This window comes from Camarhynchus parvulus, chromosome 3 (assembly GCF_901933205.1).
Source record: "Camarhynchus parvulus chromosome 3, STF_HiC, whole genome shotgun sequence".
Classification (NCBI taxonomy): Eukaryota; Metazoa; Chordata; class Aves; order Passeriformes; family Thraupidae; genus Camarhynchus; species Camarhynchus parvulus.
This window is the reverse complement of record NC_044573.1, coordinates 25189519-25333697: the sequence shown is the minus strand read 5'-3', so window position 1 is coordinate 25333697 and position 144179 is coordinate 25189519. Positions and strand designations below refer to the sequence as shown.

General features: G+C 37.4%; 1 protein-coding gene across 1 annotated transcript; it reads left to right on the top strand.

Annotated features, from left to right (window-relative positions):
* The first annotated feature begins 49726 nt into the window (after nt 1-49726).
* Nucleotides 49727-136515, top strand: LRPPRC (leucine rich pentatricopeptide repeat containing). The gene is made up of 38 exons (XM_030944504.1): nt 49727-49845; nt 59657-59859; nt 62064-62186; nt 62874-62995; nt 63086-63144; nt 63719-63805; nt 64292-64418; nt 65464-65608; nt 66493-66635; nt 66921-67026; nt 67107-67214; nt 72973-73091; nt 73691-73784; nt 77006-77075; nt 80202-80229; nt 82476-82533; nt 83666-83772; nt 83986-84063; nt 84390-84443; nt 85164-85277; nt 86462-86592; nt 88010-88095; nt 89731-89935; nt 97547-97671; nt 98298-98404; nt 110753-110821; nt 111070-111160; nt 113620-113762; nt 113873-113954; nt 117830-117950; nt 121602-121690; nt 124917-125121; nt 127139-127278; nt 127441-127556; nt 130317-130391; nt 131934-132018; nt 134573-134715; nt 136014-136515. The coding sequence occupies exons 1-38, from the start codon at nt 49727-49729 to the stop codon at nt 136068-136070; spliced, it is 4134 nt and encodes a 1377-aa protein (XP_030800364.1). The 3' UTR covers nt 136071-136515.
* The last annotated feature ends 7664 nt before the right edge of the window (nt 136516-144179 follow it).

Sequence of the window (144179 nt, the reverse complement as noted above, 5' to 3'; positions counted from 1 at the left end):
AATTGCACTGCTGATAATTGGAGACAGGCATATTACTCTAATTAAGCTGCTTTGCTGGCAGTAGCCCAAAGTTAAGAGGGCATAAAGTTGGAATTCCTGCAAAGAAAGGTAGAAATGAGACAAAAAATCCTTTATGACACTTACCCTTTAAGAACAATTGCAATTAACTAAAGAGGAGAGCAAGAGACTAGACATATTCTTTAAATGTGAGTGCATTTCCTCACAATATTTTTTCTATTGAACTTCATTCTCCCCTACTCATAAACCAGGAAACAGTGTTCTCCTCATAGACCTTTCTTAGTATCAGTTTCCAGGGAGTGGCTCAGCCTGTGAGCTATTATTCCACTCTGCACTGCCATTTGCTGTCCTTTCCTTGAAGATTAGTCAAAACACCTGCCCTAGCAGTTTGACTTACCTGACTTTGGAAAATACTGCTGTGTACACAGCATCAAGTTCCCCCTCTGGAGAGCACATTGAGAATGAAAAACTCTCTATCTCACTCGCAGAATATGATGCACAGGCCAGTTATTGTTGGTGAAGAGATCTCACAATTTTTCTTTTCAATGGCAGAGTGTTTCAAGAGAAGATTGAAAGAGATGAATGGTCCTTACAATCTGCAAAGTAGCAGCCTGTTCTCAGCAGAAGTGTGATATGAAAAGAAGTGCAAGTCACAAGTGGGAGAAGATGACAAAAGAAGTAGGCGGCAGAATATGCAGGAACAGATCAGGACTGACTCACACAGCTTTCAAGTCTGTGTATTTCTTTGGAGGGCTACTAGAAATCTACTTGCCTCACAGACAATTGCTGCACACAGCCTTGCTTTCTGGTTTTCTGCCATTCTGTAGGCATAAACCTCCTTCCCCATATGCAAGCCCTATAGAATAAGCTGAGAATGTGAGGGGAAGGAAAAGGGTATTTTGCTACTTCCCTGATCTGCAGGAAACTGGAATCAACCACTCCACCCTTGTACTTCTCTATCCTTTAACCGTATTGATGTCAGTGTTTTACTCACCTTCCCAGTATTTCTTTGCTACTGAGTATGAAGTCGCTAGAGCACCCAGAGCTGGCTGGATCCATGTAAAAGAAGCAGGGAAACGACAATCCTCTGCATTTTAGAGCCTTTCAGAGACAACTTCTCATCAAACACATGCTGGAAAACCAGATATCTTAGATGCCTGTAAGATATCACACAGAGAAAGTGTGTGTAGAGTCCAGGACTTAGGTAGCCAAAAGCAAAAAGAGCTTTCAGGAGAGCACTTGGACTAAACTTTATACAGCCTGGAAACTTTGACATCTGCAGAATGCAATGCTTAGTTATTCAGCCTCTGTTTACATCTCCTTCAGATCAAGCCATCTGCTACACTTCAGCTGTTGTGTTTTGATGCCAACCTCTCTGCAAGCAGGCTTGCATTGGTTGGATTCCATCTAGCAGTGGAGTTGCTTCTCTGAGAAAGCCTAGCTTAGTAGTGCCTTTTTTACTTCAGCTTGGACATGAGAATATTGCTTTCTCATCAGAATCAAACTGACATATCATACATCTACTAGTTGCCCACATCCATTCTTGCAAGTCCACTCATTCACCAGAAATTCCTACAACGTTCCTTCACATTGCACTGCTGCAGAGGATGAAAGTAGAGGCATTCCATACATGAATGGATATGACAGATTTAGCAGTTAGATGTTCACTTTCTTGCACCTTGCACTGGCAGCTATCACATCCTAAGCAAAAGACACTGTTCAATATATTAAAAGAAAGTAATTTTTAGAGGCCGAGTTGGCTGAGATGCAAAGATTTACTCACACCTTATTTTTTCTCTGCTTTTATACTATTTCTTCCTCTGCTTTTTTACTTTTTGTTATCCTTAAATCCAGGAATAATTTTAAGTAATATTTACCAAATGCATGGAGGAACCATTCAGTAAGCTACTAAATCATAGCCATGCAATGGAGTCTGAAGAGTGGGAAGAGAAAGGATAGAAAACCCCAAAAAACTGGAGACAAATATAATAGGTATAGATCAGTGGGAGTGAAAATTTTGTCATTCTAAGACAGTAATGACGCCTTCAGAAAGTAATTTTTTAAGGTGAGGTTCTGAGTTTCTTACTGCATACCTAGAAACTGTTATTCTTTCATACAGTCAGAAACATTCTGCAATTGTTTCCCTGTCTGTCAGAGCAAAAGGAAAAAGCAGGTACTGGAAAATTAGAAGTGTGTCTAGCTTTATTTTCACATTTGATCTGTCTTCCTCCCTTACCCTTCATCCCCCCTTCCATACTTTTTCCAACCATCACACTTTGTAGAAGGGGCTGTGCCTTCTAAGGACAGCATTTAGTACACTGTGAGCACACAGTAACATCAGCAATCAATAATAATTCTACCACTGAGTGATCAATCAGCAAAGTATGTCCTGCAGCTCAGCCGCAGTAGACATAGAATCTTAATTCCGGAAATATTTCTACAAAGTTGTTTTACATAAATCAGTCAGAAGGTCCACGTTATGAAGTGCAGCACATGAATATGGGCTCTTGGGATTAAGACCCAGGAAGCAACAGAAATGTTTCATAGAAAGAGAAAGACAAAAGGATTTATTCAGGTGATTTCCTTTACAAAAAATTATAACGTGCATTTTTAACATTGTGATTGGAGTCTGGGCTTTTGCTATAAAGCAAATGAAGTTCAATATGCACTTCTTCCTCCATCTTCCAAAAAAGTTTGTTAGATTTACCAATCAATCAAACTTTCTCTTAAACATACAATGGATAATACCCAAGTAACTTCACTAGATTCTGAAAATACCATTTTATATTATGTGGAGAGTGAAATCCATGGTATTAATTTGGGGATTTGTACTTTTGTGCAGTGATTCTCACTGAGTACAGAATTTAACCCTCCAGCATCCTGGGTGGCAAACCCTTCTCATGGATTCTCTCAGGTATCATTGTTCAAGGCAGAGGTCCTACATGCTGTCTTTGTTTTACTTCCCTCAACTGCTCTGTCACAGCTCATGCTAAATTATTATTTTTCAGCATGACACCATTTGCAGAAATATCCAGTGTTGTCTAAAGAACCTTTATTTAAATTGGACTTTTTCAGCTTAGGGTATGCTAGGCAAAATTTGCCCCTGTTCACCTTTAGTGAAGAGTTTTGGCCATCTCTTGTTGTAACACCACATACAGACAGGAAGCTCCTCTCACAGTAATTTGAGATCTCTGCAATTGCACCTTTGGGAAGGCAACATTTTTGAGGGAGAGGTGATGTACCTTATCAAACCAAGCAGATCAGGTTTTGGTTTCACAGGGTCTCATCCCAGAAGTCTCATATGGATAGAATAAATTTTGTGCTAAGCATAGATTAAGCTATATCAGTGCCATGCAAAAGGGAGGGCACACACAAATTTGTACATTTCTTGCAGATTGCTACAGCTTAAAAAAAATAAGAAAAAATCTAATAATTTTTTAATGCATAAAACCCCAGATTTCATCTTCATGGAGGAGAGATTTAAGAGTTACAAAGCACAAGATATTTTGAACTGAATATGTGCGTATGATGCTACACATCTTTCAGTGTAAAACCTTTTTCCTAGTTCTGTGTTACTCAGATTGTTTCACATCATTCATAGGTTCACAGATGAGGTTGTACTATGATGAATCAGCTACTCAAGGCAGAGCATAGTTTTGGCATAGCATAGCTAGGTTCTTTGGTCCTGCAATGAAGATAATTTCATTTAATCTCCTACAACATTTGAATGAAGTATAACTAGATTCTTTCCTGTGGTTTATAAAGTGATTGCCAATGCAAATGATATTATCTCAGTTTCTTCCTACAGTTCATTGATATTCTCAGTTTCTTTCTACAGTTCTTTGATACAGATCAGTGAGGTGTTCCTTGATGTCTTTTCCCAAACTATATAGAAATATCTAGTTGGAGAGACTAATAGTTTCTCTGGAGAACTCCCTACAGAAAAATATTTCTTTACAACATTGTCAAAAAAAGCTGACCTCTCAGAGAGAAGGATTTTGAGGACAACCGTGGAAAGTCAGAAAAGGAAATACCAAGGAAGGCATCTATTTTCTACAGACTGCCTCTGCTGATCATAGTCCCGAATTTCTTTGCAATGAAGCTTCCAGTCTGGAAGACTGTGTGGATATGCAAAAGTCAGGAGAGCAAGAGGAAGGTTTGAGGTGTGTTTCTTACCAAATTTATGATCAGAGAAATAATGACATTAATCCAGGCCTTTCATGTCTAGATGCTGTATGACCTCTGACTTCTTTGATGACACTTTCAAGATACTCTAATAGGGTGATGGAAAGGCAAATTTTCCTCCTTGTGAATGGTGATAGATAGAAGTGTGCAGGGACTTGGGACTCCCTCTATTTACAACTTCTGGAAAAATAAATCCCTTTTATTCTCACCCTTACTTTGTAATGACCTTCTCAATTCACATGTTAAGGCGAAGATCCAGAGCCTCCACCAACAGAAGAGACCTGTAAATCTCATGTACACAAGTCTGTGTAGCAGATTTCAGAGTGGTCCATTGTTTCTCAGGCAGACCAAAAACCATAATTCTGCCTATTTTTTAACAAGTATTCCCTGACCACAAGTCTATTGACAGAGCCTGCAAAAAATACTGCCTTTAAATGTCTGTGCTTAGACAAAAAGGAGGCATTTTGCCAAAATGAAAATGAAAATCACTGGCCAAATTAGCATCGTGTGATCTTAGCTTTAAAATGACCCTGATGTTGTATAAACAAGATTACATAAGGGTTCAGAGGTATGTGAAGCAGTTCAGTAGTGCCATCTTGAGGGGAGCTCCTTGATGTTATGTATAATTCCAGGTCTCAGATCATCAGCATTTGCCTGTGTTTTATTAGTCGGAAATAAGTTAATGAACTATCTCAGAAGGATGAAGTATAGTAGATTCAGAAATGCATTAAAACATGCCCTTATTAGCAAAAGAGAAATCAAAGCCAGGACTAATGCATTTCTATTGCTGCAGAAAATTATAGTCTGGGAAATAAAATAGTAATGTTTTCCACTTTTAGCTGTTTATTGCAAAGCCACTTAGTAATATGAATAAAGCCCAGCAAAACATTAACACTAATTTAGACCATAAATACCTTTGTGTCAGAAGGGAACCAGTGGAAGCAAAGAGTTGATGCCAGAATCTCACAGAATTCTGTTTATTTTTTTAATCATTATTTTCATCTGGGATGCAGACCAGCATCTGTTTATTCTAGTCTGACTTTATCAGTAGGGTTAGAACCATACATCAGAAATCAGATTGGTTAATTTATGAAGTGGCAAATGGTCAGAATTATAAAAGAGGATGCTTACAATTACGATCTGCTTTGTTTTCCATCCATTCCTATCTTCCCCATCACATTGGTCTGGAAGTGCCATGCACCATCTGGTAGCATAAAATCAGTAAATGTCAAAAGTGATTTTCATTTTTCAGATCTGTCAGCTGGTGACAAGTAGGGCAGTTTAGAGATCATGCAGATTTTTATTTTTCTTTTACTTGTGAGGGATCTGTTCTTATCCATAAACATTTTGCATTTCCTGACCAAAGTCAGAAATAGCAGCAAGTGATGGAATTTCTTCCCTCCTCCCATTTCCTTCTTTTAGAAAGAGCAGATTTCCACTACAAAAGCAATGCACCATCTTTAAGAGCTTAGATGCTGATGACTTGTTTGTTACTTGACATGCACAATCACCAGAGCTGACGTATGATTTATTGATTATCTATGAAAGGACAGACAGCTGTGAACTTTGATGCTTCTGTAAATATCACCATCACTCCAGTGTGAATGCATGCAGTGTGTGATCTTACAGCCACACACAATTCCTCTGGGACCTGCGTGTGGAACTAAACACAGAAATTCAAGTCACTTCTTCACAAGACTCAAGCACATTGATTTTTTGGTGAGTTTACCAGGATCAAGGATGTTTAGTGCCTTTAGGAAGCTCTGCCAAGTCCAAGACTGTCGTTGGAAGAAGCAGGAACGCACAGAGAAAGAAGACAGCTTCCCTTCAAGTTAAAAATTAAAAGGAGATGTGAACATCCCCTTGAATGAAGAGTAGATGACTTCAGAAAAATCTGACTTCCTGGTATACTAGTATGATGCTCATTTCACAAAAGAGGGTCTTTGAATAAAAAATAAAACTTGTAAATGTCATCACATTTTACTGGTAAGACATCATGCCGTGACTTTTTGGTATCCTGTAATTCTATTAGAGTTGGTAGAGTACTAAGTCCCTGTATGATACCAAATGTTATGCTGTTCCACCCGCATTCTGGTGTCAAGTATGTAAAATACTGACCCTGAATAGTGTGACCAGCAGGACCAGGGCAATGGTTGTCCCTCTGTACTCAGCACTGGTGAGGCCACACCTCAAATGCTGTGCTCAGTTTTGGGCCTCCCCACTACAAGAAACGCACAGAGGTGATGGAGTGAGACCAGAGAAGGGCAATGGAGCTGCTGAATTGTTTGGAGCACAAGTCCAGTGAGGAGTGGCTGAAGAAGCTGCAGTTGTTTACCTGGATAACAGGAGGCCCAGGAGTGACCTTGGCACTCTCTCCTTAAAGGAGGTTGTGGGAATCACCCTCCTCTACCAGGCAACCAGAGACAGGACAAGAGGACAGCCTTAAGCTGTGCCAGGGGAGATTCAGGTTGGACATCAGGAGGAATTTCTTCACAGAAAGGGAATTAAGCATTGGAATGGACTACCCAAGGCAGGCAGTGGTGGAGCCACCATCCCTGGAGGTGTTCAAGAAATGACAAAACATAAGCAGGTACTCAGACTGCTATGGTCTAGTTGGCATGATGGTGATAGGTCAAAGGTTGGACTCAATCATCTTAGAAGTCTTTTCCAATTGAAATGATTGTGTGATTCTGCAAGCAAACTGTTAATCAGCTGAAAAATAAATACGGAGAAAACAATTGTTCATAAATCTCCTTGCATCAATTCCAAATAAAAAGTGCTGAAGAAGAATACTTTTGCATGTATCCTTTTGAAATGCAATTTGCTTAAAAGATATGCAGAAAATACATATTTTTGCTTAAATGGGAACTATATGTTGACTGTGTAGGCCCAGGGTATCAGTACATGCCTTCCTTCTTCTTTTTTTGTTTCTTTTGCATGTCTTACATCCTTTTTTGCTCTTCACCTTGTGTTATAATCTTAGGAATAAAATCAAGTTCTGCAGCTATTTGTGAAGGTGAGGGTATGTCTTCTGGCTTCATTGTCTTTTATGTCTTTTCCATCAATACAGGATGCAGATAAACAATGGCTCAAATTATTATGTAATGTTACTTTTTCACCTGGTCCTCACTATAACTAAAATCTCTACCTAATCCTACCCTGGGAAGAAGGTTTAATTTCATACATACACACATATACGTGAAAGAAGGAAATTTAAAGGGAAGGCTGTCTTGAAAATACATGAAGATTTACATTTTTTACTTATCCTTTCCATAGAAATTACCACAAAACCCCAAAGTTTGAACAGTGGAGAATGCACTGAATGCAACAAAAACACTTTTAAGAAAAATACACTGAAGAAAGAAGGAGTTTTTCTTCCCTTAAGTGTTTTTATGGGTATTCCTCATTGCACTTCCCAGCATATGCTATCCAAACAGGCTGCTACAACATTGATATCGACTGAGTATTTATATCATCTTAGTTTCCTTTAGAATTTTCTCTCTGTTCTGTTCCCAAATAACTGATTTGCAATTTGGCAGTTTCATTTAACTGTATTTCTTAACCTCACCGTCCAAGTTAGTAAGTGAAATGATTTTTCTAAATTACAAACCACAAAATCCCAGTTGCAAGGAGTTCCCTTGATGCTTCTCTTGCCATTTATTTTTAATTTTAAATGTCCACCCTCAAAGGAATGGGATGAAGGATGAACATGCCAATGTGTTGCCCTGACCTCTAGTCCAACAACAGTGCCTGAAAACTGAGAACCATTTGCTCCATAGTGTTAGTTGCTCCTACCAGGGCACTGTTTCCCAAAAGCAAATTCTGTTCACAGGTTTGCTGTTTCAAGCACAGAAGGTGTGTTATTGCATCAGCCAAATACAAATCTGAACAAAAATTAAGCTTGTACTGTTTTCCTGGGAAAGCCATTCTGCAGTAGTAAATAAATGTAAGAAAAACTTTTCTAGATGGATCTGTGCTACTGAATATGAAGGTTTGCACTCTTCTACAGGTTTCCTGTAGAACTTGAGGCACAGCCCATGAGAAAAACAAATCCCAGCCTTTTTTCAATTTTTACTTTAACTATCAGGACTTTCAAATCCCCCAAAAAACCTAACCCACAGTAGATTGTAATTTAATTTTACCCATATATTTATGCTCCAAACAGAAATTCATATATGTGGTGGTGATAGCTATTTTGTTGGTATTTAAGTATGACTTTCTCTTGCAGTGAAGAAGCCATTTCCTCTATTCCAGCAAATTTACTGCGCCAGTATGGTGCTTTGCAGCCATCCAGAAAAGTTGCTGAACAATGGGAGAAGGTAGGGAGAAAACTCATGAAAAAGAAAATACTGAGAGCCTATTTTAAAAGCATAGTATGATAAACACTCAGTTTTTCACGGTGAAATACAAAGATTTTGAATAACTCAGAAAAGTCCCTAGGATTTTGTTTATATCCGACTATATCTGCAACACATAAAGTTCAAGATTTCTTTTACCACATGGCAAGATACAAACAGGCATCGTGGTTCACTGCAGGGAACAGTCTACGAGGCTGTACATAATTCTGAACAACAAAATGACACACGTTTAAATGAAGACTTAATTAGACATAATGTTTTAACTGTCTCCATGAAATACTGTGTTTGATTTGAGATTGCATTTTAACATCACTTATTTCTGACTCTACGTACATTAAAGCCTTATTCATTCATGACTGGTTGCAAACAACAATCTGATAAACATCAGCTTTAACCCATTGCATGACAGCCTAAGAAAATAAGACCCTGATCTTGACTAAGGTCTTAGTAAGCTATAATAAGACAAAATGATACAAGTTTCTCCTATAATTTCTGTCAGAGGTCATCAATCTGTATTCAACAAAACCATTATTGATATTTGATGCCGATGAGTTCCTAGTTCAGTGGCTGAAAAAAAACATATGACACATTAAGCCCATTCTTTTTCTTACGTGAGACCCATAATTAATAGGACCAAATAATTCTCCACAGATAATTAATTCTCATATAATTCCCCAGGGTGACTGACATTTCATGTAAATAGTTCTTTGGATAGGAGAATGCAACAAAAAAGGGTTTAACTGCTGAACACAGAGAGCTGCAACAACACACGTTTCTCTATTGTGTCCTCCCCCAGTGCCTCTGCAAATGGCTGGAGGAACAGTGTGTAATTTGAAAGAGGAAAGGGATTGACAACACTGAAAGAACCCCAAGGACCAGAAGCCAAGATTATGGCAGTTTTGAAAGCATATCACCAAGTGTAATGTCTGTGTAACCCTCCTGTGGTGACAACATCTCAACACAGTCTTGGTGTTTTTAAGCAAGACGGCTGAGCCAACCCTATACAGTACAGCAGCGCTATCTAAGTGTTCAATCCTGTTCCTTCTTCCTCGTCTTTGGAGGAGGCTCTTTACTGAGCTGACACAAGACTCCATCCACCAAACCTATAAAAATTTCAAAACCCACCTAAAATCCATATTAATGAGTCAAAACAGCCCAGCGCAGGAGCAAAGGAATAAATAAAAACTAGAGTTTGCCACAGAAATGGTCAGTGTGAAGAGAAGGGGACAAGGACTTCCCCTGTTGCCAGCCATGACCTGAATGCAGAGCTCACCTCCTGCAGACCGGTCCACCAGAGTCTAACACCCTCAGAACACCCTGACAACCTCATTTCCCAGCTAAAGAGAAAGAAAAGGAGGGCAAGGAGGACAAAAAGCACTCACATGCTTTCTTGTCCCATCTATCTTCAGAAGCAGATGGCAGCACTTTCCACACACTCACAGAGCAGGCAGCTGTGCAATTAGGCAGCTGCTTTTTCCACCCAACAGCTTGAAAGTGGAATCCTAAAAACTTCAGGAACATATTATGTGAGGAAGTTTGTATTGGCTACTCTTGCAGGGGGACAGAAAGATACTTCACCTCACCTCCTGGGGACAGACGCCTCGCAGATTCAGGTTCCTTTAGGACCTGCAGGAAGGACTTTTTGCTGCAACGAAGTCAGCACATAAAAGCTGAGGATCCAAACCCATTTTAGCCAGTTCTGATGGAACAATGCTGACTGGTGACATCACTCAGTTTGTGTGCCTGCATGTCTGTCTCCATTTCTTATTACTATTTTAATCACTTCCAGTGACACTTGGACACAGTACAGAGGTCTCAGGGAGGTCAAATTCCACTGGCTATCAAGAAGAAACAGTGTGGGTACTGACCAAAGGAAGGGCTGGAGTGACCTGACTGTTTGGGTGAGGCCATGTGAAAGCTCAGACTCAATATACAAGTGTGAAATCAAGGGTTTGCTGGTTCCGCTGACCCCACAGAAACATTATAAGACTTGATAGAGGCTGACTATATAAGGCTAACTGCAATGTCAGTCATCTTTTCAGCTCTGGAGACAAGTAGTTTAGTTCCCTGCTCTTGGGAAAACAGGAAAACAAAGTAATAAATTATAACATTTTGTATTTTTGCAGACATATTCTTTCTTGTCCCATAAGACACATGAAGAAAATGCCTCAGAGATAAAATACAAAGGCTTTATCACAATAGTATTTTTATAGACACTTCAGGATTCATGCAAAATTATAGCAAAATCCATGTGTAAATCACAGCTTTTTTGATAATGCTACCTGCTACTTAATGCAAGGATTTTTGGGGAAAAAGAATGCTGGATTTAGCACCAGCCTACTCAATACAGGGCTTTGCAGTTTTAACAAGTTTTAAAACTGTAAGTTTTACTTTTTGCCTTTTGGAAACTATTTAAAAATTGATGTGAAGGCATGGGAATAAAAATATAAAAATACAAGAGATCTGTTAGGTCACCAAATCCATCTATGTGCCAGACCAGAACAGTTCTCTGTGACAAATTCACCCAGCTGAGTTTAGCAGTCTTAGGCAATTGGACAACCAGCACTTTCCCTTAGATTATAATTTTTTCAGACCATATGTTGTGTGCTCCATTTCATTAATTCAACCATATTTTTTCCTCTTCCTTTTAAATAAAGATTGCAGCACTCACATGTCAAGCTGAAGAAGACATTATTCTAACAGTAACATCTAACATCTGTTTTTGGCAGGCACTATGGGCAGTTGGCAACAGCTCTGTGGTTCCCTCCTTATGTAAATGATCATGTGCTGGTGGCTGTCTAAGATAACATTGCTGGAAGACAAAGGAAGTAAAAGTCCTTTTGCTTTTACTTGATGCTTACTGTTAGCTAGAACATAAGGACTTTTGCATGTTGAGCAGACAGCCTCATTTTCACTGTATGTGGGCCAGATCTGGCTTCAGGGGAACCGAAGAGAGCCCTGTGCAAGCAGGAATATTCACTAAAATATTTATCAAAGGGAAATGATTTTTAGGGTCTTATTTATGCACAGAGCTATTTACTGTAAAAAAGGAATGCCAGGGAATGCTGCCTGACACAGAAGCAGCAAAGAAATTAAGATGTGCACCCTCCAGTCCACACAGTATATGTAAAAATCTTTCCAAGACTAGAATACATTTGTAAAAGGAGGTATATTGGATGAAAGTGACTGTTCAGACCTTTTGAATATGCTTGTAAAAGACAGCAAATGCAGAGTCCCATTAACTGGGAAAATCTGGCCTTTGCTGGGCATCACATAGGAAGCATATTATGTATGTCTCCCTCTCATTCTATGCACTGACTGATGTATGCAATAAACCCAGGAAAACTGGGGAAATCCCTCTCTGTATTGTACAAGAGCACAAACCAGAGAGTCCTTTCTCCTTTTCTGTATAGATCACTGACATGCAGCTTGGGAAATCTCAGCCTTTTTAGCTCTTGCAGAAATATGGTTTCCAAAGATATAATTTCTCTGAGGTGTTTTGGAGATTCTCAAATTGCCTCTCCTCCCAGACTTTGTGACAATACTGCCCAGCCTTAATTCAACTGAAATACTAACGTTGGATACAGTGAGAACATGAGCAGACCTATGGGACTATCATGCCTGCACAGTGAAGTTGTTGACAAGGCCTTCAGCTCCAAAAATCAGGTGTTGGCCTGAGACCAGTTTCATATTAATTAGCCCAAGGTGTTCTGAGATGATATTTCCATGCTCCTGCCTTGCCCTCTGTCTTGCTGCATCCTACCTTGTATTTCTGTACCTGTACTGGTGGTTTTTTTAAACTGTGGCAGGTAGCTTACATGGCCAAACACTGATTCTGCAAGAAATATAGGCTCTTCAGTCTGTGCTAACATACTGCCATTTCAGCAGCTCACACTTGCCTCAGAGCTGCATTGTGCCGTGCTGATGCTGCTCACAAGTACTGAGGAATATACTCTGCAGTTTCAGACTCTGGAAAAATACCTCTAATTAGGTCTGCACTGTCAGCTACAGGTGTTTTTCCCCAGCTCTCAGAATACAGTTTTACCATCACAAAAAGACCTCAGAGCGGTTAGAACTATGGCTATGGGTAGCTATGTTTAGGTGCTGTCATCAACCTAAATGGTTTAAAAGAAAATTAAATAACCTTAGTGTTTGGTATCTAAGGGACAAAAACATCAGTATGAGAAGCCAGTTGTGATACTGTGTGGCAGTAAGAGCCCCAAAAGAAAGAACTAACCATGGAATTTGAAGTATTGGATGAAGACCAGTTTAGATTTAAACCTTCCTATGGTCCTGCTCTTGGTAAAAAGCAAATCAAGACATTTCACAATTTGGCAAAGATCATGCTTCACCATGTTCATACACAGAAATTTTTAGAAAGATAAATTTGATGTAGCTGTAGAGTTGAGGTCTGGGTTCTGTTTTGCCCAATTCTAATCTTTAGGTCAATTTTCAACCCCAAGTATTCTGCACAGCAGGAAACAGAGTTTCTTTGTTTAAGTGGTCAAATTTAAGAGATACAGCTGTTGAGTATGGTCTGTTCCCTCAACCTACATAAGAATATAATAAGAATGCATTAAGTCTATAATTATAATCAGTATAATAAGAATGCTCAGTGACTTGCAGCACTGGGCTTTAACCTTCTGCAGCAGTTAGTTTGCCACATTAGTAAAATGCTGCTAATTTCTCCATTTTTCTCCAGGGACTATAGGAAGCTGCTGCTGTGTGTGCATTGGAGAGGCCTGGACATTTCACCGGCAGCTTCTTCTGCATGTTTACACCAATCTTTCTATCTAAATGCCATCCTAAACTATGCAGAACAATGGTGGGGGCATGCTGTGCATACTGCTATGAGAAAAGAGAAAAGAATGAGCAGAAGGACAGTAGGAAGCTGAATGGTGTGTGAAAACAAGAATATGACTAAGTGACTTACCATTCCAATTGCTTCTCACCAAATGTGTGTAATCAATTCCAGTGAGGTAGGGATGGTTAACATTACAAAAGCTCTAATTGTGGATTCCTCCAATATTGTCTTTCCCAAGAAGTAACCTCAGATACCTAAAAAGCATATGCATGGATTTAGTAATGAAGACTTGAGGTCGGACTTCTTCATCTTTATAAAATTATTTATATTCCAGATTTTAGGTGTCCCTGCCACAGTGATTTTATTCTCAGGGAGCAAGTAACTTCTCAGTACTTGTAAAACTGTGACTACAAATTTGACTGAAGACAGCACTTTGCAGTGCCTGAAATGACAGTACTAAAAGATTTTTTATATCTTTTATTGTATTTGAGTTTTATACAGAATATAAACCAATATCAATCACAATTATGCCTCACAGGAAAATAAAACTGTACTTGGAAAAGTCACCATGAAAATGACCTCTTGCTCTCCAAGCTAATTCATGTCCTCTGAAAGGACAAAACCCAAAAACTTTAGATTTTTTAGTAAATATGTAAACTCCATATTGCACTGGAATGATAACCCAAACATTTGTGTCCCTTATATTTAATTTAACAGGTCTAGAAGATCCATGAGATTGTCACCAGAACTAATCTAAAATCCATTAAATCTGTAACTTTAATTCATTCATAATTTTAAAACTATGAAATCTCCCTTCTGTGGAACTTTGTGCTTCTTCAGAAATCCAATTCTCCATTCATTATTTCAGTAGAGAAATTCCCACCAGCCCTAATTCAGATCCAGAAATCACAAGCCTGTCCTGAGTCTCTAAAATAGGATGCCTTCTGAGTAATTTCTCATTAAATGTATTTGCATTTCTATCGTGAACTGGATTACCAGAGAAAAAAGCCTCGGGGGCATTTGATCAGTCCTGGCTTTTTCCAAGTGAAGAGCTATATGAGCCTTCAGCTTGCATGTAAAATAGTCTGTAGAAATTAAAAGTGTTTAGAAAATGTGCTAATTTTCTGAAAAACTGAAATACAGAGGCTCTGAGCGTTGACCAGATATAGGTATTTGGTAACAATCTAAAACAATTCCTTTGATATTAATTGAATTTCTGTTTATTATGCTACAAGTAACATCAGAACTTGGCCTAATTTCTGAAGTTGCTTGCAGTACTCATTGCAGAGGGAAAAATCTGTCATTAGAGTTCTGTTAAATGAGTTCAATATCATTACATCACAACCTTAATAGCATGTGTCTCAATAATTTTCAAGATTAGTGAAAAACATGGGCACAAAAAAGAAACCTGAGCTTTCTTATGTAATGCTTCTATTGCCATTTTTTTCTATTGTCATAAGGATCTTCTTTTCCTCAGTGCACTACAAAAGAAACCTCTTTAGACAGCTTTCTGCTGACTTCTTCTTTTATCTGTAAATGCTTTCAGTGACTAGTTCACATATCTATTTTTTTTTCTCCAAGCAAAATAGCCTTCTATAGCCTCAATGAACCTGACAGTGAAAAGCACTAAAGTTGGACTACACACGGTCATATCACAGCTTACAGAGAAATGTGGGGCCACCAAAAGGAGATAACTGTAGACAGCACAGGGGGCCAGGATAGCTCCTGCTTCGGTCCTGCCTCCAGGTAGCATCTCATGAGTACCCACTTTCCATTTCAGTAATCCATCTTTGTATAATATACTCATTGTTCATGGCCATCAAGTAAGGCAGGCAGCCCTCATCCCATTACTATTTTAGCTCCAGGGTGAGGCTTATTTTTCTTATCTACAAAGAGGATATTAAGGAGTGGAATACATACACATAGTTCTGCTTAGGTTTATTGTGTTCAGCCTACTACCCTGCCAATCATGCCATTTTTGTTTTGTTATCAATTTTCTTAGTTTAGTGCCATAACCTCAGGCTTTGATCTCATCAGATCTCACAAACTAAATAGGGTCAGGCCAGGTCAGTACTCACACAGGAAACTCCCAAGAAAACTTAAATGTTTGCAGGAAGGAGTACTTTTCCACCCATGCTGTATTTTTCAGCCTCAGTCAGTATCTGGCATTACTGAACCAACACCTGTGAATGATTTTCAAAGCTGACAGACTTCATGTCTGAAGTGAAACTCATCTTGAACACACTGTAAAACAACATTTATTTCAGTGGGGTCTTTCATTTTTCAGCTGTCCTGCAAGTCCATGGTTGCCTTCACTGCCTGTCTGCAGATCTTTCTGCCAGTACTGTATTTTTGCCTTCATTGAAAATGGTCACTGAGAGCTCCTAGCTCAGAATTCCTGCTTCTCTAGGCCTACCACAACTCATAATGATGCAGGATCAGGTTCCAATTATTGACGACTGCCTCCCTCACAGGACATTGGCATTTAACTCTATTGAGAAAACTTGTGCAACTCAGTGTGCTCCCCACAAGGTAGTGGACAAGTCAGTTGGGATTTTGGTGATTTATTTGAAATTTAAAGCCATTTTTTATAATTTGGAAAACATATACCAATTTTACTCACTAAAGGTATTACTGTCTTCTACATGCGAATAATGGCAATATTGAATAAAATATATTTAAATATATTTAAATAAGGATCATAGAACCTGTGCTTCTGATACCATGACCTTATACTAGCTATAGACATTATTCTCAGCTTGTCTTTTAAGAGGATAAATAGATGCATGAGAAGTTTATTTTTATTGTTGAAATACTGTTTTCATTAAAGTTATAGGGCAGGAGGCAACATGATTTCATAACCATAATGGTGAAATGAGAATTGGGATATTTGGGTAATATCAAGATTTTGCCACAGTCGGCACTGTTATCTTGAACAAATCACCACTTCAGACTATGATTTTCATGTTTCAGAGCTTCAGTTACTCACAAATAGATAGTCATAAAGTTGGGGAAAGAAATAGACTCAGGGGCACATCAGTCTCAGCCAAAATCTTTGCATCTTTTTTTTTGTTACATTTAGAGCATCACAAGAAAAGCTAGGTTGTGGCATCATCTTCCCACAGTTTTTACATCACCCACTGCCCCATCTATAAAATGAAGCTAATTATACTAGACACATACACCTTGGAAAATTCTTTGCATACTTAAACAAATAATTCTGTGCAAGGACATACTACATCCCTCACAGATATGATGGGTCCATGTGCTTACTAGCATGTTCCTCTTTGGAAAGAAGTAGTGACTAAAAGTAAGAGAGTGGAGCCACATACAGAGCAAAATGCTTCTTAAGCAGGTCTGAATTTGGATCTCAGGGGTTAAACAATTTGCCAAGGATTGTAAATAATTTTTAGAAAAGAAGCAGGACTTCATTAATTTCTTTGAAAATTTATTCTTTATTTGATATAGGTTATTTCTTTTGAGTAAACAGTACAACCATGACATTAAAATGTTACATAAATATAGAAATTTATGGAGTTAAAAACAATGAATTGTGAACCTATCATTTGAAAACAAAGGAGAAAAATGGACAAAGTACAAAAAAGCTTTTTTGTATTGACACTATGCACCCTGTGCCTTAAAGAAGCTGCCTGTGATTTGTTTTCTTATTTCACATTTTCTCAGTGTATAAATCCTTCTAGAGAGCTTATTGCTTGTTTACATCAAACTTTTGACCTGGTAATGAAACTTCACACAATGCCACAAACAGAAATAGTATTGAAAGGCATGAAAAGAATGGGTCCATTGGGATTGTTATTTATTTTAAGCAGTTCTCTATGCCAACATCCATCTAGAGTTACCTGTCTTTATCCATTAATAACCACTAACTGTTAAAATGTGTCCCAGATTCCGCTGGCTTCTGCACTACAAACACGCTGCCTTCTTTGTCAAGAACCACTTTCAGATAAGGGCATGTGGCAGATTACTGTTTCTACTGTTCCTTCCTTGCCATTATGAATCTCAGCATGTTGTCCTCATGCTTTACAGAATTTCACAAGATCCTCTATGTGATGCAAAATTTTCACTTTACATGGACTAAAGTACTCCACGACAATTCTCAAGGGACAAACCCTCATCAACTGACAACACTTAAATATGAGATACAGAATGGAGAAAACGAATACAGCTCCCATCTTATTTTCACAGCTGGACTCTTATGAATTTTTGACCCCAGCACGTTAGACATTAACAGGACTGATTTTTGATTCAGCATTTAAGCTTCACTTTGACTTTTTATTCCCACTGCCAGATGATTACTATCTCTGATCCCACTATGAAAGTTTACCAGTCACAAATCCCTATAATGTGTAACCTTTATACTGCCTTGATTTACGTTAATCTGATCTACCAACAAATGGACACATCTGTTTCATTCCGACAAAGTTGATTTATGTTGACATGTTGACTTTTGTACTTTCCAATGCTGCATTCCCTTTATTAGGTTTCTGGCATTGTGTCAGCTAGACAAGGCTGGCTTTCTTGCATTTTTTTTATCCAGCTGGGAGATATTTCAGTGCTTGTAAAAATTAGGGTGCTGAACTCTTAAAATCAATGCATTTGTTACTCCTGTGGACAGTTAAATAAGGTTCTTTTTCACTTCCTAAGATTTCTATGCTTTGATTTCCTTCCCACTTTGGCTGATGTAAATCATTAACAATGCAGCTAAAATTATGTAAATTACAGTGGTGGTAAGGCATAAATTTAGATGTAATTGATGCCTAATTATTTTAAAACATTTAGAGCAAACTTTGGTACCAAGAGGTACGAGAGTGCAAAAAATATCTCTGCACTGCATTTGCCAGGTCAGGACTCCCATTTTCTGACAGAAAGCCATGCTTTGTGTCCAGTTTCCAGCCCTTCAGCAAAAAGAAACATCTGAACCCAGGCTCTTACTGGGGAGATCATACTCTGATAATAATCCCAATTGAGAAGAGAAGAACAGAACAGCAGAAGTCTGTAATTTGATATCAGCAATGCAGCATCAGGACTGTATGTCCAGGCCACCTACAATGGAAAAGAATGGGGCGGAAATATCACAGAGATATATGCATTTTCACATAAAACTGTGCTAAAGAACTGCTAAGAATACTTTAGTGAGACAAGGGCTTTAGGAAATCTTCTATTCCCAGCAGCTACGTGAAATGTCTTTTTCCACAGTTCAGTGATAGAGAGAAGTACAGAGAAACTCAGGTGTCTGCACACTGAGCTGATGGCATCAGAAGAAGTACTTTTCATTCTTAAGAACTTCTAAGAACTCTATATGAAAAGGGCAGTATATTTTTTTCAGGCATATCCAAACCAGGTTTTAAAGAAGACTTTGTAATACCACAGAAAGTTCTATCTCAAGACATCACAGAATTATAGAATAGTTTGGGTTGGAAAAGACCCTGAAGATCATTGAGTCCAACCATTAACCCAGCACTGCCCAGCATCACTAAACCGTATCCCTCAGTACCACATCTACACGTATTTTAAATATGTCTGGGAATGGTGACTCCACTGCTTCCCAGGGCAGTCTGTTTCCAGTGCTTTTTCCACAACCCTTTCCATGAAGAAATTTTTCCTAATATCCAATCTAAACCTCCCCTGGCACAGCTTGAGACCATTTCCTCTCAGACCCCCACCTAGCTACACGCTCCTTTCAAGTAGTTGAAGAGAGCAATGAGGTCTCCCCTGAGCCTCCTTTTCTCCAGACTAAACACTCCCAGCTCCCTCAGTGGACCCTCATAAGACTTGTGTCCCAGACCCTCCACCAGCTCTGTTGCCCTTTTCTGAAGCCTCTCCACCTCAATGTCTTTCTTGTGATGAGAGGCCCAAAACTGAACACTTGAGGTGTGGCCTCACCAATGCTGAACACAAACGGGTGGTCAAGCTCTTTCCTGGTCCTGCTGAGTCACATTATTGCTGATCCAAGCCAGGATGCCATTGGCTTACTGGCCACCTGGACACACTGGCTCATGTTCAGCAGGCTGTAGACCAGCACCCCCAGGTCCTTTTCCATCAGGCAGATTTCCAAACACTGCCCCCAGCCTGTGGTGTTGCATGGGGTTGTGACACAAGGGCGGGACCCAGCACCAAGCCTTGTTGAACCTCTTTTACCTTTGTCCTCAGCCCATCTATCCAGCCTGTCCAAGGTGCTGTAGCAGATCAACACTCCCACCCAACCTGGTGTTTTCCCCAAACTGATTGAGGGGGCACTTGATTACCTCACCCAGGTTGTTGATGAAAATATTGAACAGGACCTACCCCTATTCTGAGCCTTGGGGAACCCCACTTGTGATCAAGTGGATGTAGCTCCATTCACCACCCCTCTCTGGGTCTGGCCATCCAGCCAGTTTTTCACCAAGCAAAGCGTGTGCTTGTCCAAGCCATGAACAGTCAGCTTCTCCAGGAGAACCCTGTGAGGAATGGTGTCCGAGGCTTTACTGGTGTCTAGACAGACAACATCCACAGACTTTTCCTCATCCTCTAAGCAGGTTACCTTGCGCAGAAGGAGACCAAGTTAGCCAGGCAGGACTTGCCCTTCACAAACCCATGTTGGCTGACTCTGATCCTCTAGTTGTCCTGCACATGCACGTGATGGCACTCGGGATGATCCGATCCAAGCATCTTTCCCTGCACTGAGGTCAGACTGACAAGCTTGCACTTCCTTGGCTCCTCCTTCTCACCCTTCTTGTAGGTGTCATACTGGCTAATTTCCAATCAACTGTGACCTCCTTGGTTAGCTGGGACTACTGGGAAATGATGGAGAGTGGCTTGATCAGCACTTCCTCCAGATCCCTCAATACCCTTGGGTGAATGCTGCGTTGCTGCACAGATTTCTGTGTGTCTAAGTGGTGCAGCAGGTCCCTGACCATTTTGCCTTGGAATATGGGGGCTTCTTTCTTCTCCCCACCACTGCTTTCCAGCTCAGGAGGCTGCGTGCATAAAGAACAACTGGCCTTACTATTAAAGACTAAAGCAAAAAAGGCAAGTACCTCAGTCTTTTCCTCATCCTTTGTGGCAATGTTTCACCCCACATCCAATAAAAGATAGGGATTCTCCTTAGTCTTTCTTTTGTAAGAATGTATTTATAGAGATGCTTTTGATTGTCTTTCACAGCAGTAGTCAAATTAAGTTCTAACTGGTCTTTAGCCATCACCAGGGCCAAAGCAATCACACCAGAGGTTGAGCTCCAAGGCTTCATTTGATGTATGGGAATCCAGCCCACAGGACCAGATTAGAGCCAGTCAAAGCAACTTCCCTGAACCTCATTTTGTGTGAACATTGAATCCTTAGATCCATCCACTTTGCTCTTTAATCCCAATCCCATTATGTCCCACTATTTCCTGACACAGGCAGAGGCAGCTCCTGACACAGGCAGAAGCTAAGTATATCACTTTGCTTTAGAGGCATTGAAAATGTGGATTTTTTTGGCTTAGTGATCAAATCAAGAATTGTAACAAAACTAATTTTTGGCTTGGATCAAATTGACATGAAGCAATTTATTTTTAAGTTACACAACCATTTTTGATCTGCCAGCATAAGAATGATAGATGATGGGGATGGAAGAGAGGAGGGGAAGAACAGTGAAAATAGTTTTGCATCCCCTTTTCTTTTTTTCTTAGGACTTTCTAAAAAACTTGGCTATTTGCACTCCAGTTTCTCCTATTTTCTCTCCATGTTCAGGGATTTTTAAATTTCTCTTTCAAAATCTGGAGAATGAAGCAGCTTGGCGAAGAACACACAACAGAGGATTCAAAATTCCTCTAATAGAGTTGCCCAGCTGTACCCTGTAACTTCATGGACATTTTTTACTAGAAACTGCGGAAAAGAGACCAAAGCGGGAAAGCACTTGGGTGATGCAAGGACAGGCACAAGTGGCTGTGATCTTGAGGCCAAGCGTGCCATCTAGTGTTGGATAGTGCTTGTCAAAGGGAAAGCGTCTGTTCATCTCCACAAGGTTCCCAATATCTTTAACATATCTTTCATCACTTACTGGATAGGCTACTGCTAATAAATGTAAAGCTCAACAATAATAACAACAACTTTTCACCCTCGTGACATTTGGGCAGTACATGTGAATAATTTGTGAACACCTTTTATTTGAAAGCTGCTGATCAATATCTGGTGAGCACATCCAAAAAGTAATGAGACTTGTGCTGAAACAGAGGTGCACAACATTACAATAAAATACTTTGAAAATACTGTGGCCTTTTTGATGATCACTTATTACAGGAAACTGCAGGAACTGATAGCCCAGTGTGATGTGGAACAGATTGTAAAAACATACTCTCCCTGAAAGTCCAGCAAGGAGGACAATGACCCAATTACCACCCTCATATGATGGAAAAATGGGTCCAGAAAGTTGAAGATATGCAGGCTGCCATTTTTTGTTCTTTTGGCATTTGTCAGCCACGCCATATTCAGTTATGAGGTATGAGCAGCAAGACAGGTATCAGTAAAATCCACAGCACCACTGTCATTCCAGCAGTTCTAGCACAAATACTCTGCTACCACTGAGGAGCACAGACTTCTAACATATGTTACCATGGAGTTCTCCTAAACAATTGCTAAAACGTCTCATGACACAATAAAGACAAGCATGAACACCTGAAATTTGATGCATTCCCATAAATACAAAAGTGTAAATTCTTTGGGATAAGGTGTCTTTGTTTTTTCAGTTATTCCATTTCAGGCCCCCCAAGCAGAAACGCCAGGAAATATTGGGGATGAGCTGGATTGGAGGCAAGAAGTTGTATTTCAGTCATAGAGATGAAGAAAAGACTGGCTGTGAGAGTCTATGGAAACACTCATTTCAAGGATCTCAAGCATCATCATCTTCTTGATGTACTACTAGAATTAAGGCTGATGTGAATGCAGGCACTATAGCGATGGGCAGAGTAAGGGGAGAAAAAGGAGGGTAATTCAGAGTTATTGAGTCACATTTCCCCTGTTTGTTAAGCACAATAAAACAGCACCACTATTAACTGCCAAGTGGCTTGATGATACACCTTATCTTGTGCAAGTTAAACTGATGGTAAAAAAGTCACTCCCTTGCGCTCCTGTGCTGCTGTGCTCCCACCACTTTCCTCATGTCGGGTCAAGTGATCCTGTAGCATCAGATTTTGCCAGGTCAGTGACCTGATCCAACTGAAAACTAACTGGGGATAGAAAAAGTTTTCTATAAGGTAGTCACCAAGAATTATGTCCTTTGGCAGATGCTGGGGCAGAAAAAGCAGCCTAATCCTTCAAGGAAGATCAGCCCTTTCAGCTGCAGCCCTTTTAGCAGCGACTGGCTTAAGAGTAAATGAAACTGTGCCCAAGACAGCAGTACAGACTGAATCAATACTAAAATTAGAATTATTTATATACACACAGAGTGATATTTTTAAAAGTTTGAACTGTATCCTTTGAAGACAAAAAATTTGCTTCTTTACATTAAGATCACATCAAAATTCAAAATGTTTTTCTTCTCAGCAGTTTTTTATTTCATTATGTGCCTAAAGGTTTCCTTGATTGCAAAAATGCATAGAATATTGTAAAGAGGAGCAATTAGAAGATCTCTTCAGTGAAAGCCATTAGATGTTTTCTTCAGTTCAATGTTGTTCATAATCATTCAAGACTCTCAAGCTGAAAGCAAGCAGAAACACTGGGAGACACCATTTTTGTAGCAATCTACTTGTATTTAAAGAAAACATGCCTCTATGCAGCTAGGAGAGTGCCCACATTATCAACAGCCCTAATTCTTCAGGAGTATGCTGGAAGCCCAAACCACACACTGAGTAGGCTAGAAGTTCCCATGTATGCTTTTCCCAGCAGTGATCCAGTTTGGAGTTACTACTTGTGGGGAGTCTGCATGCCAAGGTCAAGTAGGTAATGCACAGCAATTTGCAATGTTCCTCCCAACAACTATTTTTGAAGCATGTTACAGCAGGACAACTCTTGAGAGCCGCACGCCTCCTGTAGGCAGCACTATTTCAGACTTTGATGTGCAGCAAAGAAATGGGAGAAATATCATTTCCTTTCTCAATTTCAGTGCCAATGATCACAGTAGTAATTCAAAGACCAAACCAAGGACTCATTTGCACTGAATATTAATGCAGGTGTAATAGATAAAAAAACTGGCAGGAGTAGTTTTCAGAACAATGCATCTGTCAGCCAAGATCTTTGAAACAAATCCAAGTTTAACAGAGCAGCTTCTTTCCCTTTCTTTAAAAAGGGATTCAATATGATCAGCTACATCTTCTCAAAAGAAAACATTTAGACTCTTTGCTTTTACAGACTTTGATCCAACGTCAGAATGGCGCTGATTTCAGTGGAGGCAAGATCTTAAATAAGGTTGGGGCATTTAGCTGTCTTTGAAGCTAGGTGCTCGTTTTTGTCACAGGACTTACTTGACAGCCTAAAGACAAAAGCCTCTTTTCATGCCAAAAATAGAATAAATGCACCATTTCAGAAAACTGCTCACACAGTCCTGCCAGCTTGCCTCGACATTTTGGTGCAGGAATCACCTTGAGCTTCACAGAGGAGCTATTTCCCAGGTAGTTTGTCTCAAACTGCCAAATCCCTGCCAAAAAGTCTAGCACAGGTGCTTAAATTATAGTAGTGGTGGGGAGCTGCTTCAGATCCAAATGTCTGCTGGACAGAAAACAGGCAAGTGAGGCATTTGTTAAATATCACCAGTCACTACTGGTTTATACCCAGATCCTGCACAGGTGAAACCGCACTGAAGTAAATGGAGCTCTGCAAGCAGAGCACTTGACCAGAAGACTGATTTAATCAGTGAGTAGAAAATAGTCTGGTATTGGCGGTCATTCAATTTACCTGCAAAAAACAGCTTTTAACCCAAAGAAACTAAAGAACTAAACCTGCTCACAACTTCAATTTTCACATGGAGGTACATTTCAAATGCTACAATGATAAAATGTGCAATTTTCATAATAAAATAGTGAGAATTAAATGGCCACTTTTATGCATGGATCCTTTAAGAGAACGCTTCCGGCAAAACAAGACACCTTTTCCCATCAATATCCTGAAGTACGCTTTCTCCCTCCTGTTATACTTTGATGAAAGAATACTTCACGTCATCTCCATTACTTTCATGCTTAATGGCATTGCAATGAAAGAAATGACACCTTAAAGAATTAGGACCCAGACTAGCATCCCTTGGAGGCTGAGTTTCAGATCATTATTTCTGCTGACACTGTGCAGCTGTTGCAGAGGGTTTGTTTTTTTTTCTAGGAGCAACTTCGGGTGTTTTGTTTTGGTTTTTTTCTTCTTTTTCTCCACAGAAATCTTTAGCAGGAAGAGGAAGGCACGGCTTGTTGGATCAGTGATGTAACACCAGCTGACAGGTGGGTTTCAGGGAACTCTCTGGGGCCATGGCCTCTTTAGTGGTTTTACCACTCTAAACTCAATTACAGTGGAGTTTCACGCTCCAGAGCAAACTCCAGTCCTTTTTTGATAAAAACTCTACAAAGTAAATAAGTCATGATGATGATATGGGTCTGCCATTTAATATTCATTGAAGTACATATGTTTGAAAATTGGAAGCAGAGTTTAATCCATTTTCATATTTATATCAACATGCAGCTTTAAAAAGGATATATTTCCTTTTCTCAGAGAATCTTGACAATTTGTGGTCTGACAAGATAAATAAAGATGTAAAAACCTGACTTAGAATATAAGGAGAAGACCCAAGGAGATTTAAAATGCAAATCTTAAAATACATATCCTAGGTCTACTCACTTTCAAGGAGGAGCACACCTCCCTTCTACATGACTTTTGGTTTGATTGAAATTACATAAAAGACTTTCAAGGATCCATAATTCTTGATGATATATGCATAATTTGATCACTATTTACTCCTTATTTTGTACACTGCACTGACAGTATAACAGGTAATATATTTTATAAAGGGACTTTTACATTTATGATCAATTTCTTCCCTCATTTAAGTATTAGCTTGAGGTCACTTTTCCATCTTTGACATAATTAAGTCACAGTAATATTCAGAATTTTGTTGTGCATAGCTACGACAGTTAAATAAAAACACACAAGGAGTAGTCTCTGTGAGAACCACACATAAAACTGGCAAAATAAACAATACATTGCTCTTAAATAACAAAAAAAATTCTAATTTGCAAAACCTCACCTCATACAGCACTAAGTTTAATCATTATTCTGCAATATCAGAGAGGTTTTGCTGCCCACATTTACAAATCTTCTGGAGGAATGAAAACAAAGACACAGTAAATTTTCCTTTGTCTCGATGTTCTATTTTAGATGACTGAAGGATAAATGAAGCTGGTGAAAAAAGAGTTAACCTAATGATGTCGTCTTTTATTTGAGTGAATGTTTAAGCATGGTGCTACGGCTGATGGCACCTTGTTTAATAATGCAGTACAGAGCTTCCTAAGGGGACAGGGCTTGATCTGAAAACTGAATATGGTGCACTCTAAATTCTCTTCCCGGAGGAAGGCTGACTAACTGATAAGTGCCATGAGCTAGCGCAGGGACTGATTCTGTCAAATCAAGCTCAAATGGAAGGCACAATGTAGACTCTTCTCAAGTCTTAGTGAAGTAATTTGAGCAGACATTTGTGACATTAGACAGTGCATCAACTATGGAATGCTGTACAAGTTCACTGTCTTACTACAAGGTGGTCTTTAGATGACAGGATAAAGAAATCAGTGCAAATTTGTTAATGTAACAACTTGGAAAAGCATGCTAAAAATGTCACTCTATTGGGATATGTGATAAAATGTATAGGGAAGTGACTGCCAGTTGGGTTTCCTTGTGAATCCTTTATTAGAACTCATGTAAAAGGCATAAAAATAGGGAAAGGCAGTAAGTACAAAATTTGTATTAGGTTCTATCAGCTAAGCTTCCATTCTTCCTAAGCTATAAATTCCCAATTGACAACTGAAGCAAGAAAATCCGCCATTCCACTCTTTGTTTCTCACTTTGGGATCACGTTGTCATTCAGTTCAAACTTCCCCTACTGAAGTCCTTGAATATCTTTTCTAAATGGGAACTGAAAAAAATCTGTCTTTAAAGTCAGGAAGAATAATGTACAGGTTGAGAAGGAGATAAAACCTGTTAATCAGACATAAATAATATGCTAGCATACAAGGAAAAACTTTGAGCATATCAGCAAGAAATACTAGAAACTAATTGAAATTCCTCAATAAATAGAAGGGAAAAAAATAGCAGGAAAAAAAGAATTTTTCACTACTAATTCACATTTGTCTAAGCTTGTTCTTTTCTTCAAGTAAATAATCATTCCCAGTTATAAGAAATTAGTAAAATGTCTCCCAGTTTTCCAGTGAAAAATTTGACAAATTGCTACCTGTGAGAAAAGAAGATGAAACTAATAAAGGAAAATCTGGTACGCAAGGGACTGATCTAAGAGCAAATAATGTTGAAAATAAGCACTTCAAGTTTGAGAGATTTATTGGTGGGTATATTCCAGGATAATTAAAAAAATAAATTTCAAAAGCTCTGTGACCTTTACAGAAAAATGCCAGTGTGCTGATGGGATGAGCTGACACTGCTCAGCTAAGAGGTAAAGCAGTACACAATGAGGCAGCGTTTCTCAGAGAAAGACCTGATGGCTGGAATAATAAACCTGTGAAGAAATGGTTTATGATATTACACAAGATGGTGCATTTGGAGACTAATAACCAACTCTATGTTGCAAGGTGGGAATCCATCAGCTGGGTAAGGAGCAAGACTCCAGTGTAATGAGTGATGACAGAAGGAGTTGCAGATGGCAATCTGCTGACAGCATGAGAAAGGCAAATGACACCAAACCGGTACCTGATGAGACTTTTCTGTTGAAGATCTACTAGTGTCAATGTACAACACAACTGGGAAGACCCTTTAGGTGACATGTTACTAAGAAGCTTTCACATCACTTAGTTCAGGAAAGAACTCAAACCAGAATGGTTCTGCAAGAAGATGCTCTCTGATGGGATAATATGAGAAGAGAGTGTCATGTTGTGGCTGATTACAGATAAAATTTTCTTTTATGAAATAGAAGGGATAAGAATTTTCATTTACTCACCATGACTTCCTATCTGTATGGAGGCCAAGGAGCTGCTGCAGGAAGCTCCTGTGTATCTTCTGGAAAGCAGCTTCTCATCTGAGCAGTGAAAGCAAAAAGGCTGCTCCTCACACAATGATTTTTGACAAGGTCAGGAAAAAGGTTATCTGATGTAGTATATACGGTCATGTTTGGTGTGAAGATCTAGAAGGTCCTCTGCCTATGTTATTGTGGGCTGCATGGAGCTCTCTAACTCCATTTTTATCACTGGTGTACTCAAAGGTACAATTTAGGCCAGTGTCTGAGAAGTGTCCTCAGCTCAAAGTGCTACACAAGTAAATATATTAATGACCTCGTATTAATGGACCACGGGGAGAATTTTCAAAGACCTGTAGAACTTTACAACCAGTGATGGTAATGGCATTAAATGAAAAAAAAAATTGAAAGAGGGATCCTCAGTCACCTTGCTCTTCAGTGATTAAGTAAAGATCCAAGTAGACTTCTAGTGCAGGTAACACCAACAACTATGTGCAACAAACTCATATTCAAGCTATAAATAGTACATCTCTGGTACACAAAAATGTCTGGTTTTCACAGGACTTTTATGATTTGCATAGAATTACCAGGTGATTACACCTTACTACAGGGCTCAAACTCTGATGCTCAGTTTTTACTTTAATGTCTCCCTCTTTTTAGACCAACAAACCAGTGGAAATGAGTTCTGTCCAGCCAGAATGGAGGATACTCACCAGTAGCTTACTTAGGAAGATAAGGGAAAAAAAACACAAGGAATTTTCTGGTTAAATAGGAAAAAAATAAGAAATTTTTATATTCTCCAATCAGAGGAACAAGGGTGAAAAAAGACATTCTGATTTTTTAGAAACTGAGGTGGTCTCTCTGTGAAGCAATATGAGTCAGCTGTTATTCCACAACTTGAAGTTTTGAAGCAGGATTTACTAGAACTGATATCACTGCTTCATGGGTAAAACCGGTTCTGCAAGCCCCAATAGCATTACAGCATGCTCCCAATAAGAAAACAATAAAATAGTTCTTAGAGATCTAATGTTTAATCTAGCAAGATTTCCTACCCCAAAAAGCTGACAGAGCAACTAATTACGTTCACAGAGAGCTACATTTAGGAACACTGATAGAGAAAAATTCAAATAAATCAGAATTGGTTATACACAGACCTCTGCTTTATATTTTCTTTAACTCATTCACTTATTTAATTCTGTTAATCCCTTGAGACACAGTATATCAGTGGTAGTGCTCAACTCAAAAGTAAATGCTCAGTTTCAAGTCAACCATTCTGACTTACATCTGCAGTAAGTCCTGCAAAACGAACTGTAAGTTGACCCTGTTTCCAGTGTCAGGATTTCCAATATGGTTATATTTGGAAGTACCTACATGGCATTTTATATTAGCTAGGGTCCAATTTTGCAGTTTGATATTATCATTCTACAGCCAAGTAATTTATTTAACTGAGAAAAAAATTGTGAAGTATCTGAAATAAGGATTAACCATATAACAATACTGCAAAGTATGAAACAACATTAATTACAAGATGATGAAATAAGCACATTATGAAGAAGAACTATGTATTTGTAAAGAACAGTTTTTCAGGTTTGAAGTAATTAATTAATAACTTATACATGTAATTTTCCTTTGTTATTTTCTGCAAAGGAGGGTGTCTTATGGAGCACAAGCAGAATTCTAAAGATGTAAGTCTATAAACACTAAGTGATGAAACATGAATTTTTCTAAATTAAGGACATAAGGCAGGGTTCCTTTTACAAACAAAGTGTAAATTTTCCACTGGTATGTATCTATGCCACTGACACTTTCACTAGGAGTTGCCTTCAGTCCTGACTGGTTTTGATACCTATTCTTACACCTTCATGTCAGATCTTCTGGTACATAGAATTGCAGCAGCTTTGTGCTACTGTCAATAAACTCCATCAAGAATTTCTTCCATAGCTAATTGAAGTAGAAGCCACAAAAATCAAGACAGTTAGTACCATTAAGTTATAGATATAGCAATCCTTTTAGAGCCAAAGGAGCTTCACATCATTGTAAAGACCCAGCAGAGCAGTTTTCATTAGCTCGTATTTGTAGAGCAGAGTGCAGATCAAATATTGGCTGCACCTATGGGCTACTGTTATAATGGAGTCCAGTGTGTGGTGCTAATTGCTTATTATTCATCAAGACTGCAAGATTTTTTAACATTTCATGCAATGTCTCTTCCTTGTCTTTTTAAGACTTTTCCTATTGCACACGCAAAACTGAATATCTGCAGCAATGGAGCGAATTCTTCTACACCTTTCTGTTTGTAATACCACATTGGAGGTATTAGGATATTGACATTTTGAAATATTTCTCTGCCCATTTAAGAGAAATATTTTTAAATGCATGTCTAGAAAATCTGGAATCAATTTATCATCAAAACATTAAATATTCATAATATATTTTAGGAAGTCATCTAGAAGTCATGTTCACATGCAATTGTACATTATTACAAGTTGTAAGGGTCACAGTATTTAATGCATTACATTATGCAAAAGATCTGATGATGTTCACAACAGCCCTCTCTTTCCAGATAATCTGCTTTTCTTTACAATCGTGAACATTCTTCTAGACTACTGCTCATTTGCTAAGGACAAATAGTGCAGAAGTGATGACAGCACCACAAAACTTTTTCCTCACACTTTCACCAATTTGATAATGTATTGTTTGACAATGTAGTGTCATTTTTTTCAGTGAGAGAGAATGGAAGCATCTCAAAGTAATGTCAGGGGCTACCCTTGAGGCATTTGCTTAAATATCTCTATGCCTCAGTTTTCCTATTTTAAAAAAGGTTCATAATATTCATTCACACCAGCAGGGTGTTGTAAAGCTAAATTTATTATTGTTTGTTAGATGCTTTTAGAGCATCCAACTGGAAGAATGATAGATATGCAAAATAGAACCTGATGTAGCTATTATTCTCAGACAATTTCTGTTGAATTTATATAAAAGGAATACTGATTATTCCCAGACAATTATTCTCAAAAAAATATATATTGAATTTGTATAAAATGGAATGCTATTTTTGAACAGTATAAATAAACTTGACTATTATTCATACAATTCTTTTTTTTTGCAAATAACCAATAATAAATTACATTGAAAATGCATCCAATCACTCAGCTTCTGCTAAGATGCACTGAACATCTATGTCATACAGACATGTTACATAAACACAGGCCCCAATCATCCTTGCCTCTTCTTGTCAGTAAAACATGTACAAAGCTTCCTAAGTGTGTGTTTGCTTCTGATGGGCAACTTTTAAATAAGGAGAAATACAAGACACGGCTTACCAGTTTTTAATTCTGGTACTTGTCTGTGAATCCTATCAAATTCACACTTTTAAAGGAGCTTCTCAACACAGTTTTCAGAGCATGATCATAACTTATTCTTGTCATATCCAAACCAAATGAAAACAGGCAAGAGGTGCTCTGATATACAAAAGCAGAAGTCAAACCAAGTCTGTGCTTAGTGCTGCAATCCATTAACTTTTCAACTTCAGTCACAAGACTGAATTTTCATTCCTGTGACCATAAATTTACTGCTGCAGCTCCCATAAGGCAACTCAACCTCTTTCCATTCAAAAAAGAGTCCATTCCTCTCCTCAGATTTTGACATTGAAATTACTGTGAATTAGCCAACACCTGAGCTCTGCTTTTTAATGCTTTCACCATCCATTCTTACCACTTCCAATTCTTCATGGAATGGCTACCATTTGATCAAAATTGAAATTTAATTTGAAGTTTTTAGTTCCTTGTAGGCCAATGTGTAAGCAGGTCAGACAAACATACATCATGAAATATTACTAACATTCAGAGTAACACCTGAGTTTCAGTAAGGTGTTATCTGGACCAGAGCTACTTGCTACTATAACACACTAACCCAAGGAAATGGCCAGAATGAATATACACACTCCCAATATTATGAATAGAAGTTATTAATCAAAGGAAAGCGTGTTACTCAGGACCAGAATAAGGAGTTGTAGCATTTTCAAGAAATCTGAGTTTAGAAAAATCTGAATAGCCTTATATTTATCAATAAACATGATCATTAATGTAAAAATAAATTGGTGAACCGAAGAGATATTTTTTACTGACACACCATCATCTCACTACCTACATTTCTGAAGACCTGGCTCAGCTTTGTCCAAACCACAACTCTTTTGGGACCCTTCATACATTTCATGAGCCAGAAATTGTCTCCTATAAAGCACCAAATCTGCTGGGAAGCAGCAATTATAATGTGATCCAGGATTATCCCTCCCATCCAAGCTCTCACACTAAGCCGTCCCATGGCTGGGCACAAGATGGCAAACACGTGTGGGTGGGCACACGTGCACAGATGTCCCTTCCCACTCTTTTCTAACAGACCTGTGTTCTGTGCAGGTGGCAGGAATGGGCAGGAACCTGCCTGTGTTAGAGACACCCTCTCAGTTTACAGATGACAGACCAATCCCTGGCAGACTCCTTCATTTAAACAAGGGGGGAACAAATAAAGAATCAGGAGAAAGCTAAAAGAGAAACTGCATCTCTTTGTCCTCAGTCCTTTTATATGTTTACATGGTGGGGACAGGCCATGTGGGCTGTGAAACCTTGAGATCTGACCCCAGGCTGTATTGGCTTGGCACCACACTACCTCATTTTCCCCAAGACCTAAAAATGTCAAGGCTTGCCAAAACATTTATGTTTTTAGCTTCGCTTGGTTGTCTTCACATTCAGACCACTTTTCTTCTTCTGCCCTACCCCTCTGATTAGATTACATTTCTCTTAGTTGTGGGAGCTGGGATTGAGCCTGAGCTGGGAACTGGAGGGAATACAGTAAAGCAGTCTAAAGGGGAAGGGGGAATACTTCTGACATTCCTCCCAGTGAAAGCGAGCAGCAATTGACCAAACACGTTGTACATCCACACTCAGCGCTTACACACTGGGTGAAAGGGTCAGCCCTTGATCTCTGCGTTTCCTTATTGCATTTCCCACAAGGCATTACTTCTGTTGACAGATTCCACCCTTCTCATCCATGAGGACTGCCATCTGGTCCCTCAGGCTATGCTCTTGACTACTTCAATTGATCCTTTAGTTTGCATTTATTTCTGAATGCCATTGTTTTCTCTCTTTCTGGGATTTTATATGTGCAACTGAGTATTATTGTTATTCTAAATCCTAGCTCCTCAATTTTAAAAATACAAATAATTTTAAAAAGAGGATGTCCAAATTCCTCTAGCTTTTCTTTTGATTGTGTTTAATGTTTCTAAACATTAACATTCCTCTTTCTCTTCATTCCTCCCAAACTAAACAGCTCTGAAAAACTTCCAACCTCACTGCCAACTATTGCAAAAAGAATAAATCAGGTAGCAACTGGTTTCAGCCAAAGCCTACAGTGATTTTTACTGGCATTGCAAAGCTTACTTGAATTCACAAGGGGCTTAAAAAGCACTGAGATGGCAGAGATTGTTGTGGCAGAAGCAACTGGAAAATGTCCTGAGATTGAAACACAGACATATTAACATCACCCTTGTGGACGCTAATGACTTGCACTTTAAAATGCCAGAGGCTCATACTGCCAGCTAAAACAAAGAAAAACCCACATTTTTAGTCTCCAAAGACTTTAGATCTTTCCAAACTCTGAGGGCAAATTCAGCCATAATGTATTTTTGCAGTAGAGCAGGGCAGCTCATGCATGCCACTGGGGGAATCATTGCCCGGAGTTGCTGTAGGCAGTGTAGTCGGTATAGCTAAATAAAACAGCAGCTGAAAACCTCGGAGAGGTTCAGCCAGTAATGAAGCATTCTATAATGCAATGCAATCAAACCTAAACAGTCTGAAGGCATTTCTTGCTGACACTCACAGCCCTTGCCTTTCTCACTGGAATGCATTTAAGGAAACGACCACCAAACACATGGGTTTCTGCAAGAGCTTTACAATTCAAATTGACACATAATTCGGGAAAAAATACTTAAATCTTTTGATGGAGTAGCAATGTCCTACTTAGACACTTCTAGATGAGTTCCTTGAAGAGTTTACTAGTAATGGCGGATTGGAAATTTTCTGAAACTGTTAATGTTTAAAGAGCTCTACTCCAAGAAATGGAAAAGTAACCAGAAAGGAAGAAAGATGCTGACAATAAGGAGAAGGCTAGGAAAAGGCTTAGAAGCAATATTTGGAATAAAAAGGAATAAACCAAACTGGCTTGAGTGGGCAAGTATCTGTAGGATAGGAAGAATACAGAAGACAAAGTCATCTCTGTGACGGTGGTCACAAGGGTTTTTGGGATGAAGGAAGAGACGAGATGGGCTCTATGATCAGAAGGCTTGATTTATTATGTTATGATATATACATATACTATACTATACTAAAAAGAAAAAGAAAGGAGAGTTTCTTGAAGCTGTTAAACTAAGCTAAGAAAAGTAAAGAATGATAACACCTGAGCTGGCCTTGAGAGACTGCCAAAGCCAGCTCTGCTGTGACTGGTCGCTGAACCAAAACATCTACAGGAGACCAATCACAGACTCACCTGTTGCATTCCACAGCAGCAGACAATCTATTGTTTACATCTTGTTGCTGAACTTCTCAGCTCCAGCTGGAAAATCCTAAGAGAGGATTTTTCATAAAAGAAATGTCTGTGACACATCTCCAGTAGAAATCTAATGATGATCCAAGCCCAAGAAACTTTAAATGGACTGGGAAAAGTTTCTTTCATTCTTTTTGATACTTTTTAATATGTAAAAGAAAAGAATTCCAAGTGTTCTTTGCCTACATTAGAAATGTGAGCCGCATGCACTTGCTTCTTCACAGATTCCATGGATGGCTAAACAAAGAGCAGGGTAAGATTTTTGTGCTATATGGATTGCATTTAACCTGAATAACTGAGAAAGTAATTTATACTTTTCCTAACTGAACATACATCTTCTGCTTAAGGATAAAAAATTCAAAGTAATGTTACATTGCTTTCTTGGTGACCTACTGCTACCTGCAAAAATTAAACAAAACATCTCCTTTTAAAATTTTTATAAAAATCAGAAGAATTAAAGCGAAAGTCTTACTTTAATTTTAAAATTACATTTTAAATAATTATTATAATGGAATGAATCTGAAAAGAGAATGCTTCGTTCAAGTTGAGGAAAAAAAGGTTGTAAAAGAGGTGAAAAGTCAAAAATATTTTGAAGAAAAACTTTTTCATCCCACAATTCTTTAGGCACATCTCTTTCCTCACATACCCCTCGATAAAGACATGCCACAAGCACATTTAGGCCAATGGCTAACATTGTCAAGTGAATTGTTAAGAAGATAAAAGTAAATGCGAAATTTTGAAGTTTGCAGGCAGAAATTAAAATTAAAACAAAACTCAGACAAAAGCAACTAAATTCCTCCAAAAAAGAGGAAATAAAAGCAACACATGCACACAACTAAAAAAAACCAGAAGAAAACATTTAAATTCTGAAGACTAATATTGAGAAAAAATGTAAGAAATGAACTTGCCAAGACCTTCTGTGTAAGAGACACCCATCATTCTTCCTTTGACTTATCTTATGAATAGACTAAACTCTTCCTATTGCAGTCCCAGCGCATTCCAGCTAATTACTATGAACCTTCTAAATGCAAGTTTTGATGTAAAATTGTTGGAAGTGGGTTTATAGTGGTTGAGATTCCATTTGTTCTTGAAAAAATCTTCTCTAAAAGATTGAGCTTGAATTTTGTTATGTACAAATAACTTTTATTAAAAAATCTGGGAAGATGGAGAGATCAGAAAATGAGAATTAAATGTAAATGAACCTACATGAAAATGGCTGCACCTAAGCTAAGAATGAGCAAATTATAAAAGATTCAAACATAACTTGGCCAGAAAAAAATCAGCAGTACTGAATTGGAGCAAGTGAGGCAATTTAAATCAATATAATTTTTATTAAGCTTATCCATAAATCCTTGCACACCGTAAGATGCTGTTGATGAAGTCCGTACATTGGAGTTCCACAAGAACTAGAAACGCATCTTTGGGCTGTGACCCAAAGATTTCTCTGTACATTTACCTTTTTCTGGGGGAGGAAGACAGAATGTAAATTTAGAGTGTCTGTATCAGGCATGTTTTCATGCCAGTTTAATTTTCATATACTTCAAAAAGTTCTTCCATTACAATAAAAATTTAAACTTGTTGATAAATCACATCAAGCTTACCTCCAGAATTGCATTCAATGCTGAAAGAAGCCAAATAGGACTATTACTGAAGATCATGCTGGGAAGCCAGGGAATATCTAATACAGGAACCTAGGGTAAGGATAGCTAACAGTTGTCCCCAGGATCCTTCTCCTAGCTTCCACTTCCACTCCCTAGCTAAACCAGGAAAATATGCTGCTTGACTTGACTTCACTTAGAACACTGTAAAGCACTGAAACCTGACAGCAACATTAGAACGAATTCAGTTGTACTCTACTAAATTTTTCACTTAAATAAGGCGTAATAACTCACTAGATTGCATTTTAAAAATTGAAAGGATACTTACAGGTAAAATAGCATCAACACTAAAAAGAGACAGGCACTATCAGTCTCTCAGCTTCCCATTTCTGCACTGGCCCAGGCCTTGTGCTTGTACTGGCACAGACAGAGGACAGACACAAGGATGACCAGATGTCTGGAGCACCTCTCCTATGCAGACAGGCTGAGACAGTTGGGGTTGTTCAGCTTGTGGAGGAGAAGGTTCCAGGGAGACCCTATAAAAGCTTACCAGTTCCTAAAGGGGAAGGGGGCCTACAAGAGAGCTGGAGAGGGGCTTTCAAGGAGGGCATGTAGTGATAGAACAAGGGGGAATGGCTTTAAACTGAAAAAGAGTAGGTTTTGATTAGACATTAGATAGAAATTCTTCACTGTGAGGCAGTGAAGGCACTGGAACAGATTGCCCAGAGAAGTTGTGGATGCCTCATCCTTGGCAGTGCTCAAGGCTGGGCTGGACAGGGTTTCGAACAACTTGGTCTAGAGGATGGGGAGTTGGATCTTGATGGTGTTTGAGGTCCCTTCCATCACAAACTGTTCTATGATTTGTGTGGTTGTGCGTTGTAAAAGGACAGGGAGATGATTGGGGTTAAAACTAATCCAGACTGACACATCCATGTGGTTCATCAAGAAACTCTATGAACACTTGCTGCCAGAACAAAAGGACGGTGCGGGTGAGGACTCACATAAAATACAGGTTGAAGGAAATATTTTCAGTATATCCTTCTTGCTACTTATCTCAGAGTATTTCTCAGATCCTGGTGACAGATTGATTTCCCCCACAGACATCAGACTGTGCTCACACAACAGCCTCACACTTCGACACTTAATCCACTGCTTCAAAGAGAGCAACTACTTTTCAGGGTATAAAGATCAGGTTAAGCTTATTTACTTGAAAAATCCAAACTGTTTCAAACTTTTATGTATTTCCCTAGTGCTGCCCTGACCCACACAAAGGATATGCACAGGCAGGCCCCAAGTAGGTAATGATGCATCTTCAGGGAGCTTCCCTTTCCAATAAAGTCCTCTTGAGCACTGACCACTCATTCTAACACACCTGAACCTCCATGTGCCAAAATAACCTGGTTCTTGTTCACCTGACTTAATTCAAACAATTTTGTGTAAGTGAACCATTTCCATCACTTACTGCTCCATGACTTTTCTCAATAATTCAAATAGTGACTTTTCATATGGGTTTCAAATAAAATACTAAGCTAAGAACTATCTCCATATAATCTCACTAGACTGTGATTTATTTTGCTAACCTTTCCTAGCAAATACAGTTTGTATGTTAGTAGTTAACCCATGCTGAATTTACCGTTGTTGAAGAGCAGTAATTTTTTAACAGGTGTAACTAAGTCAAATGCTTTCTAGAAGTGTGTCAGCACAGCTGCCACCTGTATCAAGCAGACTTGTAGTCCTTCAGAACAGCAACAATCTCATTTGATGAGACCTAATTTCTATGAAATCATGTTGGTTAACATTAAGTGCATTCTCTGCATTAAAATCTCTGTTGAAGTCCGTTATCAGCTGACTTGTTACTTTCTTGAGTCTCTGTGCCTAAATAGTTGTCTTATATTACTTTTCCCAAATCCTGTGTCTCATCTGCTACAGCAGGAGCAGATCATACTCCCAATTCTCTGGAATTTCTCAGATTTTCATTCAAAATCAACATCTTGGTACAGACAGATGCTTTAAGAAACTCTTGGGATAACCTGTTTCAACCTGCTTACATAAAAATCACAGAATCAGATGATGTTTGGGGTTGGAAGGGACCTTAAAGATCACCTGCTTCCAATCCCCTTACTGTAGATAGGGACATCTTCCACTTAGACCAGGTTTCCCAGGTCCCCATCCAACCCAGCCTTGAACACTTCCAAGGATGAAGCATCCACCTCATCTCTGGGCAACCTGTTTTAGTGCCTTACTACCCTCACAGTAAAGAACTTCCCCCTAACATCTGTTTTTTCCTTGTTGGTTTTTTTTTTTTGCAAATGTTGACTACAGAGTACCTGTATAACTGTATAACAACAGGACATTATATCAGATATGGGGGCACCAAGAAATTCTGAATATCTGAAGTTTCGAAAGTGCCTAAGCTTCAAACAAGACTCAAGACAACATAGCATGGTTTTCACTGATGCTGCAAGCCTAGCACACTGCATGTTGGAGACATCTGGTCTCATGGATGGAAGAGAAGTTTTCCAGGCATTCAGATGTAGCCAGAAGGTCCTCTGCATAAAGCAGAAGAGAAGGAAGAATCCTCTAATCTCAGTTTGTCCTGCAAGTTTCTAAATCTCACCATGACATTTGAGAACTGGGGTTTTTGGTGTGTTGAGTTTTTTTCCCTTGCTAACATTTATTCAGCTCAAATATGACAAATACATTGCAAGAAATTCTCACTGTGAAAGATGCAATATGCTCTTCCTTCTGAAAATAAGCAGCTCTTACTGGTACTTTCCAAAAAACAGCAACAATCAAGAAATAAAATGAACAGGGTCAAAGCTGTTCTTTAAATTTCATTTTAAGCCAATATTCAGTGCACAAAATCAGACTTAGTGGAGCACGAAATTCTTGTCTGAGTCACTGATTTAGGAAAATAATCAAAAAGTGTTTCATGGCTTCATCAAAACATATATTTTCCAATAATAAGCAGAGGATTTTGCAGGGTGAATCCACATTTGAAAAATTTCTTTCTGCACTAAAAATACCATCTATTTTGCATTTGATGAATGCCTTTAAAATATAAGTTTACAGAAATACACAAATATCTTTTTGCATTTGATGAATGCCTTTAAAATATAAGTTTACAGAAATACACAAATATCTTTATGCCACAAAGTCATATATTTAAAATAATTAACTAGACACAACAGGGGAAACTAAAAAGGATTTTTTCACAGGAGATATGTTTAAAATGTAAATAATTTCTTCTTTCTTCACAGAAATAATTTGTACTGCACCTTGGATAGCCCAATAGATTCAGCTGTTATTTTATCTTAATTTATCCAGACAGTGTCTGCCCCAAGGGAAATATTTGAACTTTCCAGTCTTCACACATTGCAGCGATGGGAAAATATTAGCAACACAACCCATGCTGCTGAAACAGGTTACTCTCTCCAGTTAAATGATACCCATTCCAGTCATCCTAACTGAGTTTTATGGAAAAAAAAGTTTTGATAGAGTTTGCAGTATTTAATGATAAATGCTTGAGTAGTATAAAAGCTAATTAGTAAGAAAAATGTAAAGTACTCACAAACTGCAAAGTAATTGAAGCTGTTTGTTAAGCAAATTTGGAATTCACTCTTGAATTCAATTTTCTTTAACTGAAATTCTATTTCAGTTGAGCTGACATTTTGTCCCCAGCAACAATTTGTCCCTGGGTACATACACAGGCCTAGCTAGAAAGATGTTTCACTGCAAATGTGCACTTCTTGTGGGTAAAAACCCCACCTCCACCATATTTGTTTTTATGATACAACATGAAAAAAGTATAAAACCCATTCAATGGCTTAAAGCAACAAGACCACCACTGAATACTGTTTATGGTGAGTATATCTGTTTGGATTTTAAGTTTTTTAAATTCTGGACTTCAGAAAGAAACACCTTCCAGAAAAAAAAAAGGAAAAAAACCCAAAAACCCAAACCAGGGAAACAAATTTTCTACACAACTAACTGACACTTGAGTTCAAAGCTTTGTTTTCTAAGATGATCAGTATTTGCGCTGAAAAAAAAAGATAAAATATAATTTTTTCTACCCTATCTTCACAATTGGAAATATTACTCCTCAGTTAGAGCACAGCCATATAAACATTTGATTTGGCATTTGACTTAACCCATGGGGCAGAAATATCCAACAGGGATGATGGAAAAATTAGCAAGAGAAGAAAAAAATTTTTCAAAGTAGATCAGCTGCCAAAAAAATTAAAAACTTTTTCCAGCAGTGACTGATCTGTTTTAAGAGATTCTTGGTCTCTGCCCTTTAAAATGCTTTTTTACACCTCTCTGGATATTTCCGTCTTCTTGGTCACTCAGGGTCGTCGACCTACAACACGAGGGAAGACAAACATAAATGGAAGTCTTCAACACAATGCAAGCTGATCTGATTATTGTTCATAAAGAGAACAGTCCAAGTGCCATTTTAGACAGCCACCTCACATTTGAAGGACCTGAATGGAACTAAATTGCTACTCAGGTAAATGAGCCATACAAATAAGCAGCATATTGTATCTGCCCCTGATGTATGTGCCAGTGAGGCAGACATGTGAGGCACATGCAATCCACATGTGATTTAACATTTCTTTTAATGTCAGTGGATCAGAGTATAAGTGGCCTTTGGATTAAACCCGTATCATTAACTGCCCAAGTCCTAAACTATATCCAGTAACTATTAAGATAAATCAACATTTGTCAGAAAATCTCAAATACTTCAAACTAAAGCAGATGTCTAGAGTTTAGATGCTCTTTACTTCATCTGTCTCATATCCAGAATTTTTAATTCTTTTTATTATTTCGGATAGGAGGAGATTGGACAGAGACTTGGTCAGGGCGCCCAGCAATATAAAACCAGCATCAGAAATCTTATATAAAGGAAAACCTGAAAGCTAAATAATGTTCTATTATAATTTCCCAGTCCAGCAAGTAATCTGTATGATCTCCAAGTCAATCAATTTCTGATTCCAGCCAAAAGTTAAACTATGCATCAAAATCTGAAAATGTTTTATTACATACTGGAGATACAGACAGCTGAAATTCAATTTTCCTGTTCCTGAAACTTGTTTTACTGTTTTCTCCAACTACTTCCTCTCCAATACTCATAGCAGCCAAATCCTGGGACATGCTATTCTTTGTAGTAGAGCATGCTCCCAGTTCAACGTGTAAAACAAAGGTAGTGACAGAAGAAATACAGGTGTGGTGTGACACTTACATGTGTGTGTATGTACATATATATATATATATTCTTACTTTGTTCTTATTTCAGTGCAGAAGGTTTAAGACACTGAAGGGCTAGTAATTGGTTACAGATTTATGAGTGGTTTGCAGTTTTCAGTAACAATACAATATGCAAATCTCTAAGCTGTATGAGTCACTACAGCTCGAAGAATATACCTTCTGACAAAAGCAGCCACCTCAACTTCTCATTTTATGCAGCTTATAGAAAAATTTCAGATGTGACCCAGTTATGTCATAACCATTTTCATATTGTGATCTTCTGAAAAGTAGCTCTACAAAGAAAGCACCTTCTTACTCATCAGATCTACTCCCTGTAGATAGTCAGGACAAGATCTGCTGACTTGGTTACAAAAATAAAGGCACTACTACTTATTAAAATTTCTACTAACCTTGCAAAACTAACATAGCTGAGGAGCCAAGGGAGATAAATTCTTTTGCAATTTCAGTGGAAATAATTATTTTACAGTGCAGTACAGCTCTAAAAGAGCTCATCAAAGATTTTGAGTGGGATGAAACAAGAGCAAACACATAGTTTTGCCTGCAGAAACATTTTAACTAACAGATACATACAATAAGACATAAATTTAGCATTTTGTTAGGGATTAGGTCACCATTGCTCATTGGAAAGGAATTGTTTTACATGAAAACCAAGCATTCTTTATATGGAAATCAACAGAACCCTGAAGAAGTAATTTTCCATTCAAATTGTCTATAATTCATCTTTCTCTACTTCTCAGGTTGCCTTCTTGCTTGTAATTTCAACAAGATGCTTGGATACTATTCTACAAATCCTGAAACATGAATCTTTGATTTTTACTTGCTACTGCTATTTCCTGTTCCAGTTCCTTGGTTTGATTCTACCAGGACTCCAAGCACAGCAAACCAATATGCCAAACCAATATGCCAACACCAGCAAAGCTGTGCTGTCAGATCTCCATAAAATCTGAGATCAACTTAAATTTAAGAAAATTTACAGCAAGGATAGGGGAATTTACTTCAGGGGAAGAGTGGAAACAATTGACACTTGAAAGATAAACAGGCCCCAAAAGCATCTGAGCAGCAAAGTGTAAACTCAAAAGTCCAGGGAAAAAAAATCTTACCATCTTCCTGAAAGTGAGCTGTACTAACTTTGACCTTGTTTCTGCATGTGAACAGAAATCCCTTTTTGTCATGGTCTAATCCCAGCTGCCAACTAAGCATCATACATTCAGCAGCTTGCTTTACCCCCAGCAAGATGGGGGAAGAGAACTGGGAGGGTAAGTGTGAGCAAACTCATGGGCTGAGAACATTTACTGGGTTTCATTGTGATGAAAAGAAAAATAACACAGAGAAATAAAATCCAGAAGAGGCAAGTAATGCAAATTAAAGCAATTGCTCACCACCATCCAACAGCCAGAGTTGCCCCTGGTTTTAGTGCTGGGCATGATGCCATATTATTGTATTTACAGGGACCCTCGTGGCAGGGAGGAATGATGAATCTGACTCCATGTTCTCAGAAGGCTAATTTATTACTTTATGATACTATATTATACTAAAGAATACTATGTGGGAACCCAGAACATCCCTCTGGCTGTTCAGGACGGCCAGGACCCCTGCCAGGGGGCTCAGAAGCCCTGGCACGGAGCCCAAAACACCTCTGGTTTTGATTGTGACCCATGGAGCAAATTACCAACCTTATATGAAGATCAGCAAGCCACAACAGTTTGTGAATAATAGTGAAGTTATCACAGGGTGGAAAAGTAGATTTTGGGGTTTTTGGTATGGGGGTTCAGGAGGCAAGATGGAGGGAACTGGGCGTGTCCAGCCTTTCTCCTTCTTATTCTTCTTGGCCTCCATCTTCTGCTGTGATGTTGGCACTTTTAGATTGGTTTAGAGTAGAAGCTCACTGCCTAACATAGGTTGTTGCGGTTCGCGCGGTGATAGGTATTGGAAAGTAATTGTAAACATTGTATACGTAGTTTTTATTATAAAGACATAACACCGCCCCGGGAGCAGGCAGTGTGCCTGGAGCTGTCCTGCTGGACACACCTCGGCAGGGCAGGAGAAAATTTTTTATACCCAGGACGCAATAAACAACCTTGAGACTGAGAACTGAAGAGCTCCGACTCATTCTTCAAGCGCTCGGGCTGGGAAAGGAGACTTTTAACAATCTCAGGGTCACGGCGACCCAAGAGACCCCGAGAATACTATATTATACTGTACTAAAGAATACTGAAAGGATACTTACACAATGCTAAAAAGATAATAATGAAAACTCTTTTCAGAGTCTCGACACAGCTTGGCCCTGATTGGCTAGAGAGTCAAAACAACTCACACCAGAGTCGAATGAAACAATCACCTGTGGGTAAACAATTTTCAAACACATTCCAGATGAGAAAAACACAGAAGGAAATATGATAAGAATTGTTTCCCTTTTTCTCTGAGGCTTCTCAGCTTCCCAGTAGAAAAATCTTGAGCGAAGGGATTTTTCAGAGAATGTGAATGCCACACTGTGTGGTGTGGGATGTCCCTTTGGTCAGTGGGGTTCAACCCACTGTGCAACCCCAACTTCCTTGCTGGTGGGGCAGTGTGAGGAGCAGAGAAGGCCTTGACTGTAAGTGCTGCTCATCAATGCAGAACGCACCCCTGTTTCCTGCACAAATCCAAAACCCAGTCCCATACTAGTGAAAATTAACTCTGTCCCAGCCAAAACCAACACACTTTTCCATGCAGCAACCTTACCAATTACTCAGTTACTCCCATCTCAGACTTCTCCTTCCTTTCTGTCAAACTATTCTGTGTCACATTTCCCCACTTTTCTTCTGAACATGTATGCTTCTACTATCTGTACCTCAATTCTGTCGCTCTTGAATATCTCATTCATTTTTATCCTCTCAAAATGAAACCCAACTAGTACAAAAATCTTGGTGACTTTGATCTCATTTGCAACTAGAGATTTTTCATGGAGCACCTGATTTGTTATGTAACACCAGTTACATTACAAGACCTGAAAGACACTGAAGTAATAAAAGGAGGGAACATGGGAACCTGGAAAATGTCCCAAACAAGAAAATCACATTGCTGCTAGCATTAAGCAATTCTGAAAAACATACATTTGTTTAAAAAAACACCACTCTTTTCACATATTTTTTCTCTAAATTCATCAGACATCCTCAGTTTATGCTTTTTATTTATTTTTTCTTTTTTTGCAAATGAAGCTGGAATATGCATTCTCAAAAGATCTGAGAAATATTAGGAATTCAGCTGAAAAAAGTGAGTTTGAAGTAACAAGTGTGCGAGTACTTTAAGCTGCTCCCACTTTGTCCTAGCACAAAATGGAAATGAGATATTAAAAGTGTACAAAAAACCCCGGCAAGCATGAATTTCACTTAGATTTTATTTGCTGTCAGAAGAATATCTGTATATTATCTAAATATAGAGCTATCTAAATCTATATATAAACATACCAAATATCACAGAGAACAACATTCATCATTATCCTTTGATCTTGAGCTGGCTTGAGAGTCACCTCTTCCAGAGGTGCATGCCTGAGATTAGGCAAGAGGCTTAAGCCAACATTTCAGTCAGGTTTAGTGAACAAGCCATGGGGAAAGGTCATGCTCCCTCCAGAAATATTAAGGATGCATATTCTTCATACCAGAAGCTCTTAAATAACACATTGTCTGAAATCTAACCTTACTCAGCCATCAAAAATAAAACCAATATTGATACTAACATTACATATATGTAAGTATCTCACCATCCTCTCAATTCCATGGCCTATTTCCCCCAGAGTCTCAGGTAAATGCTGCAAATTATCCTCTCCATGGCAAACCTTCCAGATAGTGCACTTCTCAGAGGAATGCAGCCACAAAATGAGTGCTGGGAACTGTGTTCCACTATGCTCCCTCTCCCCACTGTGTAACGTGGATCATGTCCCACCTTGGATTAGGACCTTGGTGGGGAATGGATGTCACACTGCACTGGTGACATTTGCACACAGCTGCCTCTCAATGAGGCCATTTGAATCTAGGGAATGGGATACAACAAGTGAAAGTATGGGGAGGTTAGGAGCACAACATCTTCCCTACACACCACAGGATGCCTTGTCCTCACCTGAAAACTTCCTGCCTTGAAATATCTAGACAGGAGCCCCACCTTGCCAATAGGGACTTGATGGCCCCCCCACACAGCTCAAGTACCAGTAGAGGACACATCTGAGACTGCTGAAGGACCCCAGAAATTCACCCCACTGCACAGCCTATGTCTGATTTTTTCAATGGTCAGCCTCTCAGAAACCTCCTACACGAGAGAAGTCAAACAGCCACAACCCCTGCTACCATCTATGCTCTGACACACAGCAGCCACATCCAAACTGCCTGCAGGCAACACTGATTCTCTTCTGCATGTCCTCTTATGTTCCCATCCCTTTGACATGACTTGGATCATTCACTCCAAAAGTTTTACACTGAGATTCTGGACATGCAGTTATAGCATCATTTTAACTTTAGATTTTCCAAGTTTCCAAAGTCAACTATGGTATAAGCTAGTTTTTTCAGATGTTTTGTACGTACAGGATTTTATTTGAAAGACAGGACATCATCCATCTCATTACCCATATCATCATAACTCGTTTTGGAAATTTCTATGAGACTTTTCAACTAAATTTTAAAAGTTATTAATAAATGCTTATGATAATTTCTCAATGGAATTAGCAGAAACCTTGAGAGAATTTATGAGTTCCACTAGAGGTAGAATGCAGACAACTGAAAGAATTTGGCCAGAATCCTTGCTTTTAAATCCCCCCACTCTCCAGCATAGCATGGCCATCTCCATACCACCTACTGGCAACAGTCCCAAGCTGATTGATGCTAATTCCTCAGACTTTGCCAAGCAATTGTCCGGCATAGGCTGAAACTATTGTAGAGAATAGGAATTCAATACCAGAGATGTAGTTCCAGAGCCCAGGAACATAATCTGGCACTGTTTAATTATTATCCCCAGGGGTGATTAACTTAATGATGGGAATAAATTCCTTGAGCAGAGTCAATCAAGCCAAGATTTTTAGACTACGTATGGTCTATGGTATGTGTCTGCAGGGAGAAAAGCTCCTCAACAACTACTAGTGACACAGTGTTTTCTCTGGATTTTTGCATAAAAAGGCAAATATTTTTTCTCCACAAATAACATACCTAAATACAAAACTCATCTTCTTCATCCAAAGAGCTAAAACTCTCACCTAGACTCCATAAACCTTATGTCTCAATTTACTGATTAAAGTTTTTCTTATTTTCAGATCTTGATAAATGTGATCTACACCCTCTCATCCAGACAACTTCAGGAAATATAATTTCCTAATTCTACTGTTTCAGCTAAATCACATTTTGAATTAATTTCCCGGGACCTTTTTTCCTTTCCACATCAACCAAGCAGTTGTCTTTACCTGTGAAGCAGAATCATGTCTATGGCTTCTCAGTCAGCAGTGAAAAGACAGAACATCTCTGAGCAGCATTTCATTTCAGATCCAGTTGTCCACCAACTGGATAATCAAATAAAGAGTTTTGTTTTTTCTTCATCCTTTGGAGGAATTCTTGGTCAGCATCTGTCCCAGTGTTCTCCTCTAAAACACTTAAAATGCTCTTTACTGAGTCAGAAGCAGTGAAGTGTCAGTGACCAGAACTTACTATTATGCTAACCAATGCCACCTCATTTTTTTTTTCTTTCTGTCTTCCAGTCTGTTGGGATTTAGGGTTTTCCCTTTTGTTTATTTCTCCCAGGGGATTTTCTCCCAAATGTTGCAAAGAGACAATAACTACCAATACTTAAGAGAGACAAAAGCAGTTGTCTCAGGAAGGGGGCAGCCAGCTACTCTCTTAGCTGGGGGGGTTCTCTTGGAGGGGCAGATACCCAGATTTGGGCTGGAAGGAAAGGGGCTGGGCAGCTCCTGGTGCTCTCGCTCTCTTGATAATTGGAGGGGGAACAGGCCAAGTCGCTGTGGAGAGATTACGGCACCACTGCTGGGCTCCATCTCCCGCTGCCGCCTTCTACCAGGAGTGAAGCTCTGCTTGTGGGAGCGGTCATTACATTGGGACCTTATTAAAAAAGGACCTTTCCACCATCTGCTCAGGTGCCTCAGGGGAAAGCCCGGGACCACAAACCCTTTCAACCCCCGAGGAAGCCTCTCCTGGCCGCGTCCAGGAGCTGGGCGGCTGCTGCCCAGCCCTGCTGTTTCTCCACCACTGCTCCGGGGTTATTGCTACACTGTAGCTACACACCCCCTGCATGCCGGGACACCCCAGGGCTCCTGCCGCAGCTGCAGAGTTTCTGCCACAGGGGTGAGCCCGCCCGGCCGTTCCAGCCACAGGCCATCTTTGCCGTCCATCCCATCCATCCCCTGTCACCGCGTGAGGGGGACGCGGCCGGCCTGGCGCTGCAGCGCCCCCTGCAGGCGGGGCAAGCACCGCTCCCGCCCTGCCCGGAGCCTCCAGCGCCCCTGCCGGCCGTGGCCGGAACTGCACCAGAGGGCAGAGCGCTTGAAGAGCCGAAGAGACTTCATTGGGCTGGCTGTTCTTGTTTGTTGCTTATCTGCCTCGTTGTACATACTCAAACTAGTAAAGAACTGTGATTTCTCTTCCCATATCTCTGCCTGAAAGCCCCTTAATTTCAAAGTTATAATAATTCGGAGGGAAGTGGGTCATATTCTCCATTCCAAGGGTGGTTCCTGCCTTTCTTAGCAGATACATGTCTTTCAAACCTAGATACAGTCCTTCGCTCTATCATTTCTGGTCATTATTGTAGACAATTTATTGTTTGACTAAAATGAGCTCTCAGGGAGTCTACCACAGGGCTTCCTCTTTCAAGGTTTTGGAGGGCGCAGCCTCCTTTTACCCTAACTCCTGGCCGCATGTTTCCCTCTTCCTTTCCCCATTGGCTGAGGTACTAGGAAGGTACAGCCATCCCAAACCACCTGCCTCGAATTCCCCCTCTGAACCTACTGTTTTATCCCAAAATTCAGGAATTCAGCCTTGTGCAGACCCTTGTCTGTTTTAGGAGCCAAGCTGTCTGGGCTCTGCAACAAACCTGCTGTCCAAAGTTAGTAGCGACATTAAAGCCCCATTTCAAAGATGTTAATGCCCATAGCTTCACCCAAATTATTTGTAAAGACATTAGCTTTCCTCTCAAGAATGAACTTTGTAATCCATGAAATGCTGTAATACTGATACAGCAGAAGCCACGATAAGCAATAACATTTGAAATATTGTCTTACAAGCTGTAATTCATTCCTCAGTGAGCAATGTTGAACATCGACTTTGATAAATAATAAAAATGAGTGTACATAACATTTAAAAACTGAGCATTTTGCATCTTGATGATGAGACAAGTCTTTCCAAGTAAAGTGTAATTGGAAGTGGCTGGTCATAGCCGATCTGCCTGTAGAGTAATTATTTGCAAGTTACAGCAAAAATAATTACATGGTTTTTGCATGAAAATATGTATTTAATTTCTAGATATCTCAGTTAATGTTTTATGTCACAGCAACCAGGTTAACTTGGATGCTAAAATGAAGCATCAATTCAGGTGGCATCTCAGTAAATACATGCAAGCTCAGGCAGAGATTTACTATTGATATTCAGTTTAATGACATTCTTCCCTCTGCCCACCACTCCCAGGTGTGAAAAACGCCAATCACTTGTTTTTAAAATTTTAAAAATGTAATAGTAATAAAATGGTTATAAAAATAGTAATACAATTAGAGTAATAATAATTTGGACAATTTGAATCAGGACAATATGAGACAATAGAAACAAAGAGTTACGGACGTCTGGGTACCTTTTTCTGGGCAGCACAAGCCCGAAAAAAAAGGACACCCGTTAACAAAGGATTAACCCTTAAAAACAATAACCTGTTGCATCTTCATACACCTCATACATGATGCATAAATTCCATTCAAATACAGGATTCTGTCTGGTCATCGTTAACCTCTTCCTCTGAATCCTAACAGCGCCTTCAAGGTGGGAAGAAGTTAGTTTCTTCTGATGAGAGCAATAAATTCTTTCTCTCTGAAAGATTTAGGTGTCCTGTGGCTGCTATCTTGCTGCAAGTCCTTTCTTAAAAAAAAGTATCCTACATAGCAGTTTCTAGTCTTAACATTTTTTTATAAGCTAAAACTATATTTAACACACTACTTAAAGTATTAATACAGCATTACTTTCTAGCACAACACATATATTATTCATTTTAATATTTGCGAAAAGCCAATCATAAAAGACGCATTTTTCACACAGGCAATGGTAACATTTCGGCGGAAAGGCTGATAGCGACCAGCAGCTTTCCCAGCCCAGCTTCCCATGGCTCCCCTGGCGTACAGGCCGGCCCGCTACGCTTTCGGTAGGGTCTGGAACCATCAGGGGCAGCGAAGAAGCGGCAGCCACCGCCGGGCTGCAGGGAAGCAGTACTTGGGTGGGCAGGCGGGAGAGCCGGGCGGGCAGGGCAGGGGATCGGCACGGAAGAGCTCCCAGGAGCGGCCACCGGGAAACCCGGCGCTTCCCGCCGCTTCCTCCCGCGCGCCCGCCTTCCGCCGGGGCCGCTCCCGGTTGGCTGCCGGGCGGCCCAACCCGGGCCTGCGTGGAACGGCCCATCGGTGGCACGGGGGAAAATTAGCAGCGCGCTGGCGCCTGAGCGTGCTCTTTCTAAGGCCGGGCTCAGCGCCTCCCCCCTGAGCGGAATGGTTCGCCCCCGTCACATGGGGCTGACGGCGGCGCAGCGCCGGCGCGCGGCTCACGTGCTGCGGGCGATCATGGCCGCGCTGCTGAGCTCCGCCGGGCGCCTCCGGGCGCTGCGCCCTCGCCTCTCGCCGCTGCTCCCGCCGCTCCTCCGCCCTCCCGCCGCCCCCGCCCCACCACCCGGCCCCGCCAGGTCAGTTCCCGCCCCGCCACGCCGCCTGGTAGGATTGGCGGGGCCGGCTGAGGCTGCGCTCCGCACTCCCAAGGGCACTGCCGGCCATGCTGCCGGGCCCTCCGGCCGGGTCCTGCGGCGCCGCCCGCCGTGGCTGCCCCGGGGGCTCTGAGGGAGCGCTCGGCCCAGGCCGGCCCTGCGGCCTCACCGCGTGTGCGCGGCCTCGGGGTGAGCGCAGGGCAAAGGCCGCGCGGGAGCCCCGCTGCCCTCAGGCTGGGCGGCCTGGGCTGGCCGCGCTTCCCGCCGCGCTGCGCTCCGAGCAGAGCCCTGACCGCCGGGTGGGGAGGGGGCTTCGAGGAAGAGAGGAAGACTAGAGGACAATAAGCAGTGATGGAGCGGAGTTACTGTTCCTTGAGGCGTTCAAGAAACGACTGGACGTGGCACTTGGTGTTCTGGTTCTAGCTGACAAGGTGGCGATCAGTCACAGGTCAGACCTGATGATCTTGGAGGTCTTTTGCACCTTGAGTCGGTGATTCTGTGACAGACTCTGGGTACCTGCACAGTTGGAATCTAGGCTTCCTCTACGTGCACTCAGACTCTGCTGTGTCTCCTGTGAGGAGGCACGGCGAAATCCCTTTGCCATGGTTTTCTCTCCCTTCTGTCACGCAGGTAGGATGGAAAACAGCCCTGTGCTACCTGTGTGCATCTTGGCTGCAGGTTTGACAACACTTACACGTGGTTGGTGCCCTGCAGGAAGCTTAGAGACACTAACTTTCATTAACACAACTTCAGACACACACAGATTTATGAGCTGATGAAAGGGCTTAATGCTACCCAAGTTGTTCTGTCTCTTGTGTCATATTTCTGGTGTTCTCTCTAAGTCAATGTAACTTCATTCCTGGTAAAAAACCATAACTGTGTTCTATTGTTATCTATTCTAAGTAGATAAATATGTTCAGCAAAGGACTTGGTGAGTTCCAGAGCTCCTTCAGAAAAAGGGATGGGAAAAGACAAGAATGAGAAATGGAGAACTCTTAGAGGAAAGTCTCACTGTCATAAAAAGGACATTGTTGCTAATTACCCTACTTTAGTGCTTATTCGTCTACTTTGGGTCTGTTTTATTGGTAGCCTGGCCAAAATCTTACTTAAAAAAGATAGTTTTCACTGCCGTGTATCAGCTGCCAACAAATGCTGAAGTTGGTGTGAAGGATGGAGTAGACCTGTTCAGGAAGGACCAGGAACATCTGTTTATGGTTGCCAACAGTACCACACATTTACTTATGTACAAATTATAAATAAACCTTTCTTCTTTCTAGTAACTAATTTTTGTTTTACTCAATTGGAAGCTTAATTCTCTAAATTAATTTGTTGCGAGAAATAATATTCACTGAAATTCATGTGTGACTTCGTGAAGGACTAACTTTTTATGACCCTAGAACTCCTTTTCTAGAAAGAACTTTGGAAGTGCTTTATGTGATGAAATTTTGGTTCCTACAGCTGAGGTTTGGTTTATTGGTTGTTTCCCTCCCAGTATGTTTTTCTTACACCAAATTATACTTAATTTCAGATACCAATTTGGTCATATGTGGGATAGTTCAGTGATCATGCTGAAAACTCTTTTGAAACTTTTTGTACATTCCTCTTGTTCAGTAATTTCATTCCTAAGATAAGTTTTCACTTAAAATCTCCCTGTCACACTACTGTGTGTTTAGGCATCCTAGTGTAGGAGTGATGATCCAGAGTCAAAGTGTGAAGCAAAGGTAATACTTAAAACTGAAATTTCTTAACCTTAAGTAACTATTTATTCTTTTTTTTTTTTTTTACTTAAGCCTTAATTTCTGGAACTGGACCTCCTTTGAAGAACTAGACTGGCAAAAGGACAACATTTGGGCTTACTGTACTTGCTGTTCAGGTCTTAAGATTATTTTGAGAATGAAATGCAGTCTATTTGGAATAGTAGGGAAACACAGACTCAGTTTTATGATTGAATAAATAAGCAGGAATAATCTAGCATTTTGCAAGAAAATTGTGAAAATAACTATATTTCCATGTGCTTGGTATAGTCAGTTTAGCATTGAACATAATAAAGTCAGTTCAGAGGCAAGTCTGTGACTACCATTACAGTAATGGTTACAGAAAAGTTGCAAATCTGTGAACTTCTTTAGAGATGTGAAAGAGCAAGCATCACATTCCAGCTGAGGTTTTATCAGAGCATCATGATTGCTCTGATTTTTAATCTAAGCTTCTTCAGAAAATGAGTTAGGATAGTAGATGCATGTCCTAATGGTTGAGAAGCATTTTATAGCAAGTCAGATTTAAGACAAATTTGCTCCTTCACTTGATCACCACCTCTGCTATGAAATGTGAAATAACTTTAGCTACATTGTCACTTCCCTGCCATGCAATTTCATTGCAGATAAACTTCAGCAGACCAATACAACAAACTTCAGATCTGCAGGAGCAGAGTTCTGCAATGTGGTGATTTATGTGGTACAAATGGCTTACTGGAACTTACAAAAGCTTCACTAGGAGGAAAATTGCTTGAATTTGCTGTTAGTATCTGAATGTCAAGAATGGTGTAACAAACCTCTCCACTGACAAGTGTTTAGAGTATTTTTGAGTTAACATCAGGATATTTTTGGGGGACTCTATTCTACATACTGTAGGTTGTGTTATGGTTTGATGTTGCAGCTTTCTGCTCTGGGAAAGTTAGTGCTCAGAAATAGGATCTTGGCTCCATTCTTCTGACAGCCTCCTGTTGCTGGCCACGTTGGCTGGCTTTAAATCAGGGTAGGAGAACAGTTGGGCTCCTAAAGCATAGAGATCATGGAAGTATAGCTGAAGAGGAAAATCAAGGAGAATCAATACAATAACAAAATGAAATCAAGCTAGCAAACCTGCTCCAGTGTGGGCTCTTCTCTCTGCAGGCCCAAAGCTCCTGCCAGGACCCTGCTCCTTCATGAGCTTGTCTCTGTTTTCAAAACTGAACTCAGCATAAATCCAAAAGACAGCCCCATACTTGCTACTTTGAAGAAAATTAACTCTAACCCAGGCAAAACAAGCACAGAAGGTGCTTGTAAGAACTCTTGCCTTTTGATCCATTGTGCTGTGTTTTAAGTATGTTGGTAAGATGGGAGAGTGAATATCTTTTTAAAAAAGGTTTCACATTTGGGAGATGGATTCGAATAAGTCATAAATTAAAGACCCAAATGATTAATGGCTTAGTGAATGGTGCATTTTCATTTTTTTGTTTTAGATTAGCTGCAAACAAGTTCTTTTTGGCTATTCCCTACCATACTCAGCAATCCATTACCAGTGGACAGAAATGTAGAACTGAATGCTTAATTACATTAGCAAAATGATAGAAAGAAGGGTCCTGAAATGCAGAGGAGGCATAGAGTAGATTTGCTTTCCAATAGTTTGTTGTAATAAAGTTGCGCAAGCTGTGCTGTTGTAATTAAGTGTTTTAGTGATGGATGTAAAATGCCTAGATGCTTCCCAAGAAATCACAGAAACTTAGAGGTGTCAAGATTGGAAAAGATCTCTAGGATTATCGAGTCCAACAGTTGACTGACACTGCCAGCTTCACCACTAAGCCATGTCCTCAAGTACCTCACCTACCTGTCTTTTGAGCACTCCAGGGAAGGTGACTGACACTTCCCTGGGCACCCTGTTCCCGTGCTTGACGCGCTTTTCAGTGAAGAGTTTTTTCCTAAGATCCTAAGTGCAGTACAAAAGGTTTTCTCTTTTACTTCTTGTGAATCACTTAAGGAATTTTTTAGATATTCTCCGAGAAACACAAAGTTTGTCAGTCTACACAGAAAGGCATTAATTTTTCTCTCTGATGAGATCCTGCTATATCATTAAAACAACTATATGGTGGCCTGAACATTGTGGCCTTTTTGTACAGCTGATCATGGCTAATGGCACAAATACTGCTTTAACAGTTGTGTGAATCATGCTGGGATCTCAGGTGGAAAATTTAGTGTTATGTTTACTGAATTTAGTGTTAGATGTGGAGTGCTTTTATGTACACTAATGAATTCTAACTCACTTAAGTTTGCCATTATTCTGCTTCAATTATGACTTTATTTTGAGAAGTATTCCATGCAGGTTTTGCCTATTTAGTTTAGAAAGAACAAAATATTCAATACTTTCCATAGAAAAAGCACAGCAGCTACCTTATTGTGGCTCTGATAAAGGGAGGCAAATGTCTAATATTTATGATTAAACATGTGGTTATCTTCATATATTTATACAAATACATAAATAATGTATGAAAAAATATATAGCTGAATATATAAATATAATTTTTTTTAATGTTTGGAATTGGTTAAGTCTTATGGAAAGTAACCATTCTCCTGCTGCAAGGGGAAACATGAACATCACCTACTTTTTGGGTTTTGGGAAAGATGGGGCTTTTTTTACTCAGGCTGGTGTGTAAGATATGTTCCTATAGGAAATTAAAGGTGCTGCCTTAAGTCTGCTCTGGCTGTGTGGAAGACATGAGTATGTGGATACAGCACTACTTAAACCCTTGTAAATAGAAGAATTTTACTGGTTGACTTGATATAAATTTCTCTATGCACACTTCATCTCTGCATCAGTCTTTCTGTGAGTTGATCTTCAGCTGCTTTCCCAGTGTTGTAAGCTAAGCTGGAGGTGTAGTTTCCACTTGTTTTGGGATTACAAATGCACAGGTAACCTTTCTTGTATAGGCGAGGGCCGCAGTTGTAGAGACAAAGCTGAAAATGGTATAAATGCTCCAATATCTGAAGGCTACTTCTAATCCTGTGATTGTGGGAGTTGGAGAGAGATTGCTTCACAGGGCTCAATATATCCTTTTGAGCTTCTCCCAGTTCTGAAGCGAGGTAGAGGTAAATTACACGTTTTGGGAAGAACCAGATTGCTCATTCAAACAGATCTGAAATTTACTGTGCAGCTTTATGTGCTTGCAAATAAAGTGTTTCACATGGAGAAAAGCTTAAAATGCCATTTGGAGGTAAAAGATGAAAGTAAATACTTGGTACTCATTGCAGCTCTTAGGGAAGTATGTGTTTTGTTGTGTAGCATAGCATTTAAGTCTGGAAAAAGTGAATTAAAATAATGGGGAAAATATAATTACATCATAAAACTGTGTAATCAAACATCTAGTACTGAGGCAAGATCAGAAATATCAAGGTCATGCATGATAGATTTTTTTTCCCACTCCTAATCTTACTTTAGAAGCTTCCAAATGAGAAAGCTTGACTGAAGTATCCAATTCAAATATTTCGTTACGATTCATATTACAACCACTAGTATTGGTTGTGTGATTCCTGATGGATTAGGTTCAGTTCAGTTAGATTCAGTTTCTTTGTTTAGAGAGTGGGGTGGGATAGATGAGTCCTTTAGGTTCTTTATACCGTTTTTTTTTTTCCTGAATAAACACACTGTGATGAAGAGATCATTATCTGTATTTTAGCTATGTTCCTGTGTTTAGGAGGTGAGTATTTGAAGTGTTTTTCCTGTGTGATGTTTCATGCTTAGCAATGCCTCATTTTCAGTGCCCTCTGGGCTGCACTGCTTAGCAAGTTGTACCCCATCTTAAATTTCTGCATTTGTTTTGTCCAAAACATTCAACTTCTTGTGTTCTATATTGAAGCTATTATTGAACATTGGATTGTGCCAGTCCTTTCTAGTTAGGTCAGGAGATAGCTTCACTTAGACTCCCCCACAATATTCCCAGTTCTGCAAGGAACCACATTTTAATTTTGTGTATGTATTTAAAATTTTCTTTGCACAACTACTGCACCCATACTAGAAGTACATCGTATCTCCTTGCTTTGCTTATGAGCAGGTTGTCAGGTAAAGTGGTGCCAAAAGCCTGTACATCAATCTGTATTTTTTTGTTAGGCTTCTGTTTTTCCCACAACTTCCATGGATTTTTCAGTAAATCCAAAGGATTGGAGATTGAGTAAGATCTGGCAATTTGCCTTCAATATATCTTAATGTTTTCAGGAATTATTTGAGTCATTCTTCCATATTCTCACCTACGCCCCCATCTCCCTGTTAAAATTAGTAATGATAGTTAAAATTTACAGATGGTTGCAATTAACATTTCTTGAAAGCCAAACAGTGTATGAGCTGTCATTTTTCCCTGTGAAGAGGTAATTTCTAAAATCATCTTTATTAAATTTAGCAACCTTTCTTGCTGCCTTTTTAGGTCACTTCCTGAGAGAAATGGTTAATATGGACTTCTTGATTTTTATCCTTGCTTTTTTTCTGTTTGTCTTAATTGGGTGTTGTTTTTCAACTTCTGAAAATTAATGATTCCTGATGTATGGATAACTGTGTCATTTTGTTAGCTTCTTTTTGTGTTTCGTAGGGAGGTTGTCCACTGTGTTCTCCTGCCACTTGCCTGAAATCAAACCTAATGCTGTGTCCTTTGATTTGTTATGTTTGTATCTTTTTTTGAAAGCTGACTTTCTGGTCTGCTCAATCTTTCATCTTATAAAATAGTGAGCTCTTTTTTGGTGTTTTTGGTTTTTTGTGGGCTTTTTAAAAATTATTTTTCTTCTTTTTTTAATTTTGACTTCTTAGTTGATTTGTAGTGCTACATACCAGAGTCAAAACAATAGATGCTGCAGCATGATCCAGCTTTTGAAGCTGCAGTTATTTTTAACAAATTCTTATTATGGGATTGGCGTTACACAGCACCTTAGTGCTAAAGGTGTAATTCGTTCAAATGCTGAAGGCCTGCTGAAGAAATGGTCAAGTCTGCTCACCTATCAGAAGGTGAAGTTACTGTATAAAAATAACACTTTCATGTAAGTGTGTAGTGTTTTACAGTGTGCAACTGTAGCAGTTGATACTTATGTTATAAATAGCGTGGTGCTAAATGCGAAGCGGGAGAGTTTAGTAGCAAATGAAACTTTAGTCTTCTTGTGCTGTTAACCAGCTTATGTTGAGCATGCACATACAGTTTTAATCTCTTTCACTTCATCAGATGGTGCTGTGCAAGTATTTAAAATATTTGTGACTTCTTACAGGTGGAGACTCTTACAAAGATGGCTTTCTTAAAACAGTGCAGGACTTAAGAACTTAGACACCAATTTGTTTATGTTTAGAAGTGTGCTGTAAGTCATAATTTGAAAAATACTATAAAACATTACCAGGTTTTTACAGGGAAAAGCATTTCAATTCTAATCTGAAGCACAAGAGTTGTGTCCACTTGAGCTTTGATTGTTAATGGAAGTTGAAGTATAAATTTCTGTGTTACAAATACAGCCCTGTGTTGCTACAGCTTCCAGAGCATTTTTCTAACCTTTTTGGAAGTGTTCTGAAAAGCTTTCAAGTAGCTCTTTTAATGGCTATATAAGAGTGAATGATACAATTTTCTTTTTTAATTTATATCCTTAAGAAAATGATAAAGAACTTGCAGTCATTATAATTTCATTCTTCTAGCTCTCCACTGGCTAGCTCAAAGTTGAGTATTGCTATTCATGTGTTATAAGGAGTTATTTAAGTTCTAGGCATCTCACTTGTTTGTTAAATCCTGGAGGAGTTAAAATTTAGTATCTTACTGTTATTCTTACCTTGTGCTACTGGATTTTATGCTAATTAGTCTGATAACTTCTGTTTTCCAAAAGTACCCTGCATCTGGTTATAGGAGGCAATAGAAGGGAAGAGGAAAAGGAAGGAAAGAATCAGGGAAAAATAACACCCTTGGGAATGCCATGGCATTACTAGTAGCAACAAAAAAGTTTGTTGTTAATCTGACAAGGTACTTACCATGAAAAGTAGTGTTGGAGAGCTTTTTTCCCTTTTTTGGTTGTTGTTGTTTTTTGTTTTTTTGTTTTTTTGTAGTTTCTCTGATTTTAGGTACTTTTTCTTTCTCATTTTCTTTTTATTCCTTGTTAATTCGGGTCGATTGTGGAAATTGTGAGCTGTTTCCACTGCAAGCTGATGCAACAGTAATTTTACTTTTTTGTAGAAGTGGATAAATTAATATTGTGCTTGGTTAGTGAGTGAAATAAACTCACAGAGGGATCTGAACAAAATGAGAGCTAGCCCAAAGGGATTAGTGGGAACTTGCATCTATCGGGAAATGGAACTGAGACTTGAGGAGGGAACCTGCCCTTTTTTGTCAGTCTTTCTTCCCTTCTTCAATTCTTTCTTCCTTATTCTTTCCCTAGTGAAATACCATGCAGATAGTTAGCTGGGCTCTGGAATATTTTCAGGAGGAAACTTTAGAATATAGGGCAATGTAAAAATTGTGTCCTTGAAAAAGATAATGCCAAATAATAGTGATGTTCTTAATTACTGAAGGATTTTTTAAAAATCAAATATCATCTATTAAACTGCTGTCATGGCTCCATTAGGAAAGAGATTCTGCTTCAGACTACTTCTAGAATTTATGGTCTGCTGAGCTGCCAAATCAATATTTCAAAGAGCAAGGAAAAAGTTGGTCTTTTGGGCTACTTTCTGCTCACAAGAGGCAACTAGATGGTAAACCACCAGTCTGTATTTTGTACCCCAGTAATGATTTCTCTGCCATTTAGCAGCTTGCTGCCAGTGCTTCTGAAGCACAGAATTCCCATCAGCAAGCTTTTCTCCTTCACTGGACTTGTGTCCTTGGGCCTTAAAGGATGACTGTTGGGTGAGAAAGCAGCCAGCAGATAGACCTGGGAAAAAGCTGCAGGGCAGGAAATGGTTTTGTAGAGAATGTCAGCACTCCTGGCTTTTAGGGCTGCCATTTCACAAAATGTGGAGCCATTACTCTGTAGTATAGACTCCTGGAGCACCTGTAACAGCAGGGAGTACAAACTTGGGGATTTGGGTTTTTTTTAAACTAGTCTAGAAAGCTTACAAAAATTTAGCTGAAGAGTTGTCTGAAGAGCCGGAGATGAGGGAGGGCAATGTCATAAGTTGCTGAATCTTGTTTTTGCCACCCTTTTTTTGTATAGGATTCTAGAGAAGAATAATCTGTTTTATTTTATGGAGTTGCAAGCGCAGTTGAGAACAGACTTCTGAAATGCTTGTGTGTGATGATAATTTCACCTGCACAGGCTGTTCGTAACCTTGGTGTGGCACATATTCAATTTTTTTTTATTCTTATGTATATTAACTTGTTCTTTTAAAAAAATAAAAGGCAAGCTTTTTTTTAATGCTTTGCTGGAAATAAGAACACTTTCTCATTGTGCTTCTTTTTGTCATATTTTATTTTGAGAAAATAAATGTTTGAACAAATCTGCTGTTAATGTCTGGTTTACGTGGCAGAGTGGGTGGATGCTTCATGCTGGTTATTGTCAATTCTGTAAAATGTGGAATGATCCTGTTGGTGTCCAAGCCATTGTTGTCTAACACACTGACCTCTGCATTAGTTCTTGTGCATTTTAATTGACAAGGAAGGTATGATTTGCTACCTTGATTTACTGTGTTCTCGAAGATCTGTCTGTGACTGTTCTTGAGATTTTTCAAAACCTTGTGAGAGTGTTAGTGAGTAGCTGTAATGGGACAATAGACTTTTATAGCACTTGGATGACTTAAAAGTTTTATTTTTGTGGGAATATTATTTGAACCATTTAATACATGAGGTGAAACTAACTGAAAATTTCAGAGAAGTGTGTCACTGTGAGAAAATGTATGACTGACTTCTTAAGTAGAAAGACACTGAAATGAATCACTTTTATTTGTTTATTTTAAAATTGAATGGTTTTGAGACTGTTCATCAGCAAGCAGTGCGTTATTATCTTTTTGACATTATGTGACTAGTCTAAATCCAAAATGACTCACAGAAAGGTAATCTTTATTTTTTTTCTGTTTCTGTTATTTGTTTCTGTTCAAGCAGAAATGCTATGAGCCAAATCAGGTTCCTTACACTTGCACCTCAAGAGGAAGGAAGTGTTAAAGAAGAACCAGTCTCAGAAGTTGGAACCAGACGGACCTGGCAGTTTGACTGGGCGTTAAATAAAGTGGATAACTCTGTCAGAAAAACTGGCCGCATCCCTAAAACTCTTCTACTAAAAATCTTCCAGGAAATAAGCAATGCAGGTAAGTTGCTTCCAATTAAAACAAAATTAAGCTGAATTTCAGGCTGCTGTCTAACCAAGGAAATGAATTGAGTGTTCTGATCTGTATTTTGTCTTTGAGTGTTGTTTGATCTGCTGTATATATTGATGAACAGGCCTTAACTGCTTTGGAGATATTATTTTGCTTTAAATGCTCATGTTAACTTATTCAAGTTTGGGTTTTTTGTGTCTTTAAGAATTTATAAGTCTTATAAAGGTGTACTTTTAAGGTATGTTATATTGCCTTGCTTATTGTCTATTTTTAATCTGGTAATGCACTTTCCTCATGTAACTGTATTTTGCTCTCTGAGCAGGGATCATACGTGTTTCCTTTGCAATGTATATTTTTTAAGTGTCTGTAATGAACCGTGCTGCCCTTAAGATGTTATTTCTCTTAAATGGAATTACAACTGGGAAATGTGGAGGTAATCCACAAGTTTCCACGTTCCCAGGTAGCTCTGTTCATGACAAGAAAGTTTTGGTTTTTTTTAATAAAAGAAAACCAAATAGCTGAGGCATTGTCCATTCTGATAGGTTCAATACTTCTTTGGCTAAAATATGCAGACTACATTAGTATTTTGCAGACCAGCTACCACAATTGCTGAGGTTTGGTACCAGTTAGGATGAGTCAGTGGAGGTATTTAAAGAATATACTTGCTAAGTACTACTGCCAGTATTTATCAACGGCAGTAGTTATTGTTTTGCTTAAGTTTTAAACTTTGCTATGTGTTACTCTATACTGTAATGGCATGTCTAGCTGGCATTGTGCTTTTAAAAGTTTTCCATTTTACTGTTTAAAGGCTGAACCTTCAATTTATGCTCTTTGTGTTGAATGTAGTTTTTCGTTTTTGCTTGGGATGTCTTTTCTGGTTCTGACTGCTTTGTTGTTTTTTCCATGTAAACCCCTAATTTGTGAATGTGGGTTGGCAAGAACTTTGTGTCTTTAAACCTCTGTGCAGGTAGTTCTTCATGAACCTTGACTAGTTCCACAGTTTCTAAGTCATACTAACAAAAAAATCTTAATCTCTTACAGGGTATTCCTTTGGCTTTGGAATTGTATTTAAAAAGAAAAGCGTAGAACCTCACAAATTATTTAGCTAAGGTGCTATTAAAATAAATGACAAATATTACCATATGAAAAATTTAGTCCTTGTTTATTAATTAATAATGAAACTAGTTTCGCAAAAGTGTGGAAAGTTAGTGTTGATTTTTGCCTGTTTGTATTATTTTTCCATTTCTAATTACAACACAAAAAATACCTGAAAAATGTGTTCACAGTAGATTTCATTGTGCATCTCTCCATCCTCACACTGCCAAAAGTTTTTGATTTTCTTTTCCCTTTCAAGGTACTATGAAATTGAAGATGTGTTGGCATTTTCATTGCATGAAGTAATTATGTGCAGGGATTTGAAAGCTGGTCAATTATGAATTGGTGATCATACTGACAGCATGTTGCTTTCTAAAGAAACTCTCATTTTTACTTGAAATTGCTGGGTTTGTATCTAAAGATGGGATAGAGAAAATAATTGTCTTCAGCTGACTGGGTCATCTGTGATAGATTCTGCAGTTCTGCCTTTGCCTCAGGAATAGTAGCGAAGTACAAGAAAGAGAGGAGTTTATAGTTAACATTTTTGACATTCTGTGACTAGTACAGGAATCAGAAGAGGCAGATAACCTTGCAGTTCACTATTCTCTAGGCGTAAATTTTCTCATTTGTTATATATTAAGCATAGGCAGAACTTGAAATAGAAGTTTGCGTGGAAGTGTCTCTGACTACCAGTTGTGGAATTGTATTGAATTGGTATGAAGTATTTTGACATTTTAGAAATTTACGAGAAAATTATGTCCCTGTTACAATGAAATTATCTCAGGATCTTGAGTTGGGAAGTTGAAAGTATTAGATAATCTAAGTTTAGAAATTTTGTCTTGTCTTCTAACAATTTCTGCTCAGCTAAGCTCATTATTGTACTAAATGGCATGTTTTGTCATGAATCTTTATAGGGTAGTGCCCAGTAGTGCCATTGTTTAATCATTTGGGTATCCTGTTCATTTAAATCGTCAGTCTTGGAGAAAATTCTTTTTTATAGAAAATGCTTAAATATTTCAGTAGATCAGTCTCAAATCTTATTTCTGATATTTAATGCGTAATTATTTATGAAGAAATTTGTGGTTTTGTTCCATTTGCAGGGTGTCCAGCGAGTAACCACACCTTGCTTTTGTTACAAAGTTGTGGTGCTGTTTTACCAGAGGTTTTGTCATCTGAAAGAACAGAACTGGCCCATATGATATGGGACAAGATGAAAGAACTTGGTACGTTGTGTCTGTTAGTCCTTCTTGCAAGAACAGCTCTGTGTGTTAGTTGCTCTTTTTGTAACGAGACACAATTTATTTTAATGGTGTTTAAATGTTAGGTTATAACAGGTTGTACTTACTACTGAATGAACAGTGGATTTTATTATTCAGGTGAGAGACCTGTTTCTAATTCTGGGGGTTATAGTGACATCTAGGGGTGTTAATCTAAAATTCTAAAATCTAAAGATTTTTTTAAAGATGCTTAAATTGGACTTCGGCTTGATTTTTATTATTGAGTTTACTTTCTGTTAGATGCTGCCTATATTTTGGTGGGCTGAGTATTCCTAGTGCTACCAGCTATTTTATCAGATGATATTTTTATTGTGAGTCATTTATGTATAGATAATGCATAGGTGAATGCTTTTTTGATAGTAACATTGCTGAATCTGTAGAATAAATACAGCTGTAGAGACTGTAGAATAGCATGTACGTGAGCATTGCTGTTACTGTGCTCTTTATGTTTTAGCCTTTTATAAATACATGTGCTGTTAAATAAATGTCTGATGCTTCAAAGGTGAATAAAATGAAGCTGCCTCCGAAGTTCATATAGAATAAAATTAACATGAAATTAATTACCTGAGAAAGCTATGAAACTGTGTTGAATTTAGAGCATCTACATTGACTGTTGTTGAAATATTTCCTTAGGTGCTGTGTATGATACGAGCCATTACAATGCTTTGCTTAAAGTCTATCTTCAGAATGAGCACAAGTTTTCTCCAACAGAATTCTTGGCCAGGATGGAGGAAGCTAATGTGCAGCCCAATCGAGTAGGTGCCCTTTTAAAGGATCTTCATTCTTAATAGCAGGCTCCATTTATTGAATGGAAATAATTAACTTCCCCATTTTGTTTTCTGTAGGTTACATACCAGAGGTTGATTGCTGCTTATTGCAATGAGGGTGACATTGAAGGAGCAAGGTATTCTTTTGCATTTTTCTTTAAAGGGTTTTCCACAAAACCTGTTTCTCATATTCCCTGCCAGTGATATTAAAACTGATTTCTGTGTAATTCATAGAAATTGACCAAAGCAAAGAAGGGTTTTATATAAGTATATTTTTAACCAAGCAATGAAGAGCAATTTCGTAGAGACTGCCAAAACCTACACAAACGAAATAAAAATACGTGATAGACCAGTGTGTTCAAATCAAGTTGTATTCACATTGCTCAGAAAATAACTTGTTTTTGTCATTTCTAGAGTCATCATGAAAAAATGTGAGGTTATGAAGGCTTACTGCCTTTGTAAGAAAATGGCTACTGGCAAAGGCATTTGAGAATTAAGTGGGCTAAGGAGCAAATAGCAATAATTCTAGTTGTTGTTGTTCTTACACAGGGCTTGCTGGGTATCTCTAAAAATTTTAGCAAGGTTAAGCTGTAACAGTGTAATTGAGGGGCATGAGAAATAAGTAAAAGGAAGATAAAAATAAAAAACCCAGCCAGCCCTACCTTAGTGTCTGCATGTTCCAAAGTGGCAAATACAATTTTTTTTTTCCAGTAAGATTCTTGGATTTATGAAGAGCAAAGATCTCCCCATCACTGAGGCAGTATTCAGTAGTCTTTTGAAAGGACATGCAAGATCAGGGTAATGTTTAATACCTTTTATTCCTTTTGTTTACTGTTAGCTTTACTAAAATATAAAGTGTTACTGTACAGAAAAAATTACATGCTGCAGAATAGTGTGGTGGTTTTGAATAATAATGTGTAGAAGACTGTCTTTACATTTATGAAGCAAAAAAGCTATTTAACAAAGGAAGAAGATTTTTTCTTGTGTCTGAAAATCTTGTATTTTAAGATAAATTACAGTACTTTTGTAGTGTTTGGGAAGAAATTTGCTGCACTTAGTTCTGAACTTTATAATCTGTTAAAGTTGAAAGAGTATTTTAAGTAATACAATTATTAAAAAGATTTGCACTTTCACCTTTCAGGATTTGCTTAGTTAAAATAAGTTTCTCTAAGCCTGTTGCAGTCTTTGTTTCCAATTCTAATTAATTTAGTGAGGAAATGTACAAGTTGCAATAAACATCATTATGATTAAATCTACTGAGGGTCTTGCTTTGAATTCTTTCAGAGATATGAAAAGTGCAGAAAACATCCTTTCAGTGATGAGGATGGCTGGTGTTGAACCAGGTCCAGACACCTATTTATCACTGCTGAATGTGTATGCTGAAAAGGGTGATGCTGAGAGCATCAAAAAGGTATTGGCAATTTGAATTTAAATACAACTTGTTTGATCTTTTGTTCAATATAACTTTGGAATGCTTTCTGTCCCAGCAGGAGAAATAAGAAAAAAATTTATAATTGGTTTCGTCCTACTTGGAAGTAATTATCAAAATTTTTTATTGCAATTAAATAGCTGGTTAACTGAAAGCAATGTCAGAATTTCTGAAAATTATTTGTCTTTTGATAGTGGCGTTTCACTCTGGGAAGATAGATTTGTCAGTGAGCAATTTAATAATTTAAGGGTTTTTTTAAAGACAGTGCATGTGGGATATCTATGTATTTATTTATGAAAATATAAAGTACACCTTGGTTATTCTGTTCCCATTGAGCCATTCTTTGGCCTCTGAAATCACAGGATGTTTCCAGTAAAAATGAATTTTTTGTTTTGAGAATTCATGCAAACAACTTTGGTATTTGTAAGGTGAGGCTTCCTTACAGCTTTTTGTGTAGCTGATTTTTTTCAAGTATTCTCTCACTTTTTTTTTTTAAATCAAAGAAATACTCATGAACAATGAGAAAAAATCAAACCAATTTTCTTAAGTTGTATCAGGAGTTTAATCAGATCTAGAGCACCAAATCAAGGAAGAGGGTATTGGAAACATAATTTTCTTTCATGACTTAAACAAATATTCATCAACCAACATTCTTCCAAACAGTGAAAAAATGTTTGATTAGTCCTTCTTCCCTTTTACAAAGTAATTTCTTTTGATAGTCTTCTGACAATGAGAATACCTCGAGTGTTTTCATATATTATTAGATATTAGAAAGGAACTATAGGTTATATCCCTTTTAGGTGTCCCTTTTTCTTTTCACAGTCTAAAGGTGTTTGAGTCTCTCTTAATATTTTTGAGTCTCTCTTGCATATTTTTTCTCTTTACCATGTTCCATTATCTAAATCTGTGGATTTTAAAAAGGAAAAAAAACCACAGGTTTTTATGCTTGTTTTGTTTTGATTTAAAAAGTATTCTGTTCTGAGTCACTTTGGAGTTGATTCAAGATAAATTTGTTTTGATTTTACAGACTCTAGAGCAGGTTGAGAAGACTGAAGGGTACCTTATGGACAGGATTTTGATGCAGGTGATTTTTAGCCTTGCCAAGGCTGGATATCCACAACACATCGAGGATATTAAAGGACGCATAAGATTTGAAAGGGAATTAATTCCAGGTATGTCCTTGGTTCCCAGAGCAGGGTGGAGAGAGAACACTTTTTTTCCTTTTTTTCTTATTTTTTGTTTTGTTCGGTTGTTTTGATTTTTTGTTTTTGTTTTGGGTTTTTGTTGTTTGTTTGTTTTTGTTTTTGTTGGTTTTTTCCTTCTTTTTCCAAAAGTATCTAATTTTGTAGTTTTCTCTTGAATACTGAGGGAAAGGAATATTTTTGCAATTAGTTTGTGGATTAATTTGTGTGTTTGTGTGGTTTAGATTGTATTTTATCAAATATAAATATGAAGCACCTTTAATAATTTGCATACCAAAATTATTCTGTCATTTTTAAAAAAAATTCTAAAATGCATTAAGCTTTTATAAGAAAGCAGCAAGTGTGGAGTACTTTGTTCAAACACCGCTGTTAAGATTCCTGTTGTGAGCTCTTCAAGACTGCTATAAAAAAGGGATACTGAGTACAGTTTTTTATTACCTACCTTTAAAGTTGCTTTTGGATCCCAGTATGTTTAATGTGATTGATAACTGTTAATTATACTTCATGGGGTTTTTTTGTTGGTTTTTTGTTTGTTTGTTTGTTTGTTTGTTTGTTTGTTTTTTGATGTGTCTAGAAATGAATTTCTTTTTTCCTTATCCTTCTGTCAGGGTGCAGTGGTGATACTTCTGTAATTTTTGGCCTAGTCTTCTTATGAGAAAAGTGAATTCCATTGATAAATATAAATAATTCTGGAAAAGGTAGTCTCAGATCTGGATTGTGAATCTTGTTTAAAATTATGTTAATGGTACTTGTAAAACATTTACTTTTCTAGCTTTCACTAATTTTAGTAGCTTAAGGTGAAAAAGTTGTGTGCACTTTATTAATATTGTTGTTCGCTGTTTTTCAATTGCTAGATGTAATGAACCTGTGTTTGACTCTGATAACTCATGGCTTTGAAGATATCAGCTTCAGCATCTTGAAGTCTTTAAGTCATTTATCACGTGAAGATATGGACCAAGGTAGCTTCTTCTTGCAACATTGTGTAAATAGAAATCTGGTAAGCAGAATAGTAATACTTTTTTTCTTAATCAAATTATAACAGTATATTTATTTAGTTTAATGCAACTGTGAAGATTGAAAATGGTGAGTTGTTGCACAGTTTTTCAAGAGCAAAAAAAGCATTTTATTATTTTGTATCAACTTGTATAGTAAATTGAAATTCATAACGGAATACTGTTTGGCTTATGTAATATCCATTTTGTAAACATTAGAAGAATCTGACATTCTTAGCAGTTTGAGAAATTGATAAATACCTTAAATTAATTTTTGGAATTGTTTGCAGCCTGTGAACAAGCTGAAGCAGTTCTGTAAGGAGTTAAAAGAAGCAAAGATGCACTCGGCGCCATTACCATTTATTTTGCGTTGCGCTTTGGAGGCCAACAGATCAGGTACTCTGCTTTTTAGTTATTTTACCTGTGCTCATTTAGAGCACTTGGTCACTGTTTAATTGTTTGATTAATGTTTTCAGCCTTGGCCATTGATGTGATGAAGATGATGAAGGAGGAAGGCTTGCCACTCAGACCTCACTATTGCTGGCCGCTGCTAGTTGCGTACCAGAAAGAGAATAATCTTAAAGGTGAGCGGTCTGAAAAATGCTCCTGTGGCATTATTGCATAACTAGTGCACAAATCCTACTGCTATGAGATTAATCAGAAATTTAACAAAGCCCTTGCTGTATGCCCTCGTTTCAAACAGTTTTTCCTTCAGAAAGACTTTTTTAAAACCTCCTTTCTTGCTTGATTGTGATACAGTTCTTCAAATTTCAAGTCTCACTTGACATAGAAAGATGTGAGTGTTTAGTTATCTTTTTAACTCTTCACATTCTTTGTGCATTCCAGCACACTTTATGCTGCTCATTACTATTTACAGTTTACTCTTGAAGAAGCTGCAATCCAAGTGAAGAATTTAAAAGTAAGGTTATGTTATTATAGCTCTCTTGGACTGCAAACCCAGTCCTTTATTCAAGCCAGCTTCATACTATTTGCCAGATGAACCAAACGTGAGTTTTGTTGGAATCATAAAAACTGCAGGAGAACTTACATTGCTGAATGTGTGAGCCTGACCTGACAGCATACTGATTGAAGGATAAAAATGCTCAATCTTTGGGATTCTTAAGTAGGTTGAAGCATTTAGCATACTTTCCCCTGTTACACATGGGGATGTCTACAGGATATGAATAAGAATTGAAAAAATATTAAATTTTAGAGTACAGTATCTAATTCTTTGGTTTGCGTTATTGGTAATTCAGAAAGAATGGTATTGTAAAAAGATGCTTTTAACAGAAGTACTTCCCCCTTGGGGAAACAAAAAACTGTCTTTTTCATCTTATCTCACAGTATAATGTGCTTTAGAATGAGATGCAGAGTTGTTAGTGTGACACTGGGTGACAAACAAAATGCACAAACAAAAAAAAAGTGCTTTTAGCAGACTCTTCCATATCGCAATTTTATCTTAAATATACAGTCACATTCCAGTTTGGAAGAAATGCTGAAACAAGTATTCCCTAATTGTTTCTGGCTATAAAAATGTCTCAAGTCTCTTTCAAAAAGCCTTTGTGAAAACAATATTCAGTTTTTATTAACTCCTTAGGCTCTGTTCCTGCTAGACTACTACCCAAGTTTATCTTCTCCCAGGTTTTCAAATCCTTGAAAGTTCTATGGTATTTTAAAAGTCTGGCAATGTTGTTTTAGTTGGGTCCTTTGTGACTTACTTGAAACACAGTGTTCCCAAAAATAAGTAAATGGAAATAAATCAGTACCATACTTCTCTGTGTGGATGCTGCCTACTGAAGAAAGCTGCTTTCTTTTACTCCAAGAAAAATTTCACCTCACTGACACAATTCCGAGAGATGTTGGAAGTATTTTTAGATTTAGACTTGGCTCCCAAAATTAAAGCAGTATTTGAGCGTCAAGAGAAACTTAGGTTTTCATACTTCTTTTGGTCTTTGTCAAGATCAGAGATTGCCTTAATTTGGACTCCCTGCTGTAGAAATCAACTATGCTTTGGCAACTGTAGTTGCTGCTGGAGGTCATGTAAGCAAATTGAGAAGAGAACTGATGAAGGATCCCTCAATTCCAGCATTTTTAGCCATTTTCTGTAGAGCCTTTGTTTTTCTGTCTGCAAAGGCATTGCATACATGTACTTCTGTATGGCTGTAAGATAATGCTGTGAATTTGCAAACTCAGTTTTGTAGCCTGGTACTCGCTATCCAAGTTGATACTGTCAAGTGGTGGAAGCATGGTACATGCCTACACAAGTCAGTGATTTTTCAATTCTGAAAATATATTAGGTAAGAAGATACCTGCTCAGTTGCTTCTGTAGTGAAGAACCGGTGTAACTGTTCTTCATGAATAGTGAAACAAGTTGTCTTCTTCCCATTTGTAAGCTTGCGTTCGATTTTTTCCGAGTTAATAATAAAAAAAATGAATAAATCAGTTTTACTATATAAAAATACAAGCAGCACACTTGAAGAAAGGTAAATAGGAGGATAAATCCTCATCTGCCTTGGAATTGTTTCATAGAAATAATAGAGCAAACAGTCATGCTGCAGTGAGAGTCTAAGGGTGACAGCAGGTAGTGAATTAATAGAATGGTGCTTTCTAGGAGCAAAAAATAACGTGAACAGGAGTATAGACACAGTATCATATCTTATACCAAAAATAAAGTAATTAATTTCTCAACAAAGTAGTAATGCCCAGCCTAATGTGTGTAGTTTTGTGTCTTGCTATAGGCAAGGCTGGTAATGGAAGAGAGTTTGGAGGAAAAGCTATTAAAAATATGATAGGATGTAGACTGGACTATGTAATTAGAATAAACAGAATAAAAGCAACAAGTTAAATAGAACTGCAGTGTACAAATGTCTGGATCGGTACGTATAACGTGACCAAGCAATTAAATAACAAATAGCAATGTTTAATTGCATGTTTCTCTAATGTTTATTACAGCAAAATCTGACACTGGATATCAAAGAAAATTCTGTAATTTCTGTATTATGGAATTGTGTTTGAAAGAAAAGTAGCAGTGAAGTGGTGGCTAGGAGGTATGGAACTTAATAAGGCCATTTTTAAATACGCCTTAACCACTCTGAAATAGCAAACAGTTCTTTTCAGTCATTTTACACAGGCAAATAATTTCAGGTGGGGCATTGCTGTTATGTGCATCTGTTACATGAGTTGAGAAATACTTATTTTCTTAGTATTTATTAGGCTTTTAGGAATACGACATGCTTGTCCAGTTTAAAAGATCAATATGCAGTGGATCTGAAACTGTTACTGGCACTGAGAGTAATTTTGTATCAGAGTATGCACTTAAAATCTGGAGGGCCTAATGTAAGTAAGCAGAAATGTTCAATTTAGGCTTATTCCTGAATATTTTATAGCTTCCCCTTGCCTTTGAATAATCATGCTGTTTTTAAAAACTCTTCTTACAAGTGTGTATTTTGCTTTTGGGTTCTACTGTCATTGAACTATTGTATAAACTATTGTTACATACAAAAACCCATGGTTAGTGAATGGTAATTCAGATTTTACTTTGGAAAATAAGAGTCTGGGTCCAGAATGGTAATTTCACAAAGTTACTGCTTGAAATCCTGTTTTATAGACAGACTCTTCTGGCAGAGAATGTTCTGAGTGGATCTGAAACTACCAGCACAGCAAAAATACATTAAATGCTGTACTTTCCTGAATGTGACCTTACTTTTTGACCTGAAGTTTTGGTTTTTTGTTTCCTCAGAAAACTGCTTAAAGCCAAATTTATCTTCCCTTGCTCATGTAGAGCCATACATAGCAGCCTGAGAAATTCCTTCTGTTCTTGTGGGACTACTTTAGGGAGTAGGCATGACTTAATAGTGAGAACTTTAGGAGATGAATGGTAGACTGAAATGCAAGCCTCACTTTGCAGTTTTTGAAAATCAGCTCTACCACATAAACATTATGACCACCTCATAGTTAATCTCTTATATTTGTTCTTCAATATACTGATTTGGGGTTGGAATCTGTTCATTGTGGTGTTTGAGTGCTGTTTCCAGTATTGACAAAAAGGAGTTGTTTGACTTCATCTTGTTTTCTGTTTCTTTCTTCTTTCTACTCAATTATTTGATTTTGTTTACTCAGCTCCTGTGTACTTGCATATGTCAGCCTGAAACCTCAAAAAGCCTGTTCTTGATTGAGTAGGGAGATGACCAAAAGACTTTACTGGGGGTTTTAGTCATGCCCAGCCTTCTGGATCAGTGGTCTCCAGAGTGGGATGTGCAAGGCAATCCCTGGGGTTGTGGTTGGACTGTTAGCAAATAAATATTTTATCATTTTATCATTTTTGGCTCTCTATTTTCATGTGTGTTTGATAATGCCCACAGTACATGTGAATGTATTCTGTACATGTGAATAATTTCTAAATCAATATACATGTATATTTGGGGGGGTGTTCTCAAAAAGGTTTGTGAGAACAGTGTTCTGCATTGGACATGACTGCACTTTGTGCCTTTCTTTTTTAGTCTGTTTTTTTGGTTGGGAGGGAGAGAAGAAGTCAGTGTGCTTTCCAGTATAAGCAGCAAAGAATTTATAGAAGTCCATGTGCATAATGCTCGAATCTTTTTAACTGAAATGGAAATGTTTCATTGCTTAGTATTGTAGAAGATGTTTATTTGACTATAAAGTAGTTCTGATTTTGGTGAAGTAGAAAATGTATGCAAAACTGTAGGACTCTATGTTGGTTTCATTAATCTTCTGTCCCCCCAAAAATTGTACATCAGCCATCTTAAAAAAAATGCTGCTGCACATATTTTCATTTTATGTTTGTGATTATTTTGGCTATGCAATTACTTTGGTGCTGTATGGTTGTGGTATCTGCATCTTGCTGTTGTGCTAGTGTTCAGTTTCTCACACCTGCCTTTCCCCGCTCAGGAAATGTGCCCTGGTCTGTCTGCCAGGGAGTGGGGATGCTTAACAAGCCTATTTTCTGCACTCCTCTGCATACAGGCTTGAGCTCAAACCTCCTGAGTACACCACACCTTATTCACTGTGGGATGTAGTTCTTGGTCTTCAAACTACTTTTTAGTGTTACAGTTATTTTTGAAAAGGTTTCAGCATGAGAGGACTTAATGTATTTTCTGGGAAGTTGAAAACATGAAATAGAAACTAGCTGTCAACATTTGAAAGGTATGAAGAAAGACTTAGTGTAATTAATTCTTTATTCATATTTTTGCAGATTCTGGTCCAAAATCAGAGTTTTGTTTAAGGCAAACTCGAACAGATGATGCGACTTTAATCTAGTGTGACTTGCCTGCATGTATTTTCAAGTGCTCAAAGGGAATTCACATTTGATTATTTGCACCATAGTGCACTGCATAAAATATTCATGGAAGTGTCACTTTTCCATAGGTGACACTCCAGGGCAAAGACAGGGACTTTGGACATTTTTAAAGTAATAAGTATGAAATGCAAATTGAAAAAAACATATGCTGTTTGGTACTGGTGTCCTGCAGCAACTGACAAATCCTTTTTAGACCAGCAAAAAATTATTATACCTGTATTGGTTTTGACAGGAGTTCAGAATTTGGTAGCTAAGGTTACTGTAAGAAGTATACGCAAATCAGAAGAGTGTAAGCAATTAAAAAGAATGACATGTACTCTGCACTCTACTTGCTGGACTGTTAATATTGGTGTCTGGTGTCTTCAAATGTGACTCTATAGAAGTGATACACAGTCTAGTTGTGTGACATGATGTGAACCCTGTAAAAGTTACAATGTGGCTTCACTGGGCTTGGGAAACTCCTTTTTCTGAATTTCCAGTTTGAAGTTGATGTGTTGTAATCAACCAGTTTGATACAAACATGTTACTACTTTTAAACAAGTCCAGAGGAAAGTCCTGAATACTGACACTAATCAGAGTTGGATACTGGAAACAAAACTAAGAATGTATGATGTATTGAAGAATGTCTTTGTATCTTGAGTTTATGTAGTTTATATCAAATTTCAGATTTGTTTCTCATGCACAATAATATAGGCATTTTTATACATAGCTCTATAAGATGTTGTGCAAACATGAGTAACTCCTATATTTGCTGTGTTAGAAAATAGCTTTTTATAATAGCGATTTCCAAACCGAACTTTCATGGTTTTTATAGTAACAGCACAGAATATGAAGTTTTGTTAATCTATTTTAAGTTTCACAGTTAAGAATTCTATTAACACCTACAAAAGAAATGCAGGATTTTTCATGGCACTTTCAAGGAGGGAAATGGAGTATTTTTTTGTAAAGCAACATTTATTTTTACATGTTGATTCTCAAATTTTCATTTTTCTGAATGCTTAGCCTTATTAACTTTGCCTTGATAGGTATCTTTGAGGTCCTCAAAGTGATGCACAAACTGGGAGTGGAACTTGATGCAGAAACTTATACAGACTATGTTTTTAAAAACTTTGCTGATACTGAAACTGCCCGTGCCCAGCTGAAGGTGAGTTTACATGTAAAATTTGTAAAAATGGCTATTACATGGCTTCTTATGTTACCTGTGAAGGCTTTAGATCCCAGTAGTGCTCCAAACATGAACCTGGTATGATGAAACCTGTTCCAAATATTTAGAATATTTTTCTAACAGTTGTTGCACTGATGGTTTGTTTATCATGTCTTCCTCCTGCTGCTTTACTTTTTCTTCTTCAGAGCTAACCAAAGTATTTTGCTCCAAACCTAGTAGCTTTTTGTTTCCTGAAGTGGAAAAGCAAATGAATCAATAGTGCCCTTTCTTTTTTACTGGGGACTGGAAGTACTACAATTGTTTCTGGTGAATATTTTTTTTTCACTCACTAAAGAATTGAGAATTGGAGACCAAGTATAAGTGTCCCAGTCTTTCTGCCTTTCATAACTTTGTCTCTTGCAGTTGATTTCAATACAAAAAAAATTTGATCAGTAGCAACTCATTTGGCTGCCATATAGACTTCTGTAGAGCACCTTCTATGTTCTAAACAGCTAGCTTGGGAAGGAAATGTTTAAAAATATGAAGTATCAGAAGGTCTTCTCTGTGTGAAGTTCCATGATTGATTGCTTTTTCTCTAGGAAAATGGCTGCCTGTTTGAAAGTGCTGGGCTCTGTGTAGCAGAACTAAGAAGTGAAGCACTTCAGGGGAGACTGGACAAAGTTCTTTCTATATGTGAGTATTTTTCATGTTGCTTGTTGCTGTGTACTTGGTGATAGTTTGGATTGGTTGTAGGCTGAGAGATGTACTTGTACTAATATGTGAGGATTCAACATATGTGGGGAACTTAAGCAAAGTGCTTATCATGTGAGATCTTCTATGATGACTTGTCAGATTGAAACTACCAGCTCTGAACCATAAATCATAGTTTTAATTCTTCTTTGGTATTGAACTTGGCCATAAGATTTGTATACAAGTTATTTGCAAATAGCAGCTTTACTGTGATTGTGACAGGAACGTGACACTCTTGTACTTGGAGAGCTTAAGCAAAGAGTTCGTTTTCCACAAAGCCTGTGAGATGCTTGGTACTGGGATTGCTGTTGTTTGCAGCATCAATGATTATAGAAAGTGAGGAATGACACAGCTCTGAAGTACTACAGAGTTACTCATAAAGGAACCAGCTTTAAAGATCTGATGGTCACTGACATTAACCTGAGGGTGTTCTGCTGATCTTTTGGTCATGGAAGTTGTGTATAAATGTGATTGGTTAATTAGGCATTGAATTGTAGCATATTTAAGAGGTTTCTCCAAAGACTGTTCTGATGCTCAGTGCTTGCAAATGTTAATTTGTGTCATTGACTGAATGTACAGGATGGGATAATTGGCTTGGTTAAGTAAGAATGTGATTCTCTTCAAAATTTAAATAAATAGTTTTTATATTACTAGTATACTGATATATTAATAAAATGCCTAAACTTGGGCTAAATCTGATACAGAAAAATCTCTTTGTAAGCAACAGTTTTATTTGTTCCAGTCTCAGAGAAAAGCCTAAGCAGATGCTTGCTGTGGTTGTCTTTAACTGTTTTATTTAACAAATACAGAAATAAGTCTATATACCATGACTCTGGGAAGCTGTTGTGTTACAGATGAGAAAATTGAGTAGTTACTAATCAGTGATTTGATTTTGGTATTGGAGAGTTATCAATTAGTGAATCCTCAAGATTCACCCTAAGTTTGGTTTGGTTTTATTACAAAAGAAAACCAAAAAGCATGAACCCAGCCATTGACCTATAAAATTTAAGTACCTAAAAAGAAACTGACATTTTTTTCAAAGGAGGACTGTTTATTAACAACAATGAAATCTCTTCTGGAATATGAAATAGTTGGGGGGATTTTTTTTCTTCATGAAAATGTAGACCACTCCTTTCATTCTGGTTAACTGAAACAGGCTGGCTTTAATGTGTTACAAGACACAAATACTTGTATGCCTGGTATATTATATATATATATCTATATATATCTACATATCTATATCTATATATATATATCTATCTCAGAAGTATGACACAGGCACATAGAGTAAGTTGAATTCTGTCTTACTGTCACAAAATTAGTATCACTTAGTATATTATTTAGCCATTGTCTGTGAGTTGAATTTAAATCTTTCAGTGGTATTTCTATTTACAAAGACCAGGGTTAATAATTCATAGAGACATATCAAATTTCTTTGAACTTGAGCTTTAAAGGAAGCTACTCCCTAAATAGTTTACCAAGCTGAAATGAATGCTAGTAAATCTAATTAGCACCTATGTGATGATAAGGCACAGATATTAAACAGCTGATTTTTTTTTTTTTTTGACTTGTCTCCTTTTGCAGTATTACAAAGAGGGAAAAATAGATGCAGTATGGAAAATAGTTTGAGATTGTCTCATCAGTGTAGTCAGAGGAGGCAAAGGTTGGTTATTAATGCTGGCTGCTATCTAGGTGTATTGATTCAGCTTCTCATGCCTTATAATGTATAGATTTGTGCTACTGACAAGATGAAAACTCCGAAGCATCAGCTGAGGAATCTGGGCACATAAGGCAGTGTACATGAGAGCCGCTTTTTCCCTTTATCATGCCATTCCATTCCACTTCATTGTCAGCCCCTTGATTTTCTCAGACTTGTTTGTTGCTAAGGAAACCAGGTTGCCGATTGTCAGCAGCAGCTGAGCATACTAAGATGCTTTTCTGCTGGCTTTTTTATGAGCAAAAAGTTTAATATACTGCTGGAGGAGAATTGGTATTGAGGGTGTCTCGAAACCAAGTTTACCTGAGGTTTTCAAACAAAAAGAAATATTCCAGCATTTAAAGCTAGAGTTAGACTAAGGAAGTGCTCTTAGCATGTTCTTGTCTTTGACTTCCCAGGTTCCTTTAGAGCTGGTGTTTTTATTTTGGTTGTCTTCTACCATATTGCAGCCCTTGCTGAAAGGGCCCTGTGCAGTCAGGTTTTTACAGCAGTTAATTCCATTGTGGTACTGAAGTGAGATGATGATAACTTCATACAGGAAATAAATGCACCCACTACTGCATTTTTTTTCTTTGCTGGTCTGCGGTGCTGGAGTGAGAGACAGCAATTCTACAGGAAGAAGGTAGAATGCTATGGAATATTTAGTCAAGAAATGATGTAAAGATGAGGACGTGAATCATAACTGTAAATTACCTTCAGGGACACCTAATTTTAAGTGATTTTGCAGTTTCCTTTGTGTTCAAATATTATTCTGTATAACAACATACAGAACTGTGTGTTTGTCTCTTTTTTTCCCCCTTAGATTTAATTTAATTCAGTGGATAGCGCTTTACATGGAACTACTTTTTCTTTCTTGTCAGGGAATTTATACTAGTGGAAGCAAACACTTAAGGAAGTGTTGTGCCATTGATTTTTGCTTGGATTTTTAACATTTTATTTTTATTATTATTTAAAAAATAAAAGGCTAAAATTTAAAACCTATTTTAAGGTAGGTGTTCAGTCTGAAACAATTAGCAAACCATTTGCCTTCAGTGGATTTTTTTTGTTCCAGCACTAGTATCTCAGGTTTTCTTGATTAGTATTGTTTGAGGTTTGTCTGACTTTTTGGAATTGTTCTTGTACTTTCTTTAGAAAGATGCTTTATGCAATTAATAATTATTATAAAAAGTTAATTTATTAACTATTGACATTAAAGGAAATGTAGAGGGAAAACTTCTTACTCTCTGAATATTTGATTGCTTTTGAAATGGATCAGATTTAGAGCTGATAAAAACAAGACTGTTTCAAACACTTGGACATTTTAAATCTTGGTTTATAAATGTTTGCCAGTGTTTAGTAAACTATCAAAATAGCTTTTCAAGTGGTGGTTTATTTACATGATCTTCTCAGTTGCAGTTCAGGGATTTTTTTGACAATGACTATTGAGAAACATTTCTTTCATTTCCAGTGTCTTCAGCAAACACACCTGCTATAGATAATCGTCTGTTTAGAAACAGCCTCTTTATGGGTTTTAAAAGGTAAGGTTGTTATATGAATACTTTTTTTCCTGTGTAACAAAGTTCCCTCTCTCTTTTGTCTTGTTGAACACAAGTCTGGGTAGTCTTTTGTCCCCTTCTCCATGTTTTAAAAGTAGCATTCCAGGTGTAGTAGGAGATACTGTTGTTCCTCCCTGCTCTCCTCATTTTCCTTGACTCTGCTATGTATGAGCATACATACACTTGAAACATTATATGTAGTAGATGAAAAAGAATTTCGTTATTCTTTGTTCTGTGCTATGTTCCCATATATAAACTTATGGTAGTAAACATTTAAGGGTTTATCTTTATTCACTTTTTTTTTTTTAATAAACAGCTGTGCTACTGTAAAATTTCCCTAAAGATTATCACTATTAGCCAGTAAAGTAATAGGGTGCTTGATGGAGATGAAATACCTGTAGGAGCATGGCTTATTCTGCTGCATCTGCTAACTTTCTGTGCCCTCTGGGTTAATATGGTTCCTGAACACTGACATGTAACACCTGGTTCTGAGCTACATTGCCAGGACTTTGTGTTCTCAGTCATATGGTCCTGTTCTGCCAGGAAGGTTCCCTGTGTATTTGCAAGATTGTCTTAAGCTTCTGCAAGTAGATGTGAATTAGCAAGCACTTCTATCATGCACTGCTTGCCCCAGTCAAATGTTTAGGACTGGGAATGTAGGGTTTTTTTCAGCATACCTACCCTTCAGGGAACAAGAGAAGTCACCTAATATTACTCAGGACCAGGGTTTGAAGGTTGATTTTGTTATTTCTTGGAATTTTGGGATGAGTATGAAGTAGAACTGTTTTTGGTTGGATATTAGTAAAACGTAACAGGTGAATATGACCAAAATAGTTTCCTAGTAAATTGTGCGTTCAATCTAGCTGGTCCTGTTGTATCATAGGAAAAGGAGGAGATAAAGCAAACCAGTGTTGAAATTTGGTTTCTTAGCTAGGCCCTAGCTGGCCTTGGCATCCAAGGGATCGGTGAAATAATATTTTAGATCCAGTAGGAGTATATTGCTATATCTTTAATAGTCAGCTCCAGAATCATCTGTTTCAGATGTATTAATTAAAGTAACAGATTTTCTAAACACATTTTCTCTCTATAAGTATAGATAAATATCCAGCTGAAGTAGGATTTTCACTAGAAAGCAAACCATGCCAATGTTTACCACCCACAACCAACACTAGGCTGAAATATCCCTGCCACGGGGAAACTGTGCAGGTGTGCAGAATGTGATTTAAAGTATCTTTAAAATGTCATCATCTTGCTAGCAAACTAGTTGCTAAATATTATAGTCTGCTCAAGTGAAACAGTTACTTTCCTCATAGTGGGAACAATTCCTGCTGTTCTGATTACATCAGTTATTGGACATCTGGGCTAAAAGCTCAAAATTCTGGTAGAAATTAAGGTTAGGGGTCTTTTGATGTGATTTTTTGGGGGGGGATGGGGTGGTGGTGGTTTTTTTCACTTTTTATTTCAGCTTTCATTGCCACTTTTAAGTATGTCATAAGTTTTGTTTATCTGTTTGATATTTTTCTTTTGTTTGCCTTTCTTGCTACCTGGTTTCAGACACTTGTGTTCAAGGTCACCTGTGCTCAGATTTTACCCTTACATTATTTCTGAAAGCATACCCACTCATGTTGCCTTTTCTGTTTTAAACTTTAATGGCTATAACAGCCTGAGCATGAAATTTGAGGGTATGATAGGAGAGAAGAAAGAATATTTGTAAGTTTTGTAAAGACCACAGCAAAATTTTATGGCTAAATGCAGGTGTTGAGTGTTCAAATGAACAAAGTTCAGGATTGGAGTGCAAAAGTACAGGGTAGGGATGCCAGGGACATGTGAACAATGTCTGTGGCAGACTACTTTATGGATTTCTGGTGAAACTGCTCTTTTCTAGTAACTGCTTCAAAGTATTCCCATTCTATTTGCCTGATGTTCCATTACTATTTCAGAGTCAAGTACTTTAGGAAATTGATGCATTTGATATCTGCAGTTCATTGTCATGCTGTCAGTGGTGGAGTGAGTTCACCCAACAAAGCTTAACTAACCTCACAGATGGCATTTTCTTTTCTTTCTGTGTGGACCTGCATTTGACTCATTTTCAAATACAAGTGGCAGTTGCACAGAAGGAACAAATGTTTCATAAGCTTGAACTTCCTAAATAAAATCTTAAATTTCTGTGAATGCATTCAAGTTTTTGTGCATCTCTTCAGACTGACATCCTACTTTCCTCTAATGAGATTTACAGGAAGATCATGTAACAAGTTTTTGTTTTCTTACCTGTGCCTGTATTAATGCTGTTTTATAGTTGTCCAAAACTTACAATTCTTGAAAACCTATAGCTTCTAATGAGAATTTTGAAGTTCTGTGAATTACAGGAAAATGTCAGGTTTTTAATACTTGAGACAGCTGGTTTACATTAAGATGTCAGGGGTTTTATACTTTGGTGAACTGGTTGACGTGATTTTTGTTGTAACCTCATGATGTACAGAGAATGTTCTTCTTCAAGTTCTGTTTCAATCTATGAGGGGAGAAACTCTTATGTTTTGTTTTCTACTTTTTAAAATGTTGTGTTTCTCTCACTATAATGACCATTATACCTTAAGAGATTTTGATTACTTTCTTTTTTTGCATAGAATAAATGCATTAAGAGCTGCCTGTAGTTATCTTGGTGTGTAAAAGGTCTAATGCACAGGAGAGTTAGATTTTTTTTTCCCTAGCAAATTCGATGTATCAAATGCTTTCTATGTAAAGTGCAGCTTGAGTGAAACTTATTTTCTTGAAATGCTAAATAGAGAAGTATAAAACAAAAAAAATACAATTAGGATATGTTAAAAAATTGAACTAAGACCAAAACTAAAACACTTTCTAGTCATAAGTGATCTATTCAGCATGTTGGATTGTTTTAAGTTTTTTAGCAGAAATTATGAGCATATTGAGTATAGGAAAAAAGCCCTAAAGTTATTCTGTACGAAATTGGTTTAAACAGTATGTGGCAATTATTGTATTTTAATTTCATCTAAATAAAATCTTCAGCGTTAATGTTCTGTGTTGTTTTAAAGAAAGCTACAAGAGTAAAATAATTTTGTTGCTTTTGTTATCCTTTGCTGCCCTCTTCAGCTCAGATGATGTACATCTGTGGAGCAAGGTAAGTGGAGATAAAACTGTAAATAAGATCAAGATTCTTTAGGTATTGCATGTTTATGGTGCATTATTGTAAATCTGAATTCTGAGACTGAAAATGGTAGACCAGCTAATTTGAGCAAGACTTCTGTCAGTGGCAGATCAGACAAGTGTATCAAACTGAGTTTTCAAATCAGACAGTTAAGTGGAATTGTGGAAAATCAAGTGTGGTATTACCATGTAATTTAGCTTATTCTACTGCAGTTTCTAGATCAGTGTAGTTAATGCTGAAGGTGGTTGTAGCTTCTGGACCACCGTCTGCCATGGTTGTGCTGTCAGGCATCAATTCACTTTCCTGCCCTGCTTAAACTTTCTCCCTGTCCTCACGCTGGTGCTAACAAAATTGTAAGACAGACTTAGTTTTTCAGAGTTTCTGTTATATCACTTAAAGCATCAAAGTCAAAGCCAGATAAGAGAAATTACCTGGATGAACTTCAAGGGAAATTACTGATCATCTTGCCTGACCCTGCATTAGGGCTACATTAGAAAGACACTGCAATATAACTTGGTTGTTACATTTTACACAGTATTCGAATAGGGGAGATGTTGGGAGATGCTGCTTTGGATGTGGTTTCAGAATTTGGGAAGGGATACACTGTGTTTTTTATTGTTATTCCTCAGGACTGTAACTGCTGATTAATAAAAGTACATTTTAGATTTCACAAATAAATCTTGGCATGAAATGGAACTTGAGGTTTCGAAAGTCTCTTGTTCAATGATTTGCATAAAATCAGTTCAGGATTTTTTTTACATTTTATTACCTTTTACTGCTATGTGATGATTCTGGTGAAGAGGGTATTTTGTCTGCTGCCTTTCTTCTTCCTTTTTTGCATTTTAAAGAAAAGGGAGAGCAGGGAAAGAAAAAAAGGGGATCTCTTATTGGTCCCATTATGAAAATAATTTTGAAGGACAGAGAGCTGAAGTAATAGTGGTCTGCATGTGAAGTAATATCTAGAGTTAATTTTGTTCTTCATCACAATGGAAGAAAAATTTTGTTGTCTTGCACTAAGTTTAAGAGTAAATACATGCATTGAACTTCTAAAATAAGAAATGCTAACTTGGAAGTAAATAGACACTTAGAAACAGAAATAATATTACACATTTTTTCTGTAATTCATCGCTTTTAGTATTCTCATATTTGATTCAGAAGAACTGTTATGACTTCCTTTGATTTTATTGCAGTGTGTATAGATTTGTCATAGGAAGACGAGGGGAAAAGGGCAGAAAAAAGCTGTAGTTTCACTGTGAACAGTGTCCATGGTGTTGGTAGAAAAGTAATAGATAAGATATTCAGGTGCACATTTGGTATTTTCTGTCTTTATTTATCCATTTTCATCAACAACTGAAGGTGAAGGTTCTTTTTCTTTTGTCATTACTTAAAACACAGCACTTTGGCAGTGAGAATGCATCTCCTTCTGTTTTCTTTGACATTGTATTCTAGAATCATGGGAGATAAAACAAAAATTCTTGAAGCACAATTTCAGTTTTTAACTGAGGGTTTAATTCATAGAAATTATTTTATTTCCTTAAGAAGAGTCAAATGATTTTTAAAGTGATGTTGTTTGGGTTAAAGTATTTGTAGGTAAGATGTGGGGGGCTTTTGGGTAAATTATTCTTTTCTTTCAGAGTAGGTAAAATCTATATCTTTGGTTTGCGTGATGAATCAAACGAGTGCTAAATATAGTTGTAATTAATTTTTATGAACACATGTTCTGTCGTTCAAAATTGCACTTATTTACAACAGCTTATTTACAACTAGCTGCACTAGTTACCTTAACTCTACCAGAGCATGATAAATGTTCCTTTATTATTTTTTTGCATTTGCTTCTTTCAGATATAAAAAATAAGAAGCTTTTTAGGACAATTTCAGCCTTTCAATAAATTGGAACATAATTGTAGCATCTTCAGGAGTGACACACATTAAGCAGTGTCTTAGGATAGCTATCTTCCTAAGAAGATATATAAACAGAATACTAGTGTTCCCTGTCTTAATGCTATACCTCAGAAAGCATTTCTGTTGCAATATTTTTTCAAGAAAACCCTATTATTTACAAAAAAACCCCTTTGTGTTTCTTAGGGAATGACTATGATGTGGTAAAGAATAATACTTTAACAGAGAGATGCTTTATTATTTTGAGAATTCAATTTCAGGTACTATTTGTCCTTGCTTACTGCTTTTGGCTGCAATGTACGATTATTCTGTCTCACCAGATAACAGAAGTGTTGTACAAGGATGAACGTTATTGCCTGACGCCTCCAGGACCAACTGGTAGAGTTTCAATTTCTGTGATTGTAACTTATCCACAAATCCCTTCTTCTGTGTAATGATGGGTTTGAGGGATTACAACAGTAAACACTGATTGCTTCTTTTTGAAAGTGAAATTTGAAAACATGTTGGGTAAAATCCTGATTCAAATAATCAGGGTATAGTCTGTGAGATCCACAAGTTACTTTTTTTTTTTTAGAATGATAAACAAATGTTACTGATAATGATTTATTTTTCTAAATTTACAGATCAAAATGGAGAAGGAATACAGTATCAGTGCTTAAATACTTTTTTAAAAAGCAGTTTTTCAACCTATTTTTACATTTAATAGTAAAGGTACTGATTTTGTGAGGCAAAATGGTACTTAATATCCCAAATCTTCTAGCTTGAAATAAATATACTTTTTTTGTTTAATATGTTTTTTAAAAAAAGTGTTGATTTTTTCCGCTCCTTTCAGAGCTAGAGGGGCAAGGAGGTATGGGGACAGCTAACCTTTAAGAAGGCAGTACTTGATACTCTTCCTGTTCTGGGAAGAGCTACAGAGCCCCACATATTTTTGCACTGCATAGATAAGAAACTTAGAATAATTTGATGAAATCTGTTCATCTTAATTTTCATTGGCTAATAGGCAGTTTCTTCAGTGTTACTTGCTCGAATGGTTAAAATATTTTTGTATGCTTTTATATTAAAATTACAAAACTTAATGTAGCTTGGTAATGGAATATAATGGGTAAAATGTACAGAATAAATATGCAAAGTGTTAGAAATCTGTTTTTTCTTTTGAGCAGTGACAAAATATTTGTGGCAACTATTTGGGGTAGCAGGCAGGAAAGGGGGGGAAGGCCTTGGGCAGTACCACTTCTGTCACACGGTAGTGGAAAAAAATAGATTGAAGTAAGATTCTCTACTGAAAAGCTGTCACTAGGTCTGAAAATAATTAATATTCCTTTCACTCACCAGTTAGATATGTGCTCCCAAACCACATAATCTCTATGCCTCAGTGATCATTGTTGCCATTTCAGAGCCTCTCATCAGGGTGACATCTCACACCAAAATGATTTCTTATAAATTAATCTTGATAACATGACAGTCTCGGTAATTTTAGTGGAATGCTTTCTCTTGTTTTTTTCCACAGAAGCTGTTGGCTATTTTCTTTATCACTTGATTGACAGCATGAGTGACTCAGAGGTACAGGCCAAGGAGGAGCGTTTGAGACAATACTTCCATCAGCTGAAGAAGATGGTACCATTTCATTTTTTGCTACATAATGCCTGTCCTGCCTGACATGTATCTATTAGGTTTGAAATTGCTGCTTTTAAGTACAACCAGACCACTTCTCAATGACATGCAAGAGCTGGAGACTTGAATTACGTCTGAGATAATTTCTGTTAGACAAATTTCAGTTTGGTTCTGTTTCAAAACTCATATATTTTTTTTCCCCACCTCTTGGTACAGAATATAGTTATCCCTACCAGCCACTACAGCGGCATTTGCAGACTGCTGGACTCCTCTCAAGTTCCTGAATTAATTAAGGTCTGTGGTTCTATAGCAATTACTTTGGATCTAAAAAAATCTCTGAATATATTCTCCTTTGCAAAATAAATATCTTCATGCAGTGATTTTATGTAAGCCTTTTAACCTTTCTGTGATTTTGCACGGTTGTAGCTGGTTTCATTTCTAATGTGAAAGGGATACATTTAATAAGTGCTGTTTCAAGTCAGTGTAATGATGCTGCAGAACACAGCTTTTTTTACCATTGCTATTATATAATTACCTCGAACCTTTTGAGTACAATATGCTTACTTAGAGATTGAACTTTGGGGGAGATCAGTGATATTTTTTGTCTTACTGAATTTCAGGATGTAAGGTTACTGTGTCATAAACCATCCCCGTCTACAGACAACATTCCAGAAGTAAGTAAATTCACAGATAGCTGTGCTTATTCTTACTGTAATAATACTGTTTGGATATAGGGTTTAGAGGAAGTGTAATCACTGGCTTTCAGGTCACGGAAGTATATTAACGTTATTTAAATCTACCATTTGAAGTTCAGAGGTTACTTTCCAGAGTATGAGTAAAGGCTATCCAGATTTTCATATAGACCTGATACTTGACCTTGGAGTTGGCTGAGGTCTCATGCCTCAGTTTCCCTGCCTGTTAGATATTTTTTTGAAAGTTCTAGTTAGTTAACAGTAGTGGTGTGAGGCTTAATTCATGCTTGTAAATTACAGTGATCCACTTGAGTGGCAGGAACCATATAAATCCATACTGCTTCTAATGGTCGAGTGTCAAGTCTTTACATTTCTGATCTGAGCAAAGTGGAGATGGAAAAAGAAACAGCCTTGTGTTCCCTACTTCTCTGAACACAAAGAGAACTGAGTGCAAGAGAAATAGTAATGTTGACCTTTGTAGATATGTGACTTAATGTTGGGGTTTTTTTTTACTGTATTCTGACTCAAGTCTTCAATTAGTATGTACTATTTAAACAGATAAAAGCACCTTAAATGATTAAAAAATTTCTTCGAGTATGAAAGAAAAGGATTATTTTGTCTGTCTTTTATTAAAGTGATCCGACAAGTTGCTCAGGGAAGGGTGTTTTCACAATTGACGTTCTTTCTGTTACCTCCATTTAGAGTGCTAAATCTGACGTGTCTGCTTTGGAGAAGAAACTAGAAAAGCGAAAAGCTGAAAACCAGCCTATTACAGATGTCTTGAAACAACTCATACATGCTCTTTGTGAAGAAGAGGTATCTTAAGCAATGCAGAGATAATTGGAAACACATAGCTATATTTTTAAAGGGGCATAAATGACTGTTATGGGAAGACACATTTAAGCAAAGACAAGTGCAGTGCTTCAGGTTTCATGGTTTGATGCTTATAAATCAAACATAAGTGCAAAAAGCAATTAAATCAAAAGGTTAACTAATTTCAGCAACACCTTGAATGGCATGTTTTGGGGTTGCTGAAGTTTGTTTACAATAATCTGCAAAGTGAATGATAGTAACAGCTGTGATAGGTTTATCATACATGCCAAATGTCCTTTCAAGCCATGGCTCCGGTCTCTTATATCTAGATTGTCAAGCAACTGATACATGCACTAGTCATTTGCAATTCAAATATTACTAGGTTGTTAATGCAGGGATTGAAATTCCATTTTCCTGCAGGAGGAAAGCTCTTCTGAGATAAAGGGTCTCTTGCCTTCATTCGGCAGGCGTCCAGCTGTAGTTTACATTCATTTAGTGTGTGTCTGTAATTTGTGGGGTATCACCACACTTTTGTTCGGTTTCTTGTTCAGTATGATCCTGCCTATAAAGCTGGATCTATAGGAGCAGTAACAGTTGTGCAGGTGATAGCACAATATTCTCTGCTGCTATGAGCACAATTTAGAAACAGTTGAGTATCTCGGCTGTGTATCTCTACAATTTTGCATATGAAATAAGCCTAGATGCAAGCACCATTGCAAGTTCAAAGTGGTCAAATGTATGAATAAGAATTTATAGAAAAATAAGCTTTATATGGAATTAATAAGTAGTTTCTTATTCTTTAGAAAGTAGTGTTGTAATGTGTTTGGCCGTGTACCAGGTGAAAATGGTTATGAATTCCAAATAAATAAGAACTATTTTAGAATATGGGTTAATCAGTTTCATTATTGGGATGAAAAAAAAAAGACGTCTCTTACATTAAAAAATGCAAGAAATATAAATGCAAAGCAAGAAATTTTATTTAGAAGTCTATTCTCAAATTAATGTAAAAGGTGTTCTACAAGAATAATATTAAATTTCCTAAAAATTACAGCACTGTGTTTTTGTATGTGATCCTACACTACTAAAAGCACTAAAGCAGTCATATAACTGCATACTGAATGTATAAGATTCATAATGTCAGATTGACTTTTCCTCTCGTTCACATCTTTGCTTTGTTCCTTTTTTAGAATATGCAAAAAGCCCTTGAAGTGAAAGCCAAATACGAACCGGACATGGTTGTCGGTGGCTATGCAGCCTTAATAAATTTGTGCTGTCGACATGATAATGTAGAAGAGGCAATGAACCTGAAAGAAAAAGTGTAAGTACACCGGCACTGAAACATGTCACAGAGATTTATGCTGATACACAGACCTTGTTGAATTAAGTAGGTTGAGTATTAACCCCCTCATCCATTTTTAATTAGTTTTCCCCAACAATGTATGTGCATTTAAAACAGTCATGGGTGTGGTTTTCGGAAACAAAAAATTTGCTTTGTGTAATTGAACATTAAAAGCAGCTACTTTGTGTGGTCAGTAATCTCATTTTATTTTTATTTTGAAAAAGGCAGATTGCAACATAAGATGTTTTATTTTTATTTTAAACGTGCATAGCATCTAAATGGAATTTTGGCTTAATTTACAGTTAAAGATGGGCACCTGTATTGTGTGTTACAAAGCACCTAGAATGTGTTTAGAGTGTGGAACACCTGTATTGTTTTTAGAATAGCAGTGTTTGAGTAGTGTTACTTTAAGACTGTCAACAAGCATTCTGTCTTAAATTTTTATATTCAGTTCTTTGAAACTTGGCAGTAAAAGTTAGCTCCAAGCTAAAACATGCCACACATGACTTAGCCCAGAGCAAATTCTTACAGATGATCCTTTTATTTGTCCCTTTCTTTTTTCCCCTCAAAAGGCTCCTTTTGGTCTGGTGTGTAGTGAATTGAAAAAAAGTTATGTGACTTTCAGGGTCTCTCTCTCACATACACCCACAAAGTACTTGCTTAGGTTTTTATTAGGTTTGCAGGCAGGTGCTCATTATACCTTGCTAGTGTTAGAAATTATGTGAAATGATTGAGCTGTGAATATAAAGAATTTTGCCACTCTACAAATAAGGGTTGTGTATTGGCTTTGACTGCAGTTCTGCTCTCACGTAGTCCCCCGTGTGAGTTTGCAGGAAGTGAAATTCTGCTGGAGTTTCACTGCAGTAACACATTTTTACTGACATGTCTCAAGAGTAGCCTCATACTGCACAAAGGGTCTCTTTGGATTGTTATACAAAGAAACAACGGTGAAGGAATTAACTTTTAGTACTTCCAGAGAAAAGAAACAATGTATAGCAGAAACTTCAAAATAGTGGCTTTTAACTTAGGCAAATAGTTTCAGTCTCTCTGTCAAAAAGAATATAGCCCTGTTCCAGTCATCTGCACTGTTTTCTTCCCTGGCTTGTGAAAAAAAACCCCTATTTTATGCCATAACTACCAGATAATTAAACCGTCTGACTCTTTCTCAGAAACATAACCTTTGGCTTTTGAGGTGGGAAGGTGCATGGATCATATTTTTAAATCATGTTCTAATGATGCATCTTTTCAATTCTATCAGATTTTTCCTTTAAGACTTGCTATCATTTTTAGCTCTTAGTGCTGTTGCTGTGTTATGTACTTTTAAAAATAAATCTTTAAGCAGAAGCTATAAAATGTGAGCCTCTGTTGATAAAATTCTTAATGCTTTAATTTTCAGCTTCCCTAAGAATTCACCTGTTGCTCTTGACAGTGGAAAGTATGTAGCACTGATAGAAGTCTTAGAAAAGCACGGTAGACTGGAAGGTAATCCATTTGCTTTCATTGTGTGTGTCTGCTATATAATAAAGGTATCTTGCCTCGAGAATAAAAATGTGACTTGATATTAATGGTATATCATGTCCTGAAAAGTGCTTGAACATTTTGCATACAAATTTGCATGTGAATTCAACCAGAGATGCTTGGACAGTGCAGGCCATTAGTTTTAATGGATTGGCAAGCTTGTCATTTACATTTGCACAGCTCAGTGCTTTTTGCATTTCTGCAGCTAGTTTTTATTAGCATTGCTGTTTGGATTGAGTTTGAAGATCATGACTTATGGCACAAATTGCGTATGTGCCTAGACTAATGGCTTTGTTTTTGCTTAAGAAGGTCTGAAGGCTGAACATAAAACCTATAAACATAACCCTCTCATAAGAGCCAAGTACTGCAAAAAAAAAATTAACTTTTCATAAAGTATATATTTTTCTTACTATTCTTTTTTGTGTTTGCTATTGAATTTTATATTCAATCTGTAAACTGCCTGGAAATTTTGACTTTTTAATGGGTGTTCTACAAACTGCATATTTCATATTTCTAGATGTTTGCATTAAGCTGTTCGCTCTTGGATTTTTGTAATTTAGTCTAATATAATTCTGTGGCTTACATGGTTTGGTTGATCTTTAAAAAGAACTCTAGACTGTCATTAGCTTTAAAAGATGATTCTGAATATTGAGTTCCATGATTTTGTAGAGTAACAACTACACTAACACTATAAAACATGGTCTAAGCCTAGACACAAAATATAATGATTTTATTTAAAGCATTGTAAAATATAACAAAAAAGCTAATACAGTTTTTTTCATGTAAGGTCTTCCTTTGAAATTTGTCTTGACCTTTTATTAAGCTTACTGTCAGAAAAATAATAAACAAAGATGATGTTGTCCAAATCATAATAAATCAGATCATGTCCAGCTCTACATTAAGCAGTTTGAAAATATGAGCTTGCTTTTAAGACTATAAATTTCCCTCAGAAAATAAAATAATTCAGAAATGTAGCCAAATGTAAAGTGGTCAAAACATTCTGTCTATGCAGTAATTAAGAACATTATAAAAATGCACTTATTCCATATACAAAAATGTTTGTTTCCGCCTTACTAATGAAGCTTAATGAACCTAATGTTTTAACATGCAGTCTGTTAGAAAGCTTTCATTGGCTCTCCTTGGCTAATTAGTATCGACACAGCAAACAGGCCCTATCGGTATCAGACCATTAGTCTGGCTGTATATACAGTGTAAACATATCTTTATTATCTGGCCTCGTGACAAGCCATCTGCTGAAGAAACAATGGAGTGATTTAGCAGATGTTAGCATTGAACGATAAAAGCATCCATTTAGTAGAATCTTGCAGCTATAGGGCAGGCTGTACAGGGTTATGTGGTGCAGAGTGGGCACACAGTTCCTATCTATAATTTGTAGTCAAAGTTGCAGGAAAATGATAAAACCATGCTATTGTGGATTTATAATTGTAGTCTCGTTTAGAAATGCAAGTAGTAATTAACTTGAAATCGGCATTATACACCAGAATTTACATTCCTGCTGGGTTTGAAATGCTGTTTTAATAGCAGTTTGTTTTCCCTACATGAAATTACCTAAGGGTCTTTTGTGTTGTTTCATTGTAGATGCTATTAACATTCTAACGGAGATGAAAGAGAAGGATGTTCCTATCTCAGGCAGAACAGTTGCATCTTTTCTCCGCATTCTTAATGCCGCTGCCACGCGAGGTGAAGTTGAAACAGTGAATCGATTACATGACACCATTGCAAACCTGGGCTTGGTGCGCACTGCTGCCCTTCATGCCCCTCTGATTACAGTTCACCTTGAAAAGTAAGCTATGCTTGGGCTTCAGATGAACCAAGTTATGATATTTATATGTGTTCTGTGACCTGTGTACGCAATTCACAGCTGCACATACGTGTCTGGAAGTGCTCACGCACGTGCAATTACTGAAGTGATCTTAGAGCAGTAATGAACAAATATATTTTCTTCATTTAGCTAAGTCTGTTTTCATCAGCTAGACATCATGTCATGATCTCTGGGAACAGCAGCTGTGTTTTACGGGCACATCAGAGATGAAGTGGCTATATGTTGGAATATGCTTATGAATTAGTTTGTTCTAAAGTCTGTTTGACAAGATAGCTATTGAGAGCATGATAGGTGCAGTCTCAGCTCTTGTGGTTAAGTGGAACATGTTTTCACATCAAAACAGCATTATTTTGCTGTGCCTTCCAGTGTATCTCAGGTGAGTTGCAGGGTGGTTGTTGAATACTGAAGTATTTTTAATTCATGTAATTCAAATAATTTGGTATCATTGCAAGTAGACTGCTGTGTTTCTGAATTTAAAATTCAAAGCAAATACTGTCTGGTCTGTTATGTTTAAGGGATTTTGCCAATATATACTTGTGGTACCATTTATTAGAGAAAAGGAATTTTGTACAGGCATTCTGTTGGGAAGTATCTTTAATTCCATGTGAATTATTCCTTTGCATAAGTTTTCATTATGATGTGTAGGATATTTGAATTAACATGCATATGAATTTTATAATAATTTCCTTTTAAAATTAAGGAAAGAGTCGCTTTTCCTTTACCACATGCACAATCCTTTTATTATTCTTTTGTGCGTCACTTCTGTAGTTCCTGGATTTTCAACACTTGTAGCTAGAGTTTATGAATCAATTTCTTAAGATTTGGTTCATGTAAACAAAATGTTATTGGCATAAATATAATATCTATGAAATAAATGATTTTTCATATTATCATATAAGTCAGCCATGTAGGAGCTTTTAGTTCTTGTAGGTATTCTGGGTATGCAAGTTTTGTATAACATTTCTGTATTGGAAATTCTTGAACAAAAGCTAACTCTTGGTAGATGCGTGCACATTCTCTTTTAAAAACAGTGTTTTAGTAAGTGGTCAACAGTTGAGAATATAGTGTACATCTTCTCAGTCAGTGACTCTGCCTTGGTTGCATCACAAGCCAGGCAGATGTTTATGAAAGTAATTTAACTGCAATCATATGTAACTAATGTGTCGGAAAAATATCTGATATGCTTTGCAGTGTGCATAAGAGCAGCTGCATTTTGCATAATTGCTTTATGCACATTGACATGCAAGTTGTTCCTGGTGCTACTTCAGCTCTTTTCACTTGAGATGTAGTGTATGATGGTGTAGGTAAAGGTGTGATCATGTGCAGATGAAGAGGGGTACAGTAATGAGTGTTATTTTATTTTGATTCCACTGGGTTTTTTTGGATTATAAGTTTTTGGGAAAACTTTATAAAAAGTTGGAGTTTTTTTAATTGATAAAGGAACTTTTGATGAGACTAGATTCATGAAGGAAAAAGTAGTTCCAGACTTTGGAATTGTATGGCTTGAAGTCATTGATCCTCAACTGTAGAGGTGCCAATATAATTCATATGTATAAATAAAATGGAAAGTAATACAATTTCTTATGGATTTTTACCTGCTTATGGGTGGAGAGACTGCATCTTCTCTGATGGTAGACAGAATTTGGAAGGTTTTTTCCTGCATAATTTGCTTAGGAGGAATAACTGCATTTTCACCGGGCTGTTTGTTTTTTGGCAAGGGGGAGGTGTTGTGGTTTGGGGTTTGTTTGTTTTTCTGAGAAATGCTAAGAGTATTTTGAAAGTTATGAGGGACTGAAAAAAGTGTTAGTAATTTCTTTCAGTAGTAGTGCTTATTGTTTGCCATCCTACAGCTCAAGTATCATGCTGAAATGTTGTCATTTAGGTGATCAGCGTGCCTCTGAAATAAGTTCTGGGATATTTTAAAATGTTCCACAGTAGTGGTTATACTGATGTTTTGTTTTCTTAATTTATTTCAAATTTTTTAATTGCTTATAAAGGAATCTGTGATTCACTTTTGAAGATTTCAACAATTACAGGTATAAAATGTTTTCATCCACCCTTTTCTTCCAGTCCTGAATATTCTTAAATTCTTGTTAAGTTCTAGTGCAAGTTAAAAGTTTCTTACAGAGCATGGAAAAGAAAAAAAGTATTGGTGTTGAACAGCATAACTTTACAAAAGCCAGCATTCTAGTAGAATAGACATTTTGTCTTCAATATTCTGAGAAGTATTTAACTGAAGTAACTAGAGAAAGAACCCATGCTTACCTTGCAGTTTTTCTGACACTGAGTAAGGGAACTATCCCCCTGCATTAAATTTTCTGATTTTTATTTATGACCTTGAACAGTTTCTCAAGATGGGAAAATCACATTAAAAATTGAGACAGTCCATATGATCTTGGTCTATCATATATTGTGATAAACCTTTCTTGGATTGTGTGACAAAAATCTGTAGGTATATAAAGAACTTGTACTTTGTCTTAAAAGATGTCTTACTTTTGACCTGGTTCTTCCACCTGCTGATAATTAGAAAAACTTGTGATACCTACACCATGTAAAAATTAAGATTTTTAAGGATTGTAGTTTTGGCTTAAGTAGTCTACAAACTCACCTTTGAGAAAAGAAACAAACAAAAAAAAACTTTCAGGTTTGAAGTTTACTAATTCCTGATATAAGAAGTGCTCTTAAGCAGAGCGAAGAAAATTTGCAGGTAAACTATGAAAGCATTATATTACAGACCATATGAGTAAATTATTTTGTAGTTTTAAGTCAGGGAACACAAGCTGTTAATACCTCTATCTTAAATGATAAAAAGGCTATAGTTGGATTGTTTTTCTTTAAAAATGGTGAGCGTATTTTAACACAGCATTGTCCAATAGAGCATTGTGTGCTCATTTGTCATTAATCTCATATAAACCCATTTTGATTAGTTTCTTATGTAGCAGACAGAGCATGAATGCAGTGCCTTGACAATTTTCTTTCTGTTGTTTTCATGGAGTTAAAATTACCTGTGATTCTTTTTGAGATCACTCTGCAGCACTTGCAAGCTATATGTCTTTTATATGCACTTGTAAAAACAGGCATCTTTGTAAATTAAGTGGTATTTTTATATCTCTAATGTCTCTAGCAGGGAGAGGTTTTTTCCCAATTTTTTTAGCGGCTTTATTTCAAATATTGTATTAAAACTCCTTATGTGTTGCTATGAAATTAGGGATGTTTGGCTCTCTTACTCCATTATTGCAATTAGGAATTTAGCATCATCAGTGGCAAAGGACAAAAGTGTCTCATTTGCCCTATGGGGACAGGACAGTGATAAGATGATTTTTCGTCAAGGATCATTGGGTCGTAATTAAGTTACATTCATGGCTATTGCTTTTTGAAGGATGATTGGTAAATGACAGGCTTCATGTGCTTGCTATGGACAGTGTTCACTAGGGTTTTTTCTCCCTCTGTCAGAAAATCCTGTTGAGTCTGATAATGTAAATGTGGCATTTTATTCTGAACAAAAGAGCAGGGAAATGAGCTATCTTGTCTAATCATTCAGTTGTTTAACACCGACTTCCAGTTTAGACTCAATTGGCTGGAAAGCACTTGACATGTGAAGTTAGTGCTGTTCCGAACGCATGTTTGAGTAAATTTTAAAGTAAGTGACAGCTAAATTGTACCTAGGGAAATTACAAAGCCTTCAACACAGTTAATTTTTTGGGGAGGATTAGTTGTAATTGCAACACCAGTCTCCTTGAAGATTCCTTAGTACAGCCAATGAACAGAAACACATTTAGCTCTTTCAAGAGCCTGTACTCTTTGTACAGAATAATTTTTGTAAAGCTGATTGTACCTTGCTGAATTGACTTCCCTCTACACTAACATCTGCTTCAGATTTGTAGAGAGGGATTTGTTTTACCAGGCTGCCCTCCACCCCCACCCCAGAGAGTCCCTTTTTTCTTTTTACCTCTCTAGCGATTTCAGGTTTGAGAGCTTTTCAATCAGTAAACCCCTTAGGTAAATTGCCACTTCACTAAAGCTTTATGCATAATGTTGCAGCACTTCATTCCAATTAAAATCAATATTTGGAGTCTTATTTTTATCAGGCAGACTCTCTGGTTGGGAAAGTTGTTTATTACAAGTAAAAGGGTTAGATTTAGTGCTACATTCTTTAAGCAAGAGGGGAGTGGCTTGTTGAAAGAGAGGGGGGCTGAAATATTGGGGAATGCTATAGCCAGTCCTGCCACAGTGTATCCTGCAAACCTTCCACTTCCTGAGTAATTTTGGCTCTTCAGATAGCTTTGCGTGATTGAAATTGCCCACACAAATATTTTGGAAGATTGGACCATAATACCTTGGACTTCATAGCCATTCTAAACAGAAAAGAATCAAAATACTTGGTGTCTTAACCTGAACTTCAGCTGGAAAATAATGCCAAAATAGGACTCTCCTGGGGCTGCATAAAGGCCAAGCAGAATGCGCTCGTGGCTGAGGTTTCTTCTGTCATTCAAAAATAGTAGTGTATCTTCTTTTTTAAAAGAGCAAGTTTCAAAGTGCCAGAAAAATACACCTAATCTTTAAGTGGAACAGGTCTTAGTCTTGAACAGATAATATTTGTGAGTGACTTAAAGCTGTAGTATCTGGCCAACTCAAAATGAAGCATAGATCGTCTGTGTTCACGCTTTAAATACTGTTTATTCCAAACTGATGCTGGAAATACGATTTTTCCAACATGGCTATGAATATATGGGCTTTTTTTTCCCCTTTTGACTAGAACCATATTAATGAAATAGTAATTTTAGACGAGGCTTTTAATGTCTTAGAGTAATAAGTATCCTTTGGGAAGATAAAAGGGTGTTTGACATGCATAACTTCTCACAAAAAGACTCCCAAATACTTTCAAAGGTACAGCTGTTTGTTAGTTTAAAATCATTCTGTCTAAATAGCATTTTCTTAAATGTAGAAATTCTCTTTTGTGCAGCTCTTTGTATTGTAATTCTTTCAAGAAACACATTAAAATGTTATGTCTGCTTGAAATTTGAAGCCTACAGTGAGTTTCTTATTTTTCATTTTCTAAAAGGACTGTAAAAACTGCATACGAAAGTTGCTGCTGGTACTTACTTGGAATTAACTGCAGTTTGTGACAGTTAAAAAACACTGCAGATTGCTAAATCATAGGAGCTCAAGTACAGGCATAAACTTGATAATATCAAGTTGAAACTTCTCTATGTTTTTTTGTTTTATATTTGTCTTTGCCAGTTTTAGTATTCATATGTTCTATAAACCCTATTCTCTGGTAAACTGTGGATGACTGGTTGGTTGATTAAATGCAACTGAACAAATATATCTGATTTTAGTAGATTAAAAACAGTTGTAACAATACATCAGTGTGTAAGATACAGTACTCCTTAAGCACAAACTTACTCAGCCCCTTTGAGCAGTATGTCCCAGTAACTAGTACAATATTTCAATTTATTTTTGTCTCAGGTCTTTGCTGACTTTTTTTCTCTGCATGTGCAGTATTAATGCCTTCAGAAGTATATATGTAGAGACTAGAAAACTGTTAATGCCACTGCTTGAATGACATTGCAAATATTCATTCATTTATTGATAGCTTTGACCTAAAAACAGTCACTTTAATCCTTTAGGAATACAGCCGAGACAATACTATAACTGTTTGAGCATCAGTCTGAAAAGCTAGATTTATCACTGAAAACTTTAATTTGAATGTATAAATGTTGTTGTGCCTCCTTAGAAATTGAGCAGTTTTCTGTAAAACTGTTTTTTTTCTAGATGTTAACTGAACTTGCATCTAAAGCAGGAGAAAAATACTGATTATATAAATCTTTATATCTGACTATGGTAACTACCATAGTATTTCGCTTTTATGACAGTAATCTAGCCTGCAACACTACTTGCAGTTTTGAAATTAACCTGTAATTTAGTCTTCACCCCAAATGACAAAAATTCAAATGACTCCATGGGGTGCCAGAAGATGCACTGTAAACAGGGCTCAGTAAGGGGGATAAGGTAGAAATCCATCATCTTAGGTTCTTTTAAAGAATGCCAGTATTACTGAATAAAATTAATTCTTCTTCTGTGTTTTACTGTTAAATTTAAAAAAAATATTAGCCTACATAATGATAGTAGTACATGGTAGTTTAGTTAGTTATTCTTTGAAAAAGCAAAATCTGTGCTGTGCAAGAAGTGCAGTGTGAGGAGAGGAACATCTGAATTGGGCTTGTTTTAACAGTAATGTCTTGATTTGTTAAGGTTTTGTTGGTGAAAAATAACATTTACATCATGCTTGGGAATGTAGCTTTGGGAATGTTAAATCATTATTTCAAGTCAGCCTTTCAGCTGCTGTTGTTAAGTGATTTTTAAATTATTTTTTTTCCTTTAGTAACTTACATCACCCGTATCAAATAAGGCTCTTGAAATCTAAAATGCAGTCTCACTGACTGCCTGGTTACTTACATTTTGTGTGTGTGGTCTTGGTTTGTTTCAGCTTAAACCTTATCCTTCAAAGAATAAGTTGACCTATTGTTTTACCAGTGTTTCTGTGGTTGTCCTTGGTTGTTTCTGGTATTTTTGCTTTGTTTTGTTTCAAGATTGGGTTGTAATCCTTCGAAAAAAAGGTCTGCAGCAGATGATTAAGTACAGTTAGTTACACAGTATTGAAGGTTTTGTATTTGTTGTTACTGTGATTGTTTTTATGACTTTCCAGTTTTACATTTTAATTATGTATACTTCTGAAGGTTTTAATAGTGTGTACATAGGGGAAAATTCAGTGAAAGATTGAGGTACCAAAATGGAAATATTCTCTGTGTTGCTTCTACTTGCTGCTCAAAGGCTCCTGAGAAAATGCATTTAATGCCATCTTGTACGCTTACTTACCTTTACATGGATTTAGCTCTAGTGCCATGTCTGACTTGGATAGGCCAGCATAAAACACATTTTGGTACCACACTATGTTGTTGAATTAACTGCAAAAATTGTATTTTTTAAAGTAGAAAATACTGTTGTATTCCGATTTTCATATAGAACGTAATAATGCTATATCCCTTCCATTGTGATGGAGTGGACATCTACAGATGATTTACAGGGACTCTGTTAAGGTGTAAAACCAGTGTAAAGCAATCTAATGAGCTGTGGTTATCTTAACCCTGGTGATCTCTACTGAAACAAAATATTGTGCAATAATTGTGAAAAGCTTAAAAACTGGAAATGCCTAAGCATAGACAGAGAGGTAATAGAGTGTACATGATATTACTTACAAATGAGAAAAATAAAGCTGTTCAACACTTAAGTGAATTTTCTGTGAAGTTTGGGTTTTGTCAAGATAGGACATAGCATAACTTAAGAATATTGCTCAAAATTTAAGTGCATCTGATGCTGAGGAACATTCACACCTTTGGCTAATTTATAGTAAACAAGTGGTCATGGAATCAAAAACATGAGGGAGGAATAAACACTTGGATTATAGACTGCTAAATGAATTTTCTGTGAAATTTTCAAGATTAAAGTGGTTTCAGCTTGGATTGCTCCTGCTCAGAATGTTTTTATTCTTGTTTTGTTTCATTCCACAAGGGATGACATGCCTGCAGCTCTGGAAGCTTTAGTCAGCTGTTACAAGAAGTATGGTAAAATTCTTCAACTTCATAACATCTGCTGTAAACTGGTAGAAAAAGGAGATGCTGATCTTCTGCAAAAGGGTTAGTTGCATGTAGTCAAATGCTGTCTACTAATATAAAGTATTTTCTGGGGGTTTCTCTTTCAGGATTTGTATATAATTTCTTTGAACTGAAAGAAAAAAAAGTTTGTCTTAATATATTAACTTCAGAGCACTAATATGATGCCTGCATTCTTCAGATTGAAAAATTGATTGTAATTTTAAACAGCTCTGGAACAGCTCTGTTTGTATAATATATCATTGAGCTCTCCCAGATTAGTGCTAATACTTGTTTGAGCTGTGTATGCTACTATTAAGAAATGAATTAATAGTAACACATCACAATAACAAAACAATACATCTGTTTTTCAAATAGCTGTGCAGTTCACAAACCATATAGCCTCACTTTCTATGAGGAGAGCATGCCAATATAGTCTGTTTTGTTGAATATAGTTCAAAATGTAGTGCAGAAAAACATTTTAAATATACTCAGCCACAAAGCTACAACTAATTGTGTCACATGTTATAATCATTCTGTTTGTTTCAAAATTATCCCCCTATACCTTATCTTTTATGAGGCTTGGAAAATATTGGTGTTAGGAATGTCTGACATAAATACTGAAATGCTTCAATATATTGAGTAAATTAATGAGTTTATTTTCTCTTTAGTTTCAGATTTTATAAGCAGAGAACATGGTGACATGATGGCTCTTTACGATCTCTTCTTCGCCTTCTTGCAAACAGGAAAATACAAAGAGGCCAAGAAGGTCATCGAGGTGGGATTTTAACTATAGTACTCTAATCGTGCAGCTATTTAGACTCTTAATTAGAAACATTTAAAGTTTTTAACCTTTAATTAGTCTTGTTCTGATTCACATTAATAGAATGCAGTCCCAGTAATAAAAAACCCTCGGCCGGCTTTATTTTGTATAATTACAGTTCAGAAGAGAGACAGTCGTCTTGTACATTGAAATTGTTTCCTCACTTTTTCAAATTTGCTCTTATATATCAAAATGATATTTGCATATTAAATATCGGATTGTGGAACAATTAAATTAAACTGGCATTCCTGGGTGTAAAGTTGCTAATCCTCTTTCCGAAGGAATTCTTTGTTCTTAAAAGCACTGGAATTTAATTTGCTGCAGACCATGCTCAGATTTATTTGTAATGCTTGTCTACAAGTTAATCAGCCAAACAAGCGCTGTCTGCTACTGTTTGGCATTTAATTTAGCATTTCTTCTCTCTCTCCCTTTTTCAGGATAGTAAGCAGCTTATAGGAAGTGGTAGGTGACAAACTTGGTCTATTTAGGATTAGTATATTTTATCTAGACTTGATTGAAATTGTGCTTACTGAAATTGATAAGTCAAAGGGGCAGCTGCAGAGTCTGCCCAGATTGTGATTATTTTTTCTTCTTAACACTGTTGTATGTTTTTAAAATGCTGCATAAGTTTTTCACTTAATGTATGGGAGGAGGCATCTTGCAGAAAAAGTAATAGTTTGTCCTCAGCATTTTTGTGTTATGCACATACACAACTCTAACCTAATTTTTGTTGGGGTTTTTTTTTCTTTCCTGAGATAAAGAATGCTTTTTCTCCTAGTTCCACTTAGAGTATCTGAAATAGCAGCTATCCCTGCTTGAATTGTCTAATGGAATTTTTGCATTTAAAAAAATCTTAACTGAAGGTCTGTGATGGAACAATAATGTCCTGCTGTAGGTTATGTGGATATTGCTAAGCACAGTGTTGAAACATTGTATTTTTGTTCTGAGAGGGTGTTTTGGAGCTCAAATCTTACAGTACAGAAGAACAGAAATATCAGTGTCTGACAGCAGATGACACTGAGGAGTTGAGTTCCTTTTACAGTGATTAAAGCATATAGGAGGTGAAAGTATGAAATCTGAGATGGGAAGTAAAATTAAAGCTGAATGAGCTAATGTTACGTCATGTGATTTAGCAGCTCTTTCTTTGATATGGCATTTAATTTCCCGGAATTTCTATTGGTGTCTGGAGCTCAGCAATTGTGAATAGGATAATAAGCAAGTTATCAAATTGTTGGGGCACTGAAACTCTTGTCATTTTCTTAAAACATGCCAGATTCTCTCTGCAGGTATTCACTATTTGATGATTGATCGTGAGTTACTAATAACCGCAAATGTTTAGGCATAAATCTGAACACCAAATATCTGGAGATGAAATGGAAGTTTTCCTGCCTTTTATGCTAGTTAAAGTATTTTTATCTAACTTCTATGAAGTATGAATTAGAGTTTTGTTTATGCTGTGGAGGAAGAGCTGGTTTAAATTACAGAATTTTTAATAGGGAATTTTCTAGGAATGGTATGCGTGTATTTTACTAGTGGAAAAAGTGACACGAAAATCAATTCTATATGGTGCATAATATTTTAAATATGCTTTTGTTGTGTCACAATATGTTAAGTATTTTCAGAGAAATTGTTTCCAAAAGGGGAGGACAGAAACCTTATTGTTGATATTTTGCTGAAGAAGAAAATAGTTTGTATTGTTTTAAAACATAAGCAAGTTCCTGTTTGCTTTCTGATTTGTTAGGAAGTGAAAGTCTTATTTGGTATAATGTGAAATGGTGTGTATGTTATATATATCTGTGTGTGTGTGTGTATAAAATGAGGTGTAGGTGTATTCTTTTCTCTAGTGCAGTGGGTTTTGTGACTAAATTACTTCTCTTGATGGTCATCTCAGATTATTTTTCTGTCTTCTTTGCTTGTGAAATAATACTCAGGGAAGGAGATCAGTTGGTGCTGCTTTCTCTTTTAGATGCTGTTGCATGTACCTTTAGGCATATACTTTAATCAAGTATTGCTGGTTATGATGGTCAATTAATTTTAGTGATTTGAAAACATCTATGGAATTAATAAAGAGTATCTAAAAGGATAGTAATAAAACTGGAAAGAAAACTCTTTAGGAGCTAAGGAAATTACCACTGTGGAGGATAATGGTTGCTTAAATGGGATTTTTACTCATTGGAGACCACTGCCTCTGCTTCCTCCTGCTATTTTTAGAAATTAGAGATATACTAGATGCTCATGTGAAACTTAATGACAAGTGCTGCTTTGAAAAACTTGGAACTCAAAGCCCCAGGAATGAAAATATAACTCTTAAATCTCAAATCTTTGGTGAAATGAAAGTGGGTGACAATACTGGGAAAGGACAAAGGGTAAGATTTGAGTGAGATTATAAAAATCAGGTCAGACTTGTGTAGGTTACGTTATCTGGCCACAAATGTGTTGTGAGTGCATATATATGCAAGATCATGTTATGGGAAATAATGAGAAAGCTGAAAGTTCTGGGCCTGATCTGCTTGGTGGAATAAAAGCAAGACTAACCAGAGAATGAGAGTGTGAGAAGCAGCAAAAGGTAAATAGAAAGGAGATGGGGCAAAGGATTTGTCTGGCCCATGCTAGAGCAGCTAGACTGAAGCACGTGGTAGCTTGGTAGTGGGAGTCTCTTCTGAGGTCATGCTGACTGGAAGAGAAGCTGTGTTTGACAGTGCTGTGGGGAAATGCTGTTCCTGAGGCACCATGGGGTTTGTGTGACAAGGTAGCAGTTTGCAGGATTGTTGAACTGCCTTCTTAAGCACTTGAGAGTCTTGTTCTCAGAGACAGTAACTACAGATAAGGTAGCCTTGGCTGCTCTGTGAAGTGTAAGTCTATTGTATTCTAGCTGTGCCTGGAGAGTCCTGAGCCCCCAAAGTTGTGCTGGTAGATGCTGTTTTGCTTTACACTGAAAAAGAGTTCTACCAATGGGTACATCCAGACATGATTTAGTCTTCTTAACTGCACCTCAACTGATAAGTTAGCTTTTGTCTTTAGTCCTTCGAAGATGATCATGTCAAAACAACGTTGGCACATCTCTTCTTGCCCCTTTACCACAAGGTCACATACTAGCTTGCTTTCCCTTGGATTGGCACAGCATGACTTCTGTGTCATCAATTCTAGCTCTGGATACTTAGGATTTTTTCTCTTACTTAGAAAGGCAGCTTAATTGCCTTTTGTCCTTGAATTTTGTTTTCCATAAAGAAAAAAGGAAGAAAATTAGGTCAGTATGTTTTGCTTTTAACTAAACTACATTAGAGCTAATATAGGCTAAAAGAAGGGGATGTGAATTTTCAATGAATAGGATTCAGGGAAAAGTACCTTTTAAAAAATACTTTACCTATCTGAAATTTTTTTTTATTTCAAAAATATTTAATCAAATCTCCTGGAGAGAGGTCTTACATAATTACGTGGAGAGAATCTGGAAGAATTGTTTGGCCTTAATGTTCTTCTAAGAGTGGTATATAAATGGCAAAAGAATATTTTAGAGCCTAGTCCACCAGCTCTCAAATTCTTACCTGTTGCCTGAACTGGACAGTTAAAAGTCCCTTTTGTTTACTCAGCTGTTGATTGCCACTTTATTAAGCAGGTGCTTAAGATCTGTACTAATGGGAAGGTCATCCAGAAGAGTAGATGAAAAAGAGAATGTTACACCACCTTGGAAGAATTTATTTATTCCCTTTTTCACCTTTTACTGTCTTCATGCTGCTTGGAGGTTTACAGATTTCACTACTTACAGTAGTTAAAATATAATGGATGTCTGCCATTTTTTGTTGGATTTAATATTTTGGTCATCTCTGAATCTTTCACCAGGATCTCATAATTTGCAGCTGTTTTGCATTCATGATGATTGAATATTTCTAAACCCACCCTTTTCCCTTCATTTACTCATGCTAAATGCAGCTGTTTAAATACCCACTGCATCAGTGTGTAGTGCAGCCCATGTCCACTCTTGGCTTTTTCTGAAGAGGTTTGTATCTCTTTCAGTAGTGTAACAATTCTGCAGCAGAGGGTCAAGCAAAGCCCATCTATAAATCTGCTTACTGAAAGTCTGAACCATGTTTTCCTAAGCAGAAATGAACACTTCATTCCTGTGACTGAGCAGGTAAAGTATTAAACTGATGTTAAACCATTTCTGCGCTGTATCAATAAAATCATTGCACCTTAAATGAAGTTTCATTGTATAGCAAAATATTTACCTGAATAAACCAAAACAAGCACCCTGTTCAGAATCATGTATCAGGTCACTTGCATTTTTAGTTGGGACCTTAGGGATTCCTCTGATAGGAAGTAGGAGTTGGTAGCAGTGCTCTACTGTCTTCCTGTTGTTCCACAGATCTTCTTGAAATCTTTCTAGATCAAATTACTTGATCTGTTAAAATAACACCTGTTAATTTGCTCCTTCAATGAAAGAGTAAAAGTTCTCATTCCTGCTGTAGTTTTGGTTTTGCTGGAAATGAAGGCAAAGAAGATTGGAATACAGAGAAAGATCTCAGAACTGTGTGGCAGAGTGTTTTGGGAGAAGTTCAACCTGTGTATTTTGTTTCCACTGGAGGAGCCTTCTTTGAAAATAGCCTTGGATAGAGCATGGCTTCAGAATTCTTTTAACCAGATATTAATCAAGTGTGATGCTATCTTCATCTACTCTCATACTACGTATGTTGTTTATATTTAATAGTTAAATTTATTATGCTGTATCCCACGTATCTCGAGACATTAGTATGAAGAATTCAGGATCAGATGGTTGTTAAATAGCTTTATGAAATGTGTTCCATTGTGGAGAAATGTAAGAAAAGGCATTTGCTGCTGCAGTCTGGGACCTGAGGAAAGAATTGGTTTGGGTGACTTCAGTGTACAGGAATATATCTATCAACAGATGTCAAGTTAATTTAAAAGGTAAATAGATTTAAGCAAAGAATTGTGACATTCATTGTCGGCAGACCTCAAGATACCAGTTGCCATTGGATTTAATCTGCCATAAAAACAATGAGCATATTTCTACATGATATTGAGAGATTACAACCTTCTTTCATCCAGATTGCTTTTTTTAAGAGTCTGCATCATAAAATTGCATCCTGCTGATTTTATGCTGGAGATGAACTACCAGGAGAAGATGCTTTCTTGATTTGTGACAGCAGGGTTGGGGGAGTGAGGGGGGTGCATCAGTTATGTGCAATTTAGTGATGGTTATATCTAGTCTCTGAATTTATTTACAAAGACTTAATTTTGGTCCTGTTGAGAAAAGAGTGGAGGTGATTAAAACAAAATTTAAATGTTTGTGAACAAGGTTGTATTAGATAATGGTGGTCTGAGATTTAAGAATAATTTGTAGGGGGTGTAATAGCTTTTATTAGACTAACTGTATACAATTGATACAGAGGGGGAAGAGCTTTTAAACATGCAAGCCCTATAATTACAAGAAAAGATTAATTTTTTAAATTATTGCTATTGGGTCCTAATAGCCCAGTAAAATCATTACTTCTTTTGAAACTGGACTCTGATGCAGTTAGTTAGTAGTGAACTTGGATTTTCTTTCCAAGCATCAATGTATGTAGGTTAATTTAAAAAGGGTGGCTTACTAGTTCAGTGAACGTTATTTAGAAGTTCTTGAGTATTCCTTTCTTACAGGGAAGGGATCTATTTCAAATAAGTAAATTTGGTAAAGGAGATGACTACTGAAAAAATTCCTTCCCAAAAGGAAGGCAGTAATGTGTTCAGAATGTGGGATTATAGCAAGATCTGTGCATCTTTTCTTAGCTTCAGGGACTTTGTGTTAGAAGGAAGAGGTTTATAATGCCTTTTTTTTTATTCATCATACACTGTAAGACCACATTACAAGGCCAAGAGCAAATTTTTGTTCTGTTTTGAGTCTAGGATACCTTGAGGAGTTTGTTTTAAGCAGAGTTTTTGTGTATTTTTTGTGTCACCTTTTCTTCCAGTGTGATTTTTGTTGGGAATGTCTACTGATGTTTTTGTAATAATATTTCACTGCATAATTTATCTTGGAAAACTTACTGGTAAACGTAGAATATTCCAATAGTGATGAAATGTACATCAGTTTCAGTTGTATTGAGGAATGATAAAGTTGTAGAACTCTATCCTACTTTTATTTTAGTATTTTTGGAAAATAATCAAGTTGCCTGACATTTTTCTCCATGTTTGCCTAACATAAAGCAGAGTGTACTGCTCTTTTAAGTAAAATAAATAAAATCATGAGTATTTACTCAACAGATACTTGCATTGGTAAAGTCAGTGAACTGTGAAACTGACAGAAGCTTTGAAGCAAATACATATGTAGGAAGAAAAAAGCCATAAACCAACAGTACAAACTTTCCCAGTGGAGACTGTAAACTTTGTATTTTCTTAATGTGAACTACTGCTGCTTTTTACATTAAAATTGACTTAGTAGAAGTTGACTGGTTGCTACCTGTGTGATTGTAGGATAGGCAGAAAGGAGAGCATTAGCTTGAATTCTCACCAGTCTCAGGAGAATAGTTAGTGAGGATAGATATGTAGGCATGTGTCCCTTTGCCTTTCATTAACTAACTGGTACTGCAAATAAAACATCAAATACACTTTAGCTGCGTAGGCTTTGAAGGCACGACTTGCAGTGGAGCAGCTCATAAGTTTCAGTATTCCAATACTACATTAGAGTACTTGCCCTCATTATCAAACATGAAAAGTAGACATATTGAAGGTACAGATATAATTGTTTTCAAGCTTACATACAGTTATCTCTTGCCCAAAAAGTTGAACAAGAGTCCACATATTTTAAATGAGTTTCTCTTAAAAGAATTCCTTCTTATAGGGGTTGTGTTTTGTTTAGTCATGTTTATTTCTGGACAAAATTGCTCATAAAGAAGAAAAGAAATTACTTTTTTTTGAGACAGAGTTTGCAAGATCTTCTTCTGTTTAGAAAGAGTAAAGTGATTGAGAGTATCTTTCTGTGCCATCACCAAAGAAGCCATTCTTTATATCATTGAGAATTAAACTTCTTTCAAAGTGGAAAATGAACTTGTAGAAAAAGTATTGCTTCCATTGCCAGCCATAAACAGCTGTAGCTGTAATGACATCCTGGTAGTACAATGACTTAAATAAAATCTGAGCTAGAAGAGCACTAATATGTTTTATTGGGCAGTTGATATGATTGCAACAGGAAGGATGCTTTTTGATGCACATGTTATTTTTAGATCACTCAGTCGCTAAAGCTGGATCTTTTGTGAGCTTCTGGACCATTGCATAAAAGGTCAGAGCCAATAATCAAAATAGGGGTTTTTTCTTGTATATTCAACAATGATACTTCACTTGGACTTTGCTATGACTATGGTGGGAGAAATACAGCAAAGTGGTGTACCTGCATACATATGAACTCAAGTTGTAAGATTATTTTTAAAAATAATATAAATATGTTAATTGGTATTTTTGAAAATCTAATGCACTGTTATTTGAAAGTAAAGGAGTGTTTAGCAGGAGAAAAAAATAGTAGAAGTGTAAAATAGTTTTAACCATCTCAGTCAGTACCTAGACTAGGATGGCTACATAAGGTACAGTAATTTTATATATGTTCTTCTGACTTCCTGATTAAGAGGTGCACCTACTGCTTAGTAGAAGTGAGGACTTCTGCTACAAGTTTTAACCTAGAGGAAGATTCAAGGAAAACATCCATTGTTTATGTTGTAAACAGCTTTGTTCAAATAACCTCCCATGCAGAAATATCCCAGGCTTCATTAAAGCTGTATGGAATTAGTGAGATTTTCATAGACATTTTTGTGGAATCAGGGAAAAATCTGTCTTTAAATTAAGAACTTCCCATCAAGTGTTCTGTTTTCCATGGTGCTTATGTTGGAGAGAGCTGTTAGGAATGACACACATCAGTTCTTATAGGTGTCTGCCCAAGGCTGTCTGCTTGGAGGAGTAAAGCATTTTCCTGCAAGACATTGCTTTGGCATCTCAATCTCAGTAGCTGGTTCTGCTACTGGTAGCATAAGTGTGTTATTGCTGCTGATGTAACTCTTCATGAAATGTTCTTCTTCCTTTAGCAGCATTAGCTGTCTCCTGCTATTACTGAATTTTTCAGCTGCAAAGAGAGGAATGGATGGATCTGTCCTTCCAAAGAATACCATCAGGAAGTGCAACATGGATGGCTTTTATAAAATTTGCCTGTTTCTTTCCAATATGTTTGAATTAGTGATTATAGTAGAACTGTTTCCCTAAGAAAAGACTGAACTTTTTGCCAACGAAATGCAGAAATTTTGAAGTAAATGTAAACTAGGTAAGGTGGTTGGGGTTAAACTTGAATAGTTAGAATTGATGTGTTATTCACAGTGCAGTTATGAAAGGCTAGAATAAGTTGACTGCTATATGTAAGAATTATTTTTCCAAACAGGCTCAGTAGTCATTTGTGAACATGCAGTGTTGCAAGGTTAAAGCAGAAGCTCTCCATCTCATGTCACTTATATGCCAAATGAAAAATGCTGCTGGTTTTTATACAGTTCTGCAACCTAAGCCAGCAAAAGTGGCACTGTTTTGGGGCAGTTCTCAACTCTTAGTTTGCCGAAAGTCATCTTTTTGAAAAGGACTCAGGGCTTCTGGTCTGTATGTTGTCTTTTGTGGTTTTTCTCTGTAAGTTTTGTGTTTAAAGAGAAAAAGGTTGGTTTAGGCAAGTGGAGGAGAGTAAATAAATATTTTCATATGTCTTTTGTAATTTTTTAAACTTTTTTGTTAGAAAAGCTTTTTTGAAAGTAAAAAACCAGTATGACTCTATTGGCTGTAGCAGTTACAGAATACTAATGTAAACAGAATTTGAATATTTCTATCGTTATTTTAAAATCTGGAAAAATATCTCATGGATTCCTGTCTGACAGGTCACTGTTTTTCCAGACAATCTGTTTTCTTTCAGCTGTAATAGGTAGAAATTAGCTCAAATAAAACTTACTATAGAAATTTTTTCTGATTGGACCCCTTCAATCACCTGAAGTGACTGGTTCTCAGAAGGAGGAGAACAAATCAAATGCTTTCAGTGTGTTAGGACTGTTGAATGATTTTTATTGCTGCTTGACAAGAATTCTTCCAAAGATGCAGCATATTTATCCCTTTCTGGTTAGTGTTCCTTCCTGTGTGTGAAGGTGCAGAATCAGTGAGTAAATTGGTGTGGGTATAAGTGTAGAATAAGTGTAATTGTCATAGAACCACAGAATATGCTGAGATGGAAGGGGCCCATCAGCATCATCGAGTCCCCCTCCTGGCCCTGTGTAGACACCCCAAGAATCACGTCACATGTGAGTTTTGATCAAAACTCTGGGCTGATTTCTGTAGGAGATATGATGAAGTAGCTGAATTCTGCTTAGCCTAGAGAAGAGTCAGGGAATTATTTTATATACTAATCATTAAATTAGTATGAAACTGAGATATTAAAGAAAAATCGATTGTATATTGTCTTCTAATACAAAATCCAAGCTAGTAGAAGTTGTGCTGAAAGCAATCAAAAATGGTAGTACTTCGGTTGTTCTCTGCAGAAGGTGTTGGAGGCAACCCATTGCCAAAAGATCTTCTGAATGTGATAAATCTTAAGGGGTTTTAGGGACAACCAGAACAGCTCATGGAAGAGAAATAACTTACTACAACCAGTGTGATCCACTGAACCTCGGGTAGTTGGAGAGGGGAAGAGTACTGAAGGGAAAGCATTGCTGTGTTTCCTGACATTTTATATTCTCCTGTTGTTACTGTTACAGAAAGGATAACAAGGTTTGATTTGGTACAGTACAACTGTTTTCTATTTCAAAAGAATGTAAAAGCCAGAAATCTGTGTTTGGTTTATATGCTGGATGAATTGCGTGAGACTCTCAAAAAAACCCAACAAAACAAAGAAACCACTAAGACTTGATATAGATTTATTTTTTAAATTTAGTCCATTGAAACAAGCAAGATCAAAATTGTAAATGGCAATTTGGAAGAGTAATTATAGTTTTTTACTTATTTTTTCTTTATTCCCTGCATTCTGTTATTCTTTATTTTAGTCTGCTGTATCGTAGAAACACTGCTTGCTGCTAAACGCAATGTTTAAAATTCCCTAAGATTGTAAGGGATAAGCTACAAATATGGACTATCAGGCAAGCCCTGGAGATTTAGTTAATCTGACCTAGATGTTCTTTTGATGATTGAGACCTGCAGTATGTGAAAACACTTCTCAATTTCAAAATGAAACACAAGGATATCTGTTGTATAACTCAGCTGTCCTTGTAGTGACAGACACATCAATCATTTCTGAACAGGAAAGGATTTACTATAAAAAGTTTGTAGCTTTCGAGCTGTTGAGTTCATTGGCATTCAGATCAGCAGTGATATTGGAAGTTGTAAGTGAATTCAGCATTTGAATTTTACCATGTCCCAAAGAGGATTAGCTACAAACGCAGGCAACATACTTCTTTCTTTTTCATTTTCAAGAGCCTGTTGCGTATCAAGAGCCTGTTGTGTAAGATGTTAATTCTTGACTTAGTTTTCAGCATATTTTATGTGAAACTGCTTGATAGCTCTTAAAAAACACTGAACAGGTACCTGTAAGTATAAATAACTGTGGGGAGAGGAAAAAACCCAAACAAACAACTAATTGGAAAAAAAGCATGTACCTGAAAAGCTGTGTTTATGTATACCACTTTGAATATGTGGGGAGACACAATTTTTCTGTAACCTTCTGGGCTGAGTACAGCTAAACAGTATAGCTGAACACCCAGAGATGCTCCATGTTGAGGAGTTGTGGGATTAGCATCCTGTTTTTAGCAAAACCTTACATTGACTTCATAGAATGGTTGGGTAATTGGTAGGATTATGTGGCTCAACATTTACTCTGCAGAACACTGTTTGCTATATATTTAGCAAAATTTTAGAGTTTTCACTGAAATTTTGCATGCTGGTTCTCTGGAGTATGCTGAATTATTTCACAAAGAGGCAAGGGTAGTAATTCTGCACTTAGGGAATATGGGAAAAGGAAATTATGTGTTTAAAAGAGAGACGGTAAATTCACATTTCCAATAGTAGTTGTTTCCACTGTTTTGCAACTGAAACTTAATATTTCTCACAGCATTTTGTTCAGACTGCCTCTTTTGTGCAAACTGGCATTCAAATTTTTAACTTCCACTTCACATTTAAACTGTAGAGATTTCTTACAATATTAAAACCTAAAAGCCTTCAAGAGTCAAAACACATGTTTATCTGTAGGGGTGAACAGACATTTCCTTGGAATTACTTTAAACTTAATGTGAATCTGGACATTTGAAATAAAAAACAGAGTTCACTCTGTAAATTATATTTGTGCTAAGACAAGGTAGTATAAAGCCAGGAAATCCAAGTATCTATGGGAGGGAAAGCCAAGAGGTAAAAATTATGGATGCTTTGCACACATTTTACTGTAACCTTTTTTAGATATGTTGGACATAAGTAGGTAGAATGTATGACATGTCTCTTCAAAAAATTTGACTTTTCCTATCATTATTTAAGAATTTACTTAAGTTGAGGAACTGCTGTTTTGATTATAGCATATGGTGCTGGGAAGGCACAATGTGGCTTTCTACCCCAGATGGTGTTTCAAGGATTGAAACCTTTCCTTTGAGCATGTGTAGTTACCATGTAGCTGCAGTCTGCTTGAAACAACAAAGGAATGAATAAGCAAAGGCTCATAACCTGGAGAAGTCAGTAAAACAAAGAACTGTGGCATAAGGGCAAGCCTTAAGTGTCTTAGCTTTAAGAGTCAATCTTGAGCCTTCTGTTCTGGAGTAGGAATTGCCCTGCAGTTCCTATAGCTGGCATCTGTACAGTATGTTGGCATCACCCAATGATGATGGTGCAGTTCAGAAACGTGGTTCTCTAGCTGCTAAGTTGCAGTGGTGCTGAAAACAAGTGTTTCATTGTGAAGACAGTTTGGAAATATCTGGTGTAATTCTTTACCAGGAGTAGTACAAAGGATTACTATAGGTAGCAGCAATAATACCCTATTAATGTGATGATAGAAGTTATTTAATATGTTTCAGTGCATCTGAAGTATATTTTAAATGAACTCTCTCAGCAGTGTTCAACCAAAAAGGAGACTGTCTTGAATAAGATGACTGCAATTTTAATGTCTCATAAATGCAACTTAACATGATTATTTGTGAGCTTGTAGTTTCATTTAGATTTCAAAAAACAAACAATAGCTATGAAGTTTCATTATGAATACCTGTATTATGTTTATTTTCCCTTAGAATGTTCTATGTGCAGTAATGTATTTCTTGTGGAAATATTTTACAGACTCCTGGCTTGAGAGCACACTCTGGAAGATTGAAGTGGTTTGCACAGAAGTGTATATTAAATAACCAGGTATGACTTGTATGATGTGTTCTATGGAACTGTCATTTTATTCCAAGAAAAATTGTTTTGAAGTATTTTCTCACTTGATTTTTATGTTTGTGAAAGGACATGTGACAGGCTGGTGAGGTGAACTTAATGCTGGTGTACACTTAAACAGAAATACTATTTTAGCTGAATGCACACAGCATGTATAGACACATATATAGAAAAATAATTGTTTGGCTGAGGTATAACTGAGCTCTTCCTTCTTTTTGAAGATGGAAACTTTGGAACAGTTGGTAGAATCAACTCGAAATCTGTTTGAATGCGATAGAGATGAGATGTACTACCACCTGCTCAAACTGTGTGGTAAGTGAGCTTGAGATCTTATCCATGTTTGTAATCTGGTTTCCTTTGTGGTGGAGAGGGGACATAACCCTGGAGAGAAGCTATATTGTGATACACAATTAGTCTGCCTACTATTTCTGAGGCATCTTGTGGGGGAGGAGATGTCAGGGGTTTGGGTTTTTTTCATCTGCAGACCTGAACACTTAGTATAGCATGTGTGGATGGATGGATGAAATATATAGACTTATGTAGTACAAGTTTTACAATCCATTTATATAAGATGTGTTTAGGCTTTCAATAATTTGGTCTTTTGAGTAGAATCCGGCTAAGAATGGTGTTCCTGTTAGAGCAAGGTTGCCGATGGTAAGACATGCAGTTGTTGTTGGTAGTTATAATATTTGAAAGTTAATTCTGTTTTGGCTTTCAATGTGCTTAGAGAAGAAAGCCTGTTCATCTGTTATCTTCATAACTGTAAAAATGAAGAGTCTCCTGTAATAGGATCTGGTTCTTCAAGGTGCATATATTTTTAAAATATACTTATTCTTCCCAAGCCACAACCTAACTTTAGCATCCTTTATAGTCATGAAACAGTTTTGAAAACTGAAACTTCATTTCTGTGCTGCAGAAATGAAGCATAGACACATCCTCTTAGTGGAGGATGTGTCTATGAGGTTTTCATTCCTCTTGTGTTTTTCAGTCTATGTTGGTTTTGTTATTCAGTGTATTATACTGTATTATAAAAGATTAAAATTTTGGAGATTTGTTTTAAGGTATTGAAAAAACTGTGTTGCAACTGGATATGGAGCACTACAGAGTAAATTGGGACATAAAGCATTGTAGGGATTTCTGTGTACTTCGGTAATGTATGTACATATATCTATATATTATTGAGCCATTACAGGTGTTTGATATGTCTGGAAAACTTGCTTTTGAATTTTGAATAATTTTAGGCTGTTCTCTATGTATGTTTTTGGTTGGGTAGGACTATTGATGCAGGCCTCTTCCCTACTGCATTTAGCTACTGCAGGAGAAGACATGAGTACTTGCACAAAAAAATGTGACCAGAGACCCTGTGAGAATTTTGCTGCTTTTCATTTCCTGAAGCCTTGGAAAGCTTCAAAAAAAAACTGTAGCGTTACCTAAGTCTGGCTTTACACATACTGGTTCACCATCAAAAATCAAATAGGCCTGAAAATCAATCTTGTCTCAACAGGGAGAGAACCTTCCTATTTCTCCACTCATCCTGTTCACCTCTGGCAGTGACTAAGTCTGACAGTGTGCCTGCTAGGAAGAGAATCTAAGAAGATACAATTCATCAAATTCTGTCATGCAAAATCTTCAGTCTTCTTTCAGAAGACAGAACCAATTCTGTCTATTCAAAGAAGTGGAAAAACATTTGTGGGTTTCTGTCACCATGAAAGACAAAAGCCATGCATAATCCTGCTTTCAACCATTTTAGATTACCTATCAAAGCTGCCCCATGCACAACTACAGCAGGACTGTCATTGTGTATCAAAACCATAACTTCAGATCTATTTTAAACATATAAAAAGAACCCCACCTTCTAGTCCAAGCAATAATAAAAAATGCTGAAAACAGGGATTTGATTATCACAGAATAATTTATACTGGAGAAAACCTCAGGAGTTTAGGCCTAGGCCGTTTCCTGGAGTTAAGATAGCTCCGAAGTCAGATCGCATCAAAGTCTTGTTTAGTAAAGGTTTGGGTGCCTCCACCAATGGAGATCAAAGAGCCTTTCTGAACAGCCTGATCCAGGATTTGATCATTCTCCAGTACTCCATTGCTGTAGCTTTCAAATGTCACCTTCTGCCCTTTGCTGTGCACTTGTGAGGAGCGACTGAGTCTGGAAGAGTCGGCGAAAAATGTAAAAGATTTGTATGTATAGCAGGAGAGCAAAACCTGATTTGAATGAAATGCCAAGGCAGTTTATTGAGAAGAGTGTTCCTGCTTTAGAGAGCTCATTTTTACCAGGGTGTAAATCAGTAGTGACTGAGAATCATAAATACTTCACAGTTGGTGTCTGCAAAGCTAGAAAATGTAAAGGCAACAGGAAAGCACATGCTGTAGGTAGTTAAATGGTAGTTAACTGTTTTCGTTCATGAAGTCCAGCTTTCTCTTTATTTGCAGTTAGGTATACAGCGATGCATATATAGATTTAAATTACCAGTGTAGAACAATAGAACTGATGAGTTGGGATGATCACTTCTGCACTACCTTTGAGCTGATTTCTCTGATTTATCTGAAAATCCGTACAATCCTTGGGGTTTTTTTCTGGCATCCTCAATGTATTAAAATATTTTAAATCTTCAAATTGATGATTGTATGAAGCAGAAGTACATGATTAACTGATGTACATTATTAATTGATGGATTATTGTCCAAAGACATAATTTTGAATCACCTTAGATATGGATGTGTATTCTAAATGTGCTTTTGTCTGAAGATTTTAATCTTGTTTCAGAAAGCAACAAGGACTGGGGAAAGGCTGAAGCTATTTGGACTAAAATTCAAGAAGAAAATATTGTTCCTCGTGAGAAGACACTAATTTTACTTGCTGGTATATTTGAGAAAAATGGTCAGGTTGTTCCATTTGAGGTACCTAAGGTAAGTGGAGTTCAACTTTCCTAGTTAACAACACTTATGAATATATTTCTTCTTATTAAAAAAACTAACAGATATCATTACAGTAATTGAAACGTTTGTTTCTTTTAAAGGATAGGCCTGAAGATAGCAGCAGTGCTGCTGCTGGGGAAGAACTGAAAATACAGATGCTTTGCAGGAAAAATAAAGCAAAAGGTAAACTGAAATCCACGGTGGGTTTTTCCCCTGCCATGCTAATTTTAAGGTCTCAGTTAACTGCAGTGCAAACTTCCCAGTCTCTGCTAAAAACAGAATTAGTTTCTGTATGGACATTTGCCTTCGTATATAGAAGAGCAGAGTGTATTTCAGTGCCATTCCTTTGATTTGGTCTGTGATTAATCATTGGAAATCCATTCCTATCCATCTCATCCCAAAGCAGGGTGACAGTAGAAGAAATAGCTTTACTGGGCCTTACAAAATGGGGAGGAAATCACAGAATCCCAGAATGTGTCAGTTTGGAAGGGTGGATCATCTGGTCCAACCTTTTTGCTCAGGCAGTCTCATCGTGGAGCACATGGAACAGGATCCTTAAATATCTCCAGACATGAGACTCCAAGACCTCTCTGGGAATCTGTTCCAGTGTTCAGTCATCAGCACAAGTCATACTTAGGTGGAACCTCCTATGCATCAGTTTCTGCCCATTGCCTCTTGTCCTATTGCTCTGCCCCAGCGAGAAGAGCCTTGGTCCCAGTTAGTTAATTTCTAGTACTTCCCAAGGTGCAGAGCATTTGAACATTCTGGAAATACATATTTTCTTCATTTATACTATAGTAAATAAATAGGCACCTCACTTGAAAGTGGTATAGAAAATATAATTCAGTAGGTTTAAAAATTAATTTTGCTGAATGAGGAAGATTTATAAATGCAAGACACCTAGTAATTTTCTTCTCTAAGTGTAATCAGTATATATTATGGGTTGGACACAGATTTCTAAGCTCTGAGTTTTTAAAAGAAGAATGTATCAGTCATTCAGACATTTAACTTACATTGTTAGTGAAATTACCATCTAGAGTTACTCAGTCTAAATATTCAGTTTATTTAGATTAGGAGTCCAAAGTTGAGTCTGGACATTCTGCATACTGGGAGTGCAATACCATGTTATGTGTATGAAATTAAGAATCATGTATTATGGCAGACCTCATGTTCTCAGGAAATTCTTCATGCTGGTAACTGTTGGGTATCATAAGAAGATGAGAAATGAAGAAATGTTGTCATTGAAAATCAGATGAAATCAGGGGAATGTACTTCATGACATTTTCACTAGGAAAGTGTTCTGTGCCTTTGGTATCATAAATGATCAAGTGAAGAGCACGAGGAAACTAAATAACTGCCTTAGACTTGACAGGGAGACTAGTTTAAAACAAAAATACAAAGTAATACTTCTGTGGTGACTTCAGATATTGAGCTTAGCCATAAATCACTTCTGCATATTCTTTTATTTAAAGTTGCAATATTTGAGAGAAGGTGGCCTAGAGCTATTGGGAATGAAGGGGAAAAACATGTTCCAACTATGTTGGAAAACAATTTGTCTTCTTGGAAAACTGTTCTCTTGGCTTTAGAAAAAACCTAAAAAACAAGAGTTGTTGCTTTTTTTATATAACAGTATCATGTAGTTTTGGTGTGAATGTAATGGGGCAGCTTTTTGATGGGAAAAAGATTAACTCAATCTAGTTATATAACTATTCAGTGAACTTTCCAAGTCTGACACGTTTTGATAATCTGTTCTCCAAAGTGCTTGATTTATGCAAAATCATATTTTCATCTTTGTCTTGATTCTTCAGTGTGAGAACTTGACTCTAGGGGATCATGAAACACATATCCCAAACAGTCACAATTACTGAAACAGATTTGACTGTCTTGAGAACTGAGACTTTCTTGGCAAGTTGTCACTTTTCTAACAAATCCTTCTACTTGAAATAGCTGGTATAGCACAATATGATTTTGAAACCAAGAAAATTCTCTTTTGAATGCTAATATATTTTAATAATTTTAGATACCATCTGAAGAAGTAATAAGCTGATAATTCCTGATCAGGGATATATCTTAATTCAAGATTGATCTAGGTGTATTTCAAACATGCTTCTTGCAGAGATGCAAAATAAGTAAAGAAAAAAATCTGAACAGGATGATTATAGGACTGACGTACACAACAAAATTAATAGAAATATTTTTAATTCTTCATTGAAGTAGTCATTACCACAAAACCCTGAAAATTAAATATATTACCTTGTAGAAGGAGATCTATGGACTGTGATAATTGTTAGTAACATATGCCTGACATCTTGACCACTATGGGCCAGGTCCATTTCTGTACCCAGCTGATTGATGTAATATTTAAACATAGGGTGAAATCCTAGTTCAGTCTGAAGACAGCAGAGCTTTTGTAGGAGTCTCTAAACATAAGGAATTTTTGTCATTAAAACAAATAATTCAAACAGACATTTATAAGCAGAAAGACCAAGCCTATCACCAGTCAGCTACATTTTTGTCAGTCATTAGTTGCATTTGTAGCAGGTTATACCAGTCAGAGGGGTATTGTTTTTGTTGAATGTGGTTGCTGGTCTGCTGATACCTCAGATTTCAGAGCAGTGGAAAGAAATATGTCTTCCCACTGAATTTAAACTTGAACACTATGAATGCTGGTGATCAGCATCTGAGCAGGCAAGAGAGTTCATCACATTGCTGCAGGCCAAACTAACTTCAGACCTTTAAGTAAAAGTGGTGGAAGATTTCAGGACCTTTCTTATGTGGTCCTATTGTTGTTCCATTGCTCTTTTGCTTGACAGTGCAATCACTCTTATAATGTCAGTCTCTTGTGAAACTGAAATGCACAGAAGTTAATTTAATCTTTACTAAGATGCTGTTACCCTTTATCTCTGTTCATATATATGTATTTTCAACAAAGTTTCAAGCATACAAAGTAGATTATGAATGGCTGTGGTAATTCCAATTATTAACTTGGTGTAGGAGTCTGTGTGATGTAAATAATAAATTTTATGCATAGCCATTTCTTTGCCTGCATTTTAGGAGGTTTTTGTGTATACTTTTTGGCTGAAGAAGTTTAAGATGCACGCTGAAAGGCATACCAACAATTTTGATTAAAATTCCATAACACACTGTACTAAGTGCAATTAGTATAATGCTTCTTATGACATTAAGATTCAAATGAGTTGTCTTCATCTTTACTTTCAAAGTAGAAGAAAAAAGCTTAATGCTTTGCTGTGAAATTTGTGGTGATAGTCCAGCTATTTCTGATAAGTTTTAAAGGTTACTGTGGCTGTGATTTGAACTAGCAAAGGAATTACTTAATGAGTCATTAAAAGAAATGTGCAATCACTGTTTAGATGTAAAAGATCATTTGTGGTTCTTAATACAGCTTTCTAGCATATGTTACAGCATGGATGGCAGTTCTAGCTGCATGTTTGTAGCTGCATAATCTTGTTTCAGAAAAATAAATGACTGAAAACTGTGCTTATCATTTTTTCCCCCTTTTTGGTAACATCTTTTCATACACTGACAGTTATTGTGAATGCATGAAATAAAACTGTTAATCAGTCAAACAAATGCAGTGTAGTTTACTTGCTAAATATCTGTATATTTGTAAATTGTATGTTTTGTATAAATCTTGTCGTAGCCAAATAATCTGATCTCCCCATATTGGAATCGCCTCCTATATTATTTGTTAAATGCTGTTGTGATCATGCACCAGACACTGTAACTGTATACCCCAGAATTAGGTGTTGCTTTAAAAATCCTGACTCTTCCCCTTCTAACCAGCTGTGTTGATATTGAAGCAACAGCCACATATAAAGGAAGAGCAGTAGCAAACTTTTTCTCCTGTAGAAGTGTGTGTTGATTTTTTGTATACAGGCAGTTCTGAGCCAGCTGTGATCCGCAGCTCTGGGCTTAAAGATGTAAGCAAAGGATACACAGATTTAAGATGGACTTTTTTCAGTGAACAGGTGATTTCTTTCTGTGATCCATGTTCTTGCAGTATGACATTTCCTTTTGGCTTTCTTACTGTTTTTTAGAGGCCTACAATATTTTCAGGAGAATGCAGAAGGATGAGTCTCATTATCGTTCCTGTGACATCCTTGTAAAAGCATTGTTAACACAGGATTGTCTTGATGAAGCCCTTGACGTGAAACGCATGTAAGGCTTTTCTTTGTTTGGGGGACTTTTATTGCCTTAGAGAGAGGGGTTAAATAATTTTTGGATCATTTTCAGGTGAGTCCTTATCTTTTAATGGGAAAACAGGTCATGACTAGTGATTAGGAGCTGTGGTAAGAAATACACCAATGTTTCATAGAGTGATACGCCACATTTTTAAAAAGATACTAGGGTGACAGTGTGTATTGCTAATAACTCATTTCAAATAACAATATGAAAAAATGTACTTGGCATCAGAGTTGAAAGTCTACCCTTCTGGCAGTCTGCCTTTTCCTCTTTAGAGCAATATCCAAACAGACAAGATTCCTTCACTTAGCTGCCCGTGAGCCTTCTCCTGAATGCCTGTCCCTGCTGCTGTCTTACCCTGCCCACACTCCCTGGCAGCTGGCTGCCTGCCAAATGCAAAATGGTACATTTGACTGTGATGCCAGTGGCTAAGAGATGACCGTAAACCTTAGATCCAACTCTTACACTTCTGAAATAAATCCAACCTGCTGTCACAAATTATTAGAAGGAAAGGAATTGAATTAACCTTCAGTGAGTTGTATGATACAGTCCTTGCTTTAATGATTGCCTGTAACGTGTGTTCTGGTCAGGTTATAGGCTTTAAAGTCTTGTGACTTGTCAATGTAGAGTTCAGAAGAACAAGAATTTAGGTTTAAGAGTTTTAATTCTTTTGATTTATTCAACTAAAACAAGACTGGTGGTTGTCATCAAGTGTGCTCACTGAATGAATACAGTGGATTTAAAATGCCTGTAGGTGAATTACCTAATGTATAGAGTACTGTAAAAAGTTTTTAGAGCCAAATTAGTTTCTCATGTCCAGGAACAGTCTAGTGTAAGATGATATTGATTATTTTAATGTTTTCTTTAGAAGTGTTTAGATTGGAGAAATGTCTTTCATTGAAAAAGTGTTGGAGTTCTACTTTCAGAAGAACAAATAGTCCTTTTGCAAATAGCTCTCAGCAACTGGGCTTTATGATAAGTAATGTTTGTGCCTGCAGGATATATGGCTTATATTAAGGGAAAACTAAATCAGTTTATCAAACTGATCTCCCTGTAGTGCAAGTAACTGATAAATCTTTACCAATAGAAGATGGAGGGGAGATGTTTTAAGGAGTACAAAAAACGCTGATAAAATTTAGGTAGCTTGTTTCAGAGAAAATACTCGAGTATCGGAGGGTTGGAACATTCTTCAGGGAAGAAGCTTGAAACATTGTACTGAAGATTTGTGCATGGATCCACTGCTTCCCTGCTCTACAGCTCAAACACACTTGTAAGGAAGATGCACAAAGTAGTGCATAATTCCAGCAGTAATTTGCAGATTGGAAGAGAAGAAAGAAGGTGGTGGTTTATTCCTAGTATTTCAAAGATTCCGAATTGTCACTTTAGATAAATGTTTAGGTAAATGTAGTCCATAAATTCAAAATTCAGGGGGAAAAAATTTGAAAGACTGAAAAGGTCAGAGATGTGGTAAGCCTCTGAAGTTTGAGATGTTTAGGAGTAAAGTAACAGGATTTTATAAGAGATTTTCTTCTTGGTTGCTGGTCAAAGCCAACTGTGATCTAACCCTGGTGCTTTTCACAACTCTCCTACTCCATCTTGTAGCTTAGAAATGCCAAATAATGACAATCTGAGAAGCTTCTGACAGCTTACTGTTGCATCAAGACAGAAAATGCTTCATATTGGTCGTGTTCATGGCATATCTGTGTGGCTTTTCTTCTAGTAACAAAGTTATGCTTATATTAAGCATTTTTAAAAGCTTTTAAGTTCTAAGTAATTCGCTGAAATAGAGAAAGTGAAGGTGTGCATGCCTGTGATTGAAGAATAACAAATTGTGTTCAGCACGCATTTCTGGATGCTTCAGAATTTTTCCAGCCTCATACTAAAAAGAGATTACTCCTACAAAGCCTAAATGGTGGTCTGGAACTTGTGCACCTCCTAATATTTTCATAAAATACAGGAAAGCTACCTTAATTTAGATACAAATTACTTATTTTACTGTTTGAAGCCAATTTGAAAGGTAAATAATATGTAGATACTCTTACTGTGCACATTAGCATAGGCATCAAAATAACTACTTTTTAAATAATTTTAAAACATCCAATAGCTTCAAAATGTCCCTCTGTTACCTGAACTGAAAAACTTCCATGAGAACATGATGTGGGAGAAGTAAGCAGCACTCCTACTCTGCCTTTGAAAGAAAAAAACACCAGACATCCCAGAACATTACTGATCTGTTGGTCAACCCAATGCTTTCAGATTCTAGAACTGTTTGAGGAATATTTACTGCATTTAGTCCAAGAAGTTTTAAATAGAAATTTAGGAGTATTGGAATGATGGATTAGTTCTGTAATAGTAGCTAACATCTATTTAATCACACTAAAGATTGGAAGATTGGAGAAAGTAAATCCTTTGTTATATGTAATTTACAGTCTCATGCATGAATTGTTGACTTAAGGGCTTTGACAGATGGGACAAAGGGAAAAAAAAAAGGCGGAACTGAGCAGTGGGTGCTTAGGCAGGGATTAAGGGGATTGGTTGGGAGAGGAAGAAAATCCTGGGTCCAGTGACTGCATTTGTGAGCCTGGGAGGCTGAAAGTGACTGAGAGGATAGTCATATTGTGTGCAATGTGAAGGATTTTCTTGGGATTGAGGAGAACAATTTAGCAATGACCCTGCTTACCTCCCAATCCGCTCAGCCCCTAAGTTCAAGTAGGTAGGCTGCTCAGTTGTTTGCCACAAGATGATCAGTGAGGTTTATCTTGATTGCTGATATGGTAAATGGCAATGCCCCCCTTTGCTCTGTAGAGATTTTGTAATCTAGAAATGAACATTTGTAAAGTTATCCTTATATATTAAAAATGGGGCTTGGCTATATGTCATTTAGGAGCAGGAACATTTTGTAGTACAAGACCAATGTGATTACTGGTTAGTCTCTCTTGACTAATTTCCAGAGTGTTAGAAAAGCTTTAGCAGGGTTACTGAAGTAAAGGCTGTCTTTGCTCTACTTACATGAAGTTTTGTATTACAGGAGACAAGGAATTGATAAGCGAAATACAATTTTAATGTGGCTAAGGCAGCAAATGTAGGATGTTCGCTTTAAAACCTGTATACATCTAGATGACAGAAATTTGAAAATTAATCAACCAAATGATATGGTGTTAGTTCATAATATGCTTTAGTTTATGTTTAAAATATACAGTGCTGAAAATAAATGTTTCATTTTTATTGCTGAAAGAATAGTTTTATATTTTATAATTATGGTGACTATTGAAAAAAGAAGAAAAAGTATCCAGCTTAGGATACAACAGAACAATGCAGGGCATGCAGTTATTTTAGTCATCTAATATGTCAGCATTCAAGAATCTGAACCGATTGTTTAAAAAAAATCTTGTACTTTGTTTCTTTTGTTGCTCACTTCCAACTTTGTCATCTGTCAGAATGCAAAAAAAAATTATCCTTCTATAACCATTGACAGGATAACACAAAAGCTGTCTCCAGGTCGATATTTTGCAGCAATATTTTTAACATACGAACAGTAGTTTTTATAATTTCACCTTGGTGCTCAACCATTTATTATCGTATCAGAAGCATGTCAGTAATTCCTTTCTAAATGTCTGCTTCTTTTAGTGCTGAGACCCACATCAAGGGCTTCACACTGAACAGTGCTGCCAGCAGCCTCCTCATCATATCGCAAGTTAGGCGGGATTATTTGAAAGGTATGTCACAATGCTTGACCTTTACGTCACATTAATGCCTCTGCAGATTTTTCTTGTAACGCCCTTCGAATACTTGGATAAAGGAGTCCATTTAGCAAATTACCTGCTTATCAAGAGCCTTTTGTGGTAGCTGAGAGACGTAAATTACTGTACATGCATTTATAATACAGCTTGAATATGAATGTACTTGTCATTTGACCACTTAGTCCAGTTTCCATTCCATTTAACACAAGATGGGTTTTCTTAAGATGAATCACAGCTCTTCAGACATGCAAAATTTGTGCTCCAGAACGAGAGAAAGTACAGGCTTTCAAGTGCGTTAAAATTCACAGCACAAGTCATTTTGCTTTGGAAATTAACATACTTTAGAGCATCTGAAACAATTCCCAGCAGTTGTTTCTTGCATATTGTGTTGGTTGTGTGAGATACCAGATGAGTTAAATTGACTGTTAAATGTACATGATTGTGAACTAAATGATTATAATATTGATTTAAAAACTTAATCAAATACTTTTTAACAGTTCTCAATACCAACAGTTAGAAAATACTCTGTTTGGTTTTCTTTTTAATGTAACAATGATGATAGTGAAGAAAATGGTGGCTGAAGAGTATGTAAGGGTACCCAACAAGATGGTGCATAAAGTTTACAGTTGTTTTATTTTAGTCCTCAGCATTGGCTGCTTTTCAGCCTAGAGATCAGCTCCACAGTGTTATGTCCTACTTATGTAGTTGGGCTGTAGAAGTCTTGTGAAAGAGGAAAACTCTGCATGCAGATAGTTGTGCATGCAGGGCAATGTTCTTTATCTCCATGCAAGTCTAAGTACAGTGTTAATACATATTTTTGTCATTATCTTTAGGCAATTAAAGCAGCTATGTACAAATTCAGTGTATTATTTATTAGGCCTACCAGAAAATCCACTTTTGATTCTACCATCGTTACATTTTATTTCATTCCATCATTCAAAGCTGTGTTAGTAACCCATACCCATGTAACATCAGCTACATTAAAATACTCAAGATGAGCATTTAGAGACATCTTCTCACTTGTACTCTTTGTTTCCTGTGGCTGATAAACCTCTCTTCTTCCTCATTCAGTCTCCAGTTTCATGTCATTGGCAGATGTCATCCACTGAAGTATTTGTGATGAATGCCATTGCTCCTTTTGCTCTTGGCAGATCTTTTTTTGCTGCTTTCAAGGCCTTCACCTGACTTTCCTGTCTGATTTTATTCTAATAAATATTTTCTGTTTTCTTCTCTAATATGCCATGAATTTTACCAGTTCTTCCTGAATATTGCACACCAAAAGTCTTCCCTTCTTCAGAACATCAGTGATATTTCTATATCCTGCCAGTCTCTTGCACTGGGGTTTTTTTAGCTAGCATACTAAATCCTGTCACATCAACTCTCTTCCTTGTTGTACTCTAAAAATCTCACTTTTTGCCCAATGCAAAGTTTCTCAAGCTTGTGGAATTACATTACTTTGAAAAATTATATTTTCGTATATCTTGTGCATTGAACAAGCTTTATCTGACAATTTTATTGAATAGTCCCACTTAATCCTTGTTTCTGTTTTAATTTGAGAGATACTACTTGTCTTTGTCTAAGTGAAGCCTTAAAAATGCAAGCTACTAAGTATTTCAGCCTCACAGATCATTTTCTAAGGCTCAGAGATTACCCAAAACATTTTTTGGCATGGTGTTTTTGTAGTCTTTTGGTGGTGAGCTCCATTTGACCTACATCCTGTGATGGCTTTCACTTGTGTAAAGCCTGCTTGCTTTTTACCACTTACATACTTCATTTAGTTCATCAGCATTCTTTGCTGTGTAATGTGGTGCAGTTAAAAGGTTTTATGGGGGCCCCTAAGTGTATTCCTAAGAGCTCTGATATCTTCTAGCAAAAACTTGGTAAAAACCAGGTTACTTTAAAGAGTCAGAACTTGAGTTTCATGGTGGGAAATTTGCAGAGTTTATAGTTTATTTTGAAAGATGCATGGTTGGTTTTAGACAAGCATATAGTTACCTGCAGAATTACCCACTATGCTGCTAGTACCTTACTTCTTGCAGTAGTTCTGCACATATGCAGCTTTCAAATCTTTCTCTGTCCTTGTTCTTGAGAAGGCTGGTTGCACTCTGCTAGAGGGAGATCCACATCTAGTTAGGAGATAATTTGAACTTGGTATGTCTTCTGAGATTGCTTTTTAAATGTTGTGAGTCTTGTCCCCCCCTGCCCTCTGTATTTCTCCTTTTTTCCCTAAAAAGAAGAATGTGGGGCAGAAAAAAACTTCCTGTGAAGGAAGCCTAAGCATACAGGATGTTTTTTGCTTCCTCTTATGTGAAGGGTAACACTTGGTTTCTGCAGTATCTGCATATTGAATTGGAATGGCAATGCTGTGGAGTTCATGTGGGTGTATATTATGCTAGGAGTGTTATCCCTTGGTATTATAATTATCATCTGTGATTAATCCTGCCTGTACTGGTAAAGAATAAGAGATTTTTACCAGAGGGGCATGTCTTTCTGTGTGTGTTTGCTCATGGATAACGTAAATTGACAAGAATTCTGCTTGGAGAAATGAGGGTGACTTCATCAGCTGTGGGTTTGGGGAATTTGTGGCAGATGGACAGGAGATTGACCTTGTGTGTTTTTAACATGTAATTGCTATAATCTTAGGAGTTTCTGAGGTAAGGGTTGACTTCTCGGTTTTTGTTCTTGCAAGGAAACTTATATCCCATAATTCTATTTTAAAATTAAATTTTGGGAAGCAAAGCTTTCATGCACACTTAAAAAAATCTCAGTATTTTAGTTCAGTTTCTATAATGAACTACAGTTCTAGGCTATATTTATTCTTAAATATACGACATTTTTGGTTTTTAGTAAAGGAAATGGATTGCAGTTCGGGGAAGAAAAGAGTCAGGACTTCAAAATCATAAGAGAGGATATCTATGACACACCTGCTTTCCTTGAGCTGGTTAAAACCAAATTATTTCAATGTTGAAAGTAGCTTAATACTTCTTATTATGAGATATTACAGCCTTTCAACCTAAATTATTGTTGAAAGTTTGTATTTGTGTATATGTATTCAAGTTAGAATTCACTCTAGTGATTGCAGGGCTTAAAGAATTTTTTCTCAGTACTTATTTTAAATGGGTAGGATTAATGATACGAGCAGCATGGTGCTTTCTGAACTAAAGTCTGATTTCTGTTTCGCTTATTTCTTTACCATTGTTAGATGCCTTGGCTGTTTTAAAAGGAATGCTTGACAGTGGTATGTTGCCTACTAGAGCAGCAGCTACTGCTCTCATTCAGGCCCTGGCAGAAAAAGGAGATGTAAAGAACCTGCAAGTACTTGAAAACATCCTGGGAGACATCACAAAATCCATTCGTTTACCTGACTCACTAATCTCTAATGCAATTGCATTAGCTCATACAAAAAGGTAAGTATTTCTGGGACTGTGTATTTAATTCTTTTCTGCAATGTGCTGGGAAATCTCTTGCATTATCCATTTCATTCTGTTTCCATTTTTACAGTGTCCCAGATGTTGAAATTCTAGTTGAGTATAGTGTGCAGTTCTGTTCTGGTATTGTCTCCCATACAAATTTGGGGTTGAAAATTTAATGAAATACAGGTATAATAACTGTGAAGCATTAAGGCTTTTTTTTGGTGCTGTAATTTGATACCTTTGTTCCAATGTGCCTGTAAAGTGTTTCCTCGGTGTTAGATCAAAAGCTCTATGAAATCTGAAGGTAAAAGGGAATTACTTAATCAAACATAGCACCCAGAGATCATATAAATATATATTAAATATATATATATTTTGTTGTTGTTGTTTGTTGGAAAGAAAAATCTACTACCTGTTCCAGCAGTTGAAATGGCAATATATTCTTGAAGTATTATTGTCTTTACCTTCAAAATGTGAAAGCCAGATGTGTATCTGTGGAGTGAGGTCTTTCCAGTAAGAACTAAAAAAGCTTGGCTGATGCTTTAGGCCACAGTTTAGTTATCATAGTTATCCCCACACTTTCTAGTATCCTGTGATTCAGCTGTTTGTTCGGTATTGTGCTCTGTGTGCATTTCTGGTTTAGTTGATACATTGATACTGTACTGGTTTATCCTTTGTGTAAAACTGCATGAAGAAGCACCTGGAGGAGAGAGGACAAAGTCAGCTTCTCAAATACACTTTGCAGGAGCCAGTCTTCAGGAATCCTACATATTCTGTTGTTTCATTTCAAACTAGCTTTGTTGGGTGGACCTCCTGTGCCTGGCTTGGCAGGAAAGCTGTAGAGCTCTGTAGTACATAACAGATTCTTGGTTGCCTCAGGCATGCCAGGCCACAGGGAGCAGATCCCAGTGGTCCTTGGCACACAGTTCTATTGCATGGACTTGAACGTAAATGAAATACTTCAGATGGGAGAGACACTTCATTATTTGTGGTATAAGATGCTTATTTTCCTGTATTTCCATGTCATAAAAGTGTTGCACGGTCAGGCTGTGCTTCTAGGATGGAGATTGTTGACAAGAGTAAATAAATAAATAAATTGTTGCATGCAGGTAGAGCATCAACTTTTCCCATACCAAAACTGACTTGATGTATGAAAGGACTGAGCAGTGTAAATTATATGCACCCTTACATATTCTTAAATACCTTGCAATCTGTACCTTTATAACTCTGAAAAACAGATTTTTATCAATATTTCCAGTGCAATGTTCATTTATTGGTAGTTCTGTGTTTCTGATTCAGTTTTCAAAGCATTTTTCGTAGCTTTCACATGTGCTGCATTGCTACTTCACTTAAAAGCATTCATTGTGCTCAGTTTTCTTTTTCAATTTAATTAGGTTTTACAGTGGACTGGTAAGAGATGTTGTCATTTGAACTTTTTAGAATGCTGGAAATAGTTTACACTTTGGTGAATACTTCTTGCATTATTTTATTAGCAGTTACTATATTTAAGCCTTAAGATTAAAAGCATATAGATGTAATGACCAAATGACATTTAGTATTGTCTTTCGCATCCAAAAGGGCAGGCATGGGAGAAATCAGGTAAATAATTAATTACATTGCATAAAAATACTTAAGTTACATGCATTAATTATTCAGATACGCTCTGTTAATGTTTAGATTTTGCCTTCTAGATTTGCAGGATGCATTTTCCTAAAGCAGCAAGCTGAACTCTTCTTTCTTAATGAGGAATAAAGTGTATCCAAAATACCTAAACTTTGCACAGGTCAAAGGCCACTTAAAGTGATTTATTAATTGATTTATTCATTCAGTCATAAATTGTATCATGTTTACAATATCTGCGTGAATAATTTTTTTGGGGTCAACATTTTTTCATCAACTATTCCTGGTAAATACAAGCTTGATGTAGAAAACAAAAACTTCATTGTAATTGCTTCTTTAGGTTTAGAAATCTTGATTTCAGAAACTGAGCCAGTTCAATCTCTTTTCCTAGCAATGACCTTGATGCTGCTGTGAAATACCTTGAGCCTCTGCTTATCTCTGGTGCACAGAATCCTGATCAAGCTGTCAAAAGTATTTCCTATTTGTTAAGAAAGGTGTCTGAGGAAGGATTAGAACCAGCTTTGGAAAAATGTAAGTTAATTGCAATGATATTTAAATATTCTGACTCGACAGAGGTGTTATGAAAGAGCTATTACACGTAAAACCTGCTCAGTCAGCATAAATCATGCCTGTGAAGTTTACAAAAGCAGCTTTTCAATCCAAGCTTTTCCTCATGTTCCCGTCATTTTGCAGTTGGTGCGATGGCAGAACGAGTGGCCAGTCAGTGTGGAATGTACAGACCTGTCACAGATCTTTTCCTTCAGTATATCACTGCAGGCAGAGTGGATGATGCCAGATCGTTGATACAGGTAATGACATAACAAGAGGAACAGAAATGCTTAGAGCTCTCCAAAGGTTAACTGAGAAATTGTCACAAAGAGATGTTGTGCAGCTGCTGGGATGCATTTGAATTACAGTGTGAGTAGCAGTGCACACTTTAGATTAAACCATGGGCTCATGCTCTACTGCTGAGAGTAGCAGTGCCAGAGTCAGGGGTGGTTTTTGTCTTCCAGTAACATGAAGGAAATAAAGGAAGTATTTGTATATTGCAAATATTTTTTCTCCAAGTTCTCTGTTAGATGTCAGTTTTTTCTTGCAAGACATTTCCTTGCAACTTCTCACCTAATTTCTTAAGTGCTGTAAACATGATATCTTACAGCTGTACAGTTTGCAAAACAGAAGCAGGCAATAATTGCTTGTCAGGGACTTTACTTCACTAGGCTGTAATATTATATATATTGCATTCAGGGTTTGTTAAGAGCTCAGTTTGCTTTCTACTTGACTGTCACCGATGCATTAAAACCCAAATGTTGATCTCTGGGTCACAGTCTCAGCTGAGTTAGGAATTGAAAAGCTGCATTTGTGCCATTTGTGCAGAGCTAAAGAGAAGCCAAGCAAGAGGTGGGGTGAGCTGTGGGTGCTGGAAGCAGGCTCTGTCAGGAGGCTCATCCAAGCAGGTGACAGTCCAGCAGTCAGGCTGATGTGTGCATAGGCTCCTGCCTCAAATCAGGGCCTCTTATCTCCTGATAGTGCATGCTACTCATTTACCAGTTCCTAAATATTTTAAACTCTTAAAGAAAAAGCTCTGCTTCATCTATGACATACTTTATGATATTCCAAGACACTACCAACAAAGCTGTTCTGTTACTTCTGCTGCAGCATGAGGTGTATTACTTGTAATTCCCTTACTTTGTGTAGGGCTTTGCCTAACTGGTCATCTGAATATTAAATGAGAAGGAGACTATAATTTTGCCATAAAACTCTTGCTATATAGCTTGAAACTTCAAAATGCAAAAAATTCTCAAGTTATTCCACTCTTCCTGATTTGCTGATTGCTCTCTGATTGACATGGAATGAGTAAATGAAAATTGGGTAATTTTTTTCCTTTTGTGAAGATAAGGCTTTTTTCATTTTTAAGTAAAATATAGTATTCCTAAAATTTTCCAGAACATGGAATAATATACATGCATATATTCCTGAAACTTGTTACAAGAGCATCCAACTGTTAGAATTAAATTCATGGCTCTATAGCATACTTGAAATAACCTTCCATACATTGTATCTTAATGGACAATTTAAAAATACCTTGTTATAAGGGGATATTTACAGGTAAGCTTGAGTTGGAACTTCTGTGTCTAGGAGAAAAAGGGGATTTTATGGCTCAGGAAAAACTTTGAGCTGTGTTAAACATTTGTGACTGCTATGTGGATCAAGTATTCCACTAATAGGAATCCACCAACTAGAGGATAGGAATAATCACTCTCTGTTGTTACATTTTGGAAAGTAAACAACAATCTAAATGAACTATTTTGCATGTAGTCTAAAATATTAGTATATACATGAAGACTCCTTGCTTTCAGAAATGCATCTAAGAGTCTATTTAAAAGTTTATGGAACAGCTGCAGTGTCTGCTACCTTCTGGAGAGTGCTTTTACTGATGAGAGTCAGAAGGGATTTGATATTTCAGCATGAAAAGGAGCTGTGGATAACGTTTCTCAAACTAGACTCTTTCAGAGCAGTTACTGGCAGTAGGTGAGAATGGCTAGAACTGGTAACAAAATATTGCAAGTTTCTCTCATCAATGCTTTGCCCCTATTTAGCACCATAAAGCCACTTCTTGTCTGTTTGCCTAAAGGAAGGAACCTTCACACCTTTTCACCTGGACCTTAAAGAGCTTGTAAACCATATTACTTATACAGAATATTCATCATGGCATAACCCAAATTTTCTTGTTTGCATATGTCTACAATGCTAGTTGAATATAGGAAAATCATGGTATGTGTTTTCATATGCACAATAGTCTCTTTTTCCTGTGCATTTTGGTACTGATATCATACAACTGGTAAAAAATCCACACTCTGCATTTTTAAGAGTTTTAAGACTGACATCTGTGAGGAACATACACTTAATATTGTCTTGTATATTTTATTTTGTCCTTGTTTCTAAAGTAAGATTGATTTTTGATTTTTATCTGGTCTGTCTCAAACTTTTTTAAGTTCAACTTCTCTTTCTCAAACCCTGTCTATTGCAGTTAAAGCCTTTTATAAAATAGAGAGATTGAAATCAGTCCTTTGTATGCATAAGTGTAGGTAATTATACTTTAAAGAGAACTTGCTTTGTACATTTTAATTTTTATAAAGAAACGAGCAGTTATCTCCCTGACACCTTATTAAATGTATAATTAACCTTATGATCCCTAGCTCACTTGTGAATGCTTGGCAGTATAATTGGAGAGGAATAGTGTTTCTCTTTTTCATTCTTTTGCAGTCCTAAACCTCATTTTTTGTGGTGTATTTGAAGTATTAGCTTAATTCTTTCCCCTATTGTTTTAAACAAACTTTATCCCTACCATTTAAAAAATGTTTACCAATGAAGTGCATTAAATGAACGTGGTTTGTGGTTGGTTTTTTGGTTTTCTTGTCAACCTAATGTTCAATTATTTACCTTGTAAATTGGTAATATGTTAGTATATTGTTTTAAGCATCTATAATTGGAAATTTTCACCTTGGTAATTTTGTTTAGTGGTAACCTACTTATGTCTGCTACATTAATCATCTCTTTGTCTTCAGAGGTGGGGTGCAATAGTTCAGGAGAAGAGAACTTTGGGGCGTTTTTTGGCTAGATCAGCATCTCAACCTGGACAGGTACAATATTTTTTTCATGTATACAGTTTTATATGTTGTAAAATACTGTTTCATCAACCTTTGTTAAAGTGTTTTGAACTTCACAGCTGACAGCTTTATTGGGTTTCCTGAGGAGGGGAGAGGTTAATTTGCAGAGCTGGTTATATTTAAAGAACAGTTTACATTATGGAGCATGGTGGAAAGGAAGGTGTACTTAATATTTTTCTATTGTTTCGGTTATTTCCTGCATTTTCCGTGTTACGCTGTACATCCTACAAACATTGTGCTTAGAATGTTTTACTGCATTATCCAGTTCAGTATCACAACCTGAAAGTCCTTCTTTTATTGGCTACATTGTACAAATACAAATGCAAGTTAAAACCTCAGCCTCTCTCTGAAGATAAAATGCCTCTGTGTTTACATTAAAAGACACATTTCATTTTACTTGTTATGCTGGTTTGGACATGGATCTAGTTGGAACATCTGTTTAGATTCCTGGCTTTGTCCTCATTCTCTATAATTTGAAATGCTGTTTATATGCTTGCTCTACTCCTATCCCTCGCTCTTTCTATTGCCCCCATAAAGTAAACAAAATAACCCCAAAACAAATAAAATACAAATCCAAAGGCCAACAAAGAAACTCCAACCCACACAAAAAAGCCTTAGAACACACTAAAAAAGTCAAACAACCCCACCCTGAAACCCAGCATTTAACAACAACAACAAAACCCTGAAATACACACTCAAGCAAAACCATATGGATTTCTCTTTTATGGAGGAGCAGCATCAGGAACATCTAGCACACAAACTAGAATAAATTTTTTTTCAAATGAGTCAAATGCACATTTATGTTTTGTGGGAATTGGCATTAAATACTAGTAGATTTAAAGTTCTTCTGTTGAAGTGATGATGAAAAATATGATGTGATAAACACTATTGTTTGCTGCCTATAAGAAGGAACTAAAAATGTGCAAGTTTCCCAGCTCATCAAGCTGAAATTTTAGTAACACATCTAAGTTGGTAGTGTGTGATAAAGGTGTTCTTCATTTCAGTAAACTGCTTTTAATTTAAAACCTAAGAATTTTTGGAACTGCAATCAGAGGCTGAGGGAAGGAGGTTCCAAATTTAAGCACATCATTTAGTGATCTGACTCCTTTTAAGCATTGATCATAGCTGCCATTGACCTCTGGGTCATTGAAGGATGCTGAGTGTTTTGCAGTTTCCCTAAATTAGTTGTAATCTTGCCATATTCTTATTGATACATTAATTGTCTACTTGAAGAAAAAGAAAAGACGCTAATGTTTAGGATTCTTGAGTATGGATTTTAGACCCTTATTGCATTAATTACATTTTGTGCTTAATTTCTTTTACTATTTCATATCTGCAAAATTTTGGGAAGGAAATTATTGTATATACTTCGAGTCACACGGTCTATTCTTTGTTACCAGTACAGTTTATTTCACTTTAAAAATGTGCAATCACTGTTCTGAATTTGGTGACTTCATTTTGTTCTTTAAGATTTCAAGTTCATGGGTTTTTTTGTATGTGCATTAAATCTCACAGGCAAAGAGGATTGAGGCACTTGTAGAACTGATTCCTGAGCATCTCAATCCAGCAGTGGTGTACCGGTACCTCTTGAGATGTTATGGTAAGCAATGCTCCTTGGAACAGTGTTTTAGTGAGAGCTCTGAAGACATTCAGAAAGGTCATGCAGGCCCTTACTTGCTTTACAGTTCAAGTCATAAAGAGGTGCAGGGGTTATCTGAGGTTTTTCTTGTTTCAGTCCGTTGGGTCTGTATGCTGTCCTAGTTGTTAGGATGAAAGAGCAACCAGCTGACACAAGCCGTGAATCCTTTACTTAGAACCTTAAGTAGAGGCTTCATGGAATAAGAAAGAATCCATCCTAACCCATGGGGAAAAATGCTGTAGAAATGAATGGCTTTTAAAATTAATTTAGGTTTTTTCCCCCCCAAAACATATAGTAATATTGTTTCCTTTTGTGTGTATGTTTCAAAATCATAAGTGATTTGTTGTATCAGTAATGAGAAACGATCTTATTGTTATTAGTGTAAATTATTTATACATCTTTTAATGTAGCCAAAGTTAGTATTCTAGTTGTCTTCATTTGAATTTACATAAATAGTTGAAGCACTCATCAGTTCTCTTTATAGCTGAAGTCAGAAGTGAGCCCTCTAAAAAAGTCAAGTTTTTTGTTTATGTATGTTTATTTGCAAGACTCACTCTTGAGAAACCCAGGACATACAGCTCCTATGGCAACACTTGCATCTCTGTGCTGTAGAGTCCTTTGCCTTGTGTACTCTGATACTGTCCTCCAGTTTTATAACAGGGAGTAAATCCTTTTCACACGTTACAAGCAAAAAAGAACAAGGACAGAAGCCTTTGTGCACCAGTCTATCACAGAGGAGATAAATAAGAATAATTACGTAAAACACTTCAAACACAAATCCAAGATATGGTGTTAAAGGAATACAAACTTACTTATTTGAATCAAGTTGTAGAAGTGCTACAATGTGTTGTCTTAACTTGGAAAATTTGCTTGCTTAGTAACATTGCAAAGAGCAATCATTACCGAAATTGTTTAGCCCTGTAACAGATAGGTTCAGGTTAAAGTTTTTAACATGTTTTTATAAAACAAAAAATTGCCCTTTTGTCACCAGCACTGTACTTGCGGCTTTATGCTGTCATTAGTCCTCTGCTGCTTTTACCTCAGTAAAAATTCTGTGAGTGAACTAAGCTTTTCACTATCCTGCCTAACTGCATGATGGTATAGCAGTTCCATAAAGAGATTGCAGAGAATCAATCACTTGCCCTACTACACCCACAACAGTAGTTAGAGTGTATTGAACACGTGAAGCTACACTCTGCGTGAACAGATGCTTGCTGCACTGTCTTCAGGCAGAGATGTACCTGGCTCCTAGCACAGTCTAGGGGAGACACTCAGTACCAGCATGAGGAGTTTTAAAAGCTGTTCCCAGGTTATTCTGTGCAGGCATCTTACCTGTATGAGACATTGATCGTTTGACTGTTAAAGGAATCATCAGCAAAATATTTAGCACAATTGAAAATGGGAAGGCTTTGATTGTGCTCTAGCCATGAGGGGTAGAAATAAGATCTTTTAAATCAAAGTTGGTGGGGTTTTTTAATTTTCAAGTTAGTAGTAAGCTTTCAAACATGCTTTCTTGTTTTGCGCCAAATCCAACCCTGTATTAACATTAATTTCTTCACTCAAAAATTTTCTCCTTTCAGGTCATTGTTATTTTTAATTAGAAAAGGCTATGAAACGTGGCAGAGGACTGTTACTACCACAGCTGGTTACTGTTTCTAATTAACAAAAAAATGGGCAAATAAAATTATAATTGTTTGTGTTTAGCAAAGATATAGTAGAACATAGATCACAGCTGAAAGAAGTTTGATCATCTGTCAGGCATCCATGATGGAGCAAATAAAAGAACCTTTACTCCTCCTGTCCTTGTCCTGAGATGAGGTCCACTGCCAGGGCTAGCTTTTCTTCAGTCTGGTGAGATGCACAATCCTTTGCTGTATACCTTTAAAAAAAAATATGTAAAATCACGATTGTGTGGTCCATTAAATGCAATCTAAGTATTAGCTCTTTTTGTTGGTGTTTCCCATACAATAAATCTATTTTAAAGTTGTAGAAAGTTAACGATTGCTGTGCTTTCATTAAGCTGTCATTTCATGCAGTTTTTGCAGTAGCCTCCCACATTAAAAAAGGAGCTCAGCCACTTGCCAGATGTGAGTGGGAAGCTCTTTCTCATGAGAAAGGGACACAGGCTATCCATTTCTGCACCAAGCTTTTTTTTCCTTTATGAACCATTGCTTTTATAGCTCCTGTGGTTGTGAAGATGATGCTTCCAAATGTGAACAAGTAAAACCTGAGACAGCTCCCATACTGCAGGTGTTTGTGTTCTCCCTCCCAGGCAACAGAATGAATTTAACTGGACATGATGGCTTCCTTGGTGTTTACAAGGTGCTAGGAACTGTTGTACTGCTTCTAGGACCCTGGGGACAGCAGTGAAACTGTCAGGGGTCGCTTCAGTTTCATCCCAGTGCTTCTCAAGCAAACATCTGAGCAGCAGTGGATGGTTAAGCGTGAGTGAAAACAGGTGGAAAGAGAAACAAGTAACCACTGAGATTTTTTGGGTTCTATTTTTTTTCCTCAGAATTGGATGGGGATGTTGCTTCTGTAAAGGCTACATATGAGAAAGCAAAAGCGAAGAATGTAGAGCTGCACGAGATCGCTTTGAAATCTTTAGCAACTTTTCTGAAGAAAGTAGGAGAGCCTGTCCCTTTCACTGAACCCCCTGTGAGTATTTCCTAATTAAGAAATAGAGCTGCAGACTTGTGTATGTTCAATATTAATAAAACAAATTGCATGAATAATTACATAGGGACTAGGTCTCTGCAGAGATTCCTCAAAGGAGGTAATGTGTGAAGTCCTGGGTGTTGTGGGAGCTGTGGTAATCTTGCATTGGATTTGACTTGAGGAAATAAAACCCCTTGGGGCTTATGATATATAAACTACCTCCTTCTTATCAGGCACTCATCTACAGGTGTGCCTGTATCAAATCTCCTTGGGGCATTTTTCTAAGCAATTGGACTTGAAAAGGCATGTAGAATGTGTGCTTCAGTAACAATTAATGGCTTCTAGTTTTCATTAATTAGTGTTTTGTGTCTAGTATAAGTTGCTGAGCTAGTAGGATGGAATTTTAGAGCTGTAGGAATGATATTTCTGTTGCAGCTTTGCTTCTAGCTGCCCTGCCAAGGTACCTATGCAACTGTGCAAATACATGTTACTTGAGGGTGACAAACAGCATGATATTAAATCTGTGAAGATGGCAAATAATACTGCATCATTCCTTTGACTAATAGTCTACTAGTACCATTTTTGCTAAGCAGATTTTGATGACATTCTCTTTTCCATTCTCTAAGCAAACTTTTTATTGCAATTTTCTCACCACTTTTTATATTCTAAAAAAGTGTTCTGTAATTCTGTAAAGACTGGCTATATACTGTTTCTCTATATTGCTTCATGATAAATGTGATTTTTCTTTTCTAATTTGGAAAGAATTGGAGAAAATTTTGGCGCAAAATATTTAGTTTAGCCTTTCAACAACTATGGTGGGTTTTTTTCTGCAGCTTTACATAGTTTATAATCTGAAATTTTTTTTGGACTGTAAATTTAAAACGCAGAATGTCTGTTTCTTATATGTAGCTAGTGAAAAGAAGAGTGTTTTTTCCAAGTCACTGGGATGATTCATTTCCCTGTTCAATTTTTCTCTAATGCAGCTTGATCTTTAAAAACGTTTCAATTTTTTTGACACAATTGCAGATTGAAGTTAAAAAGTATTTTCATTTTAAAATGAAATTGATTATATTATTGCATTTAGTAATAGAAGCTTCATTATGCATTTTTGGCAAGGTTTTCCTTTTCCTTTTATTCACTCTCTCTGGTATTTCTCCTAATTATACAGACTTCAATACAGATCTAGTTTTGCATGACAGAGAATAATAGATTTTGTCAGGACATAAGACTTTTTGTTCAGAATTAGTAACTTCTCAGCTGAAACAAGGTTGAACTTGTTTATTCCACTCTGTTTATAGGAGCCTCTCAAGGTCTATGTGGAAAAATGGAGGAATAGAAGATTGGCAGCATCATGAACAGACAGTTTTATGATTTAGTTGTTTATGAAATTGTTTAAATACTACATTCAATAAAAACTTTAAAAAGCATGTTATGTGTAATTTTTAATTTAAATCTGTGATTAATATCACTTTCCGTAACTGCAGTTGATAGAAACATTTATTAATGGAAATGCTGTTAAAATTGCTAATGAAATATCAAGGTGTAGCCCTCTGAGGTATTTCCATTTTGATGTATGATCTGCTGTAAACTCAACTGGTTTTTTTGCCCCTGTTGATATGCCAGATATATGTATATCAAGAAAGTTGCTAGAGGGGTACAGAACTGTAACTGAAGGAGACTGTCTTGTCCTTGTTCTTTGCCTGGTCACTGTACTTTGGGGTGGAAATATGAGGGTGAAGAACATCATCTTCAGGATTCAGCTGTATCTACGCAGAAAATAAACAAATTTTTTAAGTTTTCTCTTAATTGTACTTTCTTGTGTTAAGCATCTTGGTATGGTGTTGGATATTATATGTAAAGACAAAATACTTTTTAACCTTTTATACTAGCCTTGTATGTTGTAGTCATATAGTATCTTCATTCTCATAACTGTTGGTCCAGTTAATTTTATGGATACAAGAATTCCATATCCATGAAAACATGTCCTTTAAACAAAGCAGGGGTAGCAATTTTTACTTGTTGGGAGACTGGTGGACATGCTTTATTTGAAGGAATCTGGGAGTACAGAGTACTACTCTGAGATGATATTTTAGAGCCCACAGTTGTGTAATCATGAAAATAAGACATGTCTAAGTTACAAAGATTAAATATTAGGTAGAAAATACATCCATTATCTCTGTGCATTCCGATGGAAACTCACAAATGTGCACATTGGTATTGCAAATGGAACACGTTGCCTGCTGAGTACTTCAAACAGGTTTTAATTAAATGAAAGATTGTTTCTGTGCATTTCAGCTTTGTTTATTAATCTTTACATTTTTAACCATATCTTAAATGAGATATCTTTCTTAGGTTTTCCCACATAGGCAAAATTATGGTAATGAAAAATTCATGTGTATGTTCAAGGTTTCGGCAAAATTTTGCAAGACTTGTATGGTCAAAGAAAGAAATTCAGACTTAATTTTTTTAAAGTTCAACTTCCAATTTAATTAATTATTATACTAACAAATACACAGAAAAATCCTGCTGTAGTTTAAGAATGAGGCTTCACTGATCAGGAGGGGGGAGAGTGGTAAATTTTGTTCTCCAGGCAAGCTGGATGAATGCAAGCAGTGTCTGCCTCCTCGGTGGTGTGGTTTTGCAGTGACCTTCATCACTCCACGAACATCAACTCGACAACACACGGCAGCTACGTGGCTCGAACCGCCTCGCACCCTTTGTTCCTGCCTTGTCAAGATAAGGCATTAATGTTTGAAATTTCATTCAGATCCTAATGGTTGCGTGCCCTATCTGAAAGCAAGCCTAGGCAGGACTCAGTTTATTTCATTTCACAAATGGAGATGGTTCTTTTTTCTAAAGCTGCAGCTACATTACATGTGTTTCAATGTAATAGCAGCATAATTGAAGACTGTGTCAACTAGTTGGCAACCCTTTCTCTGGTGCCACAGCTCTTGTTTTTAGAGGTCATCTCATGAATCTCTCCATTTCGCAGCAGTAGCCGTGTTCCTGTAAGTGGAGTCACAGCTGAGCGTAACTTAAGGAAATGGGCACAGATGCAGCTGGAGCTGAGCTAACACACGGATTAAGGAAGAGAATATTGAAGCAAACACCAGGTCACCACAGAGGAAGTTAACAGCAGATCTGTGGATCTGAACTCCCTTTTTGACAAGGAGGTGAAGTCTCATGAGGCTGTGGATCAGGTACTGCACCTATCAGTGGTCTGTGTTGTGATGCCAGGGGGTCATGTTTGCAGATTGCTGTCCTCTGAGGCAGGAGGGCAGCACACAGGGCCACAGCCAGATGCAGGGCTGTGTTGCTAGTGCCCACGGTGGGGTCTGACCATGCAGGATTGATGCTAGTTAGCATCTGTCCATTTTTCTTCTAGCTGGTTTGCCTCTCAGCCAGAACCATGCCCTGTAATTGCTGCAGTTACAGAGATAATAAGTACATTTGATAGCCTGTAACTGAGGAGTGTAAGTGAAATTGTTTTCAGCTCCAAAATTGCCTTTTGAGTGACCTCATGGAAAGTCGGCTGAGCAAGCCGGCTCTGGAGCCCATTAAACATCTGTGAGGCGCTGCAGGAACATGAGACCAAACAGAACAGGGTTTCATGGCAGCAGGGACAGGGAAATGAGCTAAAGGACATGCTGATCATTTGGGATCCCATTGGAATAGCCTGGACTCAGGAGCCCAGCCTCTCTCTGTGGCAGAGATGGGAAGAAGGAGATTATTCAAAGGATGGGCTGCTGTTGTGTGATAATACTTTCGGATTTCCTGTTCCAGTAAATGTTTCATGTGCAGTTAAGGGATGATTACACACAAAAGGGCAGTCTCTCCTGTCTTTAAAATGTGGGCCAGTGAGGGATTTGTGCCACTCTGGGACACAATCATCTCAGTCTGAAACAAGGTTATACCGGGAGGGTTTTGCAGAATCGGCATTTGTGCCGACTCTTCAAGAGCACGCTTGAAATGATAATATTTCTTGTGCATCGTTGTGCTGAGACTCAGCCATTTCAAGCATGAAGAAAAGTGCAGTTTAGAAGGTTGGCATTTCTTTACCAAATAAGTAGGCGGTTTCATTATTTCTTCCTCTTCAAAGAGAGAAACCTGTAAGATGAGAAAATGCAGAATGGCAGCCTTGCAAACTTGTCACGGTGATTTACTGGTCCTGAGAGCAAACGCACTCTGGCACACTGACCACAGCATGCACCCCTTTAAAGCAGGATAGAATTATTTGCCACCAGCTAGTGGATAACTGGGATTGTGCAAGATCCAGACCAGGTGCAGTGTCTGTGAGATGGGAGCATGCCTTTCCAGAGGCCTCTCTGGGAAGCAGAGAGCCTGCTGACATGCCATGACCTGACATGTTACTGTAGAAAGCAAATTGTGGGAGTGTGTATGTGTTTGCATAATCGTGTGTCTTGATTGGGGTTGAGAGGACTGGGAAAAGCTTGCTGCCTGAATTGAGATGGTTAATCTCACTTCTGTGCCCTGCACCACATTATGGGCTTGCCTCTTCCCCCACTCCTCCTGAGGCAGGGGCAGGAGTGAGGGGCTTTGGGGCTTTTGAGATCAAGACAGGAAAAGTTTCCTCGTTAACTACCGATGTAGTCATTTGCAGCATGATAATTACATGCTATGGTTTTATCCTTATCTGCTAAAACAGTTCATTCAACTCATTGTCTCCTGAGACCCTTTTTGATGGCAAGAATTGCAGCTTGGTAGGTTAGTAGCTGTCTTCACACTTCTTAATATGTACCCACTGTTGAAAATGGGGTAGCTGAAGGGATTGTGACTCTGGCAGTGAGAGTCAGAGGGCTTTTACAGATGGAATGCCTGAGTCAGCAGGATTCCAGCTGCACTTTACATGACAAGGGAGAATCATAACTGTGAAGGGAGGATCATGAGTGCACATACTGACAGAGGAATAAACTGCTAGTGTGTTCATCAGGGTACTACTGGATTTAGTGCTTTTCTTTGAATATGTGATGCTTCTGGACTCCCCAGGAACACAACACAGGAGAAAGTGACAGAAATGATAGATGTGACCAGGAGGTCTCACTGTTCAGTGTAAGAAATCTGTCAGCATCTAGCAAGAATGTCCAGTTTCCTGCATCAATTTATTTTTACTGTAAAGATGAAAAAAGTAAACATGTAAGAATAAACTGAGACTGTAATTGAATGTAGCCTTTTTTTTAGCAGATATTTCTCTGCATTTCTTAAAATTATTATCATATTTTCTGTGTAAACTAACTGCCAAAAAATATTTCCTTTCCAGAATGGCTGCAGCCTCTGGTGGTTTGCCAGTGCTTCTGTGAATCAATAATCAGAGCAAACCCAATATCCTTCTAAGTTAGTGGCTCCAGCTGAGACTGTAATTCAATCTGAGGGCATCTTCCTGAGTGTGCAGATCCTCCACTACAAGAGCAAAGTGCTGGGTTTCCCATTAGATATGTAAATAAGATATGGAAGTTTGAGGTTTAAGTTTTCTCTACTGTTTCCTGTAATTAAGAAAGTGAGATAATAGAAACTGTCTTATGCAGAGCCTGCTATAGACGGGGGTTCCACGATGATCTACTTTTAGATAAAACTATTTATGCAAGGTTTCTCTCTGATACTCTTAAACCTTTATATTGCAATTGGCTAATGCTTCACAATTTCTCTTGAACTCTTGAACACTGATAAAGCAGTGGTATCTGTGGAATTGCTATTGTCTGGAGTGACTGCTACCAACCTCTTTGTAGCTCTGTGTTTCTCACAGTTATTTCCCTTGGCTCTAAGTGCCAATGAACTCAGGGCTCAGAAAGCAGCAAACTCCGGTGTCTGGCAGTGATGAGCCTTGACAACCAGCAGCAAATTTAATTCTTGGCTTCGCAGGTAGTTGGCATCTGCTGTTCTTCACATAGTCCATGAGACCAGGACAGATGTGAAAAGTGAGTTTTGGGGGGGTTGTAGATAGTTGGAGATGAGTCTTGAGGGCAGGAGTGGAGGGTGTACTTTCCAGGTGGAAAGCAGTTTGGGCTGGAGGGAAAGCAGGGGAGTGTGGACAGGGTTGTTGTGGCTAACCTCCTTCAAGGCTGTCACAGGCAGCTCTGAAAGGCTGCTTTGTTGGGTGCTGGATTTTTATTTATGGGAGATGGGCTGGGGAGGAGTGGTTGTCAAAATACTGGATCGGTGCAGAGGAACTCTGAAGGGATAGGAAGTACAGGGAAACTGGGAAGGATGGCAGTTGTAGGTGTCAATAGAAAAAACCAGCAGCTTGAGCATGATGCCTTAGGCCTGGGATTTGGGAGGGATTTGGATTGGGAGTGAATGGCCATGAGGGGAGGGAGCACCCTGCAGCTTGTTGGCTGTCGTGGTTGATGACACACCACCATGGACCTTTGTCCTTGGCATGGCTCCTGCTGACTCCTCTTCAGCTGTTTCTCCTGGAGGTGTGCTGCTGTGGCAGTAGCAAGGGCTGCTAGGGGTGTGTTGGCTGCTGAGCCCAGCTCAGTGGAGGAGGGGGCCACAAAGAACTGAGCAGAGCTGCTGAGTCAAGCTGGCCCTCACGCCTTTCCCCCACGGGGAGTTGGGATGGCACTGGCTCTGTAATCACAGCTGAAGGGAGAGGAGCATCATCACAAGCCAGAAATCCCAAATGAAGTTTGTTCCAGAAACAGCCTCTTCAACCTCTCACTTCTCAAATCCAAAAGCAGCTGTAAGAGTAAATGTGGTGTTAGTGTAGTTCAGGGTGGTGCTGAACAGGAGTCTGGATACAGGACTGTGCCTAGCATTGGGGCTGTCACCATTTCTTTGTGTGTTCTGATACTGGAATTGCAGCCTCAGGTGAGGTGGTAACTGAAGCAACTGTGTCCAGTTTCTGAGCCTGCTACTGAGCCATAATCTGGAAAACTTTCTGCCTACACCAAAAATAAATCATGGAATTGCCCTTGTTACTTGCAGAGTTCACTGGGATTCCCTCCCATCCATTTAGTTAGTAGAACAGTTTGTGTGTGGGGTTAGTTAACTGCAAAACTTGATCATCTCTAGCAATTGTCCAGTTCTAGCACCCTCAGAACCCTTTGTAAGTAAAATTACAGTATAAAAATTAGAAATAAGATAGAAAGTGTATGCTCACTGGAAAATCCATTAGGAGCAATATATCTGTAGACTTTGCTTAAACAGGGTTTTTGCATTTCTTCGTGATATTATTGACACAGCCTACATTTCAAACATTAATGTTCAGCAAGAGAGAGCACTGGGAATATCATGTACTGCACCTGGTTAACAGTTCAGCATTGCAGGGAGGAGGAAAAAACCCCTGATCAAGTGTGTGATAGCTGAAAATAAATATCTAGATAATGTGAAATTAATTTTTTTGAATCCTCTAGTTTTCCATCTTTTTATATATGTGCGTGTTTAATGACAACCATATTTTTCATCCTCTATAGTACATATAAAATATTGTGCTCCAGTTGTGTTTGTGCCAAGGAATACGATTTCTGCATTTGTGTGTCTTTCTCACTGTCATCAATAACATTATGAATTTGTCTAAATTCAGCAAGTAAAAACAAGGTTGAAAACTATGTTTTCTACCACTAGCTGCAGGGGGCATAAAATTACGGTAATTTGTGGCTTTACTATTGTCAGTCATGTTTAGGAGTTGTTTTCCAGTGGAAATTTGTCACGCGCCTGTCACTGAGCATACTACAGAGCTGCAAGGGGCTTTTCTAGTACAGAGGCACTGAGCAATTCCCTGTGAAGTACATAAAGCTGAAAATACTCATTCACCTTTCTTTTGTCTTCCTTTTAGAAGGAAGGAGCCTGGAGCAAGTGTGTGGAAGGCTTTTGACAGTGCTGAGCTCTGCTGAAACCAGAAAAGTGCACCTGTCTTGGTAACAACAATACTTGGCCAAAATGCTTTTTTACATTATTATTTGTAGGAGTTGTGGGGGGAACTGGGGAGGCAGGTACAGTTTGTGGTGTGAGAGGCCAGAAGTGCTGTGTGCAGAATCACTGTTGGGCTGGTGGCACCGTGCTGGCTTTTGGACTGTGCCCACTGCCTGAAATGTCCCTGTAGCTCTGGGGAGGGGATGGCAGCTCATGCTCCTGTTGCTAAGAACTACAAGCCAAAAAGTTGTTTAAATTATTCTCTCAAGGGGATGCTAAAAGAGCAAAGAGGTTGTTGGTGTTCTGCCTTGCTCAGCTGAGATCAGAGTCTCTTGGGCTGATGGCCACCACATGTTTGACCTCCAACTTTCCCACCTGGAAATCCAGTGAGTGCCTTGTGTAGCATAACATCCAGTACCTGGTGGCAGCTAGTAAGGGCACTACACATCCTGTTCTTCAAAGTTTTCATTTTGTGTAACACATTTTTCTGCTGCCTGGTTTGGAGCTCTCATTTTTTGAGTTTATGCCTTTCCATGGTCAGATGAAGCACTACCACAAGACGATTGGCTATTTTTAACTGAGTCATAGAAGATTTGAGTGTTTTTGAAAAGTGGTTATTAAGATAATGCTAGTTCCTTTAGGGCAATCTTCACAGCACTGAATCTTGAGAAGGATGATGTTTACTTTTGTCAGGGAGGAGTTGCTGCAGTGCTGCTACATTGTTTGGTTTTCTTCCTTCTGATTTTCTCAGTGAAACGTGAAGGTTTTCTATTTTAAGAAAGTTTCTGTTGTTTTCTAAAAACTTCCCCCGTCCCCCTGTAGTGAAAGTGAGCAAATGTACTCTCTTGAAGACTGATGATGTTACCTGTGACCTGATATGGTTGTATGTACATTGCAAGGCACTGGGAGTTTATTGAAAATTACATGTTGCGTGCATTTTAGCTTGGATTACTTGTGAATGTTCACAGATTTCCAATTCCTCTGCATTTGCTTGAAAATTCAGGCTAATTTGCTTGTGTAAAAAATATAAATTATTTTTGAAGCAAGTGATATTGTTTGTTTACTCACCATGTAGTTCTGGCCAGTACTTTAACATTTAGGCCTCTAAACCCACTTGTTCCACATGAAAAACTACTGTGGGGCAGAAACAGTGCTGAGATGCAGTAGGAAATGTAGCAAAATCTGATCAGATGCTTAAAGAGGAGCAGAGCATAGAAATGTGTTGTTGATGGGAGATGCTGGTTCTGAAGCCATGGTGTGAATGTTGAGGGTTTCAAGTTGCAGGGCTTTTAGCACTGGAAGCATTATAAGTATCTAATTGTGGCCATGAAAGCAAAATAACGCCAGCAAAATTTGCAATTCAAAATAACCTTTAAGTTTGATTTAATGACAAAATAAATGTCAACAAACAGTCTTATATTAATTATATAAATTGGCAACAGCACTTCTACAAATTATGGATTTGAACTGCTTTTTAAATATTCTCTACAAAAAAAAAAGAAAAGAGCAATCATAGGCATTGGTAATGTGTGTATATACATATGTATGTAATCCATTCATGCAGATACTTCTACATATTAACATGAACACAC

Bases quoted from the DNA above. Each gene is read 5' to 3' on its own strand.
- LRPPRC (XM_030944504.1), top strand. From the start codon at position 49,727: ATGGCCGCGCTGCTGAGCTCCGCCGGGCGCCTCCGGGCGCTGCGCCCT. The intron at 62,187-62,873 runs GTACGTTGTGTC...ATATTTCCTTAG, and splicing joins GGACAAGATGAAAGAACTTG to GTGCTGTGTATGATACGAGC. The intron at 63,806-64,291 runs GTAATGTTTAAT...GAATTCTTTCAG, and splicing joins AAAGGACATGCAAGATCAGG to AGATATGAAAAGTGCAGAAA.